This window comes from Ranitomeya variabilis, chromosome 1, assembly GCF_051348905.1.
Source record: "Ranitomeya variabilis isolate aRanVar5 chromosome 1, aRanVar5.hap1, whole genome shotgun sequence".
Lineage (NCBI taxonomy): Eukaryota > Metazoa > Chordata > Amphibia > Anura > Dendrobatidae > Ranitomeya > Ranitomeya variabilis.
The window spans coordinates 387,997,515-388,141,693 of record NC_135232.1 but is presented as its reverse complement, the minus strand read 5'-3'; positions in this window follow the sequence as shown (position 1 = coordinate 388,141,693).

Here is a 144,179-nt window from a genome sequence, read left to right as displayed (position 1 = left end):
TGCAGCATAAACCATAGTGAAGTCAAAATAAACACGGCCCTTATGGGAAAAAACAGGAAAACCAAAACAAAGAGGCAATGTTAAGCATAGTCCTTGTGGTAGATCCGCTGCATGGTTCAGGTTAGTCCAAGCACAAACACTTTGGAGTTAATCTCTCCAGACACACTGAACACCTCAGAAGGCTGATTATTTAAACCCCAGACTACACCCTGGGGTGGAAATAAGGTGGACAGCCTCCCACCCGTTCTATGGTTGTCCACAAAAACCCAGCCCTTAAAGTGGCTGATTAACCCATCTCAACACATAGTGTGCTGAAGCAAACTTCTGGGTTTCAAATCACTGAAGCTAATAGACTCAGTGAGATGTATCTGCAGCGCCCCAGAGTCCTGGTCGTTGCAGTACTGTGGCTCCGCCACTACGGGGAGCTATGGTGCGTCCGATGGCACTGAAGGAGTTCATCTGATCAGGTATCACAGACACCAATACATTTCACAGCTGGGCCTCTGGGGGGAGCTAAGGGTGCTATTCATTAGGCCACTCCCCACCATAGTGGGTAAACTGGGGGTCAGGCAGGAAGTTAGATCAGAAAGCTGACTGGGTTGGAACCAGGCAACACCTTGTGGCAGAGGGTGTTGTAGGGGAAGATACAGTAGGGTCTCCGTCAGGGGTGGGATCCTGACAGAGGCTTGGCATTGGAAAGAACGTAACGGGTCCGCGCCAGCTCCGGGAAGCGGCGGGGCCCAAGAAAGGACTAGAAGCGAGATAGATTGTGCTGAGTGAGAAACGAGATCAAGCAATAGGAGAATACCAGTAGGGGTCATGCTGTAAGACCGGAGCAACACCCTACTGAGGCGCATTACCGGTGGCCGGAACGCCGAGGGAGTATTATAACAATCAGCTTCAAGCAATACTCTAAACAGCGGCAGGACAGTCAGTTTAAGGCGGGCTGTCTAACACAAATCACCTATGAAGTCTTGGGGGGCACCTTGTGGAGAGGGGCGACTCTAGGGTCCCGGAAGAGCTCCGAGCCTACCCGTCAAACGGGTGCCGTCCCAACCAGAACATAAGGGAGGGACGGAGGATTAGAAGAGCATCATTTAATCGAGTTGTGAGGGAACTTAAGAAACAGACACAACAGTTGTGGGGACTTTCCGTAAGCACAGCAGGGAAGGACCGCAACACATAGCGCTAGAAGGAAGGCACCGATTTCCACCTGTGAAGAGAACTCTGGAGGTGCCATTGGACCGGCCGGACTTGCGCAGCCTGGTGAACCGTGTTCCGGACTGAGGACCCAGAGATCTTCAGTAAAGAGGTAAAGAGACTGCAACCTGGTGTTCTCGTTATTTACTGCACTGCACCACCACAGCCTCATCATCTACATCCGTTATACCTATTACACTGTGCGCCCCACGACAGGGTCACGGACCGGGGCCTAGCCACCGTGACAACCCCAGAGCAGAGACTCAGAGGCCCGGTACCGGGTACCCCTCGGCCCTGCGGCAGTGGGGGTGCTACATATCTCCCCTTCAGCGCTTTGCCAGTCACTTTGTCACAGTGCATTAATGTTCTCACCAATCATCGCCTTCTCCGGTTTGTGACCATCAAGATTTTTGACACTGTGTATTTTCGCTGCATCAAAATGCATCTTACAGTATCAGGAAGGTGGATGGGACTTATAGAAATCTCACACCCACTGTGCTTCTTTTTTCACTCAGATTAAACTGACCTAATAGGTGCAGAAAGGCAGCATTATATATGCATCAGAAAAAAATGACCAAAAGCTCACTGTGGGAATGTAGCCAGTCTAAAGAGCTTCTTTCTGTTGCTGTATAAATGGTAAAAGCGACTTCCATAGCCTAGAGTGATCCGGCGAGAAGGAGTAAGGACCGGAATGGCGCTGGAAACCAATAGACGGCAAGTCGTGAGTATACTAATGCACTTAGACCTTCATCAGATGTACATGTTTTGTTCTGGTACTATGAATGAAAAGGATCAATTCAAGTCTTTTGGTCAGTGAAAAACACATACAGTACGTGTGGTCCATTTGCTGTACAGATTTAACATTGCAAATGATAGGAGAAGCTTTGTAATTTAAATGGATATTCCCATCTCCAAGATCCTATCTCAATATGTGGTAGGTATATGTACAAATACCTCCATTTAGAAATGTAGTATAATTCTTCTGATTATCTATGTCACTTACCCAATGTGCAGGGCATTGCAGTAGCTTAGGTATAGCGACAGTTAGTTATTAATGTTCGTAACTATGGATAGCTAAGCTACTATAATGACCTGCATATGGAGCAAGCGACATAGCTAATCAAAAGAACTATATTATTTCTACATGGAAGTATTTGCTAATATTATTATTATTATTATTATTACTACACATACTGCATATTGGGATAGCATGGGACTACCCCTTTAAGGACACAGCCAATTTATGTTTTTGCATTCATTTTTTTTCTTCTCTTGTTCATCGAGCCATAACATTATTACTCTTCAATCATCATAACTGTATGATAGCTTATTTTATGCAGGCTGAGATATACGGTAGTTTTGAATGATACCATATAATGTATTGAAAAATCTTTAAAACAATTCCAAGTAAGGTGAATAATTAAAAAAAACAAAATTCCGTTTTCCTTTTGAATTTACTGTAGTTTTTACAGAATTCATTGTGTTGAAAATTGATTCTCCAGGTTAGTATGATTATGATGATTTAAAACAAATGCAGGTTGTTTTTTTACTATATTAGTGGCTTTAAAAATTCTGAACTATTTTCTAAGACCCATATTTTTTTTATTTTACTGTCTATGGACCTGTAAACAGTTTTTTTGCATGCTGAGTTGAAATTTTGTGGTACATTCAGCGTTTAAATAGCTTTCTATTGTATATGTTGGAGGAGGTGAAGCGATTAAACAATGGCAATTTTGGAGATTAGACTTTTTCTATGGCGTTTTCCACATGGGTTAAATAAATAAATATTTTCAGAGATCAGACTTTTAGGGACATGACAGAACATAATATGCTTTCTTAAAATGTATTTGAATTATTATTATTTTTTTTTTAAAGTTTATTTTCTTTATTTAACATTTTTAAAACTCATTTCACATAATCCTTTATTTTTTAATCCCCCTAAGGGACTTGAACCTGCGATCATTTGATCACTTGTTCTATGAACTTCCATGCAGTACAAATCACAGTTAGCCTGTGCCTAGGATTCACAGCAGAACATAGATTGCAGCCATGGGACCACCTGATGGCACCCTGTGGTCACGGGATGGCTAAGAGGTGCCCGGAGGATAGCGCCAACTTTGTTACCACTGTCGGTTATTGAAGGCAGGTTTTAAAGGGTTAAAGAGCACCCGTTGGAGCTTCTATCCCTGCAGGTAGATACTGGCTATATTTCACCACCTGTCGCTACCTGTTGTGGAGAAGGCTGAACTACCTCAACCTGCTTTATGCACCCTAACCAGCCTAATGATGGTTAAATGCGTAGAGAATGAAGGGGTTAAGAGGTTTAAAGGGTTGTTCTCATAGTTACAGCTACATGTGACAGCTGTCACGCCGTTCTGTCTGTATCTGGTTTTCAGCGTGAGAATGCATGTCTTTGCTTTAAAGGGAACCTGTCACCCCCAAAATCGGGGGTGAGCTAAGCCCACCGGCATCAGGGGCTTATCTACAGCCTTCTGTAATGCTGTAAATAAACCCCCGATGTATCCTGAAAGATGAGAAAAAGATTATACTCACCCAGGGGCGTTCCTGCTGCTGGTCCGGGTCCGGTGCCTCCCATCTTCATCAGATGACGTCCTCTTCTGGTCTTCACGCTGCGGCTCCTGCGCAGGCTTACTTTGCCTGCCCTGTTGAGGGCAGAGCAAAGTACTGCAGTGCGCAGGCGCCAGGAAAGGTCAGAGAGGCCTAAAAGTAAAATAAAGTAAAATTAATTGAGATATCAGTAGGTTAAGTGTTTTTGAATATCCATATTGAATCAAGATAAGATGTTCCATATTAAAATATGCCCAATATAATGCTGCACAAAGATGCTCCACAGACACATTTGCCCCATACAGTACTGCATAAAGGTTAGTAAGGGCCCCATAAGATGCTCCATCAGCGTCGGACTGGAGCACCTTGGGCCCACCAAAGAAAATCATTCTTGGGGCCCACTATGCAGCTACCTAGAAATACAAGACCACCAATTGTGTTGTAAAACACGCTAATATCAGGGTATAATATAAAGTAGTACACGTCTTAATTATGTAGCAGGTGTTGGGGTAGAATCATAGAGGGGTAGCCCCCTCATAAAATATAATGTCACTCCCTGAGAGAATAATGCAGCCCCACCACAGAATATAATGCAGCCCCCCCATAGCGTACACTGTAGACCCCTCATATAGTAATATGGAGCCCCCCAGAATATAATGTAGTCCCCTGAGAGAATAATGCAGCCCACCACAGAATATAATGCAGCCCCCATAAAGTATACTGTAGCCCCCTCATATAGTATGATGTAGGCCCCCAGAATATAATGTAGTCCCCTGAGAATAATTGAGTCCCCCCACAGAATATAATGTAGCTCCCTCACAAAGTGTAATGCAGCCCCTCTCAACCCCCATCATTGTCCTCATCACCACCTCCATCATTGCCTTCTTCTCCCCCACCACCCCATCACTGCCCATTCCACCATCTCCATCATTGCCTCCTCCCCCACCATCATTGCCCATTTCATCACCTCCATCATTGCCTCCCCCCACCACCATCATTGCCCATCACCTCCATCATTGCCTCCCCCACCACCATCATTGCCCATCACCTCCATCATTGCCTGCCTCACCGCCATCATTGCCTCCCCTACCATCATTGCTTATCGCCACCATCATTGCCTATTGCCTCCATCATTGCCTCCCCCACCATCATTGCCCATCACCTCCATCGTTGCCTGCCCCCACCGCCATCATTGCCCATCACCTCCATTGCTTATTGCCACCATCATTGCCTCCCCCTACCATCATTGCCTCCCCCACCACCATCATTGCCCATCACCTCCATCATTGCCTAATCACCTCTATCCTTGCCCATCACCTCCATCATTGTCTCCCCCACCACCATCATTGCCCATCATCTCCATCATTGCCTCCCCACCATCATTGCGCAATCGCCTCCATCATTGCCTCTTCTCACCTTCATTGCCCATCACCTTCAACATTGCCCATCACTTCCATCGTTGCCTCCCCTCACCATCCTTACCCCCCCACCATCATTGCCCATCACCTCCATCATTGTCTCCCCCCACCGCCATCATTGCCCATCGCCTGCACTATTGCGTCCCCCACCAATATCATTGTGCTTCCCCACCAACACACACGCAGGCACACTCATGCATGCACACACACGCAGGCACACTCACACACAGGCACACTCACACACAGACACGCAGGCACACAGACACGCAGGCACACTCACACACAGACATCCAGGCACACTCACACACAGACACGCAGGTACACACACACAAACACAGGCACACTCACAAACAGACACGCAGGCACACTCACACACTCACACACAGACACGCAGGCACACTCACACACAGACACAGGCACACACACACACTCACACAGACACGCAGGCACACTCACACACAGACACGCAGGCACACTCACACACAGACACAGGCACACTCACACATAGACACACTCACACACAGGCACACTCACACACAGACACAGGCACACTCACACACAGACACAGGCACACTCACACACAGACACCCAGGCACACTCACACACAGACACACTCACACACAGACACGCAGGCACACTCACACACAGACACAGGCACACTCACACACAGACACAGGCACACTCACACAGAGACACAGGCACACACACACAGACACGCAGGCACACTCACACAGACACGCAGGCACACTCACACACAGACACGCAGGCACACTCACACACAGACACGCAGGCACACTCACACACAGACACGCAGGCACACACACACAGGCACACTCACACACAGACACACTCACACACAGGCACACTCAGACACAGGCAAACTCACACGCACACTCACACACAGACACAGGCACACTCACACACAGACATGCAGGCAGGCACACTCACACACAGACACACTCACTCACAGACACAGGCACACTCACACACAGACACGCAGGCACACACAGACACGCAGGCACACACAGACACAGGCACACTCACACACAGGCACACTCAGACACAGGCACACTCACACACTCACACTCACCCACAGACACAGGCACACTCACACACAGACACGCAGGCAGACACACTCACACACAGACACACTCACTCACAGACACAGGCACACTCACACACAGACACGCAGGCACACTCACACAGCACACCTCCCTCCCTGCAGCCTCTTCTTTGCCGGCAGCTTTCTGTGTGAGACAGCGTGCTGGATGATTACGTCGTCCAGCTGGGCTGTCTCAGACAGGAAGCAGGACGCCGGGATGTGCTGCTGCTGCCAGGAGGTGAACTGCGCTGTGTGTCTGACTCTGTGTGCCTGTGTCTGTGGTGCGGTCGGTGAGTGTGTGTGGTGCGTTGGTGGGCCTTTACATGCGGGCAGCGTTAGCCTCACCCTGCGGCTAATGCTGCCCGCTATTAAAAAAAATGGTATTCACGCCTCTCCATGCCCATAGGGGCGTGGAGAAGCGTGAATATTCATTTTGCTTTAGCAGCGGGGACAGGATCCTGTCTCCAGCTGCTGCTAGGCTGGCACAGGGCGGGCCCTCTTGACTCAGGGGCCCCATAGCCACTGGCTTGGGGCCCTTAAAGCAGTGGGGGTCCTTGAAGCAGTGGGGGCCCTAGGCAGCTGCTGGCAAGTATGCCAGCAGGTGTCAGTGCCTGGGCCCACCGGAGAATCCTCTGGTTCTCCGGTGGGCCAGTCCGAGCCTGTGCTCCATAGAGACATTTGCCCAATATAATGCTGCACAAATGTTGATTATGGCCCCATAAGATGCTCCATAGAGATATTTGCCCCATATAGTGCTGAACAAACGTTCAATATGGCCCATAAGATGCTCCATAGAGATATATGCCCCATATAATGCTGCACAAACATTGAATATGGCCCCATAAGATGCTCCATCGAGATATTTGCCCCATATAGCGCTGCACAAACGTTGAATATGGCCCCATAAGATGCTCCATAGAGAAATTTGCCCCATATAATGCTGCACAAACGTTGAATATGGCCCCATAAGATGCTCCATAGAGATATTTGCCCCATATGCTGTTGCTGCGATAAAAAAAAAATGACATACTCACCACTCATCGCTCAGGCCCCTGGCACTTGCAATACTCACCGGTCCTCGTTCCGGCACCGCTGTGTCTTCCATGTACTCTGCACTAGCGTTCAGGCAGAGGTCGCGAACTAACCACATCATCGCGCCCTCTGACCTGTCACTGCAGAGGACGTGGAAGATGGAGCGGTGCCCGGAATGAGGAAAGGTGAATATCGCGCAGTGCTCCCCCTCTCCGTTATACTCACCTGCTCCTGGCGCAGTCCCTGCATCTCCGTTCTCCGGGCACTGACAGCTTCTTCCAGCGTTGAGCGGTCACCGGTACCGCTCATTACAGTAATGAATATGCAGCTCCACCCCTATGGGTACTGTAATGAGCGGTACCATGTGACCGCTCAACGCTCAATGGCTCGAGTATAAGCCGAGAGGGGCACTTTCAGCCTAAAAAAATGTATATATACGGTAGATAAAAAGGCTTACCTAATCCTACTTCCCTATCCACCACAGCCTCTGTCTCCTCTTCTAGCTTGTCTTCCCGAGGGCTGGCTCAGGGGGCGAAATACAGTGGTCTAATCACACAGCCTCTGTCTCCCGCATGGTTCCAGCCTCCAACAGACCACAAGGTGGAATTAGTTTGTGGTCTGCTGAAGTAAGTCTCAGAACAGAGAGACGATTTCTCTCCACTACAGCCATTATAATTTTAATGTTAATAGTTTTGCAAGCTGACTCAGACCAGCCCGCCTTACATTTGCCACGTTTGCCTGTAGACCAGTCTGGCCCTATACCAATAGTCAGCACAAAGAAAGGAGACTTGTCCTATTTTGTTCCGTTTTGCGGAACAAACTCACCTGTTCAAGTGAATTTGTCCACAAAAATACGGATAGCACATAGATGCATTCTGAGTTGCTAGGTGACGTTTTAGAGAATCCCATCTGCTTTTTTTTGGCATATGGGAAGAAATGGAAATGCACAGATGGTAAAATCTGACATTATGATTAAAAATGGATGAAAACGGATGCAGTGCGCTAATAACAAAAGGTCTTCTTTTTGCACATAAGAATTAAAACTGAAATGGGAACCCATTCGGAAGAATTTAATAAACACGACAAAGAGGAAGACCAGTAACCCGATGGCTTGATACAATCAAGATAGCAGTAGAGAAGATCCTGGTGGACCTATCTAGGCTATCTAGATCGATCTTCCTACAGCGCATTCATCCATCAAGTCCCATGGTTCGAGATCGAGCTGAAGGCTGTTATTAATAATAATAATAATAATAATAATAATAATAATAAATATGTGAACCCTTGCAAAACTGTTCCCTACATGACACCACAGCTGAGCACCACTATGCAAAACTTAACTCTATTCAGTTCAATGGTTGCACTGACCTATGAATAGGGTTTAATCTACTATGGCTCTGATCAGTTTTCATCAGAATTCTGGGGTGCTGTCACGGGTGTGTCAGAGGTTGCAGAGAGTCACACAGCATCTGGCTGCAGAAGTTCTCTGCAGTTGGCTTTGCAGACACCTTCCTAGTCCTTCTGACTCAGAGGCAACCTTCCCCTGGCACTGGGTGTTTATAGACTTCCTGTCTACTTCTGAGAATCGTCGGTGATATTTCCATTTCCCCCTGTTGAGGCTTGGTGCTATAGCAGTCAGCTATCTTCCTCTTTGGTGCTGCTGGAGGACATCTGTGTTATTTCTCTGAGTCTACTTATTCCTAGTAGACCATGGACACACTTGTCAATGGATTTTATTACTGACCTACCGTTATCTGCAGGCAAGACTGTGGTTTGGTGGTTGTAGATAGGTTCTGTAAAATGGTTCATTTTGTTGCATTATCAGCACTTCTGAATGCCTAGACTCTAGGTGTTTATAAATGAGATCATGACGCTTCACAGGATTTCCTCTGAGGTGGTGTCAGATTGGGGGACTCAGTTTGTTTCCAAGTTCAGAAGGGTGTTCTGTTCTCGACTGGGGAGGCAGCTGTCCTTTTCCTCTGCCTCCCATCCCAGTTGAATGGACAGACCAAGCCCATTAACCAGAATTTGGAGACCTACCTCAGGTGTTTTGTCTCCGAATATCAGGAGGATTGGGCATCCTGCTTACCGCTGGAAGAATTTGCTATTAATAATTACCATCAAGAATCTACTAGCAGGTCACCGTTCTTTGGTGCATACGGTTACCATCCACAGTTTGGTTCCTTTAGCGGGGGAGGGGCTTCGGAAGTTCCTTAAGATGAACGTTTTGCTTCGTCGCTCTCGTTGGTGTGGTGGGGGGTTCTGAGTAATTTGAAGATTATGGGAGACAAGTACAAACGTATGGCTGACAGAAAACGCTTGCCAGGTCCGGACCTGAATGTGAATAACTTTGTGTGGTTGTCTACCAGGAATATGAGATTGAAGGTTCCAATCCTGGAAGTTGGACCTAGACTTATTGGTCCCTATAAAATAACCGCCGTCATTAATCCAGTAGCGTTTCATCTTGAGCTACCTCAGGCTCTTAAGATCCACAATGTCTTTCACAGGTCTTTGCTCAAGAAATATGTGGAACCTCTTGAGCCCTCACCCCTACCACCGCCCCTAATAATGGTTGATGAAAACCTAGAGTTTCAGATTTTGAGGAATGTAGATTCTCGACTCCAAAGTCTTTCCCTACAATACTTGGTGCACTGGAAGGGTGGCCCAGAGGAACGGATGTGGATCTTGGCTTCAGAGGTGAATGCCCCTTGGCTGGTTCATTCATTTCACACCACTTGTCCGGAGGAGCCTGGTCCTGAGTATCCGGAGGCCACTCGTAGAAAGGGGTGTACTGTCAAGGGTGTGTCAGAGGCTGCAGACAGTCACACAACATCTGGCTGTAAAGGTGTCTCTGCGGTTGGCTTTGCAGACGCCTTTCTAGTACTTCTGACTCTTGGACCCAGTGGCAACATCCACCCGGCTCTAATTGACACACCTGGACCTGGGTGTTTATAGACTCCCTGTCTGCTCTGGGAATCGCCAGTGATATTTCCATTTCCCCCTGCTAAGGCTTGGAGCTATAGCAGTTGGCTATCTTCCTCTTTGGTGTAGTTGGAGGACATCTGTGTTATCTCTCTGAGTCTACTCAAGATAAGTGTTCTCCTTGCTTGTCTATCCCAGCTGTCTTTAGTTGTAGTAGGGTCTGACCCCCCGACTTCCCTAAGCAGGACTTATTGCCAGAGTCAGGCAGGGATTAGATTCCTGCTCGGCGATAGGTGCAGAACCTATATAGGGACATTTAGAGCAGACAGGGTGACTTTAGATCTGCCTAGGGTCCCCACTCCTTTCTCTGCTAGTGTTGGGCTCTCTTCCCCTAATCCCTTTGTGTTGCGCTTAGTCTTCCCACACTGACTGCGTGACAGGTACATCAGGTTGATAAATGTCTGTAAATCTTGGCATAACTCATAATTGTGCTTTTTTAGACCAGGTCTGGCCAACTCTGCAACACTTTTTGGAAAGTGGATAGAGATTAGTGAGGAGAATGTATAGCCAAAGCGCGGCTGACAATAGTGGCATAAATTACTGCAAAAATATACTCCAGTCTGATGGTAGAGCTGTAAGATGTGCCACAAAAACTAAGGGGAGCACAGCACACCTCTGAATTTGGTGCATCTGACTCCAGTGCACCCTCCATTCTTCAAGATTATCCTGCAAATGATCAATCTGCAAATGATCAATCTTGATAAATGGGGCCTACATGGACCTGTATGCTTTTACATTGTCCCGTATTGGGTATAAAGCATCTTATATGTGAGTGTTGTGCACTAAATACAAATCCTCCATTCACATGCTCTACTCTTAACACTTCTACCTAAACTGCTCAGTTTTAGTTGGCACTGTGCTCTTTCATGAATACGCTTCCCATCTAATAAAATCCAGTAATATTTCAGCTTGGATTTCCAGGCTCACATGCAATAACTCAAACCAGAAACAGAGGAAAGTAAAGCATCTTATAGGAAAGTTTTCTGTGCACGTATTCACCTCATTTGACCCACAGATTGGTTTCAGCAGAGTCTGGAATATTACCTTGTGTGCACGCGGAGGATAAGTGCTCTGCTTTGTCATCACATGTGCTTGTGTTATGATCGCGCTACCTTAGATAATGAAACACATTTGCACTGTTTATGTTTCCCCATGGCATTCGGAGATGACTGTGCCGATCATTTACAGCTCACATGGCTGAAGACCGTGGAAATAACGTTCTCACTTATTACCGTAATGCATGTTCTTAATTGCTTGGTCTAGGATTGTAATTGCAAATATCTTCAATAACCAAACACAGTAGGCGTCATACGTCAAAACCAATACAATGAAAAATGGAGTTGTTTCTTAACACGAACAGATCTAACCTTTCATTTTTCTTTCAAAAATAACTGCAGCTCATGCTATGTGCATTTAAAGCAAAGAAAAAACGTGCAGTCATAGTTATTAAAAGATTTAAAGGAAGTAAAAAAAAAGATGCTTTCTTGCAAAAACAGCTCTGACCCTGACAGGTTGTGTGTGGAATTGTAGTAAAAGTAAAGTAAAGTTAATAAGGCTGATGTCAAATGGTGTGGCTAGAAATAGCCCACACAGAAGGGAAAAGGCAAACACCAGCTCCAAAGAACATGCATGAGAGGAGGAAAAGGAGCACTCAGGTGAATATATTAAAAAAACATATTTTTATTGAAAGTTCAATTAAAAAAGTATATCTCCAATTTGACAATTAGCATAAATAAACATGAAACAACAGCAGGATAAGAACAGAGACCACAGGGTAACAATAAACCCCAATGCCCAAATAAACATGAAGACCGTAGATATATAAAGTGCCAGTGCAATCATAAGTACATGTACGGCAGTAAGAAACCCCAGATAAATGTGCAAAAATGATCAAAAATTGATCAAAAGTCAATCAAAGCAGGGATAAAACTTACCGAGGGCAGAGGTAAAAGAAACGCGCGTCAGGGTCCATCACACCTGGCTCAGGGTGGAAAAGACAATGATGAGAGTGGTGGGGAAGGAGGCCATGATGGGGTGGTGGAGGAGAAGGCTGTGATGGAGGTGGTGGAAAGGGCAATTATGGGGGTGATGGCGAGGGCAATGATGGGGTGGTAGGGGAGAAAGCACTGATGGAGGTGGTGGAAAGGTCAATGATGGGGTGGTGGGAGAAAAAGCAATGATGGAGGTGCTGGAAAGAACAATGATGGGGTGGTGGGAAAGAATGAAATGATGGTGGTGGTGGAAAGGACAATGATGGTGGTGGTGGAAAGAGCAATAATGAGGGTGGTGGGGGAGGAGGAAATGATGAGGTGGAGGAATGGGCAATGATATGGGGTGGTGGGGGAGAATGCAATAATAGTGGTGGTGGAGAAGACAATGATGGAGGTGGTGAAGAGGGCAATGATGGGGTAGGGGAGAGGACAATAATGGGATGCGGGGGTGAGGAGGACAATGAGGGGTGTGGGGGATTGGGATCAGAAGAAGGGGGAATTAGGAACAGGGGGAGGTGGAGGAAGACATTATTATCGCTTATGTCTAACACAGTCCCTTAGTATAGAGTATATATACGTATTATGTATAACACAGTCCCTTAGTATACAGTGTACTCACTAATTCTGTATAACACACACATCTTTAGTTACATAGTTTCCTTTTTTATATGTATAACACCGTCCCTTATTACGGACCATCCTCTCTAGTTATATATGGTGCCATCCCTTATTACATAGCTAACTCTGCTGTTATGTACAGTGCTATCTCTTACATAGTGTATTCTTGTTAATTTTGTTATTCACAGTGCCCTCTTTTATTATATAGTCCCCTCTCTTTTTAGATATAAAATGACTGCTGATGGAGGAGCCGGTGACCAGACGACCAGTCCATCAGCTCCTCAATTAGAAAAGAAGCTTTCCCATGCTCCATCACCCATCATTGCATTATACAGCTAACAAGACAGGACGGTACGTAATAAAAAAAAGGGCTCTATATAATCCAATATGTAAGGGACGGTACTGTACATAACAAGAGAGGGCACTGTATAAGGGACAGCAATATACATAATAAAGGAGACTATGTAATATATATACACTAGCTGTACTACCCGGCTTCGCCCGGGTTAATGACTGCTGTTAGCAAAATAGAATGTGTTAACAAAAATTTATTCTGCACGCAAAAACCACAAAACAAATAGATAGAAATGTAATTATTAAAAGGCAAAAACTAAGCTAATAGAAGCATTTCACAACATATATTAGCTTTGTTATACTGAGAATGTCTTTGTTGCCTATATTAACCAATCAGAGCTCAGATTAATTAACTGTAGCAAAATAGAAGCTGAGCTGTGATTGGTTGCTATTGGCAGCCTGATAAATCCCCAGCCAACAGGAAGCCCTCCCCCTGGCAGTATATATTAGCTCACACATACACATAATAGACAGGTCATGTGACTGACAGCTGCCGGATTCCTATATGGTACAATTGTTGCTCTTGTAGTTTGTCAGCTTATTAAATCAGATTTTTATTTTTGAAGGATAATACCAGACTTGTGTGTGTTTTAGGGCGAGTTTCATGTGTCAAGTTGTGTGTGTTGAGTTGCGTGTGGCGACATGCATGTAGCGACTTTTGTGAGATGAGTTTTGTGTGGTGACATGCGTGTAGCAACATTTTGTGTGTCGAGTTGCATGTGACAGGTTAGTGTAGCAAGTTGTGTGCAGCAAGATTTGTGCATGGCGAGTTTTATGTGTGGTGCGTTTTGAGTATGTGCAAGTTTTGTGTGAGGCAACTTTAGCATGTGTTGCAACTTTTGTACATGTGGCAATTTTTCTGTGTGTGCAAGTTTTGCATGAGGTGAGTTTTCCATGAGGTGAGTTTTGCACGTGTGGCGAGTTTTGCGTGAGCCTAGTTTTGCATATGGCGAGTTTTGCATGTAGCGAGTTTTGCGCGTGGCGAGTTTTGAGGGGTGACTTTTGTGTTTCGACTTTTATGTGGCGAGGTTGGTGTGTGTGTGGTGAAATGTGTGCTGAGGGTCGTATATGTGGTCAAGCACGTGGTAGTGTGTGGCGCATTTTGTGTTTGTGTTCATACCCCCGTGTGTGGTGAGTATCCCATGTCGGGGCCCCACCTTAGCAACTGTACGGTATATACTCTTTGGTGCCATCGCTCTCATTCTTTAAGTCCCCATTGTTCACATCTGGCAGCTGTCAATTTTCCTCCAACACTTTTCCCTTCACTTTTTCCCCATTATGTAGATAGGAGCAAAATTATTTGGTGAATTGGAACGCGCGGGGTTAAAATTTCACCTCACAACATAGCCTATGACGCTCTCGGGGTCCAGACGTGTGACTGTGCAAAATTTTGTGGCTGTAGCTGCGACGGTGCAGATGCCAATCCCAGACATACACACATACATACATACACACATTCAGCTTTATATATTAGATATACCTGTATGTAATCTCCTGTATATAGTATATACCTGTGTGTCATCTCACCTATATATAGTATATATCTGGGTGTCATCTCCTCCTGTATATAGTATATACCTGTATGTCATCTCCTCCTATACATAGCATATACCTGTATGTCATCTCCTCCTGTATATACTATATACCTGTAGGTAATCTGCTCCTGTATATAGTATATACCTGTGTGTCATCTCCTCCTGTATATAGTATATACCTGTATGTCATCTCCTCCTGTATGTAGTATGTACCTGTATGTCATCTCCTCCTCTATATAGTATATACCTGTGTGTCATCTCTCCTGTATATAGTATATATCTGTGTGTCATCTCCTCCTGTATATAGTATATACCTGTGTGTCATCTCCCCTGTAAATAGTATATACCTGTGTGTCATCTCCTCCTGTATATAGTATATATCTGTATGTCATCTCCTCCTGTATTAGCCCTCGTTCACACGTTATTTGGTCAGTATTTTTACCACAGTATTTGTAAGCTAAATTGGCAGCCTGATAAATCCCCAGCCTACAGTAAGCCCACCCCCTGGCAGTATATATTAGCTCACACATACACATAATAGACTGGTCATGTGACTGACAGCTGCCGGATTCCTATATGGTACATTTGTTGCTCTTGTAGTTTGTCTGCTTATTAATCAGATTTTTATTTTTGAAGGATAATACCAGACTTGTGTGTGTTTTAGGGCGAGTTTCGTGTGTCAAGTTGTGTGTGTTGAGTTGCGTGTGGCGACATGCATGTAGCGAATTTTGTGAGATGAGTTTTGTGTGGCGACATGCGTGTAGCAACTTTTTGTGTGTCGAGTTGCATGTGACAGGTTAGTGTAGCAAGTTGTGTGCAGCAAGTTTTGCGCATGGCGAGTTTTGCGCGTGGCGAGTTTTATGTGTAGTGCCTTTTGAGTATGTGCAAGTTTTGTGTGAGGCAACTTTTGCATGTGTTGCAACTTTTGTGCATGTGGCAATTTTTCTGCGTGTGCAAGTTTTGCGTGTGGCGAGTTTTCCATGAGGTGAGTTTTGCACGTGTGGCGAGTTTTGCATGTGGCGAGTTTTGAGCGGCGACTTTTGTGTTTCGACTTTTATGTGGCGAGGTTGGTGTATGTGTGGTGAAATGTGCGCTGAGGGTGATATATGTGTTCGAGCACGTGGTAGTGTGTGGCGCATTTTGTGTGTGTGTTCATATCCCCGTGGTGGTGTGGTGATTATCCCATGTCGGGGCCCCACCTTAGCAACTGTACAGTATATACTCTTTGGCGCCATCGCTCTCATTCTTTAAGTCCCCCTTGTTCACATCTGGCAGCTGTTAATTTGCCTCCAACACTTTTCCTTTCATTTTTTCCCCATTATGTAGATAGGGGCAAAATTGTTTGGTGAATTGGAACGCGCGGGGTTAAAATTTCGCCTCACAACATAGCCTATGACGCTCTCGGGGTCCAGACGTGTGACTGTGCAAAATTTTGTGGCTGTAGCTGCGACGGTTCAGATGCCAATCCCGGACATACACACACACATACATACATACATACACACATACACACATTCAGCTTTATATATTAGACTAGCTGTACTACCCGGCTTCGCCCGGGTTAATGACTGCTGTTAGCAAAATAGAATGTGTTAACAAAAATTTATTCTGCACGCAAAAACCACAAATCAAATAGATAGAAATGTAATTATTAAAAGGCAAAAACTAAGCTAATAGAAGCATTTCTTAACATATATTAGCGTTGTTATACTGAGAATGTCTTTGTTGCCTATATTAACCAATCAGAGCTCAGATTAATTAACTGTAGCAAAATAGAAGCTGAGCTGTGATTGGTTGCTATTGGCAGCCTGATAAATCCCCAGCCAACAGGAAGCCCTCCCCCCTGGCAGTATATATTAGCTCACACATACACATTATAGACAGGTCATGTGACTGACAGCTGCCGTATTTCCTATATGGTACAATTGTTGCTCTTGTAGTTTGTCTGCTTATTAATCAGATTTTTATTTTTGAAGGATAATACCAGACTTCTGTGTGTTTTAGGGCGAGTTTCATGTGTCAAGTTGTGTGTGTTGAGTTGCGTGTGGTGACATGCGTGTAGCGACTTTTGTGAGATGAGTTTTGTGTGGTGACATGCGTGTAGCAACATTTTGTGTGTCGAGTTGCATGTGACAGGTTAGTGTAGCAAGTTGTGTGCAGCAAGATTTGTGCATGGCGAGTTTTGCGCGTGGCGAGTTTTATGTGTGGTGCGTTTTGAGTATGTGCAAGTTTTGTGTGAGGCAACTTTTGCATGTGGTGCAACTTTTGTACATGTGGCAATTTTTCTGTGTGTGCAAGTTTTGCATGAGGTGAGTTTTCCATGAGGTGAGTTTTGCACGTGTGGCGAGTTTTGCGTGAGCCTAGTTTTGCATATGGCGAGTTTTGCATGTAGCGAGTTTTGCGCGTGGTGAGTTTTGAGTGGTGACTTGTGTTTCGACTTTTATGTGGCGAGGTTGGTGTGTGTGTGGTGAAATGTGTGCTGAGGGTGGTATATGTGTTCAAGCACGTGGTAGTGTGTGGCGCATTTTGTGTGTGTGTTCATATCCCCGTGTGTGGTGAGTATCTCATGTCGGGGCCCCACCTTAGCAACTGTACGGTATATACTCTTTGGCGCCATCGCTCTCATTCTTTAAGTCCCCATTGTTCACATCTGGCAGCTGTCAATTTTCCTCCAACACTTTTCCCTTCACTTTTTCCCCATTATGTAGATAGGGGCAAAATTGTTTGGTGAATTGGAACGCGCGGGGTTAAAATTTCACCTCACAACACAGCCTATGACGCTCTCGGGGTCCAGACGTGTGACTGTGCAAAATTTTGTGGCTGTAGCTGCGACGGTGCAGATGCCAATCCCGGACATACACACATACATACATTCACACATTTAGCTTTATATATTAGATATACCTGTATGTAATCTCCTGTATATAGTATATACCTGTGTGTCATCTCACCTATATATAGTATATATCTGTGTGTCATCTCCTCCTGTATATAGTATATACCTGTATGTCATCTCCTCCTATACATAGCATATACCTGTATGTCATCTCCTCCTGTATATACTATAAACCTGTAGGTAATCTGTTCCTGTATATAGTATATACCTGTGTGTCACCTCCTCCTGTATATAGTATATACCTGTATGTCATCTCCTCCTGTATGTAGTATGTACCTGTATGTCACCTCCTCCTCTATATAGTATATACCTGTGTGTCATCTCTCCTGTATATAGTATATATCTGTGTGTCATCTCCTCCTGTATATAGTATATACCTGTGTGTCATCTCCCCTGTAAATAGTATATACCTGTGTGTCATCTCCTCCTGTATATAGTATATACCTGTATGTCATCTCCTCCTGTATATACTTTATACCTGTGTGTCATCTCTCCTGTATATAGTATATGCCTGTGTGTCATCTCCCCTGTATATAGTATATACCTGTGTGTCATCTCTCCTGTATATAGTATATATCTGTGTGTCATCTCCTCCTGTATATAGTATATACCTGTGTGTCATCTCCTCCTGTATATAGTATATACCTGTATGTCATCTCCTCCTGTATATAGTATATATCTGTATGTCATCTCCTCCTGTATTAGACCTCGTTCACACGTTATTTGGTCAGTATTTTTACCTCAGTATTTGTAAGCTAAATTGGCAGCCTGATAAATCCCCAGCCTACAGGAAGCCCACCCCCTGGCAGTATATATTAGCTCACACATACACATAATAGACTGGTCATGTGACTGACAGCTGCCGGATTCCTATATGGTACATTTGTTGCTCTTGTAGTTTGTCTGCTTATTAATCAGATTTTTATTTTTGAAGGATAATACCAGACTTGTGTGTGTTTTAGGGCGAGTTTCGTGTGTCAAGTTGTGTGTATTGAGTTGCGCGTGGCGACATGCATGTAGCGACTTTTGTGAGATGAGTTTTGTGTGGCGACATGCGTGTAGCAACTTTTTGTGTGTCGAGTTGCATGTGACAGGTTAGTGTAGCAAGTTGTGTGCAGCAAGTTTTGCGCATGGCGAGTTTTGCGCGTGGCGAGTTTTATGTGTGGTGCCTTTTGAGTATGTGCAAGTTTTGTGTGAGGCAACTTTTGCATGTGTTGCAACTTTTGTGCATGTGGCAATTTTTCCGCGTGTGCAAGTTTTGCGTGTGGCGAGTTTTCCATGTGGCGAGTTTTGCACGTGTGGCGAGTTTTGCATGTGGAGAGTTTTGCGCGTGGCGAGTTTTGAGCGGCGACTTTTGTGTTTCGACTTTGATGTGGCGAGGTTGGTGTATGTGTGGGGAAATATGCGCCGAGGGTGGTATATGTGTTCGAGCACGTGGTAGTGTGTGGCGCATTTTGCGTGTGTGTGTTCATATCCCCGTGGTGGTGTGGTGATTATCCCATGTCGGGGCCCCACCTTAGCAACTATACAGTATATACTCTTTGGCGCCATCGCTGTCATTCTTTAAGTCCCCCTTGTTCACATCTGGCAGCTGTTAATTTGCCTCCAACACTTTTCCTTTAATTTTTTCCCCATTATGTAGATAGGGGCAAAATTGTTTGGTGAATTGGAAAGCGCGGGGTTAAAATTTCACCTCACAACATAGCTTTGACGCTCTCGGAGTCCAGACGTGTGACTGTGCAAAATTTTGTGCCTGTAGCTGCGACGCCTCCAACACTTTTCCTTTCACTTTTTCCCCATTATGTAGATAGGGGCAAAATTGTTTGGTGAATTGGAAAGTGCGGGGTTAAAATTTCACCTCACAACATAGCCTATGACGCTCTCGGGGTCCAGACGTGTGACTGTGCAAAATTTTGTGGCTGTAGCTGCGACGGTTCAGATGCCAATCCCGGACATACACACATACATACATACATACACACATACACCCAATTCAGCTTTATATATTAGATGTACAGTGCCTTGCGAAAGTATTCGGCCCCCCTGGAACTTTTCAACCTTTTCCCACATATCATGCTTCAAACATAAAGATACCAAATGTAAATTTTTGGTGAAGAATCAACAACAAGTGGAACACAATTGTGAAGTTGAATGAAATGTATTGGTTATTTTAAATTTTTGTGGAAATTCAAAAACTGAAAAGTGGGGCGTGCAATATTATTCAGCCCCTTTAACTTAATACTTTGTTGCGCCACCTTTTGTTGCGATTACAGCTGCAAGTCGCTTGGGGTATGTCTCTATCAGTTTTGTACATCGAGAGACTGAAATTCTTGCCCATTCTTCCTTGGCAAACAGCTCGAGCTCAGTGAGGCTTGATGGAGATCATTTGTGAACAGCAGTTTTCAGCTCTTTCCACAGATTCTCGATTGGATTGAGGTCCGGACTTTGACTTGGCCATTCTAACACCTGAATATGTTTATTTGTGATCCATTCCATTCAGGGGTGGATTAAGGGTAGCCAGGGCCCCGGGCTGTTCAGACTCTGTGGGCCCCCCGGTCATGTGACGGGGTTATGCGACGGGGTCATCATATACCTGAACCAGATTATTCCAGAAAAATATTTGCTGAGTGAAACTCCACTTCTCACCTATCACACATTAACAGTTTCCATCACCAGATCACACATATAGCCGGCAGCTTTTGTTTTGGCCAAAAGATTTTTCAAGCCGCCACCATAACACGGTAGACCCTTTTGGCCGGGCCCTACGCTACTGTAACCTATTAAATATTTGTTAAAATATGCAATACAATTTAGGTATATTTTTATTTATTTTTCAATTTTTAAAATGACCAATAATATCACATAAAGGAACAAATACAACACCATGACCAGACCACATATTACCACCAGTGACAGAATAATATCACATACAAAGAACAAATAACACTGCACCATGACAAGACCACATATTACCACCACAAAGTGACCATAGCACATACAAGGAACAAATACCACAACACCATGTCCAGACCACATATTACCACCACATAATGACCTAATACTGCAATACTGATCACCAGTAATAAAAAAAACACAATACTATCGCCATAAGTGCCATTATACACAGGAGCTCTGTATATAGTATACAGTGTATAGTGTCAGTGTACAGGTAACACACTGACTCACCAGTGACATCTCCAAGTGAAGTCCTTCATCTTTCATCCAGCACAGACCGCCATCACTTCTTCCAGCTAGAGCTCATCTCTGCAGGAAATAACACAGTTATCTCGAGCTCCGCTTACACAACACATTACTTAATTGTTCCCAACTTCTACATTACACCACATGAAGAAAAAGAGTCAACATTGTGTCACTCTACACAGTAACAGGCCTGCCCCCTCATTTAAAACAGTATAGTAAAAAAATAAAATAAATACATCACTGCAGTAATAATATCCCTAAATTAGTCCCTAAGGTAATAATATTCCCCATCCTGGCCCCTGTGTGTCTCATTCTTGGCTTCAGCCATATGTTCTCCCATCCTGCCCTCATGAGTATCCATTCTGCCCCATATGATCTCCCCTTCCTGCCCCATCTGTCTCCATCGTATCCATCCTGCCCCATGATCCAATCCTGCCCCATGATCCTGCACAATCTGTCTCCAATCCTGCCCCCAGTGTCTCCAATCCTGCCCCGTATTTCCTTTCTGCCCCGTATTTCCATTCTGCCCCCTATGTCTCCAGCATTCTGCCCCATGTCTCCAACATTTCTGCCCCCAGTGTCTCCAGCATTTCTGCCCCCAGTGTCTCCAGCATTTCTGCCCCCAGTGTCTCCAGCATTTCTGCCCCCAGTGTCTCCAGCATTTCTGCCCCATTGTCTCCAGCATTTCTGCCCCCAGTGTCTACAGCATTTCTGCCCCCAGAGTGTCCAGCATTCTGCCCCCAGTGTCCAGCATTTCTGCCCTCAGTGTCTCCAGCATTCAGCCCCCAGTGTGTCCAGCATTCAGCCCCCAGTGTGTCCAGCATTCAGCCCCAGTGTGTTCAGCATTTCTGCCCCCAGTGTGTCCAGCATTCTGCCCCCAGTGTGTCCAGCATTCTGCCCCCAGTGTGTCCAGCATTCTGCCCTCAGTGTGTCCAGCATTTTGCCCCCAGTGTGTCCAGCATTCTGCCCCCAGTGTGTCCGGCATCTCTACCCAATCTGTGTCCAGCATTTCTACCACCATCTGTGTCCAGCATTCAGCCCCCAGTGTGTCCAGCATCTCTTCCTCATCTGTGTCCAGCATCTCTGCCCCATCTGTGTCCAGCATCTCTGCCCCCATCTGTGTCCAGCATCTCTGCTCTCATCTGTGTCCAGAATCTCTGCCCCATCTGTGTCCAGAATCTCTTCCCCATCTGTGTCCAGCATCTCTGTCCCCAGTGTCTCCAGCATTCTGCCCTGGGCTCCCCAGATCGCTGCTCTCAATTAAAAAAAAAAGTTCTTCTCACCTGGCCGCGCTCCTGCAGTGACTGACAATCACGTCAAACGCCGTCGACGTGCGCGCTGCGGCTGACGTCAGCTGCCAGCCTTCGATTGGCTGGCGGCTGTTAACTATTGACGTGCGGGCACGGGCCGCATGTCAATAGCGTTAAACTGCCACAGCGCCAGTAGGGGCCTGGTGAGCAGATGAGACTGGGCCCGATGCGGGCCCCCTCTGCCCACTGTGCCCCATATATCAGTCAGGGCAGTAATGCCCTGATGGCGGCCGGGGTCAATCTCAGGGGTAGCCCAGGGCCCCCCCACACCACTGGGCCCTGGGCTACCGCCCAGATTGATGGGCCTCTTGGTTGCATCTCTGATCAGTCTTCTCCTTGTCTTGGTAGATTTGCAGTGGTATGATACTCCTTCCATTTCAATATGATCGCTTGCACAGTGCTCGTTGGGATGTTTAAAGTTTTGGAATTCATTTTGTATCCAAATCCGGCTTTAAACTTCTCCACAACAGTATCACGGACCTGGCTGTTATGTTCGTTGGTCTTCATGATGCTCTCTGTGCTTCAAACAGAACCCTGAGACTATCGCAGAGCAGGTGCATTTATACGGAGACTTGATTACACACAGGTCGATTATATTTATCATCATTAGGCAGTTAGGACAACATTGGATCATTCAGAGATCCACAATCAACTTCTAGAGTGAGTTTGCTGCACTGAAAGTAAAGGGGCCGAATAATATTGCACCCCCCACTTTTCAGTTTTTGAATTTCCACACAAATTTAAAATAACCAATACATTTCGTTCAACTTCACAATTATGTTCCACTTGTTGTTGATTCTTCACCAAAAATTTACATTTGGTATATTTATGTTTGAAGCATGACATATGGGAAAAGGTTGAAAATTTCCATGGGGACGAACACTTTTGCAAGACACTGTATATGTGTGTGGCTATATATATATATATATATATATATATATATATATATATATATATAGCTTTGTCGGCATAAAAGTAGAGGGGCCCGGACACATTTCTTGCACAGGGGCTCCAAACTGTCAGTGTTCGCCCCTGCTGAGAACAGCCGCTGCACTATGTTATTTTGTACCATTCACTGTTTACAATAAGCTGAAATCAGCTGATCAATGGTGGTATTGAACCATTAGCAACTTGAAGTGATTGCCAGGTCTCTTCCATATCTAGAGACTTGTCGCGGTGCTGGGAAAAGCAGGCCAGGAGCAGCAATGGACTAGTCTTATTTTTGACTATGGTCTCAGGCCGGTTCTTCTAACGATATTTTCTCTGAAATGCCAGATAGTTTCAGAGAAAAAATATACCTGGCTGTAATCGAATCATGCCCCATGCTCTGATTCATGCTACATGTGGTTTGTCAACATGAATCAAGTGACAGATTCCTTTTAAAGCCCCTCAAAACTTCTATAAGTTACTTTTTTATGTTTTTCTTGTTTTTGTTACATTTTTCAGTGGTTGATTTACTATTACTATTTTCTTAGTTTTTTTTCAGTTCTTGATTTATTATTTTATATCCTACCATTAACATTGTCAGGACCGAGTTACTGTATATGGGTGAGCCTGTCTTGTTAGAGTATTATAGAAAATTGCACAAAGAAAAAGAGGATGAATAGATTAGGGTCTATGTACTTGCATTAAGTTCTGTCTAATTCATGCAACCCAACGGTCAGTCACAGTAATTAAGATAAGAAAGAAGAATAAAGAAGACAAATGGTTAATGTTGTTCAAAGACTGAACATAATAGATGCATAACGTATTGTTCTTATCATTTTCTGGCACGAATGAGCCAGGGATGTCCTAACCTAGCCACTATAGTGTACAATATTAGTGTCTCTGAACACAAGACATGTCACAGACTGACAAAGATCAGGATATTGCTCACAGCTGTTTATACAGATATTCCACATATGCGTGTATTTAACTCAATACATCTTGGGGCTGACAATCTCTCTTTTGTTTTCTGACCCATAGGAGAAAAAGGCGAAGGTCTTCTATGCTCTTCAAGAAGAGTCCCACTGAGATTGGTTTTTACCCATAGTTAGACCATGTCAATCAGAGTCGTTGGAGGAAACTAAGCCACAGTAACCTACCTTGCCAAGAGCTGTGGATCATATAGAATTGTAAAAAATAAAATTTAGTGAACCATTTAGAATTCCTTGAGAGGAGAATGCTTGTTTAAACTATGCCTGATGAAGAGACCTGAGTTGTCTGGAAAGCTCGTTGTTTGCTACCATGTTTTAAGTTAGCCAATAAAAGGTATCAACTGAGGACTCTCAAATGTGACTATTTTTCTCACTGAGCAATCTATTATTGGGGTAGAAATGGAGGGTGGAGAACTGGGTCAGGAGGAACAGGCAAGTAGCTGTGTGAATGTAACAAAGGGGAGTGGAAGTGAGTCAAAGAAAAGTAGGCCACACCTGTTTCTGTACTTCCAAGTAAAATTGCCAAATTGGGTGATGATGCAAGGGTGTGAGACTCATAAATGGCCACCATAGCGGATACTGCTTTCTATAACAGCTGGAAGAACAGCCCAACTAGTATTTGGGTAATGTAGATAGAGTTAGACAGTTAGTGGTTATAGAGGATTCTATAATTAGGAAGACGAAATAATTTGTTGACACGACCACCTCAACTTGATGGTTTGCTGTCTCCTAGGTCTCAGATTCGGTATGTGGTGGAACGGGTTGATAAATTACTGCTGGGGGCTGGAGATGATCCAGCCATCATGGTCCTCGTGTGAACCAATGAGAGAACAAGTGTGTTGTGAACTCTGTTTCCGGGCTCCCTCCTGTGGTCGTGAGTGGTACTGTGTGAGTTCTCTCTTTGGGCTCCCCCTGGTGGCTCTTTTTGTTATTTTGCAGGTTCCTGGCTGGGATCAGCTGTCTTGTCATCTGCTAGTTAGGTTTCCTATTTAATCCAGCTGGTCCTTCATTCCTTGCCTGTTGTCGTTGTATTCAGTGCTATTCTGATTGCTCCTGTCTACATTGGTTATCAGTCTCTCCAAGAGAAGCTAAGTTTTGTTTGCTTATTTTTGCTCATCTGTGTTCAATATGTTTCCTAGTATATGATGAGTTTTGTCCAGCTTGCTAATATGTGATTTCCCAGCTTGCTGGTGCTCTGGGGTGCTGAGTTGCTCCCCCACATCGTTAGTTGGTGTGGGGGTTCTCGCATTCTCTGCGTGGATATTTTTGCATAGGGTTTTTTACTGACCGCACAGATCCCTTGCTATTTTCTGCTATCTAGCGTTAGCGGGCCTCATTTGCTTAACCTGTTTCATCTCTGCGTTTGTCTTTTCCTCTTAACTCACCGTTATTATTTGTGGGGGGCTTTTATATCTCTGGGGTTATTTCTCTGAGGCAAGTGAGGTCTTTACTTTCTCTTTAGGGGTAGTCAGTTGCTCAGGCCGTGAAGAGACGTCTAGGATTTCAGGAAACGTTCCACGGCTGCCTATAGTGTTGCGGTTAGGATCAGGTTTGCGGTCAGTCCAGTTACCACATCCCCAGAGCTCGTCCTATTTTCTTCTACTTAGCTGGTTAGATTTGTGATCCTCAGCCACTAGGATCATAACAGTACAACAGGCCAAAAGTGTTAAATGCATCGCAAAAGTGGGATAAGAGAAATCCTGAGTTCAATTTTTTTTTTCTCTGCTCTGCAGTGTGTCCTGCTTCTCTCCTCCCCTTAATCTTTGGGTGGCTTTGAGTTCAGCTGCAGACATGGATATTCAGAGTCTGACTTCTAGTGTGGATCATCTTGCTGCAAGGGTGCAAAGCATTCAGGATTTTGTTGTTCACAGTCCTATGTCTGAGCCAAAAGTACCTATTCCTGAGTTGTTTTCTAGAGATAGATCTAGGTTTCTGAATTTTAAGAATAATTGTAAATTATTTCTTTCTTTGAGACCTCGTTCCTCTGGTGATTCCGCTCAGCAAGTTAGAATTGTTATCTCCCTGTTACGTGGCGACCCTCAAGATTGGGCTTTCTCCCTGGCGCCAGGAGATCCTGCATTGCTGAATGTGGATGCGTTTTTTCTGGCGCTTGGATTGCTTTATGAGGAACCTAATCTTGAGAACCAGGCAGAAAAGGCCTTGTTGGCTCTCTCTCAGGGCCAGGATGAAGCTGAGGTGTATTGTCAAAAATTTTGGAAATGGTCGGTGCTTACTCAATGGAATGAGTGTGCCCTGGCTGCAAATTTCAGAGAAGGTCTTTCTGAAGCCATTAAGAATGTTATGGTGGGGTTCCCCACGCCTGCGAGTCTGAATGAGTCAATGGCTTTAGCTATTCAGATTGATCGGCGTTTGCGGGAGCGCAAACCTGCGCACCATCTGGCGGTGTTTTCTGAACAGAAACCTGAGTCTATGCAATGTGATAGGATTCTGACCAGAATTGAACGGCAAAATCATAGACGTCAGAATGGGTTGTGCTTTTACTGTGGTGATTCAGCTCATATTATCTCAGCATGCTCTAAACGCACAAAAAACTTTGCTAGATCTGTCACCATTGGTACTGTACAGCCTAAATTCATTTTGTCTGTTACTTTGATTTGCTCTCTGTCATCCTACTCAGTTATGGCTTTTGTAGATTCAGGTGCCGCCCTGAATCTGATGGATTTGTCATTTGCCAAGCGCTGTGGTTTTATCCTTGAGCCATTACAGTTCCCTATTCCATTGAAGGGAATTGATGCTACGCCATTGGCCAAGAATAAACCTCAGTACTGGACCCAAGTGACCATGTGCATGACTCCTGTACATCAGGAGGTGATTCGCTTTCTTGTGTTATATAATTTGCATGACGTTGTCGTGTTGGGTCTGCCATGGTTGCAGGCTCATAATCCAGTCCTGGATTGGAAAGCTATGTCTGTGTTGAGTTGGGGTTGCCAGGGAATTCATGGCGATGCTCCCTTGGTATCAATTGCTTCCTCTACTCCTTCTGAAGTCCCTGAGTTTTTGTCGGACTACCAGGATGTATTTGATGAGCCCAAATCCAGTGCCCTACCTCCTCATAGGGATTGTGATTGTGCTATAAATTTGATTCCTGGTAGTAAGTTCCCTAAGGGACGACTGTTTAATTTGTCTGTACCAGAGCATGCCGCTATGCGGAGCTATGTAAAAGAGTCTTTGGAGAAGGGACATATTCGCCCCTCCTCGTCCCCTCTTGGTGCGGGATTCTTTTTTGTGGCCAAGAAGGATGGTTCGTTGAGACCCTGTATAGATTATCGCCTTCTAAATAAAATCACGGTCAAATTCCAGTATCCCTTGCCATTGTTGTCTGATCTGTTTGCTCGGATTAGGGGGTCTAGTTGGTTCACCAAGATAGATCTTCACGGTGCGTATAATCTTGTGCGTATAAAACAGCACAAAAACAGCATTTAATACGCCCGAAGGCCATTTTGAGTACTTGGTGATGCCTTTTGGACTTTCTAACGCCCCTTCTGTGTTTCAGTCCTTCATGCACGATATCTTCCGAGAATATCTGGATAAATTTATGATTGTGTATCTGGATGATATTTTGGTCTTTTCAGATGATTGGGAATCCCATGTGAAGCAGGTCAGGATCGTATTTCAGGTCCTGCGTGCCAATGCCTTATTTGTGAAGGGTTCCAAATGTCTCTTTGGAGTCCAGAAAGTGTCCTTTTTGGGCTTTATTTTTTCTCCTTCTTCTATTGAGATGGACCCAGTCAAGGTCCAGGCTATTCATGATTGGACTCAACCTACATCGGTTAAGAGTCTTCAGAAGTTCTTGGGTTTTGCTAATTTTTACCGTCGCCTCATTGCTAATTTTTCTGGTGTGGTTAAACCTTTGACGGATTTGACCAAGAAGGGTTCTGATTAGTGTTGAGCGATACCGTCCGATACTTGAAAGTATCGGTATCGGAAAGTATCGGCCGATACCGGCAAAGTATCGGATCCAATCCGATACCGATACCCGATACCAATACAAGTCAATGGGACTCAAGTATCGGACGGTATTCCTGATGGTTCTCAGGGTCTGAAGGAGAGGAAACTCTCCTTCAGGCCCTGGGAACCATATAAATGTGTAAAAGAAAGAATTAAAATAAAAAATATCGCTATACTTTACCTCTCCGACGCAGCCGGGACCTCAGCGCAGGAACCGGCAGCGTTGTTTGTTTAAAATTCCCGCTTTTACATGGTTACGCGAACTCCCGGCTTGTGATTGGTCAGGGCGCCCATGTTGCCGGGCCGCGGACCAATCACAGCAAGCCGTGACGAAAATACGTCACGGCTTGCTGTGATTGGTCCGCGTCCCGGCAACATGGCCGCCATTAACCAATCACAAGCCGTGACGTCACGGGAGGCTGGACTTGCGCGCTTTTGAAAAAGCGCGCGTGTCCAGCCTCCAGTGACGTCCCGGCTTATGATTGGTCACGGCGCCATGTTGCCGGGACGCGGACCAATCACAGCAAGCCGTGACGAAAATACGTCACGGCTTGCTGTGATTGGTCCGCGGCCCGGCAACATGGCCGCCATTAACCAATCACAAGCCGTGACGTCACGGGAGGCAGGACAAGCGCGCATTTTAAAATTGCGCGCGTGTCCAGCCTCCCGGCTTGTGATTGGTTGATCGCGGCGCAACCAATCATAAGCCGGGACGTCACTGGAGGCTGGACACGCGCGCTTTTTCAAAAGCGCGCAAGTCCAGCCTCCCGTGACGTCACGGCTTGTGATTGGTTAATGGCGGCCATGTTGCCGGGACGCGGACCAATCACAGCAAGCCGTGACGTATTTTCGTCACGGCTTGCTGTGATTGGTCCGCGGCCCGGCAACATGGGCGCCCTGACCAATCACAAGCCGGGAGTTCGCGTAACCATGTAAAAGCGGGAATTTTAAACAAACAACGCTGCCGGTTCCTGCGCTGAGGTCCCGGCTGCGTCGGACAGGTGAGTATAGCGATATTTTTTATTTTAATTCTCTCTTTTACACATTTTAACAATGTTAAAATGTGTAAAAGAGAGAATTAAAATAAAATGTTGTTCCGATACCCGATACCCGATACCACAAGAGTATCGGAATCCCGGTATCGGAATTCCGATACAGCAAGTATCGGCCGATACCCGATACTTGCAGCATCGGAATGCTCAACACTAGTTCTGATGTGACTAACTGGTCTCCTGCGGCGGTTGAGGCCTTTCAGGAGCTGAAGCGCCGGTTTTCTTCGGCTCCAGTTTTATGTCAGCCAGATGTCTCTCTTCCCTTCCAGGTCGAGGTTGATGCTTCTGAAATTGGAGCAGGGGCTGTTTTGTCACAGAGAAGCTCTGATTGCTCTGTGATGAAGCCATGTGCCTTCTTTTCAAGAAAATTTTCTCCGGCTGAGCAAAATTATGATGTTGGTAATCGGGAGTTGTTGGCAATGAAGTGGGCATTTGAGGAGTGGCGACACTGGCTAGAGGGAGCTAAGCATCGTGTGGTGGTCTTGACTGATCATAAAAATTTGATTTATCTTGAGTCGGCCAAGCGGTTGAATCCCAGACAGGCTCGTTGGTCGTTGTTTTTCTCACGTTTCGATTTCGTGGTCTCGTACCTTCCTGGTTCGAAGAACGTGAAGGCTGATGCTCTTTCTAGGAGTATTGTGCCTGACTCCCCTGGAGTTTCTGAGCCGGCTGGTATCCTCAAAGAGGGGGTAATTTTGTCTGCCATTTCCCCAGATTTGCGACGGGTGTTACAGGAATTTCAGGCAGATAGACCTGACCGTTGTCCATCAGAGAGACTGTTTGTCCCAGATAGATGGACCAGCAGAGTTATTTCCGAGGTCCATTCTTCAGTGTTGGCGGGTAATCCTGGGATTTTTGGTACCAGAGATTTGGTGGCTAGATCCTTCTGGTGGCCTTCCTTGTCGCGAGATGTGCTTTCCTTTGTGCAGTCCTGTGGGATTTGTGCTCGGGCTAAGCCTTGCTGTTCTCGTGCCAGTGGTTTGCTTTTGCCTTTGCCGGTTCCTAAGAGGCCTTGGACGCATATTTCCATGGATTTTATTTCGGATCTTCCGGTCTCTCAGAGAATGTCTGTCATCTGAGTGGTTTGTGATCGTTTTTCTAAAATGGTCCATTTGGTGCCCTTGCCTAAGTTGCCTTCTTCCTCCGATTTGGTTCCGTTATTTTTTCAGAATGTGGTTCGTCTGCACGGCATCCCTGAAAACATTGTGTCTGACAGAGGATCCCAGTTTGTGTCCAGATTTTGGCGGTCCTTTTGTGCTAAGATGGGCATTGATTTGTCTTTTTCGTCGGCCTTCCATCCTCAGACGAATGGCCAAACCGAGCGAACTAACCAGACCTTGGAAACTTATTTGAGATGTTTTGTTTCTGCTGACCAGGATGATTGGGTGACTTTTTTGCCATTGGCCGAGTTTGCCCTTAATAATCGGGCTAGCTCGGCTACTTTGGTTTCGCCTTTTTTTTGTAATTCTGGTTTTCATCCTCGTTTTTCCTCGGGTCAGGTTGAGTCTTCTGACTGTCCTGGGGTGGATTCTGTGGTGGATAGGTTGCAGCAGATTTGGAACCATGTGGTGGACAATTTGACGTTGTCACAAGAGAAGGCTCAGCGCTTTGCTAACCGTCGTTGCTGTGTGGGTCCCCGACTTCGTGTGGGGGATTTGGTGTGGTTGTCTTCTCGTTATGTTCCTATGAAGGTTTCTTCTCCTAAGTTTAAACCTCGTTTTATCGGTCCTTATAAAATTTTGGAAATCCTCAACCCTGTTTCATTTTGTTTGGCCCTCCCGGCATCGTTTACCATCCATAATGTGTTCCATAGGTCTTTGTTGCGGAGGTATGTGGTGCCTGTGGTTCCTTCTGTTGAGCCTCCTGCTCCGGTGCTGGTTGAGGGAGAATTGGAATACGTGGGGGAGAAGATCTTGGATTCTCGTATTTCAAGACGGAGGCTTCAGTATTTGGTTAAGTGGAAGGGCTATGGTCAGGAGGATAATTCCTGGGTTGTCGCCTCTGATGTTCATGCGGCCGATTTGGTTCGTGCCTTCCATGTGGCTCACCCTGATCGCCCTGGGGGTTCTGGAGAGGGTTCGGTGACCTCTCCTCAAGGGGGGGGTACTGTTATGAACTCTGTTTCCGGGCTCCCTCCTGTGGTCATGAGTGGTACTGTGTGAGTTCTCTCTTTGGGCTCCCCCTGGTGGCTCTTTTTGTTATTTTGCAGGTTTCTGGCTGGGATCAGCTGTCTTGTCATCTGCTAGTTAGGTTTCCTATTTAATCCAGCTGGTCCTTCATTCCTTGCCTGTTGTCGTTGTATTCAGTGCTATTCTGATTGCTCCTGTCTACATCCGTTATCAGTCTCTCCAAGAGAAGCTAAGTTTTGTTTGCTTATTTTTGCTCATCTGTGTTCAATATGTTTCCTAGTATATGATGAGTTTTGTCCAGCTTGCTAATATGTGATTTCCCAGCTTGCTGGTGCTCTGGGGTGCTGAGTTGCTCCCCCCACATTGTTAGTTGGTGTGGGGGTTCTCGCATTCTCTGCGTGGATATTTTTGCATAGGGTTTTTTACTGACTGCACAGATCCCTTGCTATTTTCTGCTATCTAGCGTTAGCGGGCCTCATTTGCTTAACCTGTTTCATCTCTGCGTTTGTCTTTTCCTCTTAACTCACCGTTATTATTTGTGGGGGGCTTCTATATCTCTGGGGTTATTTCTCTGAGGCAAGTGAGGTCTTTACTTTCTCTTTAGGGGTAGTCAGTTTCTCAGGCCGTGAAGAGACGTCTAGGATTTCAGGAAACGTTCCACGGCTGCCTATAGTGTAGTGGTTAGGATCAGGTTTGCGGTCAGTCCAGTTACCACATCCCCAGAGTTCGTCCTATTTTCTTCTACTTAGCTGGTTAGATTTGTGATCCTCAGCCACTAGGATCATAACAAAGTGATAGGTGAAGGATTCTTAAGAATAATTTTATAGATTTAAGCTGCAAACTGAATGGAAGGATTTCCAAAATAGTATTCTCCAATAATGCTGTCTGTTCCATGTGCTATATAGGAGAGATAGCCACAGTTTAGGGAGTTAAAGATTTGTGTTATAGCACTGGGCTGACTTTTCCTTTTGGTACAATCTGTACAATGCTAAATAATGTATCACATACATCAGGAGGAAGTGTGAGAGCAGCAGCTATCACTTCCTCTGGATGTATGTGATTTGTCTGAAGGCGGGCAGAATGAAGCCAGCTCTGATTGGCCACAGGGATTGCATGACATAACAATGTCATTATGCCCATGATTGCCAGTGATGATACCACAGGATCCATCAGTGGTGAGTATAAATGTTATTATTTTACAAGGGGGGAACATGAGGATTGAGAAGGGGTTGTCCGAGTAGTTGACAACCCTTTCAATAGAATGTGTCTTTTTACAACTGTACTATGTATCCTCTGTTTCTTCATTGATTGCCAATAAAATGTGGTGTGATATTTATTTGTCACAATTAAACTATTACGTATAATTATATGAGTAATTAGCTATAATACAAGGAAAAAAGTTAGTGAACCTCTGTATTAATTACTTCTTCAAGAGCTAATTGGCATAAGGTGTTTTAGTTAAGAGCGGAAGAGTGGATTTCACAGGTGCTTTGCCCATTAAATAAATGTAGACAAAGTCTGGTTACTGAAAAACCTGTTATTCTCATGAAAGATTAGTTAGTATAAACCTAAAGACAAGTCATTTAAAAAAAGAAAATTCAGAAGATGTGTTAAAAAGACATGTTTCTTAAAAAATGAGCCCTGGTAAAGAGTCAAGACCTGATTGTACGTTAATCCATGGTTAGACAAATTGTCTTCAAATGTAGAAAATGTGGACTCTCTAGTAGTATGCAATCCTGAAAGAGCTGAGAAAGAAGCCAAGTGTTAAAAAAAACAGTGCAGGCCTGTCTTCAAGTGAGTTAGCCCAAATTATCAGTATAAACTAAGCACATAGTCAGTGGCGTATCTACAGTCTGATGGGCCACGGTGCAAAATAGTAGCATTCTAGATCTTATAAATACATACATGTTCACCCCCATGTAATAAAGTCCTCTATCCTGGCCCCTTTCTGTAATAATGCTCCCCTCATGGGTCCATTCCTGTAATAGTGTCCACATCCTGGCCTTCTGATGTAATGTTCCCCATCATGGGCCCCTTCCTGGTATAAAGTCCCCAATCCTGGGCCTCTTCCAGTAATAATGTCTTCTGTGCTGAACCCTTTCCTGGTATAATGTCCTCCGTCCTAGGCCCTTTCAGTTATAATGTCCCCCGTTCTGCCGATCTTCTCTACCACATTAAAACCGCATCCATTTCCATAGCAAAACAGAGACCGGCATTTGACTCTGACTTGCCCAAGATGGTCAGCGCATTGCGTCACTGCTTTGCACCACTGATGTCAGCTGCTGGCCTCTGATTGGCTTGTGGCATGAATAGCAGTGCAGGGAGCCAGGGGGTCTATGTGCCGCAATACATTTCAGCTGAATGTGCGCTATGGGATGCATATCCAGCTGAAAAATGAGGACTTCCTTTACGTTTGCATTTTCCATAATGCTTCTATTGTAGAATCAGTGAAATCTGCCAAATGCATCCCTCCTTATGTCTACTAAAGCAGGTATTATATGGATTTCCCTGCATATCTATTATATAGCATCTTTCTGGCCTACAGTCCTCCATAAAAAATTCAATCTTACCTTGATGGTACAAGCTTCCATATCATAGGGCCCTAAAACAAAGCTCAGAATGGACCAATATGAGACTATATTGCTATATGTGTTTTTTTTGTCAAGGAATCTTCATTCTGGACAGCATGTCATATATTTACTAATCATCAATACAGTTATATGTAATTTTGTACATCTTACATATAATTATCCTCACACCCAAAAAACTCAAAACAACCTGAGTTTACCCTGAACATGTCTAAAAGATTTTAAAATATGTGATTCGAAAACCTGCAGAAATTTTTTCTTCTGGTCTAAACACTGGTTACATGATCTCTATGTACGCCCCTGTAACTTGGGGTCTATATTCTCATCCTCTTGTCTAAACAGAAAATGGAGCACATGGTTCTGCTGCACGAGTCATAAAAAATCTGCAAATATCGTGAATATTGCTGTTATGCCCATGTGAATGTGAAGGACTCTTTTACTTGATGGAGATAAGGACGATATTAGCTACATTATGAGAGCTCATATATACTATGAGGACTTAAAACATGGACCAAATTTTGCATGAGACATAAATTAAATGTTTAATTTAACAAGAAGTGATAGGTTGGTTCCAGGTTAATGCTGCAATGAATATTTAGCTATAATGTGCCTTGTGCCAAGGTGTGTGAGAACGTTGTTTATATCTATCGCCTTCACCATAAACCTTCAGCTTTTAACAGTGTCTAGTATCTAAAGAAGATAATAAATCATGTAAAGATATTCATGAGGTCAGAATATACTGTGGGAAACTTAAAAGTTCTGCACTTTTACTACAGGAGTCATTCAATGCACCTTAGCCATTCAGAAAAAAACACCTTTTTTTTTGCTTATGGCTCTGTCGGCTAACTCAGAACTTGTCCCATCTAAAGTAAGCGATTCTGACAATTACTCTAAGGTTACATGCACTCTGAGTTTTTTGAGTGGAAACTGAGTGGAAACTTTGAGTTTTTGAGGAGGATATGGAGAGTTTTCACTTAGGTTCTGCTTCCAAAGTTCTGCAAAAAACTGAGTGCACATACACTTAGTGGGAGAAAGAGGACATGTCCCCCTTAGATCTGCTAGCTTCTATACCTTGTCAGCTTGGCCACTCCTGCCACCCTACTAAAACATGACTGAACTAGTGACCATCTTGTTTTTTTCATGTGAGGCCTTCAGTCACTGGGTCAACTAAAGCAACTGGTAACACCAGGACCAAGAATAAGGTTTGAAAAGCATTGTTTTTTATGGAAGCTATTCAGTTAAATCTTTTGCAAAGTAAGTAAATTTTTTAAAATAAATACAATTTGGTATTTATATATATATATATATCTATAATATAACGCTGGGAGCGTCACTCTGTCCGAAGCCTCTATAGACTGCGCAAGCGCAAGCGCCGGCGCAGTCTGGACCGCACAGAGCGACGCTCCCAGGAGATCGCGGTATGCGTAAGAGCTGAACGCACACCGCGATCTCCACCGGACAAGCAGGGACGAGCCAGGAGGCGGAGGGTGAGTATACTTACCTGACCCGTTCCACCGACGCGCTTCCGGGCCGTGACTGCCCCCCTGCTCCCGGAATCGGCGCCTGCGCAGTCCGCGCTTTCCGGCGCCATTTTCTTGAAGACACATTGCAGTGTCTTCAAGAAAATGGCGCCGGAAAGCGCGGACTGCGCAGGCGCCGACTCCGGGAGCAGGACCAAGAAAATGGCCGCACCCAGCACAGCCGCCGCGCCCAGCACAGCCACGCACAGCCGCCCACAGCAACGCACAGCCGCCGCACCCAGCACAGCCGCCGCACCCAGCACAGCTGCCCACAGCCACGCACAGCCACCCACAGCCGCCGCACCCAGCACAGCCGACCACATCCACGCACAGCCGCCGCACCCAGCACAGCCGACCACATCCACGCACAGCCGCCGCACCCAGCACAGCCGACCACAGCCGCCGCACCCAGCACAGCCGCCCACAGCCACGCACAGCCGCCCACAGCCACGCACAGCCGCACCCAGCACAGCCGACCACAGCCACGCACAGCCGCCGCACCCAGCACAGCCGCCCACAGCCACGTACAGCCACCCATAGCCACGCACAGCCGCCGCACCCAGCACAGCCGACCACAGCCGCCGCACCCAGCACAGCCGACCACAGCTGCCGCACCCAGCACAGCCGCCCACAGCCACGCACAGCCGCCCACAGCCACGCACAGCCGCACCCAGCACAGCCGACCACAGCCGCCGCACCCAGCACAGCCGCCCACAGCCACGTACAGCCACCCATAGCCACGCACAGCCGCCGCACCCAGCACAGCCGACCACAGCCGCCGCACCCAGCACAGCCACCCACAGCCACGCACAGCCCACAGCCACGCACAGCCGCCGCACCCAGCACAGCCACCCACAGCCGCCGCACCCAGCACAGCCATGCACAGCCGCCACAGCCACGCACAGCCGCCTACAGCCACGCACAGCCTCCCACAGCCACGCACAGCCGCCCACAGCCACGGACAGCCGCCGCACCCAGCACAGCCGCCGCACCCAGCACAGCCGCCCACAGCCACGCACAGCCGCCGCACCCAGCACAGCCGCCCACAGCCACGCACAGCCGCCCACAGCCACGCACAGCCGCACCCAGCACAGCCGACCACAGCCACGCACAGCCGCCGCACCCAGCACAGCCGCCCACAGCCACGTACAGCCACCCATAGCCACGCACAGCCGCCGCACCCAGCACAGCCGACCACAGCCACCGCACCCAGCACAGCCACGCACAGCCGCCGCACCCAGCACAGCCACCCACAGCCGCCACACCCAGCACAGCCGCCGCACCCAGCACATCCGCCGCACCCAGCACAGCCATGCACAGCCGCCACAGCCACGCACAGCCGCCTACAGCCACGCACAGCCTCCCACAGCCACGCACAGCCGCCCACAGCCACGGACAGCCGCCGCACCCAGCACAGCCGCCGCACCCAGCACAGCCGCCCACAGCCACGCACAGCCGCCCACAGCCACGCACAGCCGCCGCACCCAGCACAGCCGCCCACAGCCGCCGCACCCAGCACAGCCGCCCACAGCCACGCACAACCGCTGCACCCAGCACAGCCGCCGCACCCAGCACATCCGCCGCACCCAGCACAGCCACGCACAGCCACGCACAGCCTCCGCACCCAGCACAGCCACGCACAGCCGCCTACAGCCACGGACAGCCGCCGCACCCAGCACAGCCACCGCACCCAGCACAGCCGCCGCACCCAGCACAGCCGCCCACAGCCACGCACAGCCGCCGCACCCAGCACAGCCTCCCACAGCCACGCACAGCCGCCTACAGCCACGCACAGCCGCTGCACCCAGCACAGCCGCTGCACCCAGCACAGCCACCGCACCCAGCACAGCCGTCCACAGCTGCCGCACCCAGCACAGCCGCCCGCACCCAGCACAGCCACGTCACATACAGCCGCCCGCACTCAGCACAGCCACATACAGCCGCCCGCACTCAGCACAGCCGCCCGCACTGATGGGGGCGCAGGATGGAGCAGCACGTGATAGGATGGGGGCGCAGGATGGGAGCACATGACAGGATGGGGATGAGGATGGAGCAGCACATGACACGGTGGAGCAGCACATGACAGGATGGGGGCGCAGGATGGAGCAGCACATGACACGGTGGAGCAGCACATGACAGGATGGGGATGCAGGATGGAGCAGCACATGACACGGTGGAGCAGCACATGACAGGATGGGGGCGCAGGATGGAGCAGCACATGACACGGTGGAGCAGCACATGACAGGATAGGAGCAGCACATACCAGGATGGAGACCATATTCCAATATAAATGCTCGCCACCCGGGCGTAGAACGGGTTCAATAGCTAGTATATATATATATATATATATTAGAAGCTGGATCCTTTACCATTCTTGGCCATAATTATTTGGCACATGGAGTCCCCGTGGCCCTTAATTTCACTTCTTCAGAATCAAGCACTTGCAAAAAGCCAAAAATCTCGTAGTATTCCCCACTCATGAGATCATCATTTTCTAAAGTTACATGTAAAGAGAAATTCTTAAAGGCGTTGTCCTATCTGGAATATTTAAGGAATATCACATGTACTACCACGATTCCATTCCTGAGAGAGCATGTTGGGGCTATTTTTTTATACCAGTCACTGTGGTGGGACCACATGTATTTGACATTTATGGCATATCCTGCCAATATTCCATAAATGTCACAAATGAGGACCTCTTTAGCTTGAATGCAGAAAAATAAACTATCTGTCATGACTCTGTTGCCGGGTGTCCCAGGACCAGGGGCTCCTTCCCTGTCCCTAATGCTAGGGGCGCCCTAGCTCGCCCTGTTCCCCAGATTACTTCTGATGGTGAAGATGCCGAGGCCACGTACCTTGCTTTAGCTCCTGAATCTGCTATCAGTCTGTACCCTTCCCCCACCCAGGGAAGAGGGGAGTAGTAGTGTACCATAATACACAAACCAGTCTAACAAGGTAATATGAACAGGGGTAACGAAAAATACCAAACATACAAATACATCACACATGTAACAGAGGAATGCATCGGGGAATGGAGGATTGGGTTAAACCAAAGTAGGAGAAGAAAGGGGATTATCACACACTCAAAACCTAGCAACAGTCACAGATAAATCCACCAACCGCCTTCTCCAATAATAGCCACCCACAACCTCCAGCCATGCAGCATAAGCTTGCTCTGACAATGAGTGCTAGTCAGGGCCCAGATTATATAGGAGATGGGAGTGGCTAACAGGTCACAGCTGAGCCTAATCACTCCAGGAGCACTCAACAGAGCAGATTAACCAATGCACTGCCAAAAGAAATTTACACTGTTTAATAACAAGGTAAAGTGCTTCTAATCCATGCAGGAGTAGGATAAATCAGACGCTGCGGTCTTCTGGCTCCTCTGTGTCGTGGTAACCCCGTGACACTATCTACACACTGCTCGATACATCACACCAGGGATATCCTGACTCTAGGAAATAAATTCCAAGTACATTATGAATTATCTGTAGTTTTAATTGGCTAGAATTCATAAATGATGTGTGACTTGTAAAACTGAGTCCAGTAATGCAGGCAGAGGTGTGACAACACATTACGCTAAACAGCATCTCTGCAAATTTTCCATGTTCATAGTTGAACTTTTGGCTTACTTACTGGCAAAGCATAGTAGTGTTCATAGTTCATTAATATATGTAGAGTTGGAGATTTTCGATTGTTACTCATACTATTATTATGACAAAAACATACTCCATCTGGCCTTTGTATTCACAATTAAACTGTTGCAAAAAAATTTTCAGGAACTGTTGTGAAATCCAAAGTTTTCCTAGCATTTAGACTTGGCAATACAAATGTAAATATAAAAAAAGCAAACTAAATCATAAAAAAATGTTAGGTTTGCACATCCAGTCCTTGCATCTGATGTTTACTCTGGGTTGTTCCCATTTGGTTCTAATTGCACATAGATAATTAATGCAAGGTATATAATACTTAAAGGTACACTTACCATGTTTTGATGATTAATTAAAGACTAAGTGCACATTGCACTTAGCCGAGCTCCCAGTGTATACCTTAACATTCCCCATTCAGGTTCGGACTGGTCCACTTGGGAACAGGTGAATCCCACAATAGCCCAGAACAGGTGAATCTCCCAGATGCACACCTTTGCAGGAGTTGTCCACCCACTCCCTATATTAATTGTAGTTGGCATGATACACTTAATCCACTATGTACAGATAATGGCAGCATCTCATAATTCATTTAACAAACTACTGAACTTATTAATTATACTATAAAAGCTAAGGAAAATTTGTCAATGAAGGTAACATTTGCATGTAGCTGAATATTGGACCATTGATTCAATGTTACTGGTGGGCCCTTGGTATCCCAGTCTGACACTGCCCCCATTCACCAAACCGTGGACAAAAAATGTGATCTATTGATCTCTGGCAATAGAGCGCCTACATACTATTTAGCTACATAGGAAAGTGCAGTAGACTGCACTTTCCCATACAGCGGGGTATACATTTTTATTTATAATGGCCCTATGCAGAACATAGCAAACAAAATCTATTCGTATGTAGTCACTACTAGAGTAGCAACCGGGGGCTAGAGTGTGCGGTCGATCCCGGGCCCACGCTCTGAGGGAACCCAGAGCAGCGCTACTGTTAACTGTGGTGGTGTGCTCAGTGCACCCATGCAGTTAGTCTCTATGGCAGAACAGGGAGACTCGATCTCCCCACACTACCATCCGGCCATTATGGGGCCTGTGAGCAGGGGGGCCTCCTGCCCATCATGGTAAGTTCAACTGTATCAGTTGCATGACAATCCAGTTGAAAGCAATTATGAGAGAGGGAGCGTCACACTCCCGCTTCCATCATTACCCCTCTACGCCTGACGTCACGATGCAGACAGTGACAGCGGGCGTAATGATGTCATTACTTTGTGCCTGCTGTGCTGAGATGTGCGGGCACTCGGAGCAGCGGGGGAATGAGGAGGAGACGTGAGTATTGTATTTTTTTATGGGGAGTGCATTATACTGTATGGAGGCCTATGGGGAGTGCATTGTACTATATAGAGGCCTTTGGGGAGTGCATTATACTATATAGAGGCATATCGGCAGTGCATTATACTACATAGAGGTCTATGGGGAGTGCATTTTAGTATATAGAGGCTTGTGAGGAATGCATTATACTATATAGAGGCCTATGGGGAGTGCATTATACTATATAGAAGCTTGTGGGGAATGCATTATATTATATACTGGCCTATGGGGAGTGCATTATACTATATGGAGACCTATGAGTATTGCATTATACTTTATAGATCCCTATGGGGAGTGCATTGTATTCCCCCCTACAGATTAAAAAATATGGCCACTTTCTAGTCATGTGAATTAGTCCTAAGGCCTTAGGGCACTTTCAATGCAGTGTTTTTAAACACGGCCTGCGTTAAGGGGTACAAACTTGGCAATTGCCCAGGGCCTCTAGCATGAAAATGACCCTCAGCCTTTACAAACCAAAAAACTACACTGATAATGCCAGTCTAGCATTATCAGAGCTGCTTCTGAAGTTAGAAGAGGAAAAAGACCTTTTGGTGACATCATGGCCATGTGACAAAAGATCATTCACCCTGTGGGAGAATAGAGGAACAGAAAAAGAGAGAGCTTAATGTATCCTCTAGTCTAAACTGTGTGTGCGTAACATGCATTGTGTGTGTGCAACCTGCAGTATGTGTGAGTAACATGCAGTGGATGTGTGTAACATGTAATGAGCATATGTGTAACATGCAGTGTGTGAGTAACATGCAATGTGTGTATGTGTGGGTAACATGTAGTGTGTACAAGATAGCAAAAAAAAGTTGTGTTTCAGCTCACCCCCATCAGCAAATCCATGAAAGTCCACAGAAACATCCAAGCAAGGAAAACGCCACCGCCCAACGTCCTCTGCCAGGTAAGTAAGAAGAAAATCCAGCTCCGGAGTAAAAAATCATCAAATTTATTTCCACATATTTAAAGGGAACCTGTCACCACGTTTTTGGAAGATGGGATAAAAATAGCGTTAAATAGGGGCAGAGGTGGGCGTTACATTAGTGTGTTTGTTATGCGTTTATTACCCACCTAAGTTGCCGAAATACCTTTGCAAAGTCTCCGTTTTCGCCTGTCAATCAGGCTGGTCTGGTCAAAAGGGCGTTGTCTTCCCCCAGATTTTGCGTAGTTTTCCGTTGGTGGCGTAGTGGTGTGCGCATGCCCAAGGTCCCGAATCCACTGCCAGGGGATTTAAAAGAGCGCGCTGTTCGTTATTTCCTTGGTGATCGGTGGGCGCGGCCATCTTCCTTTGGCCGCGCGTGCGCAGAAGCGGCGCTCTGCTGGCCGCGGCTTCAGGAAAATGGCCGCCGCGATATCCATCTGCGCACGCGCGGCATCCCGCAGCCATTTTCCTGAAGCCGCGGCCAGCAGAGCGCCGCTTCTGCGCACGCGCGGCCAAAGGAAGATGGCCGCGCCCACCGATCACCAATGAAATAACGAACAGCGCGCTTTTTTAAATCCCCTGGCAGAGGATTCGGGACCTTGGGCATGCGCACACCACTACGCCACCAACGGAAAACTACGCAAAATCTGGGGGAAGACAAGACGCCCTTTTGACCAGACCAGCCTGATTGACAGGCGAAAACGGAGACTTTGCAAAGGTATTTCGGCAACTTAGGTGGGTAATAAACGCATAACAAACACACTAATGTAACGCCCACCTCTGCCCCTATTTAACGCTATTTTTATCCCATCTTCCAAAAACGTGGTGACAGGTTCCCTTTAAAATTCGGAAAAAGCTGCTTACAAATAGCTGCACAACTATTCCAGAAAAGAAGCCATAAGTTAGCTGAACGCGTTTCGAGCATGCATGGTGCTCTTTGTCCACAGATGCTGGAGCACTGTGTGGTTTTTTTGTTTATAATTATTCTTTACGAAACAGTGTGATCAGCAGTGCTAAATGGGTGTGGTTGGGACGTGGATATGGGTGTGACTAGTTATGAATAGGTGTGGTCAGAGGCGTGGCCTAAATTTTGCCACGGCTCGCGTTGCGCGCCACAAACTTTGTCCCTCTTTCCCATCTTCAAAAGTTGGGAGGTATGAGTATGTGTGTAGCATGGAGTATGTGTGTAGCATACAAGGTGTGTGTAGCATGGAGTATGTGTGTAGTGTGACGCCCGGGAGACCGAGGTACCCAGCACCAGATCAATGAGGTCCGTCTCTTGAGGGGGATGTCACTAGTGGCTTGACCCGGTGCTGTGGCCTCAGGCGATGCACAATGTAAGGGATATCATGAAGGAACAGATACTTACTTGATCAGCAGCAGGTCCTCTCAGCTGTGATGACCCCGATCCTGGATCGATGGCTATTGTCCAAATGAAAGACTGAGGCGCTGAAACGTTTAACCAGTTTACTTCAACAAAAAGGGATTTGCAACCAATACTGTCACCGGAGTCTGTTTAAGAACTCTGAATTACTTTGACCCTGTCAGGATTTCCACCTCTTATTATGCGCAGTTTCTGTATGGCCCTGCTGCTGTTTGTGAACTGGCTGCCGACCCAATCTGTCTCTTCTGTGCTCTGGTTCGACGGACAACCCGAGTCCTTTTTTTGTCGGCTTACCCCATCTGGGAGTACCGCTGAACTCTGTGTCTGTTGCTGCGTCTTACCCTGGTGAAGCTGATATCACCTCACTTCCTTCCGGTTGCTGTATTATATATAATGAATATAGCCACGGATCCGGTATCCGTCTCTGCGCCTATTCTGGGTAGAGGTTATTGCTACCCGGTTCTCACAATGTCCTTTTTCTCTATTCCTCTTTTCCTACTATGGGTATCACGGGCCTATAATCCGTCATAGGGCTGTTAGGAGTTCAGTTATACGACCTCTCACTTTCAACTCCTCAACCCAACTGCCAGTCCTTTTCTCAGACCAGAATAGATCAAGGGGAGTCTCTGGAGCTCCCCCTTCTGGCCAGAGATGGTAGTGCAGTCTTGCTATTTTAATATTTGTATTTGGTGTCAATAACTATTTTTGTGGCAAATACCCCTAGGGGCGCCACATTCCCCCTTAGTTAAGAACAGTACTCCGGGACTGTGGGATGATAACATTTTGAAATAACAATTGATATGTACAGAGTCTTAAAAATGAAAAGTTACAAAAACCACTCAAAGAAACAAAAAAAAATGGAATTCTGTAAAAAGTCACTTCAAATAGCGTCCATTAATACAGTTCTATCCTTGAAGGTACTAGGAAGCAAAGTTCACAAAGCAGTCTTTCCGGAGCTTTGATTTAGTGTTTCCGGGCTGATAAACAGTTCAAGAATATGCAAAAAGTTCATACAGGTAAGTCTCTGTAGGTACTGGGCTTAAACATTACAGAACGATAACAAAGACTATAGTCTTATAGTTGGTAATCCGCATACCTGGCCGGTAATTGACCCTGGGTACTAGGCTGGGATCTACGTAATAGCGGTGTCTCTTTATGTGGTGTACTTCTGTCTACTGCGGATATAGTATCTGCCCTCTCTGCTAAAGATAATTCCACCACTAAGGGGTTGGCAAGTCCACCGTAAATGGGATCACTCTGATCAGGAATCTGTTCTTCCTGACCTGGAACCTCTTGCAGTACGGGGTCAACCTCTTCCTGTCTTGGGACTTCTAATATTGGATTCGGTGTTGGATAAAAGGCCACCATGGGAACCACTACTGCACCATGGTATGTTAGTAGGCTTTTGGGAAAGTCTCCTATACAGGTGTGATACATTTCCTCCTCTTTTTCCTTTACTGGTTGAACCTGTATAGGTTGAATAACTTCTGATTCTGGCTGGACAACTTCTGGCTCTTTCAACGTTTCCGGACATAATTTAAGATTGTCTCTTGACACTAGTACAGATGTTAAACCTCCGTTTTTGCTAATGAGACACATTTTAGGATTATCCATTCTTGCTGGTAAAACTGTGTAGGGTACGGCTTCCCATTGATTATCCAGTTTATTGGTTCGACGATTCCTCTTGAGTACTTGGTCACCTGGTCTTAATGGAGTTGCTAGAGCATTCTGGTTGAAAGTTCGCTCTTGTCTTTCTCTGGTTTGCTGGAGGCTTCTTTCCACACTCTCTTGCACTTGGCGATACTGCTTTTGCCGTACGACATCCCAATTGGAGTCTTGAACTTCTGCGTCTGGTTTCAGAATTCCCATTTCTAGATTGATTGGCAATTGGCCGGGTCTTGCACGCATAAGATAAGCTGGGGTGCAGTTGGTAGAGCTCACCGGGACATGATTATACAGATCCACCAAGTCAGGCAATTTCTCTGGCCATTGATTCCTTTCCGTTTCAGGTAAAGTCTTTAGTAGGTCTATCACAATATGGTTCATCTTCTCACATAAGCCGTTTGTTTGCGGATGATAGGCTGTCGTCCGGATCTTTTTGCAACCATACATATTACAGAATTCTCTGAAGATCTCTGATTCAAAGGCTGTACCCTGGTCAGTGAGAACCTGTTCCGGATATCCATGGGGTCTACAAAAGTACGTTTGGAACGCTTTGGCTGCTGTTTTTGCAGTCAGATCTTTTACAGGTACTACTGTTATGATCCTTAGTGGTTGAGGATCACAAAATACTCCAGCTAAGTAACAAAACATAGGACAAGCTCTAGAGAGGTGGCAAACTGGACTGACCACAAATCTGAACCTATCCAAAACACTAAAGGTAGCCGGTGAACGTGTCTAAAATCCTAGACGTCTCAAGCCAGCCTGAGGAACTAACTACCCCTAGAGAGAAAGAAAGACCTCACTTGCCTACAGAGAAATAATCCCCAAAGATATAGAAGCCCCCAACAAATAATAACGGTGAGGTAAGAGGAAGGCACATACACAGGGGTGAAAGCAGATTCAGCAAATGAGGCCCACTAATACTAGATAGCAGAAAATAGAAAAGGGGTCTGTGCGGTCAGTAAAAAACCCTTACAAAATATCCACACTGAGATTTCAAGAACCCCCGCACCAACTAACGGTGTGGGGGGAGAAACTCAGTCCCCTAGAGCAACCAGCAAGCGAGGAAATCACATTTTAGCAAGCTGGACAAGAAACATGATGAATGCTGATAATCAAAAAATAAACAAACAAAAACTTAGCTTGTCTTGGAGAGACTGGGAGCAAGGTAGTCACAAGGAATCTGAAGAGCACTGAATACATTGAGAGCAGGCAAGGAACTGAGTATCCAGGTGAGCTAAATAGGAAACCAACCAAGGATAACGAACCAGCTGATGCTGCCAACCTGCAGAAAGACAACACTACACAGTACCACTTGTGACCACTAGAGGGAGCCCAAAAATAGAGTTCACAACATACTACTACCAAGAAGCGCGAATAATGATCCACGATGGTCAAGGCATAGACGTAACCGGACTGGCTCGGTGTCAACTTCACGTGGTCCATGGCTACCAGTTCAAGTGGTTGTTTGGTGATTATGGGCTGCAGTGGTGCTCTTTGGCTCTTTTGATCGTTCCTTCTGAGGTTGCACGGGCCACAGTTTCTACACCACTGTTCGATTGATTTTCTCATCCCGACCCAATAAAATCTTTCTCTCAGAAGTACTTCTAGCTTTTTCCAACCAAAGTGACCAGCACCATTGTGGTAAGCCTCCAGGACCATCCTCACATCTTGTTTAGGCACGATAATCTGCCAAACCAATTCATGTGTTTTCGGATTGGTGTATCTTCTACAGAGTTTCCCTTGATACAGGAACATTTTGCCTCTCTCTTTCCAGAGTTGATGCGTCTCTTCTGGGGCATCCTCATCGGGATATGCACTTTGCTCAGTCAATAGTTCCTTCACTAGCTTCACAGCCGGATTGCTATCTTGGGTGTCAGCCCATCTATCGTGTGCTAACGGATTAAAATTCACTTCTTGTTGTTTCTGATAGGTATTTGACTGACGATGTTTTACCTTTGGCTGATGAAAGGCTGGTAGTTCAATTTCTTCAAGCTCCCCCGTTTCTTCTTCTACATCTCTCAAGTGTGGCATCCGGGATAGGGCATCGGCATTTCCATTCTTGCGACCTGCTCGATACTTGATCACGAAGTTGTAATTAGATAACCGGGCTATCCATCACTGTTCTAACGCACCTAATTTAGCCGTGTCTAGGTGGGTCAATGGATTGTTGTCAGTATAGACAATAAATTCTGCACCAGTCAAATAGTGTTTGAAACGTTCAGTCACAGCCCAAACTACTGCCAGTAGCTCCAATTTGAAGGAGCTATAATTTTCAGAATTTCTTTCAGTAGGCCGGAGTTTTCTACTTGCAAAGGCGATGACTTTCTCCCGACCTTCTTGCTTTTGTGACAGCACCGCTCCCAATCCCACATTACTGGCATCGGTGTAGAGGATGAAAGGTTGATGGTAATCCGGGTACGCCAGAACTTCTTCTCCGGTTAGTGCCTTCTTTAGTTGTTCAAAGGAGTCTTCTCTTTCGTCGTTCCACTGAAAAGGAGGGTTTCGGTTTGAAGGTTTCTTCGTCTGCCCTATCAAAGCATCTTGCAAGGGCGCTGCAAATTTGGTAAATCCTTTTATAAATCTACGATAGTAACCCACTAATCCCAAGAATTGCCTCACTTCTTTTGCTTTGGTAGGTCTTGGCCAATCCCTTATGGCAGTTATTTTCTCGGGATCCGGTGCTACTCCCTCCGAACTCACGATGTGCCCTAAGTATTGTACCTTTGGCTTGAGAAGGTGACATTTGGATGGTTTGATTTTCATACCATACTTGGATAAGGCTTCGAACACCTCTGCCAGGTCTGTTAAGTGCTGTTCGTAAGTCTTTGAGTAGACGATCACATCATCTAGGTACAGGAGGACGGTCTCGAAGTTCTTGTGTCTTAGGCAACATTCCATCAGTCGCTGGAAAGTACCGGATGCGTTGCAGAGTCCGAACAGCATGCGATTAAATTCGCTTAGACCCATTGGTGTGGTGAATGCCGTTTTTTCTTTATCTCTCTCAGCCACAGGGACTTGCCAATACCCGCTTGTTAAGTCTAAGGTGGAAAAATAATTAGCAGATTTCAAAGCAGTCAAGGACTCTTCTATCCTAGGCAAGGGATAGGCGTCTTTATGGGTGATGTTATTAATCCGCCGGTAGTCTACGCACATTCTCATGGTTCCGTCCTTTTTTTTGACAATCACCAGAGGGGCCGCCCAAGGGCTACAACTATCTCTTATTACCCCGGCCTGTTTCATCTCTCTCAGCATGTCCTTCGCGCATTGATAGTGAGCGGGCGGTATGGGTCTATATCTTTCTTTTATCGGGGGATGGTCACCGGTGGGGATTGTATGTTCCACCCCTTCTATCCGTCCGAAGTCCAATGGGTGTTTACTGAAGACCTGTTCATATTCCGTCACTAATCTATACACCCCTTGTCTTTGATGGGTAGGTGTTGAATCTACACCTACGTCTAGCTGTTGGCACCAATCCTCCAATTTTCCATCTGAGCCGTTATTTTCCAACTGACAGGTCGATTCTAAGGGCTCAACGGTTGTGATGGCATTGTTGTCAACAGTATATAACTTTGCCACTGTAGTGTACTTTGGCAAAGTGACCTCTTCCTCTCCACAGTTCAAAAGTCGTACCGGCACCCGTCCCCGGTGTACCTCGACCACCCCTCGTGCCATGAGTATAGTGGGCCTGCTGTCGGTGTACGCTGGTTCTATTAAGGCTTGATAGTCTCGTCCTTTAGTACCAATGGCCGCTCTACACCATACCAGCATTTCTGGTTTTGGTGGGATTACAATAGACGTTGGATCACTCACCCTCACACTGCCGATTTCTCCTCCTGCAACTTCTATCTGTTGCCTTAACATTAATACTTTTATTTCCCTCCGGAGAACTCTCTGATGGCAGGATTGGGCAGTTTCAGCAATTTGTTGTAAGACAGAAATAACTTCGGAAAAGCAGTTCTCTAACACATTCATTCCTATCAATACAGTTGGTTCACAGTTCTGTCGGTCAACATCAACGACAATTATACCCTGTTTCTTCAATTCTGCTTTACCAATCTTTATGGTCATCTCCCTGAATCCTAGTTTCGGTACCAACTTACCATTACTGGCCCATGTATCTAGTTCAACATCAGAGGGTCCTTTATCAATATCTACCTCAGCCCAGTACCTCTTATAAAGGATATATGGTATAGATGAAATCTGGGAACCTGTATCCAGCAAAGCGTTGAGGGGAATTCCGTCCAGCACGATAGGGATGATGGGTCGTCCTCCGATGTACCTGTCGTGCCAGGGTGTTGGGCCTTGAAAATTCATTCCTGCGAAGCGGCCCGCATTCCCAGGGGATTCCCGTTTAAATCACAATTTCGTGCAAAGTGGCCTGGCTGCTGGCAACGGCGGCAAATGGGCTGTCCATCCGGTTGGTAGCGGTCACGGGGTCGTCCTCTCCATGTCGGGTATCTCCGGGACCTCATCCATGGAACATCCTCTCTACGGTTTGCCAACTCCATCTTGGGTTCTCTCATCTCCTGCATGGTTTTAGCCATTGAAGCAACAACATCAGTTAAAGAGTCAAGCTTTTGCTGAAGAGCCTCATTAGTAATGGGCCCCAGGGACTTAGCACTGGCACCGGACGTAGCTGATGTCACCGGCATTCCCCGCTGCTGAAGTGCATCTGCCATGGGTTGTGTGAGATCCTGATCCCGAGGTGCCTCTGCCAGCTGGAGACGTATAGCGCTCTCCTTTAATTGGGCAAATGTCAATTCAGGGTTCTTAAAAACAAGCATGCTCACATGCCCCCGGTGAGAAGGGGTGTAGAGTCCCTCAATAAATTGATCTCTTAGCAGTTTATCGGCTCCTGTGTTAAAAATGGGTTCAGCCAGTATAAGTGATTTAAGGGCTTCCTGCAGGTTTAAGGCAAAATCTCTCACGCCCTCATTAGCTTTTTGTTTGCAATTAAAGAATCGTACTTTAGCTTTGCTGCTGGCAGTGGTTTCAAATGTAGCTTTTAATCCAGCAAATATGCATTCAACAGTACCTTTTAGATCAGTTGCCCATGCCGTGACTTCTCGCTTAGCATGGCCACTTAACTGCATCATCAGGAGACTAACACGCTGAGCTTCACCCGCGGGGAACATATCAAAATGAGCCAGCATCTTTTCCCTGAAACCGTCAAGGGTATTAGGTTCACCTTCATACATTGGAAGCCACGGGCCACCCGGGGTATATGGCATCAACACCGGCGTGATGGGCGCCACTCCTTGCACTGCTGCGCTGCCAGACTCTCTATCAACACTCTGTCTTTCAGCTGCATTAGCGTCGCCGGGTGCTGCGGCGTCTCCGTGCTGCGACATACTGTACCCCCTTAGTTAATCCAGACCCCTCCGGTCCCAGCTTCCGTCTAGATAATGTAGATTCATTCCTCTATGCAGCAGGATGACAATGACACGCCCCCTGCTGCCTCTAACTGCCGCACGCACTGTGATGGTGGATTTTGAAGTTTTTCAGTTAGACTGGGGCTTGGGTAATGACGTAGCTCGATTCACAGTTTTGTGCCTAACGGTTATGAGATGATTACATCAGGGGATGGCGGCCATTTTTACCCCATTATAACCAATGGAGAAAAGTCACTTTCAATAGTTTTCAATGGGGAACGGGATTTTCTTTAACAAAGTCAATCTCCAAGATTTTTCATCCAAATTTTCACAGTTTCAGACTCCAATTACGGCACACAATACCTGGTGTACGGGCTGGCCCAATCCTGTTTGTGACGCCCGGGAGACCGAGGTACCCAGCACCAGATCAATGAGGTCCGTCTCTTGAGGGGGATGTCACTAGTGGCTTGACCCGGTGCTGTGGCCTCCGACGATGCACAATGTAAGGGATATCATGAAGGAACAGACACTTACTTGATCAGCAGCAGGTCCTCTCAGCTGTGATGACCCCGATCCTGGATCGATGGCTATTGTCCAAATGAAAGACTGAGGCACTGAAACGTTTAACCAGTTTACTTCAACAAAAAGGGATTTGCAACCAATACTGTCAGCGGAGTCTGTTTAAGAACTCTGAATTTCTTTGACCCTGTCAGGATTTCCACCTCTTATTATGCGCAGTTTCTGTATGGCCCTGCTGCTGTTTGTGAACTGGCTGCCGACCCAATCTGTCTCTTCTGTGCTCTGGTTCGACGGACAACCCGAGTCCTTTTTTTGTCGGCTTACCCCCTCTGGGAGTACCGCTGAACTCTGTGTCTGTTGCTGCGTCTTACCCTGGTGAAGCTGATATCACCTCACTTCCTTCCGGTTGATGTATTATATATAATGAATATAGCCACGGATCCGGTATTCGTCTCTGCGCCTATTCTGGGTAGAGGTTATTGCTACCCGGTTCTCACAATGTCCTTTTTCTCTATTCCTCTTTTCCTACTATGGGTATCACGGGCCTATAATCCGTCATAGGGCTGTTAGGAGTTCAGTTATACGACCTCTCACTTTCAACTCCTCAACCCAACTGCCAGTCCTTTTCTCAGACCAGAATAGATCAAGGGGAGTCTCTGGAGCTCCCCCTTCTGGCCGGAGATGGTAGTGCAGTCTTGCTATTTTAATATTTGTATTTGGTGTCAATAACTATTTTTGTGGCAAATACCCCTAGGGGCGCCACAGTAGCATACAAGGTGTGTGCAGCATTTTCATTTACAAATACCAGAGCTGTAAACAAGTGTTCATAATCATGTCAACAATCACCCAACAAATGAGCAATATGCGACTTCATCAGGTGATTAGACCATCTATATATATAATCGTCTAAGGGGCACTTCCGTCTGTTTGTCTGTCTGTCTGTTTGCCTGTCTGTCACGGAAATCCCGCATTGCTGATTTCAGCGACGGGCACAGTCTGGCCGCGAATTCGCCCCTTCCTACTCTCTGACAGTGCCCCCTCCAGTCAGCGCTCACACATGGTTAATGGCTGCGTTACACCGCGTTATGCCGTGGTGTAATGCAGTCCGTTAACGCTGCTATTAACCCTGTGTGACCAACTTTTTACTATTGATGCTGCCTATGCAGCATCAATAGTAAAAAGATCTAATGTTAAAAATAATTAAAAAAAAAAAATTATTATATACTCACCTGCCGGCGCCTTTCCTGCTCCTCGCGATGCTCTGGGCCATGCATTGCCGTCTCGCGAGATGATGACCGCTACGTCATCATCTCGCGAGACCGCAATGCATTCTTGGGACCGGAGCGTCGCAAGGAGCATCGCTAAACGCCTAGCCTGGATCCGGGGGCCGACAGAAGGTGAGTATATAACTATTTTTTATTTTAATTCTTTTTTTTAACAGAGATATGGTGCCCACATTGCTATATACTACATGGGCTGTGTTATATATTATGTGGGCTGTGTTATATATTATGTGGGCTGTGTTATATATTGCGTGGGCTGTGTTATATACTACATCTCTGTGCTATTACTACGTGGGCTGTGCTATATACTACATCGCTGTGCTATATACTACGTGGGCTGTGTTATATACTGCATGAGCTGTGTTATATACTGCGTCTCTGTGCTATATACTACATGGGCTGTGCAATATATCACGTGGCTGGGCAATATACTGCGTGGCTGTGTTATATACTGCGTGAGCTGTGCTATATACTATGTGAGCTGTGCTATATACTACGTGAGCTGTGCTATATACTACGTAGCTGTGCAATATATTACGTGGCTGTGTTATATACTGCGTGAGCTGTGCTATATACTACGTGAGCTGTGCTATATACTACGCGGCTGTGTTATATACTACGTGGGCTGTGCTATATACTACGTAGCTGTGCAATATACATGGCTGGGCAATATACTACATGGCTGTGCTATATACTATGTGGCTGTGTTATATACTACGTGGGCTGTGTATATACTACGTGGCCTGCGTTATATACTACGTGGGCTGTGTTATATACTACGTGGCTGTGCTATAAACTGCGTGGGCTGTGTTATACACTGCGTGGGCTGTGCTATATACTGCGTGGGCTGTTATACATTGCATGAGCTGTGTTATATACTATGTGGGCTGTGTTATACACTCCATGGGCTGTGCTATATACTACATGGACAGTGTTATACACTGCGTGGGCTGTGCTATATACTGTGTGGGCTGTGCTATATACTATGTGGGCTGTGCTATATACTATGTGGGCTGTGCTATATACTACGTGGCTGTGCTATATGCTACGCGGCTGTGTTATATGCTACGTGGCTGTGCTATATGCTACGTGGGCTGTGCTATATGCTACGTGGGCTGTGTTATATACTACGTGGCCTGTGCTATATACTACGTGGCCTGTGCTATATGCTACGTGGCTGTGCTATATGCTACGTGGGCTGTGTTATATGATACGTGGGCTGTGTTATATGCTACTTGGCTGTGGTATATTTCTCTGCTGTATCTGTGCATCATGAATCGTGGTATGTGTTAAAGAGGGGGGCCCACTGAGACTCTTTCGCCCAGGGCCCTCAAAAACCTGGAGCCGGCCCTGGCTTCACTGATTGGTCACGCCCTGCCGGCCACGAACAATCAGCGACCGGCGCAGTCCAGCCGCGAACTGGCGCGGAATTTGAACCACGCTTCGCTAATTAGTCACGCCCGGCCATCCGAATCCTGTGTATAAATTGCATTATTCTGAAAACTTCATAGATAAACTACATACATATTCTAGAATACCCAATGCGTTAGAATCGGGCCACCATCTAGTTAAAAATAATCGCTTTTGCCAACACATTGTCCGATGTCAATAGTATGTGCTGTTAATAACTTGATAATGTACGGGGACAGAGCAAGCATATTAGCTCTTGTTTTGTCCCCATCAGTCTTCGTCAGCCGGTGTACAGAAGTCAGTAAACAAGTGCTGAACGACATGAATATAATTGCTAGGCGCTCATTTAACAGTTTGAAATCGGCTTTTGCAAATGGACCCTAAATGTTTCTGTGTGATGGTGCAATATGTTAGTATTAATTTTTGTTTAGTGATAAACTTTGTCTAAAATCGGCCTTATTTGTAAGCCCAAACCAAAGATAACTTGTTTAGGCAATTGTTTTAAAACATGAAAAACGGACATCCTTGTAAATCCTGTTTTGTTCATTTGGGCATGTAACCGCTGAAGCCAATCACTAGCATCAGCAGCTAAGCATTGATCAAGTGCCATCCAAGCCAGAAGGTAGCGCCAGAAAACCAGTGGGGGCCATGGCAGCAGTACTAAAAGCACACTGGGTTGAATATTGTGAGACAATTTGTTTTTAAAGGGAATCTGTCAATAGTATTAACCCTCCTAAGCCGTCTATATGGGCATGTAGGTCATAGAATACAATGATGCCTTGATATCTGTGATCTGATGTGTTATTCTAGAGAAATCCACATTTTCCTTATATATATAAGCTGTTAAAGGAGTTGTCCGGTCTTAAGCTACAAGTCTGCAGTCATTCTATCGTGCAATGTGAGGATTCTGCGGGACCAGGAGTGGGTGGTCATGTAATCGTAAGTAAGCGATTTGCAGACTTCCAGCCACAGTTCAATGTTCAATGTTTCTGACCTCTCTCAGACTGCTGGAAAACATAACTTAATGCATTGTATAACATGGCTTATGATATGGAAAAGTAATAAGGCAACTTTGGTAGCAGGTGATACTCTCACCTCAACAGAATCAATATTCACTCATAGTAACAGTAGACGATATGTCACTTTTACAGTGGGCTATAGGTGGCATGAGCAATTTTGTAAGCAGTTGTTGGACCCATGTTAGCTTGCTTTTCTAAAAACACAGCCAAAAACAAAAGGAACAAAACACCATGAAAAGTATATGAAAAAAATGGTATGTGAAGACATCCCTGAGGGCTCATGCCAACATCTGAGAAATTCAGTGCAAGCACAGTCCACAAGACACCAACTGACCATGGGACTCATGACCCCAACTCAACAGTCTCACAGGCATATGTAAGGCTGTCCAGTTTGGGTAGGGAGACCTACAGATAGTCGGTGCATTTTTTGCATTTTGAGCAGATAACTTCCTGATAGTAACATTATTTAGACAATTAATCTCTGGTATATGTACAGTAATTAGCAATATAAAATACATTTTAAACATTGAAATATTAATATTCAGTTGATATTTTCAGGGATGATCATAGTGTGCACAGTAATAATTATAAACTTGTGGGAAGACAATCCTACTTTATCCTTAAGGAACATTTGCTGCCTGTATAGGCAGATACAACTGCTACAATTAACGTCACAGCCATTTTCCTGTGTATAATGCTTCTGTCAAGTGCTCCGCACACCCCCTGGTAAGTGTGCCTGCTGTCAAGAGGAAGGCGTCTCCCAAATCTGCAGTCATCTATTCCGAGCTATAAATGTACACAAAGATTTATCGTTGCATTTTGCTGACCCCGTTGAACACCATTCAACTGCATTTAGAAAAAATAGTGTCTTCCCAAAAAATGATCGGAGCTTTGCATCTGCCGCAATCCCTCTTTCCACCTTTAGGTGTGAACATTAAGGCCCTTGCTCCCAGGTTTCTGAGCACTTAAACTTCTCCATAACTGACTCCATAACAAGCACAAGCTTTGTTTTCTTTGTGCAATCTTTAGGTGTATTTTGCCCAAGGCAGGAACAACGGTTTGTACTTGTTTGACCTCTCTGTTCTCAGACGTCACTTGTTTTTGATCAAGCATTACAGAATCCATGAAGTCAGAAGAATGCAGAGTAATACTCACCAGCACATGAAAATGCATAGCGCAGAATCAACAGAGGCCATGCAGGGTATCACAAGCCAAATACGAGACTCAGAAGACCACTGCCGACCAAAGGCTGTTAGAGAGGACCTGTCGGTAGAACGTTGGACTGTTAACTAAAAACATGGCTGAAATGGCCCTTTAAAGCTGAAAAAAATTACCTTTTTTCCCAGCAATGTGCGTTATTGCTAGATAGTGTTATGCCATTACAAGTAGGTAACTGAGCGATGCCTATTCAATGTAACGCTAATGGCATTTATGTATGTGAGTGCTATTGCTGAAATATTCCAGATGTACAAGTTGTATGACAAATTTATCAGAAACTCTGCATGAACCATGTGAGTGAGTTATTCTATGGGAGATATGACCCTGTCAAGAATACTCTGATGGTGTGCTACTGGTAGCAGTTAGTAGGTCTGAAGTATCATTCAGTGGGAGCAATGGTTGTGGCGTGACTGATGAACTAACTTTCTGGTAACATGGGTGGGCCAAAGGACAAGTTATATAAGTGCAACCACACCCCAAAAATCAGAAAGGTTCCTGTTTTCCACCAGTAGAGGTGAGACACAAGCAGGCAGGCAATAGCAGTAGATCTGTGCAGAAACAGAAAAAAGTCTGCACCATCACTAGTTAGCAAGTGGGGATGAGTACCATTTGACATATAAAGTTCAGTACTCCAAAGGGCTTAGGTAGGGGAGAATGTAAGCGACCTAAACTGCAGTTGGTGTAGTTTGCTCTGGTTGGAGGAGACTATCCCTCCTATTTGAGAGTTCTGCCATTAGATAATGAGATGGTGAGGTTTGGCACAAAGGGAAGCAGAGAGGTGTGGGGGAGCGCCAGGGGGAAGTTATAGCTGAGAATATCTGTTTACACGCTCCCTGGTCTCCCACCACACGAATACAATGTCCCTTAGTCAGCATACCTGACTCTATGCTTTCCGCACCCTCAGGATCACTTCTGGTCTGTTGCAGGCTCGCTCCCGACGATTGCGCACAAATAGAGACAGAGTCCAGTTCCAACTTTAAACAAATAAATTTACTTGAATCCTTAATCGGCACATCCAGTTAAGTCACAGCATTGACATGGAAATTCACACAGTATGCATCCTTCACTTTCCATGTGCTTCTCCTGTCATCTCCAGGTATGCTCCTGGGTCGTACCATCTCATATGGTACTGCAGCATCTTCCCTGTCCTGCTCAACCACTTTCAGGATTTCCCAAGTCCATTTTGCGCCAGACATAAGGGCATCTGCCCATGTAGTTAGCCGCCACATCTTGGAGCGACCTGCGTTTCTGTTCTGTGGTGACTTCTGCTGTCACTTCTGTTCTCACTTCTGCTGTCCCTTCTGCTGTCACTTCTGCTGTCACTTCTGCTCCTGGACAACTGGGCTAGCACTTGAACATTGCATGGCCCACTGCATAGCTGGGGGCTCCCAGGTCCAGCTGACCGGCCAGGGCTCCATGGCTCGACTGCCTTTCCTGGGCTCCCTGGCTCGACTGCCTTGCCTGGGCTTGACTATCTCCTACCAGGAAATACTCCTGCCTTACTTACAGTAGGCTCCTCCTAGGTTAACTAGTTTCTATTATCTATGCTCCTATAATGCCCCTCCCTAGTGGGCTAACTTGAGTACTGCACTCTCCCTATCTACACAACATATATACATAGCAGCATCAGGTAAATATTATGTACATAGCAGCACTACTGTAGATATTCAAACATACACAATTATCAACATGGGACCTAGAGAAGGGTGGGGTATCTTTACAGTCTTTGCAACCTCTTGCATTCCCCCTTCCTTTAAGTATGGATGTCCCCGTCCATATTAATCATAAAACTTTATTATATACATTTTAAATACTCCATGCAGGGAGGTAAATGAGGTAGAAAAAAAACGTCACTATAAGGTCCTGTAATAATTATAGGGGATAACTCAGGAGACTCTTTGCGTGGAACAAGACAACTACAGGACACTGTTTTATAAGTGATAAAGTCTATATTATAACACGGTGATTCAAACAGGTGCAGAGAGAAACTCAAGTCCACAACACTTGGTGCAAATATCAAATGCAGCTCAGCAGTCTATAGGAAACTTCAGAGGAAAATGCAATCACGCAGAAAGTCTATGAAGCACAATTATTCTTGAGGATACTTGACACGAATAAGTCCTTGCTTAGTCCACAACACAGATAGATATGCTTATAAGGCAGTTCAAATAATATCTTAGCTCAACCAGGGAGGTCTGGGTAATAGTCTCAGATTCTTGCAGAGCAGAAACAGCTTACATGTCCAGCAAATGTAGATGGAAGCTAACACGAGCAGCAGATGAAGGAGGATTACTGGAACTGGTGTATGCAGCAGGAACTCAGAGCAGAGTAGCAGGATAACCCCACAGGTTCACAGGAGCAGGTATATAGCCAGGGAGTCACCAGAGGTCAGGAGCTGGATGCAAGGCAGAATACTCTAGCACAGACTGAAGGCTGGGGTGGAGTTTTATAGCAGGAAGACACAGTGCACATGAGACCAAAGACGCCATCTTGGAAAAGGGCAGTAATGTACAAAAAGGTAATAAAAAATGTTCAGAGTCCTGACTGGTCCTTTAACAGGTGCCTGGTTCATAGTCCCCCAGGTAAAACCTTCAGTCCATTATGCACCAGTCCCGTCTGTCTACACGACCCAGATACACATGCTGTCAATGGTTTTTATGACCCATCCATCAGGTCATCAGTCCAAGGAGCCTCCCGCCTTCCTTTATGCAAAGTACTGCCCTTCCTTCACATGTGGACTGCCTGTAACTGAGGTACAGTCTGTTGCCACAACCGCACATGTTCTGTTCCAAGTCTGAGGGCAAAGTCCTGCCATAAAGCAGGAAAAGCGCAACAGGTGCAACAAAAACCTAAAACAAAAAACATTTACTTATGGCTCGTACCAGTCTTATTGTATCCGACTCTGGGGATGCTTCAGGGCTCCTGTGCCCACCAGGACGCGGAACAGTCCCGCTTAATTTGGTGCATTTTCCGCATTCTTTAAAGTTGACATCTTTGACATCATAGTGTCTGTCACGTCCAGTACATTAGTCACATCCAGGGTATCAGTCACATCCAGGGTATCAGTCACATCTTGAATATCTACAGTTTCTTCATTTTCCTTGGTCACATTCAGAATATCAATTTCTTCATCTTTCACGGCATCCCCACGTTGCAAGCCTGCCGACTACGCCAAGTGTTGGTGAGTGCCAGGGCCGCAGTCGTTTTTAAGAATGAAACCTTGCACCTAACTTAGGCTACTTTCACACTAGCGTCGTGCACTGCACGTCGCTATGCGTCGTTTTGCAGACTCCATTGACTTGCATTAGCGACGCAGTGCGACGCATTGCCACACGTCGCAACCGTCGTGTTGCGTCAGACCGTCGCCACCAAAAAACATTGCTTGTAATGTTTTTTGGTGCATCGTTCCCATCTTTTCCGACCGCGCATGCGCGGCTGGAACTCCGCCCCCGCCTCCCCGCACCTCACAATGGGGCGTTGAAAAACAGCATCCGCTGCCCCCGTTGTGCGGCGCATTCACTGCTAGCGTCGGTACGTCGCAACGACGCAATTCGTCGTGCGTCGTCCGACGCTAGTGTGAAAGTAGCCTTAATGACATTTTGATTTATTATAGTATGCTTAACAAACGTTCCGGTTACATTTGACCTTCATCAGTGACTACAACAGTTGAAAGTGATCATCAAAAAACAGAAAACAAAAATAGCAAACAAAAGTATATACATAATATATACAGTCATGGTCATAAGAATATAGACTCAATGTAAAATGTAGCCTTTATGGTAGCGCAGCACAACGCAGTCTAATAGTGCCCAGATTCCAGAAATAGATAGATATTACGATAGAAATCATGCAAGTATATGGGATGTACCATTTTATATTAGACTAGATGTTTCCAGCCAGCTAACGCTCGGCACGCTCATTGCTATCTAATTGACGATGCTGGTGATTAACCTAAAGTAAATAATGACAACTTTCAATAGCGCTTACGCAGGTGGTAATTTAACTTAAAATGAAGTTAATAACAATAATAATCATAAAAAATCTGAATAATACTAAAAATACATTTTATTCACAGTGTAAAATAAAAAACAAACTGGATTCAGTAAGATGTGCGTTTTTTATTCATTCCATCATCTAAACAAATTTCATAACGAAACATAAATTAAGTAAAAATTTCTCTGTAAACACAATTAAATGTATAGTCATTTTCGTCATTTTCAAAGATCTTTCCTTGACTTCTACCAGGTACAATTTAATGTGTGGGGATGGGATTGTGTGTCATAATGTGGTGGGGGGTGGGATTATGTGTGGTAATGTGGTGGGAGGGCGGAATTATGTGTGGTAATGTGGTAGGAGGCAGGGATTATGTGTGGTAATGTGGTGGGGGGGCAGGATTATGGGTGGTAATGTGGTGGGGGGCGGGATTATGGGTAGTAATAAGGTGGGGGGCGGGATTATGTGTGGTAATGTGGTGGGGCGGGATTATGTGTGGTAATGTGGTGGGAGGCGGGATTATGTGTGGTAATGTGGATGGAGGCGGGATTTTGTGTGGTAATGTGGTGGGGGGGCAGGATTATGTGTGGTAATGTGGTGTGGGGACAGGATTGTGTGTGGTAATATGGTGGGGCGGGATTATGTGTGGTAATGTGGTGGGGCGGGATTATGTGTGGTGATGTGGTGGGGGGCGGGATTATGTGTGGTGATGTGGTGGGGGAGCGGGATTATGTGTGGTGATGTGGTGGGGTGGGATTGTGTGTGGTAATGTGCTGGGGGGGCGGGATTGTGTGTGGTAATGGGGTGGGGGGCGGGATTGTGTGGTAATGTTGGGGGGATTATCTGTGGTGATGTGGTGGGGGGCAGGATTATGCGTGGTGATGTGGGGGGCGGGATTATGTGTGGTAATGTGGTGGGGGGCAGAATTGTGTGGTTATGTGGTGGGGGCGGGATTATGGGTGGTGATGGGGTGGGGGCGGGCTTATGGGTGGTGATGGGATGGGGCGGGATTATGGGTAGTGATGGGGTGGGGGGCGGGATTATGGGTGGTGATGGGGTGGGAGAGCGAGATTGTGTGCAGTGATTGGGTGGGGGGTGTGATTGTGTGCGTTGATGGGATGGGGGGGTGATTGTGTGTGGTGATGGGTTGGGGGGCAGGATTGTGTGCGGTGATGGGGTGGGGGGCGATATTGTGTGCGGTGATGTGTTGGTGGGCAGGATTGTGTGCGGTGATGGGGTGGGGGGCTGGATTGTGTGCGGTGATGGGTTGGGGGGTGAGATTGTGTGCGGTGATGGGGTGGGGGGCGAGATTGTGTGCGGTGATGTTTGGGGGGCGGGATTGTGTGCGGTGATGGGGTGGGGGCAGGATTGTGTGCGGTGATGGGTTGGGGGGCGTGATTGTGTGCTGTGATGGGTTGGGGGGCGAGATTGTGTGCGGTGATGTGTTGGGGGCGGGATTGAGTGCGGTGATGGGGTGGGGGGCGGGATTGTGTGCGGTGATGGGTTGGGGGGCGGGATTGTGTGCGGTGATGTGGTGGGAGGCGGAGCTCCTGTGCAGGGGGTGGGATTAGCGAGTAATCACGATGCCTTATATATAGATAGAATGTTTATGATATCGGTAGGATAATCCCTGTTATGTCCGCATCTGAATAATAGAATACTGTTAATGTATCCCATCATATGGAGGGGGTATTCAGTGAACTAAATGGGAACACTTACATATAGTAGATTTGCAAATGGCAATTGCGTGGGGTTATTATCTATAGAAAAATGGCATAGGTTCCGTCTGAAGGATACGAGGGTGGTGGATAATCGGACGTGTTGAGGCGTGGAATTCCAGAGGATGGGGGATATTTGGGAGAAATCTTGGAGGCGGTTGTGTGAGGAACGAATAAGTGTGGAGGAGAGTAAGAGGTCTTGGGAGGTTCGAAGATTACGTGAGGGAAGATATTGGGAGATTAGTCCAGCGATATAGGGAGGTGACAGGCTGTGGATGGCTTTGTAGATCAGTGTTAGTAGTTTGAACTGGATTCGTTGTGGAATTGGGAGCCAGTGGAGGGATTTGTAGAGGGGACAAGCAGGGGAGTAACGAGGAGAGAGGTGGATTAGCCGGACAGCAGAGATGAGGACAGATTGGAGCAGCGCAAGAGAGTTAGCGGGGAGGCCACAGAGGAGGGTGTTGCAGTAATCGAGGCGGTAGATGACGAGGGCATGCACAAGAGTTTTGGTAGATTGTGGGCTGAGGAAGGGACGGATTCTGGCAATATTTTTGAGTTGGAGGCGACAGGAGGTGGCAAGAAGTAGGGGCCCTAGGACAGAGCTTTGAGCGACTCCAACAGAGAGAGGGCGGGATGAGGAGGTAGTGTGGGAGTGGGAAATGCTAAATGTGCAGTCCGAAAGGTATGAGGCAATCCAGGACAGGGCAAGGTCTTTGATGCCAAGAGAAGAAAAAATCTGTAGCAGTAGGCAGTGGTCGACTGTGTCGAAGGCAGAGGACACGTCGAGAAGGAGGAGGATGGAGAACTGTCTGTTAGCTTTGGCTGTGAGTAAGTTATTAGTAATTTTTGTCAGGGCAGTTTCGATGGAGTGGTGGGGGCGGAAGCCAGATTGGAGGTTGTCGAGGAGAGAGTTAGATGAGAGGCGGGAGGAAAGTTGAGCATGGACATGCTGCTCAAGGAGTTTTGAAGCAAACGGGAGCAGTGATATGGGGAGATAGCTGGTCAAAGCAGTTGAGTCAAGGTTAGTTTTTTTGAGGATGGGTGTGATGGTGGCATGTTTGAAGGCAGAGGGGAAGGTACCAAAAGCTATCGATAGGTTGAAAAGATGGGTTAGGGCTGAAATGAGCTTGTCAGTGAGGTTGGGGAGCAGGTGGGAAGGGATGGGGTCAAGTGCACAGGTGGTGAGGTATGATTTGGAAAGGAGGTTAGTAAGCTCTCCTTCAGTCATGTTGGAGAGGGAGGTTATTAGGGAAGGGCAGAGGTCTGGTATATGGAGTGGTTGGGGTGGTGGAACAGTAAAGGTTTGCCTTGTTCGGTCGATCTTGTTTTTGAAGTAGGTGGCAAAGTCATTGGAAGAGATGAGGGGAGTTGAGTCTATATTCTTATGCCCATTACTGCATATATTATGTATATACTTTTGTTTGCTATTTTTGTTTTCTGTTTTTTGATTATCACTTTCAACTGTTGTAGTCACTGATGAAGGTCAAACATGACTGAAACACTTGTTAAGCATACTACAATAAATCATCACGTCATTAAGTTGAGTGCAAGGTTTCATTCTTAAAATTGAACGGCTTGGGGACCTACCTTAGCACCTCTTATAGTAGTGCTCACGGTGTTTTGTTGTAGGGCCATAGTCGTGGCTGAGAATATCTGTTTACCTGCGCCCTGGTCTCCCGCCACATGAATACAATGTCCCTTAGAAGGCGTACCTGTCCTCTGCTTTCCGCACCCTCAGGATCACCTCTGGTCCGTTGCAAGCTCACTCCCGACGATTGTGCACAAACAGAGACAGAGTCCAGTTCCAACTTTAAACAAATAAATGTATTTATTTATTTGAATCCATCCTCAGCCCGTCCAGATAAGTCACAGCATTGACATGGAAATTTACACAGTATGCATCCTTCACTTTCCCTGTGTTTCTCCTGTTGTCTTCCGTTGTGCACCCGGGTCGTACCTTCTCGTACAGTACTGCGGCGTCCTCCTTGTCCGGCTCAACTACTTTCAGGAGTTCCATAGAATGTTTTGCTCCAGACATAAGGGCATCTGCCCACGTAGTAAGCCGCCACATCTTGGAGCGACCTGCGTTTCTGTTCTGTGGTGACTTCTGCTGTCACTTCTGTTCTCACTTCTGCTGTCCCTTCTGCTGTCACCTCTGCTCCCACTTCTGCTGTCAATTCTGCTCCTGGATGACTGGGCTAGCACTTGAACGTTGCATGGCCCACTGCATAGCTGGGGCTCCCAGGTCCAGCTGACCTGCCTGGGCTCCGTGGTTCGACTGCCTTTCCTGGGCTCTCTAGCCCGACTAACCCCTAAATAACATTATGTACATAGCAGCACTAGATATTCAAACATACACAATTATCAACATGGGACCTAGAGAAGGATGGGGGATCTTTACAGTCTTTGCAATCCCTTACAGAGGCACATTTAGTGACTGCAGACTTATGAGTCCCAGCGCTGCGGGGATTCACAGATTTCAGACCCAGGACTGGAGGGCATGATTATTACATACTCCCAGCCAGTGGACGTAGTCTTGCTCTATATACTTGTATAGAGTGAGGCTGTGCCCCGTTTAGTGACGCTGCCGACCATTGGACATGACTGTCTGGAGGGCGCAGCCTCTCCAAGCAAGTGTCTGTAAGCAAGGCTACGGCCACTGGCTGGGAGTATGTATAACGCATACATACCCTCCAGTCTGAATCCAGCGAATTCACACAACTCACAGTGTGTGCTCTGAGGGGATTCATAAGATTGCAGTCACACAGAGCGACTACAGGTTTATTGATTTGGACCAGGCATCCCCTTTAAGTAAAGAGTACATAAGGTTCATGTGGAGAAACGTGAGTCAATGTGTGCTCTCGTCTTCTGGCACCAGACCACATGGACCAGGGCTCAGCTCATTGAACGTCTGCTGTTCTCCCGTGGCCATATTATTACTCAGACAACACAGGGTGAGGGTAAAACAGTGTGGCAATTATTTATTGGACCACCAACAGACAACAACAGATAGAACAGTCCCAGCAAAATACCCAAGATGGTGCAAATTACAGAGTTCAGACGTTCAGACCATAGCCTATGTCTGTTGGCATACTGAAAATAGATGTCTGATATAATTAAGATTAAGAAAAAGTTGCTATGTCAGGCACAAAGAATGTGCCCCGCATTGAGAGTGACACAAAGTATGTTCTGGACTGAAGGAGAAGGTGCTTGAAAATATGCCAACAGGCTGTTGCAGGTGTAGTTAGAGTGCCACAGTGTTGGCCCACATTTGTTGTAAATACTGCTACCTCTGTCCAAGCCATGGCTTCTTGCAAGAATGTTGTAAGCACCAAGGACGTTGCCTAATAGACTCTGCAAACACCAAATTTGTTGCCTCTTCCTGAGTAAAGTATTTTTTGTTAACAACTGTGTACACTGTATTCATTCTGTCATCTCTGATTGAGAAACCATTCTTCAGGAACTAGGACTTTCCTATATCTTACAAAGTGGTAGACCATCCACTATCCAACTTTCTGAATAAGGGCACAGCTTCCCAATCTTATAAGGATCTTTTGGAACATACAGTACTTGTTATAGATTTACTTTTTTTTGCTGTTTTTGTAATTCTACAAAAAAAAGGAATATGCAAACAATTGATGTCTATGGGCTAAAAGTTGTACCCTTGCGTAATCATTGGAACACGCTACATATTAATTAAAGACGTGCATTAAAAAAAATGTAAAAAAAAGAAGTGAATAGTGCCATTTAAATGTGTTGGCAATGCATTTTCAATGTAAAAATGGAATTAATACAAATTAACCATTTAAATAAAATTAAATGCCTGAAAAGTCACATAACACACTGACTGCTGAGACTATAACAAACACTTTTCAAAGTAACAGATTGCCTCCCTCTCATAATAAACCCAGGAAGTAAGGCACATGACACATAACTTTTTTGATAGACTGGCTGCAGCTTTTATTCCCATAAATAACCATTCTTTTAAAACCGTAAAACATGTGTAACATCTGGAATCCGAAAAGGTATGCACCACCGGCTCTCAGAGGGCAAGTTCGTCTTCAGCTCTATACTCTCCAAATTGATATTTGTACCGCCAGCTGTGACTTATTTGATTTTCTAAAACATAAAAAAATTCTATCAATAAATACCAACAATTTAACAACCTAATAAGAGAGGGAGGTCAGCTCGGTCAGCAGGTACCGAGGGAGGAGAACGGGGCCAATCTTGTGGAATTTGTTAGGGGATGGTGTCACATTAGTTGAAAGGAGGGAGAAAAGGGTTGGCAGAACTGGAAAGAACAATCCTACAGTGGCTATATCGGGATGCTGGGTGGGTGGACCAAACAGGAGCTGGACACTCCTGATACCACTACAATGTGCTGCACCAAAATTAACTCCGCACTGACCACCCCTTTGACTAAAAGTGAGAGACTCAAATGAGAGAGGAACGTTTAACCCCTCATTTTCTTACCCCAACAGTCCGGGACCCCTTTCCTATTTGGCTTATTTTCCTCAAGACCATAAAAAGTAAGAGGGCACTTAAATAGCACATTGGATCTCAAAAATCAAAAGATTCAAGCTGAACATTTTTTTCATAAATAAATAGTGTAATTTGTTGCAACCAAAATTACTTTTCAACAATAGATAGGTATGCAAAAATTGCCCTGAAAATCAAAGTAAAAAACTGAGAAATCACTGGCATCAGTAAGCTCCTAGAGAGTTTATAGCACTACTTGACAGCATGGATGCACTCATACATAATGTCTCACAGGTTCTCAATTACCGTAGATTGAGGTCTGAGGATGTGAGGGACAATAAATAGCAAAAATGAATTAGCCTTCAAGGGACTACGTAGATTCTGACCACTTGAGGCTAGGCATTGTCCTACACCAGAAGGAGCATAGGGCCCACTGCACCAGTATAATGTCTGACAGTGGTTCTTAGGATTTAATCTCGTTACCTAACAGCAGTCAGGTTACCGTTGACTACCACATGGATGTTAAGGGGAGCCCCAAAAGATATACCTCCTCAGATCTTCACAGACCCACTGCCAAACTAGTTATACTGGATGATGTTAAAGGCAGCATAAGATTCATCATACAATTTCCAGACTTTTCCATGTATGTATAATGTGCTCTGTGTGAATCTGCACTTATTTGAAAAGAGAACAGAGCATCAATGGTAGACTTGCCAATTCTGATGGGACCTGGTGAATGTCACCCTCATGAAGTCGTTTTCTGACAGTTTGGTCAGAAACATGCATACCTTTATCACCCTGGAAGTAATTTTGTAGCTTTCTGGTAGTGTTTATTGCACAATGCAACAATAACCGGTCCTACTGCTTTGGTAATGCTTTTTTATGACCCTGTCAGGGTTTTCTAGTTTAAAAACCATTTCCTGGTATCTGCTTCATGCTCTTGAGGCTTTACACAGAGACACCACAAACCTTCTTGTGATGGTATTGTCATGCATCTGGGTTCAAACCCTTGAGCCTGTGCTTTGTGGTCTCTGGGTGTTTAGCTTCTGTTATCCTTGCTTCAGTCTTTTTTATGATAACAGGTGTTTTCATTCACTCAATTGTCTGCCCTATCTCCTTTCAGGTGCCACTTATATACTTTCCCCCACTGGTATTCCCTGCTGGTGATAGTCTCATTTGGATGTCCAGCCATAATGCTGTAGTTTAAGCCAGTCAGTAAAAAAACAGCTAGGGTTTATCTATCTGCTGTTTATGCTCTTTACCCTGCACCTATCTTCTGTTTTTTTCTAGAAAGTGGGTGGCATATTCTCTAACAGTACGTACTTAAAGGGCCACTGTCACCCCCCCCAGCCGTTATAAACTAAAAGAGCCACCTTGTGCAGCAGTAATGCTGCAGTCTAACAAGGTGGCTCTTTTAGTTTTTGATTCATTTATTCCCTCAATAAAGCGTTTTAAAAATTGGCCACAAATACCAGATATTGTACCTGGAGGCGGTCCGAATCGTCCTCTATCAATCTCCCAACTGCCGTCACTCTTCTCTTCAGGGGCGATGGTCGCCGCCCCCTGAGCGCTGTTGCTTCTTAAATCTGGCGCCTGCGCTGTGCGTGCCTGCCTGGGGCCCGCACTGTGTTATTCATTATGCACAGTGCGGGGCTGGGGTTCCTGGGCATGCGCACTGCGCTTGTCAGACGCTCCCCCGGTCCCCCGCCTTCCAGCATTGCCGGAATATACAGGTTTCATTGCCGACGTTTTGTACAGCCACAAAGAACAACGCTGGAAGGCGGGGGACCGGGGGAGCGTCTGACAAGCGCAGTGCGCATGCCCAGGAACCCCAGCCCCGCACTGTGCATAATGAATAACACAGTGCGGGGCGGGGATTCAGGAACAGGGTGGCCGCACTGCCCGCACCTGCGCAGTCAGGCACCCTGCGTCTGAGCTGTGACTGACAATGAAGACTGCGCAGGCCCCAGGCAGGCACGCACAGCGCAGGCGCCGGATTTAAGAAGCAACAGCGCTCAGGGGGCGGCGACCAGCGCCGCAGAAGAGAAGAGTGACGGCAGTTGGGAGATTGATAAAGGACGATTCGGACCGCCTCCAGGTACAAAATCTGGTATTTGTGGCCAATTTTTAAAACGCTTTATTGAGGTAATAAATGAATCAAAAACTAAAAGAGCCACCTTGTTAGACTGCAGCATTACTGCTGCACAAGGTGGCTCTTTTAGTTTATAACGGCTGGGGGGGGTGACAGTGGCCCTTTAATCTTTTATTTAGTATTTTGTTGTTTGTTTTACTCACTCTGGGATCTCTGTCTATTTCAGCACACTTTCCCTTCTGTAGGTAATTTGTAGTCTGCTCTGCCCGCCGCTTCTTTAGGAGAAACGTGAAGCTTGTGACGACCTTTCAGGCAGTATAGGTCCGGGTTGCCATTGTCTAGTCTCTGGCTAGGACTATCTCAACTCAGGCAGGGACCACTGGTGACTGGGGGGCCAGGATCTCTAGTTCTTACAGGAACGTCAGGGTCAGCTGCAGTTTTTACTATTTTCCCGAGTTGCTACACTATCATAACATTATCACCAGCCCACTCCATTTTTTGTGTGCTGAGGAACCATCATGTTTACTGTGGACGACCTGACCACACAATTGCGGATCTTGTCTTTGGAGGTGGCAGACATCAAGAGACAACAACATCATGCGTTATCTGCCGATACGCAAGTTCTACTCGAGAACAGCCTTCTGAGCCTAAGGTAAATTTACCGTATTGTTTCGACGGGAGGCCAAAGTAAGTTTTCCATCTTTCTTTCTTCATGTAAGTTGTATTTTCGTCCCAGAGCCGCCTCATCAGGAACAGAGAGTCATGGTGTGGGAATTGTTCTGTCATTGCTCCTTGGAAATCCTGAGGCTTGGGCATAGCCTCTGCCTGAGGATTCTTCAAAGTTTTCCTCAGTTGATGCTCTTTTTTCCTGCTCTGGGGCTCATTTAAGAGGACCCTGATAAAGTTGCTGTTGCTGAATCAGGTTGGTGAAGGAAAATCATAAAGTGAAGGATTACTGCTCTCAGTTCAGATGCTGGGCAGTGGAAATCTACTGGAACAACCTAGCTCTCCGTAGTCAATTCTGCCAGAGTCTTTTTAGCCAGAGACGGGATATGATAGTCCCTCCCCATTGTCCCTGGAAGAGTCATGTCACGTCTTAGGGATAAGAACACATTTGAGGGTGTTTCAGTTACTTCTCCCTCTCATCCTGTTAAGGCAGGAGAACCGATGCAAATTGGGGCCTGCATGGAGTCCAGGGAGTGTATTGAACTTGGAACACCTGCTTGTTCCTGTCTATACTGCAGTCAAATATGTGTTGTGTAATGATTCAGTATTTCAGATACAATAATGATTTTTTTTAAGGTAAAGAGAAAGGAAAAAAAATTATGAATATTTAAGGACACTGGTTTTAAAGGTTTGAAGTTATCTCTCATGCATACTACTGGTTGTTTTTAGTGTCTTTGGTTATAAAATCTGGAGTTATAAGTACCTCTGCATTTGTAGACTCATGTTAGACCTTAGATCTCGTAGTAATTTTGCTATTGAGTGTGGGTACACAGTTTCATCTCCCGGTCATCCTATTCAAGTATCCGCAATTGATGATTCTCTCCATACCAAAAGTAATGTTACGTATAAGGTTAAGAATGTGTGTATTAGAATGGAAGTGTTACACACAGAATCTATTTAATTCATGGCGTTTCCTTCTCTATCAGCTAAAGTTGTGTTGGGTATGCACTTGTTGGTGTAACACAATCCTTCTATAATCCTACTACAAATTAACCACCGAAGTTAAGTCTTGGGGGAATTTTTGTTTTTTCTTTTTTGTTTTTCCGGTTGCTTATCTAAATCCCTTGCATCTATGAGATCACTTCTTCCAGATTTTATTCAGGATTTTAAAGATATTTTTTCTGAGACTAAATGTGAAGTTCTTTTCCTGCATAAGTCACATGATTACGCTATCAAATTTATCCCAGGGGCCAAATTGCCTAAATCTTGTCTGTTTAACCTCTTTCAGGAAGAGATGCCTCAAAAGAGTACATTCTATATGGGTCTCATACGGACTTTCACCTCACCAGTCTTTGTTAAGAAAATGAAGGAGGTTTGCGTCCTTGTTTGGATTTTAAAAAGATTAATAAGAAAACCGTACATAATCTATACCCATTAAATCTTATTCCTGATCTATTTAATCAACTTGAAGGGGCCTAGTGCTTTTCTAAACTCGATCTAAGAGTGACATATAACCTTATAAGTGTTCGCTAAGTGGAAGACTGCATTCAATACACCAGAGGGTCACTTTGAAAACTGGTGATGCCATTCAGTTTGAGCAATACTCCAGCAGTGTTTCAGAACTTTATAAATTATATTTTTTCTTCTTTGGTGGGGTACACTTGGATGAAATCTGGATTTACTCAGGTGCTCGTGAGGAGAATCGGGAGCACTTTCGACAGGTGCTTCAGGTTCTTTGTGACAATAATTTGTTTGCCAAGCTAGAGAAGTGTCAATTTGAGGTGCAGCAGATTCACTTTTTGGGTAATTTGGTTTGTGCTAAAGGTTTTCAGATGGATCCCGTTAAAGAACAGGCAGTCCTTGATAGGTTCAACTTACTAATCTTAAGCTTTACAGATGTTCTTAGGTTTTAATAATTATTATCATAAGTTCATTAAGAACTTACTGAGATGGCCAAGAATGGTACTGTCTTTTCCTCTTGGTCTACTGAAGCTGTTGATGCTTTTGCTGCTCTCAAGACAGCCTTTTCTAAAGCTCATGTCCTCAGTTTACCCAATGTTGATTTGCCTTTTATGGTTGAGGTAGACGCTTCTTCTGTGGGGATGGGTGCTGTTATTTCACAGAAGAAGGGCGGTTACTTTAATCATTGTGCTTTTTTTCTCAGAAATTTTCGCAAGCAAAGTTCAACTATGATATAGGCAATCGAGAACTTTTGGCTGTTAAGAGAGCTTTTGAGGAATAAAGGGATTGGTTGGAGTTGGCTAGGCATACAGTAACAGTCCTTACTGATCACAAAAATGTACTGTATGTTGATGCCGCTAAGGCCTCTTTCACACTTCCATCTTTGAGCTCCCGTCTAAATACGTAGTTTTTTGAGAAAACAGGATACTGCAAAAAAATTTGCAGGATCCTGCATTTTTTCATAGACTTGTAATAGCAACGTATCGCGATGTATGGCTGCACGTTTCATCCGTCGTGCACTGGATCCTGTGGAATTTGACGGCCCATCAGTTAGATAAAGCGTTCAAAGAAATGTTTTTTGTCTGCAGTGGAAAAACGTGCCAGGATGCCTCCTGCATCATACGTCGTTCCACAGAATGGGAGCCTATGGACGCAGGATCCTGCGGTCACTGTGAAATGCAGGAATCCAGTGACGGATCCTGTGTTTACATTTGAGCATGCATGGAAACATCTTCCAACCCGGGAAAAAATGTATCTCTCTCTCTCTCTCTCTCTCTCTTCCCTGGAATCTTCCTTCTACACTATTAAAATTCAAGCGGCGCATCCGCCAAAATACTGGAAACGTTGCGTACATTTTAAAACTATTTTCTCAACGTCCGTCACTACGTCTCGGCGATGCATTATGACGGGACACTGCCGACTTAAGTGTGAAAGAGGCCTAAGTGCTTGCATACTAGGTAGGCTCGGTTTAATGTCTCTGTGACATATCTCCCTGGTACTAAGAAAGTCAAGGCTGATGCTTTATCACGTAGTTTTATTCCAGAGTTGAGGGATGAAAATACAGTCAAAATTCTTAGTGAAGGGGTGGTGGTGGGTGCTCTGGGGATAGATCTCAGACACCTCATTGTGAAAGCTTAGGGTGGTTCATCGGAGGGCATGCCACCCATTAAGCTTTTTGAGTCGTCCTCGATTCACACTTATCTTTTTTATGAAGTGCATGAATTTGCACCATACCTAAAGCCCCTCACCAGGCTCTGGCATTACTTCTTTTGGCTAAGGAGGTTCCATCTGGACATTGGACTCATTTGTCTATGGATTTTGTCATGAATTTGCCTAATTCTGGTCATAATACTACATAGTATGGGTGGTGATGGACTGTTTCAGCAAGATGGTTCACTTGGTTCTACTAAAATTGCCTACTGCTAAGAGTTTAGACGCATTGTTTATCTCTCACATCTGTTATGGTTCTCAATGGCAAGAGAACATAGCCCAGCATACATAGGAACTAGCTCTTGGAAGGATGGAAACTTAAACTGACCATGAACTAAACCTGCCGCACAACTAACAGTAGCCGGGTAGCGTAGCCTGCGTTTTATCCCTAGACGCCCAGCGCCGGCCGGAGGACTAACTAATCCTGGCAGAGGAAAATATAGTCCTGGCTCACCTCTAGAGAAATTTCCCCGAAAGGCAGACAGAGGCCCCCACATATATTGGCGGTGATTTAAGATGAAAATGACAAACGTAGTATGAAAATAGGTTTAGCAAAATCGATGTCCGCTTACTAGATAGCAGGAAGACAGAAAGGGTACTTTCATGGTCAGCTGAAAACCCTATCAATACACCATCCTGAAATTACTTTAAGACTCTAGTATTAACTCATAACATCAGAGTGGCAATTTCAGATCACAAGAGCTTTCCAGACACAGAAACGAAACTGCAGCTGTGAACTGGAACAAAATGCAAAAAACAAACAAGGACAAAAGTCCGACTTAGCTGGAAGTTGTCTGGTAGCAGGAACATGCACAGAAAGGCTTCTGATTACAATGTTGACCGGCATGGAAGTGACAGAGGAGCAAGGTTAAATAGCGACTCCCACATCCTGATGGGAACAGGTGAACAGAGGGGATGATGCACACAAGTTCAATTCCACCAGTGGCCACCGGGGGAGCCCAAAATCCAATTTCACAACAGTACCCCCCCCTCAAGGAGGGGGCACCGAACCCTCACCAGAACCACCAGGGCGATCAGGATGAGCCCTATGAAAGGCACGGACCAGATCGGAGGCATGAACATCAGAGGCAGTCACCCAAGAATTATCCTCCTGACCGTATCCCTTCCATTTGACCAGATACTGGAGTTTCCGTCTGGAAACACGGGAGTCCAAGATTTTTTCCACAACGTACTCCAACTCGCCCTCAACCAACACCGGAGCAGGAGGCTCAACGGAAGGCACAACCGGTACCTCATACCTGCGCAACAATGACCGATGAAAAACATTATGAATAGAAAAAGATGCAGGGAGGTCCAAACGGAAGGACACAGGGTTAAGAATCTCCAATATCTTGTACGGGCCGATGAACCGAGGCTTAAACTTAGGAGAAGAAACCCTCATAGGGACAAAACGAGAAGACAACCACACCAAGTCCCCGACACAAAGCCGAGGACCAACCCGACGCCGGCGGTTGGCAAAAAGCTGAGTCTTCTCCTGGGACAACTTCAAATTGTCCACCACCTGCCCCCAAATCTGATGCAACCTCTCCACCACAGCATCCACTCCAGGACAATCCGAAGATTCCACCTGACCGGAGGAAAATCGAGGATGAAACCCCGAATTACAGAAAAAAGGAGACACCAAGGTGGCAGAGCTGGCCCGATTATTGAGGGCAAACTCCGCTAAAGGCAAAAAAGCAACCCAATCATCCTGATCTGCAGACACAAAACACCTCAAATATGTCTCCAAAGTCTGATTCGTCCGCTCGGTCTGGCCATTAGTCTGAGGATGGAAAGCAGACAAGAAAGACAAATCTATGCCCATCCTAGCACAGAATGCCCGCCAAAATCTAGACACGAATTGGGTTCCTCTGTCAGAAACGATATTCTCCGGAATACCATGCAAACGAACCACATTTTGAAAAAACAGAGGAACCAACTCGGAAGAAGAAGGCAACTTAGGCAGGGGAACCAAATGGACCATCTTAGAGAAACGGTCACACACCACCCAGATGACAGACATCTTCTGAGAAACAGGAAGATCCGAAATAAAATCCATCGAGATGTGCGTCCAAGGCCTCTTCGGGATAGGCAATGGCAACAACAATCCACTAGCCCGAGAACAACAAGGCTTGGCCCGAGCACAAACGTCACAAGACTGCACAAAGCCTCGTACATCTCGTGACAGGGAAGGCCACCAGAAGGACCTTGCCACCAAATCCCTGGTACCAAAGATTCCAGGATGACCTGCCAACGCAGAAGAATGAACCTCAGAAATGACTTTACTGGTCCAATCATCAGGAACAAACAGTCTACCAGGTGGGCAACGATCAGGTCTATCCGCCTGAAAATCCTGCAAGGCCCGCCGCAGGTCTGGAGAAACGGCAGACAATATCACTCCATCCTTAAGGATACCTGTAGGTTCAGAATTACCAGGGGAGTCAGGCTCAAAACTCCTAGAAAGGGCATCCGCCTTAACATTCTTAGAACCCGGTAGGTATGACACCACAAAATTAAACCGAGAGAAAAACAACGACCAGCGCGCCTGTCTAGGATTCAGGCGTCTGGCGGACTCAAGATAAATTAAATTTTTGTGGTCGGTCAATACCACCACCTGATGTCTAGCCCCCTCAAGCCAATGACGCCACTCCTCAAAAGCCCACTTCATGGCCAAAAGCTCTCGATTCCCAATATCATAATTCCGCTCGGCGGGCGAAAATTTACGAGAAAAAAAAGCACAAGGTTTCATCACGGAGCAGTCGGAACTTCTTTGCGACAAAACCGCCCCAGCTCCGATTTCAGAAGCGTCGACCTCAACCTGAAAAGGAAGAGCAACATCAGGCTGACGCAACACAGGGGCAGAAGAAAAGCGGCGCTTAAGCTCCCGAAAGGCCTCCTGTCATGATCTCTGCAGGCAGAGATCATAGCAAGCCTATAGAGGGACAAGCTCTCGGAAGATGGAACTATACTGACCATGAACTAAGCCTGCCGCGCAACTAGAAATAGCCAGGTAGCATTTCCTATTTATCGCTAGATGCCCAGCTCTGGCCTAAGACCTAAATAGCTAGCAGAGGGAAATATAAGACCTGGCTCACCTCTAGAGAAATATTCCAAAGAAGACAGTAGCCCCCCACATATAATGACGGTGAGTTCAGATGAAACAACAAACGCAGCAGGAAAATAGTCTTAGCAAATTTGAGGTCCGCTTACTAGATAGCAGAAGACAGATAGTATACTTTCATGGTCAGCAGAAAAACACTAACAAAACACCATCCAGAGATTACCTTAAACTCTGGCATTAACTCATAACGCCAGAGTAGCAATCCCTGATCAACGAGAGCTTTCCAGACACAGTAACAAAACTTCAGCTGTGAACTGGAACAAATAGGCAAAACAAAACATGGACAAAAGTCCAACTTATCTAGTAGTTGTCTAGAAGCAGGAACAAGCACTGAGAGGCATCAGATAACATTGTTGACCGGCAAGAAACCACCAGAGAAATGAGCTTAAATAGCGACACCCACTACTGATGGAACCAGGTGAAACAGGAAAGAGGATGACAAGTCCAATTCCACAAGCGGCCACCGGGGGAGCCCAGAATCCAAATTCACAACAGTACCCCCCCCTCAAGGAGGGGGCACCGAACCCTCACCAGATCCACCAGGGCGACCAGGATGAGCCCTATGGAAGGCACGAACAAGATCAGAAGCATGAACATCAGATGCATTGACCCAAGAATTATCCTCCTGGCCGTAACCCTTCCAGTTGACCAGATACTGGAGTTTCCGTCTGGAAACACGAGAGTCCAAAATTTTCTCCACAACGTACTCCAACTCACCCTCAACCAACACCGGAGCAGGAGGCTCAACTGAAGGTACAACAGGTACCTCATACCTGCGCAATAACGACCGATGAAAAACGTTATGAATGGAAAAGGACGCAGGGAGGTCCAAACGGAAAGAAACAGGATTAAGAATCTCCAATATTCTATAAGGGCCGATGAACCGAGGTTTAAACTTAGGAGAAGAGACCCTCATAGGGACAAAACGAGAAGACAACCACACTAAATCTCCAACACAAAGCCGAGAACCAACACGACGATGACGGTTGGCAAAACGCTGAGTCTTCTCCTGGGACAACTTCAAATTGTCCATAACCTGCCCCCAGATGTGATGCAATCTCTCCACCACCGCATCCACTCCAGGACAATCCGAGGATTCCACCTGACCGGAGGAAAATCGAGGGTGAAACCCCGAATTACAGAAAAACGGGGACACCAAGGTGGAAGAACTGGCCCGATTATTGAGGGCGAACTCTGCCAATGGCAAAAAAGCAACCCAATCATCCTGGTCAGCAGAGACAAAACACCTCAGATATGTCTCAAGGGTCTGATTAGTCCGCTCGGTCTGGCCATTAGTCTGAGGGTGAAAAGCAGATGAAAAAGACAAATCTATGCCCATCCTAGCACAGAATGCCCGCCAAAATCTAGACACAAATTGGGTACCTCTGTCAGAAACAATATTCTCAGGAATACCGTGCAATCGGACAACATTCTGAAAAAACAGAGGAACCAACTCAGAAGAAGAAGGCAACTTGGGCAGAGGAACCAAATGGACCATTTTAGAGAAACGGTCACAGACCACCCAGATGACAGACATCTTCTGGGAAACAGGCAGATCTGAAATAAAATCCATCGAGATGTGTGTCCAAGGCCTCTTAGGAATAGGCAAGGGCAACAGCAGTCCGCTAGCCCGAGAACTACAAGACTTGGCCCGAGCACAAACGTCACATGACTGCACAAAGACTCGCACATCTCGTGACAGGGAAGGCCACCAGAAGGATCTTGCCACCAAATCCCTGGTACCAAAAATTCCGGGATGACCTGCCAATGCAGAAGAATGTACCTCAGAGATGACTCTGCTGGTCCAATCATCCGGAACAAACAGTCTATCAGGCGGACAACGATCCGGTCTATCCGCCTGAAACTCTTGCAAGGACCGCCGCAGATCAGGAGAAACGGCCGACAAAATTACTCCCTCCCTAAGGATACCTGTGGGTTCAGAATTACCAGGAGAGTCCGGGTCAAAACTCCTAGAAAGGGCATCTGCCTTAACATTCTTAGAACCCGGTAGGTATGACACCACAAAATTAAAGCGAGAAAAAAATAAAGACCAGCGCGCCTGTCTAGGATTCAGGCGTCTGGCAGTCCCAAGATAAATCAAATTTTTGTGGTCAGTCAATACCACCACCTGATGCCTAGCCCCCTCGAGCCAATGGCGCCACTCCTCAAACGCCCACTTCATGGCCAAAAGCTCCCGATTCCCAACATCATAATTCCGCTCAGCGGGCGAAAATTTGCGAGAAAAGAAGGCACAAGGCCTAATGACGGAGCAGTCGGAACCTTTCTGCGACAACACTGCCCCAGCTCCGATCTCCGAAGCGTCAACCTCAACCTGAAAAGGCAGATTCACATCAGGCTGACGCAACACAGGGGCAGAGGCAAAACGGCGCTTAAGCTCCTGAAAGGCCTCTACAGCATGAGGGGACCAATTAGCAACATCAGCGCCTTGTCTGGTCAAATCAGTCAGTGGTTTAACGACATCCAAAAAACCAGCAATAAATCGGCGGTAAAAGTTGGCAAAGCCCAAAAATCTCTGAAGACCCTTAAGAGAGGAGGGCTGAGTCCAGTCACAAATAGCTTGCACCTTGACGGGATCCATCTCAATGGAAGAGGGAGAAAAAATATACCCCAAAAAGGAAATTTTCTGGACCCCAAAAACGCACTTAGACCCCTTCACACATAAAGAATTAGACCGCAGAACCTGAAAAACTCTCCTGACCTGCTGGACATGAGAGTCCCAGTCATCAGAAAAAATCAGAATATCATCCAGATATATTATCATAAATTTATCCAGAAAATCGCGGAAAATATCATGCATAAAAGACTGGAAAACTGAAGGGGCATTAGAAAGACCAAAAGGCATGACCAAATACTCAAAGTGGCCCTCGGGCGTATTAAATGCGGTCTTCCACTCATCCCCCTGCCTGATCCGCACCAAATTATACGCCCCACGAAGATCAATTTTAGAGAACCACTTAGCACCCTCTATACGAGCAAACAAATCAGTAAGCAATGGCAATGGGTATTGATACTTAACAGTGATCTTATTCAGAAGCCGATAATCAATACATGGTCTCAAAGAGCCGTCTTTTTTTGAGACAAAGAAAAACCCAGCTCCCAAGGGAGAAGAAGATGGACGAATATGTCCCTTTTCCAAAGACTCCTTTATATATTCCCGCATAGCAGCATGTTCCGGCACAGACAAATTAAACAAACGACCCTTTGGATATTTACAACCCGGTATCAAATCTATGGCACAATCGCACTCACGGTGCGGAGGTAACGACCCAAGCTTGGGTTCGTCAAAGACGTCTTGATAATCAGAGAGGAACTCAGGGACTTCAGAGGGAATGGACGACGAAATAGAAACCAAAGGTACGTCCCCATGAATACCCTTACATCCCCAGCTCAACACAGACATTGCTCTCCAGTCCAAGACTGGGTTGTGAGACTGCAACCATGGCAATCCCAGTACCAAATCGTCATGTAAATTATACAGCACCAGGAAACGAATAATCTCCTGGTGATCCGGATTGATACGCATGGTTACTTGTGTCCAGTATTGTGGTTTATTATTAGCCAATGGGGTGGAGTCAATCCCCTTCAGAGGAATAAGAGTCTCCAAAGGCTCTAAATCAAAACCACAACGATTGGCAAAGGACCAATCCATAAGACTCAGAGCGGCGCCAGAGTCAACATAGGCGTCCGTGGCAATGGATGACAAAGAGCAAATCAGGGTTACAGACAAAATAAACTTAGACTGAATGGTGCCAATGGAAACAGACTTATCAAGCTTCTTTGTACGCCTAGAGCATGCTGATATAACATGAGTAGAATCCCCACAATAGAAACACAATCCATTCTTCCGTCTAAAATTCTGTCGCTCGCTCCTGGACAGAATTCTATCACACTGCATACTTTCTGGCGTCTTTTCCATAGACACCGCCAGATGGTGCACCGGTTTGCGCTCCCGCAGACGCCTATCAATCTGAATAGCCATTGTCATGGACTCATTCAGACCTGCAGGCAAAGGGAACCCCACCATAACATCCTTAACGGCATCAGAGAGACCTTCTCTGAAAGTTGCCGCCAAGGCGCACTCATTCCACTGAGTAAGCACAGACCATTTACGGAATTTTTGGCAGAAAACTTCAGCTTCGTCTTGCCCCTGAGATAGTGCCATCAAAGTTTTTTCTGCCTGAAGTTCCAAATGAGGTTCCTCATAAAGCAAGCCCAAGGCCAGAAAAAACGCATCCACATCGCGTAACGCAGGATCCCCTGCTGGCAATGAGAAGGCCCAATCTTGAGGGTCACCCCTGAGCAAGGAAATCACAATCCTAACCTGCTGAGCAGGGTCTCCAGCTGAACGAGACTTCAGGGACAAATAAAGCTTACAATTATTTCGGAAATTCTGGAAGCTAGTTCTATTCCCTGTGAAGAACTCCGGCAAAGGAATTCTCGGCTCAGATACCGGAGCATGTACCACAAAATCTTGTAAATTTTGTACTTTCGTGATGAGATTATTCAAACCCGCAGTTACACTCTGGAGATCCATTATTGTCAGGTGCACACAGAGCATACAGAGATTAGGAGGAGAGAGAGAAAAAAGACTGCAGCAAGGCAGACTGGAGGAAAAAAAAAAAAAAAAAAAAAAATTCCAGCAGACTTCTTATAACTCTCCTTTCTCAACCTGGGTCTTTAACACTTTATTGGCCGGTCAAACTGTCATGATCTCTGCAGGCAGAGATCATAGCAAGCCTATAGAGGGACAAGCTCTCGGAAGATGGAACTATACTGACCATGAACTAAGCCTGCCGCGCAACTAGAAATAGCCAGGTAGCATTTCCTATTTATCGCTAGATGCCCAGCTCTGGCCTAAGACCTAAATAGCTAGCAGAGGGAAATATAAGACCTGGCTCACCTCTAGAGAAATATTCCAAAGAAGACAGTAGCCCCCCACATATAATGACGGTGAGTTCAGATGAAACAACAAACGCAGCAGGAAAATAGTCTTAGCAAATTTGAGGTCCGCTTACTAGATAGCAGAAGACAGATAGTATACTTTCATGGTCAGCAGAAAAACACTAACAAAACACCATCCAGAGATTACCTTAAACTCTGGCATTAACTCATAACGCCAGAGTAGCAATCCCTGATCAACGAGAGCTTTCCAGACACAGTTAAGGCCCCGTCTCACATAGCGAGATCGCTAGCGAGATCGCTGCTGAGTCACAAGTTTTGTGACGCAACAGCGACCTCCATAGCGATCTCGCTATGTGTGACACGTACCAGCGATCAGGCCCCTGCTGCGAGATCGCTGGTCGTGTCGGAATGGCCTGGACCTTTTTTCGGTCGTTGAGGCCCCGCTGACATTGCTGAATCGGTGTGTGTGACACCGATCCAGCGATGTCTTCACTGGTAACCAGGGTAAACATCGGGTTACTAAGCGCAGGGCCGCGCTTAGTAACCCGATGTTTACCCTGGTTACCAGCGTAAATGTAAAAAAAAAAACAAACAGTACATACTCGCCTTCTGATGTCCGTCAGGTCCCTTGCCGTCTGCTTCCTGCTCTCACTGACTCCCGGCCGTACAGTGAGAAGTGAGAGCACAGCAGTGACGTCACCGCTGCGCTCTGCTCTCAGTGTACGGCGGCTCAGTCAGAGCAGGAAGCAGACGGCAAGGGACCTGACGGACACCGAAAGGCGAGTATGTAGTGTTTGTTTTTTTTGGTAACCAGGGTAAACATCGGGTTACTAAGCGCGGCCCTGCGCTTAGTAACCCGATGTTTACCCTGGTTACCCGGGTGCTGCAGGGGGACTTCGGCATCGTTGAAGACAGTTTCAACGATGCCGAAGTCGTTCCCCTGATCGTTGGTCGCTGGGGAGAGCGGTCTGTGTGACAGCTCCCCAGCAACCACACAACGACTTACCAACGATCACGGCCAGGTCGTATCGCTGGTCGTGATCGTTGGTAAATCGCTTAGTGAGACGGGGCCTTAACAAAACTTCAGCTGTGAACTGGAACAAATAGGCAAAACAAAACATGGACAAAAGTCCAACTTATCTAGTAGTTGTCTAGAAGCAGGAACAAGCACTGAGAGGCATCAGATAACATTGTTGACCGGCAAGAAACCACCAGAGAAATGAGCTTAAATAGCGACACCCACTACTGATGGAACCAGGTGAAACAGGAAAGAGGATGACAAGTCCAATTCCACAAGCGGCCACCGGGGGAGCCCAGAATCCAAATTCACAACAGCCTCCACAGCAGCAGGGGACCAATCAGCAACATCAGCACCCTTCTTAGTCAAATCAGTCAATGGTTTAACAACATCAGAAAAACCAGCAATAAATCGACGATAAAAGTTAGCAAAGCCCAAAAATTTCTGAAGACTCTTAAGAGAAGAGGGTTGCGTCCAATCACAAATAGCCCGAACCTTGACAGGATCCATCTCGATGGAAGAGGGGGAAAAAATGTATCCCAAGAAGGAAATCTTTTGAACCCCAAAAACGCACTTAGAACCCTTCACACACAAGGAATTAGACCGCAAAACCTGAAAAACCCTCCTGACCTGCTGGACATGAGAGTCCCAGTCATCCGAAAAAATCAGAATATCATCCAGATACACGATCATAAATTTATCCAAATAATCACGGAAAATGTCATGCATAAAGGACTGAAAGACTGAAGGGGCATTTGAAAGGCCAAAAGGCATCACCAAATACTCAAAGTGGCCCTCGGGCGTATTAAATGCGGTTTTCCACTCATCCCCCTGCTTAATTCGCACCAAATTATACGCCCCACGGAGATCTATCTTAGAGAACCACTTGGCGCCCTTTATGCGAGCAAACAAATCAGTCAGCAGTGGCAACGGATATTGATATTTAACCGTGATTTTATTCAAAAGCCGATAATCAATGCACGGCCTCAAAGAGCCATCTTTCTTAGACACAAAGAAAAAACCGGCTCCTAAGGGAGATGACGAAGGACGAATATGTCCCTTTTCCAAGGACTCCTTTATATATTCTCGCATAGCAGCATGTTCAGGCACAGACAGATTAAATAAACGACCCTTAGGGTATTTACTACCCGGAATCAAATCTATGGCACAATCGCACTCCCGGTGCGGAGGTAATGAACCAAGCTTAGGTTCTTCAAAAACGTCACGATAGTCAGACAAGAATTCAGGAATCTCAGAGGGAATAGATGACGAAATGGAAACCAAAGGTACGTCCCCATGCATCCCCTTACATCCCCAGCTTAACACAGACATAGCGTTCCAGTCGAGGACTGGGTTATGAGATTGCAGCCATGGCAATCCAAGCACCAACACATCATGTAGATTATACAGCACAAGAAAGCGAATAATCTCCTGATGATCCGGATTAATTCGCATAGTTACTTGTGTCCAGTATTGTGGTTTATTACTAGCCAATGGGGTGGAGTCAATCCCCTTCAGAGGTATAGGAGTTTCAAGAGGCTCTAAATCATACCCACAGCGTTTGGCAAAGGACTAATCCATAAGACTCAAAGCGGCGCCAGAGTCGACATAGGCATCCGCGGTAATAGATGATAAAGAACAAATCAGGGTCACAGATAGAATAAACTTAGACTGAAAAGTGCCAATTGAAACTGACTTATCAAGCTTCTTAGTACGCTTAGAGCATGCTGATATAACATGAGTTGAATCACCACAATAAAAGCACAACCCATTTTTTCGTCTAAAATTCTGCCGTTCGCTTCTGGACAGAATTCTATCACATTGCATATTCTCTGGCGTCTTCTCAGTAGACACCGCCAAATGGTGCACAGGTTTGCGCTCCCGCAGACGTCTATCGATCTGGATAGCCATTGTCATGGACTCATTCAGACCCGCAGGCACAGGGAACCCCACCATAACATCCTTAACGGCATCAGAGAGACCCTCTCTGAAATTCGCCGCCAGGGCGCACTCATTCCACTGAGTAAGCACAGACCATTTACGGAATTTTTGGCAGTATATTTCAACTTCATCTTGCCCCTGAGATAGGGACATCAAGGCTTTTTCCGCCTGAAGCTCTAAATGAGGTTCCTCATAAAGCAACCCCAAGGCCAGAAAAAACGCATCCACATTGAGCAACGCAGGATCCCCTGGAGCCAATGCAAAAGCCCAATCTTGAGGGTCGCCCCGGAGCAAGGAAATCACAATCCTGACCTGCTGAGCAGGATCTCCAGCAGAGCGAGATTTCAGGGACAAAAACAACTTGCAATTATTTTTGAAATTTTGAAAGCAAGATCTATTCCCCGAGAAAAATTCAGGCAAAGGAATTCTAGGTTCAGATATAGGAACATGAACAACAAAATCTTGTAAATTTTGAACTTTCGTGGTGAGATTATTCAAACCTGCAGCTAAACTCTGAATATCCATTTTAAACAGGTGAACACAGAGCCATTCCAGGATTAGAAGGAGAGAGAGAGGAAGGCTGCAATATAGGCAGACTTGCAAGTGATTCAATTGAAAGCACACTCAGAACTGAAGGAAAAAAAAAAAAAAAAAAAAAATTTTTCAGCAGACTTCTTTTTTCTCTCCTTTCTCTGCCAATTAATTTAACCCTTTGTGGGCCGGTCAAACTGTTATGGTTCTCAATGGCAAGAGAACATAGCCCAGCATACATAGGAACTAGCTCTTGGAAGGATGGAAACTTAAACTGACCATGAACTAAACCTGCCGCACAACTAACAGTAGCCGGGTAGCGTAGCCTGCGTTTTATCCCTAGACGCCCAGCGCCGGCCGGAGGACTAACTAATCCTGGCAGAGGAAAATATAGTCCTGGCTCACCTCTAGAGAAATTTCCCCGAAAGGCAGACAGAGGCCCCCACATATATTGGCGGTGATTTAAGATGAAAATGACAAACGTAGTATGAAAATAGGTTTAGCAAAATCGAGGTCCGCTTACTAGATAGCAGGAAGACAGAAAGGGTACTTTCATGGTCAGCTGAAAACCCTATCAATACACCATCCTGAAATTACTTTAAGACTCTAGTATTAACTCATAACATCAGAGTGGCAATTTCAGATCACAAGAGCTTTCCAGACACAGAAACGAAACTGCAGCTGTGAACTGGAACAAAATGCAAAAAACAAACAAGGACAAAAGTCCGACTTAGCTGGAAGTTGTCTGGTAGCAGGAACATGCACAGAAAGGCTTCTGATTACAATGTTGACCGGCATGGAAGTGACAGAGGAGCAAGGTTAAATAGCGACTCCCACATCCTGATGGGAACAGGTGAACAGAGGGGATGATGCACACAAGTTCAATTCCACCAGTGGCCACCGGGGGAGCCCAAAATCCAATTTCACAACACACATCATTAAGTTACATGGTGTTCCTAAAGTATATTATTTCCGATTGAGGGGTTCAGTTTATGGCTACCATTTGGAGGAGCTTTTGCTCCAGATTTGGAATTAAGCTTTCATTATTCTCAGGTTATCATCCTGAGACTAATGCTCCAATGAAGAGAATGAACCAAGAATTAGAACAATATTTAAGATGTTTTGTTCCATCTAATCAAGAGGACTGGTGTGATTTTCTTCCTCTGGCTGAGTTCATTCTCAATGACAGCAACTATACTGCTACCAGTACCTCGCCTTTTTTAGTTGTTGGGGTTTTTATACAGTTTTTGGAAATTTTCTGGCTTTCAGTCTGCTGTTCTAGAGGAGGAAAGATATTCTTCTCGTTTGATTAAGTTCTGCAGAGAAGTTGAAAAAGGTCTTTTGATAACTTGCGATAAGACCAAGAGAATTGCTGATGTAGGAGGGCCCCTCTCTTTAAGATGGGTGATTTTCTTTGGCTATCCTCAAAAAATGTTTATATTAAAGTTCCATCAAGGAAATTTGCTCCTAATTTTTTTGTGTGCATAAGGTAATTAAAATCATTAATCCTGTGGTGGTCAAGCTACAACTCCTGGTAGCCTGGAGAATTAATAATTCCTTCCATTCCTCACTTCTTAGAAAGCTTGAGGGGACACTGGGTGCTCAGGACATCATTGAAGTTGACATGGAGAAGGAAAAGGAGTATTAGGTGGAATGAGTGTCAGAAATCGACTGCATTTTCTCATTAACTGGAAGGATTTTGGTCAGGATGATAATTCCTAGGTTGATGTTGAAGATTTGCATGTGGATCACCTAGTGAGGGAGATCTGTCAGTGGTTGGGTATCTCAGCTGGTTTAGTGGTCCCTTGAAGAATGGGGGTACTGTGATGCGTATCGGTTTAAACCCTTTAACCTGTTCTTTTTGTGGTCAGCTTCTCTGTCCCCTGAGCCACAGCAGATACATCTCTTCTCCGGGTGTTTAGTTTTTGTTATCCTTGCTTCTGTATTTTTAGCATAACAATTGTTTTCATTTACTCATTTTTTGCCCTATCACCTTTTGGCTGTTTCTTTATATACTTTCCTTCTGCTAATATTTCCTGCTCGTGATAGTCTCATTTGAATGTTCAGCCATACTGCTGAAGCTTAAGCCAGTCAGTGAAAGACCAGCTTGGGTTTATCTCTCTGCTATTTATGTTCTTTACCCTTCACCTATCTTCTGTTTCTTTTAGGAAGTAGGTGGCGTATTCTCTAATGTACATACTTAATCCTGTATTTAGTATAGTGTGGTTTATTTTATCCACTCTGGGATATATGTCTATTTCAGTACATTTTCCCTTTTGTAGGTAATTTGCAATCTGATCTGCCCTCTGCTTCTTTACGAGGAACCTGAACCACTCAGTGGCTTTTCAGGCAGTGTAGGTCCGGTTTGCCATTGTCTAGCATGTGGTTAGGGCTATCTTAGTTCACACAGGAATCACTAGGTACTGTGGGTTAGAATCTAGAGTCTGTACAGGAATTGGCAGGGTTATTTGCTGTTTTTAATGTGTTACTTATTTTCCTGAGTGAGCTACACTATCATAACAGGCTGTCAAGACTCTGAACATTTTTTACCTTTTGTGCATTACTGCCCTTTTCCAAGATGGTGTCTTTGGTCTCATGTGCACTGTGTCTTCCTGCTATAAAACTCCACCCCATCCTTCAGTCTGTGCTAGAGTATTCTGCCTTGCATCCAGCTCCTGACCTCTGATTACTCCCTGGCTATAAACCTGCTCCTGTGAACCTGTGTGGTGATCCTGCTACTCTGCTCTGAGTTCCTGCTGCATACATAAGTTTCCAGTAATCCTCCTTCATCTGCTGCTCGTGTTTACTTCCATCTGCATTTGCTGGACATGTAAGCTGTTGCTGCTTTGCAATAACCTGAGACTATTACCCAGGCCTCCCTGGTTGAGCTAAGATTTGATTTGAACTGCCTTATAAGCATATCTATCTGTGTCTGGACTAAGACAAGGATTTATTTGTGTCAAGTATCCTCAAGAATAACTGTGCTTCATAGACTTTCTGCGTAATTGCATTTTCCTCTGAAGTTTCCTATAGACTGCTAAGCTGCATTTAATATTTACTCCAAGTGTTGTGGACTTGAGTTTCTCTCTGCACCTGTTTGAATCACCGTGTGATAATATAGACTTTACCACTTATAAAACTGTGTCCTGTAGTTATCTTGTTCCATGCAAAGAGTCTCCTGAGTTATCCCCTATAATTATTACACAGGCAAGTGTCATGCAGGAGGAGCTGGACTACCTGTGTAACCTGAATGAGATGCAGATATAGCCTCATGCTACCAGTTGTGACCAGAACAGGATAAAAGACATAGAAAACAGCTAAATTAAGGGAGGATCATTCAGAAAGTATAAGGAGAAAGTAATTAGCAATCACCTGCAAAACCTTTCCGTTTTTGGGGCTCATCTTGCTGTTTCTCCATTGTTGTTAATTTCAGTTGTACCAAAGAAGGTGAAATGGATTCACAGTCGCTTACGCTTCTGAGCTGGACAGATTAATATTCCTATAGTTTTCATGACTTGGGGTTACACAGTGATGTGCAAGTGTTCCCTTAACTTTTTGAGCCATGTAGTTACAAGAATCTAGTCAGCCTTTATGGTTTTGTTGTTTTTTTCCTAGCTAGTTAAGCGGAAAATAAGATTACTAAGCAATCTGCTAATACCAAACAATATAGCCTAGCAAAATAGAAAACACGTTGCACAACATGTAAGCTTGAAAAGAACTTGTGCTAATTCTGGTAACAGCTGTGTTGTGTATAGGAAAGAAGTAGGGGGTTTCTTAGAAAGGGCAATATAAGTCATTGCTGTCCCTTTGTCATAATGGATGTGTGCCAGAAATAAACTAAATTGGAAGTACATGCTAATGATGATTAGGAAGTTGCTGTGGATCATGTCCTGCTTACACAGATGCATGGCTTGTTACAGAACAGAAGAGAACTTTAACAAGCCATGCACCCGTTTGACCGGCCCATGAACAGGCTAGTTGTTCATTTTCTGACCAGTTTTGCATGAGCGTTTTACAGGTAGATTTCCTGACTACAGGTTTAATGACCCATAGATCCTTGATGTTGTCAGTTCAATCAATAAATGGTTAAGCTGAGGCACCGAGCTGTAACATGGGCGAATGTAATACGCTTGTAATACGCTTGTGTGTAACTAGCTTTTTGATGTAAACAAAAATGTTCTTTTTCACTGATAACAATCCTTTAAAGGGAAGGTGCCACCAGTTTTCTTGTAGTTTTTTTTTGTGTGAAACTAAGCTTAAAATGGTAATTAAAATGTATTAATGCACTGTTTGCAAACATTTCTAGATGAAACATATTATATATTGTCTTACAAATATATATTTGTACCACTAGGGGGAGCATTTTCCGTTTTAGACCTCAAACAGCTATAGTAAGACTTACCAGCTCTACTGTTAGCAGCGGAAGTATTTCGCTGTGTTCCGGGACATAGTGCAGCGGCGCATGCGCAGTAATGCTTTTCGGCTTTGCCCGCAGTTGGGCAAAGCATACTGCGCATGCGCAAGGCAAGATTGCATTGCGCACGCGTGAACTACGGAGGAAACTTACTCAAATTCAAGAAAATATTGTGGACTGCGGGAAAGGAAGGGGTTAATGAAAGAAGAGGAAACACCGCCCATCTGACCGGACACAGGGCATTTACATAGCCCGCCAAATTCAGGTGACAGAGTCCCTTTAATAAAATGAAAAATCAGCTTAATAAGAAAACCAAGTTATGGTAGAATAAGTAGTTTTTGGAACGTTAGATAGTGAAGGGATTGACTCCAAGAGGTCAACATATAGAGGTCTTCTCTTCTTTTATGGTTAATTATGAGCCTTTTAAACAACAATTGGAAGAATTATCTTCCACCTGCTCTAGAGGCTTCATGAATCTCCTTATACGTTCTAATGAGGTAGAAATTGAAATTAAACCAATTCAGAAAAATGTAACTAAACAGCTCTCTATGGAGGCCATGGTGAAACTAAATGAGGAATTGGATAACAACTTTCGGAAGTGGGAAAAGGAGATAGTGAAGGTCAAAACAAAGAAATACCAGAGGGACTGTCCCGATTTTAAAACCAATCGAGTGTATTGATGGAGAAACAAACAAATAGGAAAACGTCTCCTTCACAGATCCGGTCTAACTCAATCTCTTTCATATCATCGGTGGATGATAATTCCCTACTAGACATGTTTATGGGTACTAATCTAGTACCGAAAGACTTGGAACAAATAGACAACCTAATACACATAAGGGAAAGACATTTAATAAATGTAAATTAACACCTCCTCAGTCCACTGAGAAAAAGAGATAAATCCACAATTTTGAGGTAATTAATTTGTCTACGCACGTATTCAAATACTCAGCAGGCGATTTTAGAAATAGGCCTCATATTTGTTCCTAATAATAATTTAGATTTTTTTTCCCTGCAGTGAAGGATTTACACCTCTTCACAAGCAAACCTATTCTGCCAAAATTAAATTCAAGGAGCGATTCAATATTGGGCCTTAACAGCAAGGCTGAACAAGAGGATATCTGGATTTTGGAGGACCTAGAGAGGGAGAGCTCTGGGGTTTCCACAGGTATATTTCCCTCCTCTATTCTACCTAAATCTACCATGTTCCCACCCTTCTTACTGTGTCCTCAAGTTGAGATCTTCAGCAGACTTGTGGCTGAGGTCTTCAGATCTATTTCCACATGCAGGGTGAGGGATAATATCCCTGGGGACCAAAATGAGTTGAGGTCATGGAGGGACCTAGTATTCAAACCAGTGGATGGGGGGGAATGTGGTGATTTTGCCCATTGGGATGTATGAACAAGAGGCCTTTAGGTAACTTAGGGATAGAAAGGCATATACATCTTTATCATATTCAAAAGGGGAAATGCAAAAACCTGGAACTTTAGGAAAGCTGATTTCAACAAATTAAGGGAAGAGCTTAATTGTGTACACTGGGACCATGTCATGGCAACTGGGGCTACCGAACATAAATGGGGCATGTTTAAGGAAATACTACTAGAATCCTGTAGAAAACGTATACCCTCCGGTAATAAAATGTTAAGGAATAAAAGGAAACCATTATGGATAAATAAGAAAGTACAAAGTTTAATAAGACAAAAATAAAAGGGAATTCCTGAAGGCCAAGAAAACAGAAATAGCATTTCCGGAGTAAAAAGATCTATAAAGTTTTTTCCTGACATGCATCGCTACCGAGATCTGCCATAAGTGACATGGTTGGTGGCGGAGGCTCCGCCCTTATGAGCCCATCTAATTTAGCGTTCATCCTATACACCTGAAGTGACAGGTGCAATGTGTATATATAATCCACCTTATACTCACTCACAACATATAGGCCACCCGAGAAAGGCTACGCGAAATGCGTTTTGGGGCTTTTGAGACGCACAGATGCATTGCACTTTATGGATAAGCATTCATTTTGTGGCTATCATGTTACATTTCTTGTATACCATATGGCTCACGGGACGTCCTTGTGGTGCACAATAGCTCAGTTATATTGGATTTTCCATTATTATTACAGTTTGCGTGGAGCGCGTTTGAGCGCCGTCTGGCTCACATACATCACTATTACAATGCTTCGCAGAATTCCCTTCCTCTCAGTTTGTTCATGTCTGCCTATTATGACTAATGTTATGACTAACAAATTGTACATGTCCTTATGTATAGAGCTTCCCTTATACTAATATGTACTAACTGCCTGTTGTGCTGTCTCACAATTTGTGTCTTCACCGGCTTCATGGCCCACTAACATTTAAATTTATTATTTAAACCTACTTTTTAGAAATTCTAATAAAATATAAGCATTTCATATGATTTATGATTTTTTGTCATTTATTTAACTGTATTTATGGCTCCTTATTTTGTCCATTACTCTAGCAATCTTTGCATATCCACCCAATCTATTCTAGTTCTAGACTAAACCACATGGCCACATCTCAAGGCTACAGGATATGCAGTCCTCACTATAGTTGCTACAGGTCCACAGGAATGCTTGAAACCACTCAAGAACCGAAATACAGTCTCTCGTGGGTTTGAGTATACTACTTCACCCACCACTGGTTCCACAACTGGGCTGATTTCAGTAGGGACCCACACAGAATGCCTTATTGGCCTAAATTTTAATGGCCAGTCTCAGCTCCCAGACCACCAACATACTTTCTTAGCTTACAGTTCACCCTGTGACATGCACTCCAGGCAATGTTTTGTAGAGGAGCCACTCCAAAGGTCACTCACTCTTTATCAGGCAACCTTCCTCCTTAGCTCCATGCAAGCCTCAATGTCACAAATTCCAACCTCTAGTTCACCTCCTCAACAGCCACAGATTTTTGGTAACCATTGTCAAAAGACAGAGGTGCAAGTTTGGTCTTCACAGGTTTCAAAGAACCCTGCATAAATACTGCATAGACCTTTATTACCATGGTCTAGCACCTCACGTGGTAATTCTACAAGTTCCCAGAATGTTTCCAAAAACGTAAACACTATTTTGCTCCCGCATGCAATTTTGATGCAAGATTCCCTATCTTCTACCTGACCTGAAAAATTAAATATATACAGTACAGACCAAAAGTTTGGACACACCTTCTCATTTAAAGATTTTTCTATATTTTCATGACTATGAAAATTGTACATTCACACTGAAGGCATCAAAACTCTGAATTAACACATGTGGAATTATATACTTAACAAAAAAGTGTGAAACAACTGAAAATATGTCTTATATTCTAGGTTCTTCAAAGTAGCCACCTTTTACTTTGATGACTGCCTTGCACACTCTTGGCATTCTCTTGATGAGCTTCAAAAGGTAGTCACCAGGAATGGTCTTCCAGCAATCTTGAAGGAGTTCCCAGAGATGCTTAGCACTTGTTGGCCCTTTTGCCTTCACTTTGCTGTCCAGCTCACCCCAAACCATCTCGATTGGGTTCAGGTCTGGTGACTGTGGAGGCCAGGTCATCTGGCATAGCACCCCATCACTCTCCCTCTTGGTCAAATAGCCCTTACAGAGCCTGGAGGTGTGTTTGGTTTCATTGTCCTGTTGAAAAATAAATGATGGTCCAACTAAACGCAAACCGGATGGAATAGCATGCTCCTGCAAGATGCTGTGGTAGCCATGCTGGTTCAGTGTGCCCTCAATTTTGAATAAATCCCCAACAGTGTCACCAGCAAAGCACCCCCACACCATCACACCTCCTCCTCCATGCTTCACGGTGGGAACCAGGATGTAGAGTCCATCCGTTCTCCTTTTCTGCATCGCACAAAGACACGGTGGTTGGAACCAAAGATCTCAAATTTGGACTCATCAGACCAAAGCACAGATTTCCACTGGTCTATTGTCCATTCCTTGTGTTCTTTAGCCCAAACAACTCTCTTCTGCTTGTTGCCTGTCCTTAGCAGTGGTTTTCTAGCAGCTATTTTACCATGAAGGCCTGCTGCACAAAGTCTCCTCTTAACAGTTGTTGAAGAGATGTGCCTGCTGCTAGAACTCTGTGTGGCATTGACCTGGTCTTTAATTTGAGCTGCTGTTAACCTGCGATTTCTGAGGCTGGTGACTCGGATAAACTTATATTGCAACATAAAATATAAATAAATGAGAAAACAAATTCAACACTACTGGGACACCTCCTTGTTGGAGGACACATGCAGCAGCAGCTGGAAAATGTGGTGCTCAACTTGGCTCAGTGGCCAGAACTGGAAAATATGAGAATAAACAAGTGGCACCCTCCATCAATAAAATCTTAGTTTTATTTAAAAAAAATTAAAACAGCGTCATGGACGACGACCGTTTCGCGTATCAGAATGCTTTTACGGGTCCCAACCAACAGATCATACATAAAATAAATGTATCTAAATCAAAATATTAGACTTAAACTAAGACAATGAGCTAAAACAAACAATTTTTGATGAGCATGAATATACAGTGCCTTGCGAAAGTATTCAGCTCCCTGGAACTTTTCCACCTTTTCCCACATATCATGCTTCAAACATAAGATACCAAATGAATTTTTTGGGTGAAGAATCAACAAGTGGAACACAGTTTGAAGTTGAACAAAATTTTGGGGTTAATTTACATTTTTGTGGAAATTCAAAAAACTGAAAAGTGGGGCGTGCAATATTATTCGGCACCTTTAACTTAATACTTTGTTGCGCCACCTTTTGCTGCGATTACAGCTGCAAGTCGCTTGGGATATCTTGCTATCAGTTTTGTACATCGAGAGACTGAAATTCTTGCCCATTATTCCTTGGCAAACAGCACGAGCTCAGTGAGGTTTGATGGAGATCGTTTGTGAACAGCAGTTTTCAGCTCTTTCCACACATTCTCGATTGGATTGAGGTTTGGACTTTGACTTGGCCATTCTAACACCTGGATACGTTTATTTGTGTACCATTCCATTGTAGATTTTGCTTTATGTTTGGGATCATTGTCTTGTTGGAAGACAAATCTCTGTCCCAGTCTCAGGTCTTTTGCAGACTCCAACAGATTTTCTTCAAGAATGGTCCTGTATTTGGCTCCGTCCATCTTCCCAACAATTTTAACCATCTTCCTTGTTCCTGCTGAAGAAAAGCAGGCCCAAACCATGATGTTGCCACCACCATGTTTGACAGTGGGGATGGTGTGTTCAGGGTGATGAGCTGTGTTGCCTTTACGCCAAACATATCTTTTGGCATTGTTGCCAAAAAGTTCGATTTTGGTTTCATCTGACCAGAGCACCTTCTTCCACATGTTTGGACTGTCTCCCAGGTGGCTTGTTGCAAACTTTAAACAACACTTTTTATGGATATCTTTGAGAAATGGCTTTCTTCTTGCCACTCTTCCATAAAGGCCAGATTTGTTCAGTGTACGACTGATTGTTGTCCTATGGACAGACTATCCCACCTTAGCTGTAGATCTCTGCAGTTCATCCAGAGTGATCATGGGCCTCTTGGTTGCATCTCTGATCAGTCTTCTTTGAGATGAAAGTTTACAGGGACGGCTGGGTCTTGGTAGATTTGCAGTGGTATGATACTCTTTCCATTTCAATATGATCGCTTGCATAGTGCTCCATGGGATGTTTAACGTTTTGGAAATCATTTTGTATCCAAATCCGGCTTTAAACTTCTACACAACAGTATCGCGGATCTGCCTGTTGAGTTCCTTGGTCTTCATGATGCTCTCTGTGCTTCAAACAGAACCCTGAGACTATCACAGAGCAGTTGCATTTATACGGAGACTTGATTACACACAGGTGGATTATATTTATCATCATTAGGCATTTAGGACAACACTGGATCATTCAGACATCCACAATGAACTTCTGGAGTGAGTTTACTGCACTGAAAGTAAAAGGGCCGAATAATATTGCACTTTTCAGTTTTTGAATTTTCACAAACATTTAAAATAACAAGAAGATTTATTGAAAATATCTAAAAATTAACTCCCATGACTGGGGAGAATCATAACTCACAAAATGTTTGTTCCACTCAAATTAGATTATGCTTCTATGGAGCGTATTCCTTCAGTGTTTGCTGCGGATTGGACGCTGCGTACAGCCGCAGCATCCAATTCGCAGCGTCCAGATGTTACAGCATAGTGGAAGGGATTTTATGAAACCCCATCTCGACTAAGCATCAAACATGCAGGCGGCAGACCTTCTTAACTGGACATGCGGCGCGTCTTTGTAGACCGCAGCATGTCTATATATCTTGCGGAGACGCTCCGTCTCTGCAAGATAAATAACACAGTCTATGTATAGGATGCGGTGATTCTGCATGTGTTCAATGAACACATGCGGAATCACCATGCGTACAAAAGAGTGCAAGGCTTTGGGCGGAGCGGGGGATCCGCTGCGTCTAAAGCGCTGCCAATATGCCCCATGGAGGCATAGCCTTACAGTACGTCTTCAGAATGACTCCCCTTCTAATTAGTAAGGTATCTTTAAGTTTCAAACCCAGTTAGTGAAATTTGTGTGGAAAAATAAAAATCCACGTTTCCCTAGGAAAACCCTTCAGAAAAGAAAAAAAATGGGAGCCTGGGAGTGCCGAATATTTCTTTCTATTATTTACCATTCCTAATTAACCCCTTAATGACCACCCGATGCACCTTTTAAAGGTGGCAGTTAAGGGTACTTATTCCTCGGCATCGCTTTTTAAGATTTTATTTAGGAGATTTTTCCTATTGGTTCATTTTGATCACTGTGATAGACCCTATCACAGTGATCAAAATAAAAAAAAAAGTAAATCAATCCCCACTTTGTCACCTCCTTAGTTAGATAAAAAATAATAAATTATTATTTTTTATTTTTTCCCATTCTTTGCAGTTATGGTTGTGTTGGGCTTAGTGTTATGTTGGGGTTAGGGTTGGGATTAGGGTTAGGCAGGGGCGTAACTACCACGGTCGCAGGGGTCGCAGTTGTGACGGGGCCAGGAGTGCTTAGGGGCCCGGCCGGCAGTTAAACTAGCATAGCTCTGGGTGGGCCCCTCAGCTTCCCCCCCGTAGCTCCACTATACTGTACCATAAAAGATAGTATATGCCGCATTTGCTGATCGTGTGCCAGTCCAGAACAGTAATAAAACTGACATGGGACACGTGATTCTCCTGCAGCCAATAGCTGCCCGCCCTAGTAGCACTCTCCTCGGCGGCACACTAGTGACAAGCAAACATGAGGCCGGTTGGCAGTGAGCTTGTGCTGGTTGTACTCACACTTGTTCCTGCTACTCTGGAGTCACCAGCACTTAGGCCGTTGCCCGCCTTCCCCGCGCCTCTGTGCTGTGCTCAGGGCTGAGCTCTACTGTCTGCCTGGCATGGAGCTGAGGGAGGCAGTGCCCAGCAGGAAGGCTCAGCTGCTGCCCGGTGGAAGCTGGGTGCTGGTATGCTGCCCACATGTATCCTGTGAACGGCTTCTTCTCCAACCTCGGAGCCTTTTCTTACCCTGTACCTGCTGGGGCCAGATAAGATCCTCACAGAGAGGTAGGTGGGTGCTGGCTCATCATCCCCCCTGGTGTCATGATATAGACCCCGGAGATGTGTGCATAGAGGGGCCCCATGTGTAAGATGGTGGGGCAGAGAGGGGCGCCCCCTATGTGAAGTGGCAGGGCAGAGAGGGGCCCCCTGTATTAGGTGGTGGGGCAGAGTGGGGCCCCCTGTGTGAAGTGGCAGGGCAGAGAGGGGCCCTCTGTGTGAGCTGGCTGGGCAGAGAGGGGCTCCCTGTGTGAGGTGGCAGGGCAGAGAGGGGCAACCTCTGTGTGAGGTGGCGGGGCAGAGAGGGGCAACCTCTGTGTGAGGTGGCGGGGCAGAGAAGGGTGATCCCTGTGTGAAGTGGCAGGGAAGAGAGGGGCCCCCTCTGTGAGCTGGCAGGGCAGAGAGGGGCGCTCCCTGTGTGAGGTGGCGGGGCAGAGAGGGGCGCTTCCTGTGTGAGGTGGTGGGGCAGAGAGGGGCAACCCCTGTGTGAGGTGGCGGGGCAGAGAGAGGTGCTCCCTGTGTGAGGTGGCGGGGCAGAGAGGGGCAACCCCCTGTGTGGTGCTGAGATGTGGGCTGAGAGGGGCACCCCCTGCGTGTGTGGTGGTGGGGCAAAGAAGGGTGCCCCCTGCATGTGCGGTGCGAGGCAGAGAGCAGCCCCTGTAAGTAATACCAGGTAGAGAGGCTCACATTTAGTGTGTGCCACTGAGGAGTTCCCATTATACCAATCACCCCTATGCACCATGTGAACTAGAAAAAAATGCCACCATACTCAGTACCCGATAGTAACTGCCCCCATAGATTGCACCAGTCCATAGTGCTCTTATAAACATTGGTGGCCATCGTGTTCCTCTGTGCCTCAATGTTCTCCCTTTATTTTTTTGAGCTATATATATATATATATATATATATATATATATATATATATATATATATACACACACATGCATTTATTTTTTATACTGCTATTTTTTATTTCTGAGAAATTTAACATAGGAGCCTGTACTTATTAACCCCTTCACCCCCGGAGCTTTTTCCGTTTTCCGTTTTCGTTTTTCGCTCCCCTCCTTCCCAGAGCCATAACTTTTTTATTTTTCTGTCAATTTGGCCATGTGAGGGCTTATTTTTTGCGGGACGAGTTGTACTTTTGAACGACATCATTGGTTTTACCATGTCGTGTACTAGAAAACAGGAAAAAAATTCCAAGTGCAGTGAAATTGCAAAAAAAGTGCAATCCCACACTTGTTTTTTGCTTGCCTATTTTGCTAGGTTCACTAAATGCTAAAACTGACCTGCCATTATGATTCTCCAGGTCAGTACGAGTTCATAGACACCTAACATGACTAGGTTCTTTTTTACCTAAGTGGTGAAAAAAAATTCCAAACTTTGCAAAAAAATAAATAAATAAAATTGCGCCATTTTCCGATACCCGTAGCGTCTCCATTTTTCGTGATCTGGGGTCGGGTGAGGGCTTATTTTTTGCGTGCCGAGCTGGCATTTTTAATGATAGCATTTTGGTGCAGATACGTTCTTTTGATCGCCCGTTATTGCATTTTAATGCAATGTTGTGGCGACCAAAAAAACGTAAATCTGGCGTTTCGATTTTTTTTTTCATTACGCCGTTTAGCGATCAGGTTAATGCTTTTTTTTAATTGATAGATCGGGCGATTCTGAACGCGGCGATACCAAATATGTGTAGGTTGGGTTTTTTTTTTATTGATTTATTTTGATTGGGGCGAAAGGGGGGTGATTTAAACTTTTATATTTTTTTTATTTTTTTCACATTTTTTTTTACTTTTTTTTTTAACTTTTACCATGCTTCTATAGCCTCCATGGGAGGCTAGAAGCAGGCACAGCCCGATCGGCTCTGCTACATAACAGCGATCATCAGATCGCTGTTATGTAGCTAAAATGCAGGTGTGCTGTGAGCGCCGACCACAGGGGGGCGCTCACAGCCACCGGCGATCAGTAACCATAGAGGTCTCCAGGACCTCTATGGTTACAATGTACAAGCATCGCCGACCTCCGATCATGTGACGGGGGTCGGCGATGCGCTCATATCCGGCCGCACGGCCGGATGCGGTAGTTAAATGCCGCTGTCTGAGTTTGACAGCGGCATTTAACTAGTTAATAGCGGCGGGTGATCGCGATTTCACCCGCCGCTATTGCGCGCACATGTCAGCTGTAAAAAACAGCTGACATGTCGCGACTTTGATGTGCGCTCACCGCCGGAGCGCACATCAAAGCGGGGGTCCCGACATGTGACGTACTATTCCGTCACATGTCGGGAAGGGGTTAAATATTGCAATACAAAACATTGCAATAAAACTATAGTGTGCGAAATTAATAGGGAAAATATGAATTTGGGTGGAAAATATTTTTGCATGGGAGGGGCCCCATTTGAAAGTTCGCACCGGGGCCCATAACTTTGTAGTTACGCCACTGGGGTTAGGGGTTACGGTTGGGGTTAGGATTGTGTGTTGGTGTTAGGGTTGTGTTGGGATTAGGGTTAGGGGTGTGTTGGGTTTAGGGTTGGGTTTAGGGCTGTGTTAGGGTTGGAGTTAGAAATAGTTTTTCACTGTTTAGGCACATCAGGGGGTCTCCAAACGCGACATGGAGCCAATTTTGCGTTCAAAAAGTCAAATGGTGCTCCCTCTCTTCTAAGTCCTGCCATACGCCTAAACAGTGGATTTAAGGGTTAATAAACTTCTTGAATGTGATTTTGAGCACCTTGAGGGGTGCAGTTTTTAGAATGGTGTCACTTTTGGGTATTTTCTGTCATATTGACCCCTCAAAGTCACTTCAAATGTGATGTGGCCCTAACAAAAAAAAATTATGTTTCCAAAATTGTGCTGATGTAAAGTAGACATGTGGGAAATGTTAACTATTTTGTGTGACATGACTCTCTGATTTAAGGGCACAAAAATTACGTTTCAATTTTCAAAATTTTTGCCAATTTTCCATTTCCATTTTTTTCATAAATAAACACAAGTCTTATTTAAATTTTTTTACCACTCACATGAAGCACAATATGTCATGAAAAAACAGAATCAGTGGGATACGTTTAAGCGTTCCCGAGCTATAACCTCATAAAGGGACAGTGGTCAGAATTGTAAAAATTGTCTTGGTTATTAATGTCAAAATTGGCTCAGTCACTAAGGGGTTAATCCAAGTGGCCACATATAACGTGTTTGTGTTGTACCGAAAAACTGGGAAGCACGGTGTCACGACTCATTTTTGGAGTCGTGACAACTCTGGTTCTGCTTTAATTTAAAAGTGGTTTTTACTTTTGGGCCAGCAAGGGTTAATGCCATTTTCCTTGCTGGCAGCTGCTATGTTGCTGGTCAGCTGTTGTAGCTGGTGACTACTCCCACCATCCTTTAAATAGTCACATGAAGCATCAGCTGACTGTTGGTAATAGAGTGTGTCTCTGAACACCAGCCTATTAGTTTGGAGCTCTCTGGTGCCAGCAGTGTAAGAGCTGCTTCGGTGGAGTTTGAGGTCCTGGTTCTGTATACTCTGCTGTGTGGAGCTTTGCAGCAGAGGCTTGAGCTAAGCTTTTGTTGTTCCTTTCCTTGTCTGTCTCGTGCTTGTCACTACCCCTGTGTTTATACCATCTGCAGTGGTGAGGCTAGCGCCCTTGCCATCCAGTGAACTAGCCAGGGTATAGTGAGTATACAGCTAGGGACTAGGCACATGATGGCGGCGGGGGGAAGGACCCGCATAGGGCATAGGAGCTTAGAGATAGGCTTAGATTGTTGATAGGAGGTGCCCCATCCCTCGCTCCCTACTATTAGGGCCTTCCTCTCCCTTTTTCCATCCTGTTATTTGTGTGTGTTGTGCCGTCCACCGCACTTTCCCATCCCGAGTGTGACACAAGGATCTTACTTGGAGTTCCAGGAAAAAAAAAAAAAAAGGATTAATAGGCAGACCATAGGCTGGAAATAGAAGTCACATAGTTCTCTCCTTCCATCCTGATAGGCACTTGTGCAAATTTCTGTGAACAGGCAAAATATTCTTGCATGCAGAAGTACCAATACCAGCTAATTAATGATAGTACAGAGGTATCAAGTTAAAGGGAATCTGTCACATTGTACACGCAGTCCAATCTATGGACAACATGATAAAAAGGAGAAACTAAGCAAAATGATATATAGGTTTGTTTTTTTTCATAGAAATCCCTGATGTTTGTATTCTTATGAGCCCAGTGGGCGGTCCAACTCAGTGATTGACAGCTATCTCTGCATGCACAGTTCTACAATCACTGAAAGGGTGTTTTTTTTAATGCATAGAGCAGCAATGAAATGAAGATGACAATTGTAAAAGTTCCTCTATTAATCAATATAGATTAAAATGCATTAATTGACCAAAAGCAGAGGTTTCCTTTAAATGACTGTGTTTAGCAGGCCCTGCCAGTTACCCTTGTTATGGTGCTGTCTTTGGGATGGTGTTGTTGATCTTGTTTTACAGCAGCGATAGAAGCCTCAGCCCTGCCTCTTGTCATCAAGAACAGAATGTTCCCTTCCCTGAACTGAGACTGAACTTCTGCAACCTCACTGTGTCACAGGAACCACAGAGGTACAGCACAGCTCTTAGCAGGAGCAGGATTTAAAGACAAGGTTCAGCTGCCCTCCTGTGCACAGCCCCTTCACCCTGAACTATAGTTACCCAGGTCTTCTGCGTACTAGGAGGAACAGAATGGAAACATACAGAAGCGAGAGATTAATAGGTTTACGTCTGCGGTGATTTCTTATAGCACATGACTTCTCTGGAAAACAACCTTCTATACTTTTATACAATTAGCAACCAAGAAAGAACATAGAGTGAAAAACAGTGTTCTTCCAGGAAATGTTATGTTTCTGATAAAAGCTGCACATGTTGCTACATCCAGTCCTGCAGCAATACATATTAGTTTATGAAATCTTGTCAACAAGGAGTGCAGGGTGCACCCTTACCCTGGGCACAGATCATATAGCTTTACATACGGACGTTAGGCAAGGCCAGATTTTCTCATTAGACACAGTGGAGGTCCTCACAGTCAGGTCTGGATGATAGTTCTTGTTGTGGGAGTTGGTGCAGTGGTCTCAATACCTAAGGCCCCCGTACAAATTAGACTAATGTAGGCAGAACACACCGATATCGACGCGTTCCGCAGATACGGGAATTTCAGACTGTGAATCAAATTATTGGCCCTGAAGGTGGCTTTCTCATGGCCAAACAATTGTCTAATAGCCATCTAATATGTCTGGGGGTCTCTAAAGTACCGTATTTACAAATTTTCAACCTGTTTTCTATTCCTGCCAAGCCCAAGATATTTTCCTACAATGCTCGCTTGTAACTCCTCGGACTTCTTGGCATTTGACCAGATTTTCTAGAATCAGGAACATGATGAATTGTGGTATCTTGGTAATGGATTAGAATCCTGACAATATATTACAGACTGTTAGGATTCTGCAGCCTAGGTACTCATACTATGTATCACAATAAAATAAAATGGTCCAGACAATCATTTAAAGGGCATCTGTCACCCCTAAATGCATATTAAGCTAGCTGTACTGTGATGTATGTGATATTCAAAAGGTGAAATAAGTATTGAATATGTGACCAATTTTCTAAGTAAATATTAAGGTGCTATTGTCATGAATAATAATAATAATAATTTTATTTATATAGCGCCAACATATTCCGCAGCGCTTTACAACTTATAGAGGGGACTTGTACAGACAATAGACATTACAGCATAACAGAAATCACAGTTCAAAATAGATACCAGGAGGAATGAGGGCCCTGCTCGCAAGCTTACAAACTATGAGGAAAAGGGGAGACACGAGAGGTGGATGGTAACAATTGCTTTAGTTATTTGGACCAGCCATAGTGTAAGGCTCGGGTGTTCATGTAAAGCTGCATGAACCAGTTAACAGCCTAAGTATGTAGCCAGGGGCGTAACTACCGCGGTCGCAGCGGTCGCCATTGCGACCGGGCCCCGCAGGTCAGGGGCCCCGGACCGGCAGGTCTGAGCAGAAGAAGCCGATGCCAGTAGTGGGCCGCTGCACTGTTCCTCCCCCGGAACCCCCCCCCCAGTGCCGACGGCGCCGCCGCATTTAACTATACCGGCGTCTATGACACCGGTATAGTTCAATGCAATGATGGAGGAGAGAGCGTCACCTGACGCTCCCTCTCCCATCATTCCCCGCTCTGCCTCTGACAGTACACTGCGGGTGCGCGATGACGTCATATCATCGCGCACCTGCAGTGTCCTGGGCAGACTGCAGCCGCTGGGAGCAGCGCGGGCAAAAGGAAAGGTGAGGAGAGTTTTTTTTTTCTTTTTAACCGGACTGTGGGGCCATTATCGGGGGGGGGATGAGATGTGGGCTGTGCTCTATATATCCCTGTGCGGGCTCTGCTGTATATACCACTGTGCGGGCTGTGCTCTATATATCCCTGTGCGGGCTCTGCTGTATATACCACTGTGCGGGCTGTGCTGGATATACCACTGTGCGGGCTCTGCTGTATATACCACTGTGCGGGCTCTGCTGTATATACCACTGTGCGGGCTCTGCTGGATATACCACTGTGCGGGCTCTGCTGTATATAACACTGTGCGGGCTGTGCTGGATATACCACTGTGCGGGCTCTGCTGTATATACCACTGTGCGGGCTGTGCTGTATATACCACTGTGCGGGCTGTGCTCTATATACCACTGTGCGGGCTCTGCTGTATATACCACTGTGCGGGCTCTGCTGTATATACCACTGTGCGGGCTCTGCTGGATATACCACTGTGCGGGCTCTGCTGTATATAACACTGTGCGGGCTGTGCTGGATATACCACTGTGCGGGCTCTGCTGTATATACCACTGTGCGGGCTGTGCTGGTTATACCACTGTGCGGGCTGTGCTCTATATACCACTGTGCGGGCTGTGCTGGATATACCACTGTGCGGGCTCTGCTGGATATACCACTGTGCGGGCTCTGATGGATATACCACTGTGCGGGCTCTGCTGGATATACCACTGTGCGGGCTCTGCTGGATATACCACTGTGCGGGCTCTGATGGATATACCACTGTGCGGGCTCTGCTGTATATAACACTGTGCGGGCTGTGCTGGATATACCACTGTGCGGGCTCTGCTGGATATACCACTGTGCGGGCTCTGCTGGATATACCACTGTGCGGGCTCTGCTGTATATACCACTGTGCGGGCTGTGCTGTATATACCACTGTGCGGGCTGTGCTCTATATACCACTGTGCGGGCTGTGCTGTATATACCACTGTGTGGGCTGTGCTGTATATACCACTGTGCGGGCTGTGCTGTATATACCACTGTGCGGGCTGTGCTGTATATACCACTGTGCGGGCTGTGCTCAATATACCACTGTGCGGGCTCTGCTGTATATACCACTGTGCGGGCTGTGCTGGATATACCACTGTGCGGGCTCTGCTGTATATACCACTGTGCGGGCTCTGCTGGATATACCATTGTGCGGGCTCTGCTGTATATAACACTGTGCGGGCTGTGCTGGATATACCACTGTGCGGGCTCTGCTGTATATACCACTGTGCGGGCTGTGCTGTATATACCACTGTGCGGGCTGTGCTCTATATACCACTGTGCGGGCTCTGCTGTATATACCACTGTGCGGGCTGTGCTGGATATACCACTGTGCGGGCTCTGCTGTATATACCACTGTGCGGGCTCTGCTGGATAAACCACTGTGTGGGCTCTGCTGTATATAACACTGTGCGGGCTGTGCTGGATATACCACTGTGCGGGCTCTGCTGTATATACCACTGTGCGGGCTGTGCTGGATATACCACTGTGCGGGCTCTGCTGGATATACCACTGTGCGGGCTCTGCTGGATATACCACTGTGCGGGCTCTGCTGGATATACCACTGTGCGGGCTGTGCTGGATATACCACTGTGCGGGCTCTGCTGTATATAACACTGTGCGGGCTGTGCTGGATATACCACTGTGCGGGCTCTGCTGGATATACCACTGTGCGGGCTCTGCTGGATATACCACTGTGCGGGCTCTGCTGTATATACCACTGTGCGGGCTGTGCTGTATATACCACTGTGCGGGCTGTGCTGGATATACCAGTGTGCGGGCTGTGCTGTATATACCACTGTGCGGGCTGTGCTGGATATACCACTGTGCGGGCTGTGCTCTATATACCACTGTGCGGGCTGTGCTGTATATACCACTGTGCGGGCTGTGCTCTATATACCACTGTGCGGGCTGTGCTGTATATACCACTGTGCGGGCTGTGCTGTATATACCACTGTGCGGGCTGTGCTGTATATACCACTGTGCGGGCTGTGCTCTATATACCACTGTGCGGGCTCTGCTGTATATACCACTGTGCGGGCTGTGCTGGATATACCACTGTGCGGGCTCTGCTGTATATACCACTGTGCGGGCTGTGCTGGATATACCACTGTGCGGGCTCTGCTGTATATACCACTGTGCGGGCTCTGCTGTATATAACACTGTGCGGGCTGTGCTGGATATACCACTGTGCGGGCTCTGCTGTATATACCACTGTGCGGGCTGTTCTGTATATACCACTGTGCGGGCTGTGCTCTATATACCACTGTGCGGGCTGTGCTGGATATACCACTGTGCTGGCACCCAACACCATGTTGCAGTGCAGGAGATTCCTGCAACAGTCCGAGGCGTATCTAGGGGAAGGTGGGGGGGGTAGGGGGGGCCCCATTTGGAAGTTCGCACCGGGGCCCATAACTTTGTAGTTACGCCACTGTATGTAGCAGTACAGACACAGAGGCTATTGACTGCATAAAGTGTATGAGAACATGATGCGAGGAACCTGATTATGGTTTTGTTTATTTTTTATTTATTTATTTATTTAATGGGCCACACAGGGATAGTTAGGTTAGTGCGTTGAGGCAGTAGGCCAGTCTGAACAAATGAGTTTTTAGGGAACGCTTAAAACTGTGGGGATTGGGGATTAATTGTATTATACTAGGTAGTGCATTCCAAAGAATCAGCGCAGCACGTGTAAAGTCTTGGAGACGGGAGTGGGAGGTTCTGATTATTGAGGATGCTAACCTGAGGTCATTAGCGGAGCGGAGGGCACGGGTAGGGTGGTAGACTGAGACCAGAGAGGAGATGTAGGGTGGTGCTGAGCCATGGAGTGCTTTGTGGATGAGGGTAGTAGTTTTGTACTGGTGTAACGGTTGGTGAGGAATATGATCCTGGCTGCAGCATTCAGGACAGATTGGAGCGGGGAGAGTTTGGTAAGAGGGAGGCCGATTAGTAGAGAGTTACAATAGTCCAGACGAGAATGAATAAGTGAAATAGTAAGAGTTTTTGCAGAGTCGAAAGTAAGAAAAGGTCGAATTCTAGAAATGTTTTTGAGATGCAGATAAGAAGAGTGAGCCAGTGATCGGATGTGGGGGGTGAATGAGTGCTCGGAATCAAGGATGACCCCAAGGCAGCGGGCATATTGCTTTGGAGTAATGGTGGAACCGCACACGGAGATGGCAATGTCAGGCAAAGGTAGGTTAGAGGGAGAAAACACGAGGAGTTCAGTTTTTGACAGGTTCAGTTTCAGATAGAGGGAGGACATGATGTTAGAGACAGCGGTAAGACAATCACTGGTGTTTTCTATAAAGGTCGGCGTGATATGAGGAGAAGAAGTGTATAATTGGGTGTCGTCAGCATAGAGATGGTACTGGAAACCAAACCAAATCATGACAATTGTCATGATTAAGGGAGCTTAGTCTCCAGAAACGCGTTGAGATTCTTACCCATATGGTTTGTGCTGAAGTCTGTATCCTCTATGTTTAAAGTTTGCAAATAAAGAAAACTCTTTTTTACGGATTCGGTGAAGCTGGACATTCTCATCTTTTTTGCACATATATTGCTCCATACAGTATAATGACCCCACATGGTCCTCCATACAGTATAGTGGCCCCATATATTGATTTATGCAGAATAATGGCTCCACATAATGCTCCATACAGTATAATGGGCCCCATATATTGTTCCATACAGTATAATGGGCGCCATATAATGCTACGTACAGTATAATGGCCCCATATAATGCTGCTCCATACAGTATATATTAGACCCCATATAACGCTCCTCTATGCAGTGTATAATAGGCCCCATATAATGCTCCATACAGTATATAATGGGTCCTATAAAATATATAATGGGCCCCATTTAATTCTCCTCCATACAGCATATCATGGACCCCATATAATACTCCTCCTTACAGCATATCATGGACCCCATATAATGCTCTTTCATACAGCATATCATGGGCCCCATATAATGCTCCTCCATACAACATATCATGGGCCTCATATAATGGTCCCCTACATAATGCTCCATACATACCATATCATGGTCCCCAAATAATTGTCCTCCATTCAGCATGTCATGGGCCCCATAAAATGCTTCTCCGTACAGTATATAATATGCCCCATATAATACTCCTACATACAGTATATGATGGGCCCCATATACTGCTCCTCCATTCAGTATATAATGGGCCCCATATAATGCTCCACCATACAGTACATCATAGGCCCAATATAATGCTCCTCCATACAGTATATCATGGGCCCCATATAATCCCGCTCCGTACAGCATATCATGGGCCCCTTAAAATGGTTTTCCATACAATATAGCATGGGCCCCATATAATACTCCACCATACAGTTTATAATGGGCCCCATATAATGCTTCTCCATACAGCATTTCATGGGCACCATAAAATTCTCAATAGAAAAGCCGGTGTGTCCAGCGAGTGGTGAAGGTAAAAAATAACTTTTAATGAAAATAAATTAAAAATATATCCATATATATGGTATCCAGCACTCAGTACACACTGGCTATAGAACCTAATGACGATCTACGCGTTTCAACCTGGTGGTCTTAATCATGACTAAGACCACCAGGTCAAAACGCGTAGATCGTCATTAGGTTCTATAGCTGAGTGCTGGATACCATATATATGGATATACTTTTAATTTATTTTCATTAAAAGTTATCTTTTACCTTCACCACTCGCTGGACACACCGGCTTTTCTGTTGGATTCATTGCGGCTACTTCACCCTCGTCCGTGCGAGGTGTTTGGAGATCACACAGGAGGTCAAGATAAAAGACATGGTGAGCTGATTTTTTTTTTCTCTACCCATAAAATACTTCTCCACACAGTACATCATAGGCCCCATATAATGCTCCTCTATACCGCATTTCATGGGCCCTATGTAATGCTCCTCCATACAGCATATCATGGACCCCTTAAAATGCTCCTCCATACAATATATGATGGGCCCCATATAATATTCCATACATAAAAAAATAAAATACCTCTCCCGTTTCCTTCGCAAGTTCAGTATACTCAGCGTCTCTTCTGACTGTACAGTAATCAGGACAGAGAGGCTGAGCTTACTGTGATGATGAAGTGTCCGAGGGCAAGGCCGCCCATGCATATCCATGATCTGGCCCAGCAAAACCTCCACACTCAGATTCCATCTTAACAAACGTATCTTTACTGTTATACATTTTTCTTAACACAGCAGAACACAGTAATAGACAGTACAAAGTATGCTTATTCACAGAAATAACGTGTAATAACAAACTATCCCTCACTGTCCCTATCCACACGTTACCAGTTCCTTTGCTCCAAGAGGTTATCTTCCTACGTCGCAGGCCTGTCTGTCACTGCAGGGAGACGCTCCGGCCGAAGAGAAAAACAACAGGGATTGAACAAACTCTGTCTCTCAGGTCCAGACTGTAGTCCTTGGGGTTCAGCAGGTAAGGGTGGAATGTTCGGCCTCTCAACAGAGGACCCGCTTACAGTTCATGGGCTCCAGGATCTGTGAAGATGTCACCGCTGAGTGCTCCGCAGTGTGGAAGCTGGGAACAATCTGGATGTCAGCTTCCAAGAGAGAGAGGTCATCCAGGCAATCTTTTATATCGCATCTACAGGAGGACGCCAGCACACACAGACTTCTCTCTGCACCCAAAAGTTTCCCGGGCTCTCTCTTTTCCTCCCCTTCCTGTTCACATGACACAACAGGGGGGAGTTTAGCCAATACAGTTTGTTTCTCTGTAATCACATTCGGCATAGGTATAACTTCTGGCCACACGGGGGCAGTGTCTGTCACAGATTCTATGTCAATGATAACAGAACAGTCACAGCCGGCCAGCTCACTACATGCCCCCCCACTCAAAGGTTGGCAGTCCCTGTCAATGACTGACTCCAGGGCGGCGATGGCTGTGGAGGTTGTAGGACCCGGCTGTGAAGAGGGCCACACATATTGGTCTCTGTAGGACTGTCCCGGGGGCACTCCTGCGGTGGTCCTTGCCGTCTGCCTAACGGGTGCTAGTCTCTCTCCCCGATCGGTCACCCCACTCTCTACCCCAGTCGGTAAGTCAGTCAGGCGAGCAGGGGTAGGGATGTCTTTCACCTCTCCATCCCCGGTATTGGTGTCTCCCACAGTATTAGTGATATCCGTCTCTCTAAGCATTATAGGAGGGGAGTCAGGCTGAGAACGACAGGGGCGCAACATGTTACGGTGCAGGGTGCGGAGGCTGCCGCTGTCTTCGCCTTGTACTTGGTAGATGGGGCCACCAGGGTACGGGTGTCCAATTATTCGATAGACTTCGGTCTCCCACTTGGGCCGGAGTTTTCCTTGCGGTTTCTTTATACGAACTAGGACTAGTTGACCCACACTCAGTAGGTCTTCTTGTACTGGAAGTGGATCAGCGTGGACCTGGTCCTGGATCTGCTGTTCCACCAGCCGGTAGACAGTTTCCATCCTTTGACGGTGTGCTTGTAGCCAGGAAGGATAGGTACCACAGGTGTCTTCATCAGAGCTAGACAGGTGTAGCTCATGGATGCCTTTGCCTGAGCGGCCAAAAAGGAGGGTGTAAGGCGTGTATCCGGTGACAGAATGGACTTGATTGTTATAGGCCCACAGCAGTTCTGGGAGGAATCAAGGCCAGTCGGGCTTTTTGTCTTCTGCTAAGGTTCGGATCAGTTGTAAGAGGGTCCGGTTGAAACGTTCACACGCGCCATTCCCTTGTGGATGATACGGGGTGGTCCTGGACTTCTTGATTCCATACATCTGCTGAAGTTCTTCAATGACTCGCCCTTCGAAACACGCCCCCTGATCAGAGTGCAGCCGCTCCGGACACCCGTAGACCCGAACGAAGTGTTGACAGATGGCCTGTGCAGCTGATTCGTCAGTCTGATCTTTGGTAGCAACAGCTACGGCGAATTTCGTGAAGTGGTCCACCATCACCAGACAGTACTGGTAGCCACTATTCGCCGTTCCGATCAACAGATAGTCCACCATCAACAATTCGAGGGGCCTGGATGTGCAAATAGTCTGGACGGGTGCACGCTGCTCAGTAGACTTGTGGAGTTCACATGTACGACATCTTAGGCAGACGTTTTCAACCAGCTTACGGAGTCCTGGGCAAAAAATGAATTGCTGGGTCCACCAGAGGGTCTTGTCTATGCCGAAGTGGCCGTTCCTTCTGTGGGCTTCAGCCACCATCTCATGGGCTAGCTGCACCGGGACGACAATCTGCAAACATTCTTCCAGCATATGGGATAAAAGGGCCCTGCGATACAAGACTCCATCCTTCATGATCAGCCGATCCCATTGGGCAAGTAGGGCAGAGGCCCTGGTTGATAGTCGGGCTCTTACTTCGGAGGGTGGTTTCTCTTGTGTCTTCACGTACTGTTTCAGTAAGACGTGTTCAGGGTCTCGATCTTGAAGCTTGGCCCATTCTTGTTGGGACAGGGGGGACCCCACTACGGCTTCGATCCCGCCTACAGCATACTGGCGGCTATCTTCTATTTGTTTAGCTAGCCGGGCAAAGTCGGGCAGTTCATCTTCCTCCAACTCTTCATCCCGGTCCCCCCACTGGCGGGGATGATGTCACTCTGGAAAGGCTGTCAGCATTCTGATTCTCCGTCCCCGCTCTGTATTTAATTTTATATTGGAATCTAGAGAGCTTTGCCATCCAGCGCTGTTCCATTGCCCCTAGCTTGGCATTTTCTAGGTGGGCAAGAGGATTGTTGTCTGTCACGACCAGCACCTCCGCCCCTGTCAGGTAGCCAGCAAATTTCTCTGTCATAGCCCAGGTCAGGGCCAGGAGTTCCAGGCGGAAAGAGCTGTAGTTGACGGGGTTCTTTTCGGTGTCACGGAGGGATCTACTGGCATAGGCTATTACGCGTTCCTTGTTATCTTGGACTTGGGAGAGGACCGCCCCGAGACCTTGAAGGCTGGCGTCGGTGTATAACTGGAACGGCAAGGTGTAGTCTGCAAATGCCAGAATAGGGGGTGATGTCAGAGCAGCTTGAAGCGCCCGGAAGGATTTTTCTTGGTCGGGCCCCCAGCTGATGCGTCGTCCTCTGGGACTGTTCGCGGTCCCTCGGAGGGTCTCATGCAGTGGTTCCGCAAGCTGGGCAAAGTCTTTGCAAATCGGCGGTAATAGCCCGCTAGCCCCAGGAAAGCCTGGACTTCTTTGATGGTAGTTGGTTGTGGCCACTCTCGGACAGCTGCTATCTTCTCTGGAGAGGGTTGGACACCTTCGGCCAAGATCCGGTGTCCCAGGTAATCGATCTCCTGCTGGAATAGACGGCACTTGCTGGGCTTCAACTTCAAGCCGTGTCTCTTCAAGCGCTGGAACACTTTGCCAAGCTTGTGAAGATGATCCTCAAAGGTGGCGGAGTATACCACGATGTCATCAAGGTATATCATCTTGAATTCGAAGTTGAAATCTCCCAGACAGCGTTCCATCAGTCTCTGAAAGGTCCCTGGTGCGTTACTCAAGCCGAATGGCATCCGGTCAAACTCGTACAGGCCCATGGGAAGGATGAAGGCGGTCTTTTCTCTGTCCTTCTCACTCATGGGGACCTGCCAATATCCACTGGCCAAGTCTAGAGACGAAAAATATTTGGCCTTTTTCAGGGCGGTCAGTGACTCTTCGATCCGGGGGAGTGGATAGGAGTCCCGGATCGTGCAAGCGTTCAGCCAACGGTAGTCTACGCAAAATCTCAGGGATCCATCTTTCTTTTTGACTATCACCACGGGTGCAGCCCATGGGCTCTGGCTTTCCCGCACCACTCCGGCGTGTAGCATAGATTCTAAGAGGCTTTTCACCTCCTGGTATTGTTGAGGTGGTATTTGTCGGTACCTCTCGCGAATAGGGGCAGCATCGCCCGTGGGAATCTCGTGTTGGATACTGGTGGTGTACCCGAAGTCGGTGTCATGCTTTGCAAAGGAGTCTTGGTGTTCTCGCAGTAGTTTCTCCATTTGAGACACTTCCTGTTTGGTTACTGGGACGGGTCCAGTTGAACTTTTTCCAGTAGTTTTCGCCCAATGTCTTCATCATCTGCTTGAGCATTTATGGATGAGACAGTTACCGTCCAGCCATCTTCTGTAGACGGGGTGAATTGTAAGGGTCCCATGGGGTTCACTTCTGTGGGTAGAGCATATACTCTGGCAAGTTGCATGCCAGCCTCAAGGGCTACACCTACGTCTGCGGTGTTGTTCAGCCTGACAGGGACTCTTCCGTTCCTCACGACGGCTAGGGTGCGGGCGACTAGTGGGTTTAGCTTACTCCCACTTGGAGCCCTCGGCTCGATTAACACTTCAACTCCTTCAAGCTGTCGGTTGGTGTTAAGAGGCAGGGAAATGACTGTCTCTTTTTCAGCAGGCAAAGTAATCCGGGTACAGCGGGGCACTTTAATGGCTGCTAGGGGTAGTTGTTCCTTTGCCATCTGTTGAAGTCCAACGGTCCGGATTACGCGCTGGAACGCCAGACGAGTCGGTTTATGTTTGGTAACTTTCTGCCAGTACTTGGGCCCTTTCCTTGTCAACAGCATAAGATCCAGGTCTTTCAAGATATTCATTCCGATTATTACTGGGGTCTCGGAGCCGAAGCCTTCCTTGACAATGACGATTCCTCGTTTCCCTAGGTCTTGTCCGCAGGCCTTCATATTCATCCAGGCGACTCCGGTTACTGGAATGGGTAGGTTATTAGCCGCAATTATCTTAATGGTGGTATCTGGATCACAAGCAGTTCTTGGTTTTAGGTACTTTTCATAAAACTGTTCAGAGATCGTGGTCACTTGCGACCCAGTGTCCATCAATCCTTGCACTGCAACTCCCTCCAGAATAACTTCAAGTGTAGGACTACTCGAGGCAAGAGTACTCCGTTGCTGGCTCTGTTTTTCTACACCCCATTCTCTGTCCCCCCCTGCTGCTCGAGCCTCAGCTGCAGGGGTGTCTAGTTTAATGGCGGCCATTGTGGTGAGACCTGGCGTGGCGGCTCTGCTCGTGGATGTAGCTGATATTCTGTTCGTCATGGTAACTGATGGTTTGTTCGTTGAGGACAACGATTCGCCCTATGACGAGGGTCACCACATGACCAACACGGTCCCGCGGGACGGCTAGGTTGTATCCGCTGGTCTCTCTGTCGTTCTAGTGTTAACTGTGACACCTGTTGCTGTAAATCTGCTACCATCTGTTTCAGCTCCTCGGTGTCACTGTTGGGCTGTTTAATGCCTAATATGGATCTGCACGCAGCGCTTTGAGTCCCCACATCCATGACGGGTCCCCTAGAACGTTCTATGGCTTCCTGCTTGACTTCAGCGAAGGTGAGAGTCGGCGTCATCCGAATCAAGTCCTGTAGCGTACGGTTAAGATACTGGTCTCTCAGCCCTATAACGAATTGGTCTCTCAGTACCAGGTCACGAGGCGCTATATTAGCCAGTTGTTCCCCTTTTGCACAGACTTGTTCAAGGAGTACCTGAAGGGCATTTGCATATTGGGGAATGTCCTCCCATTCAAGCTGTGTCCGTCTAAAGAACAGGTATCGCAGTGTTCCCTGGTACGTAGTAGGCCCATAGGTCTTTTCCAGCACCCGCACCAAATCCTCCAACGCACGCTGCCCCCTGACCGTCTCCAGTCTGACTGTCGTCCATGCCTCCCCCTCTAGCGTCAGTACCGCCATTTCTGCCAAGGTCTTAGGGTCAATATTATACATTTCTCCCAGTATCCGCACTTGTTCCGCCCACTCTGGTACGGGGTAGTTTCGCCCGCCAAACTTCCTGACCTGGTTTACAATGGACACCGGCGGCGGTTTCTGACTGTACACTGGGCCTGGGTGGGAATCTTGCTGGGCACAGATCCTGCCGACTACTCCAGATGAAGTGTCCGAGGGCAAGGCCGCCCATGCATATTCATGATCTGGCCCAGCAAAACCTCCACACTCAGATTCCATCTTAACAAACGTATCTTTACTGTTATACATTTTTCTTAACACAGCAGAACACAATAATAGACAGTACAAAGTATGCTTATTCACAGAAATAACGTGTAATAACAAACTATCCCTCACTGTCCCTATCCACACGTTACCAGTTCCTTTGCTCCAAGAGGTTATCTTCCCACGTCGTAGGCCTGTCTGTCACTGCAGGGAGACGCTCCGGCCGAAGAGAAAAACAACAGGGATTGAACAAACTCTGTCTCTCAGGACCAGACTGTAGTCCTTGGGGTTCAACAGGTAAGGGTGGAATGTTCGGCCTCTCAACAGAGGACCCGCTTACAGTTCATGGGCTCCAGGATCTGTGAAGATGTCACCGCTGAGTGCTCCGCAGCGTGGAAGCTGGGAACAATCTGGATGTCAGCTTCCAAGAGAGAGAGGTCATCCAGGCAATCTTTTATATCGCATCTACAGGAGGACGCCAGCACACACAGACTTCTCTCTGCACCCAAAAGTTTCCCGGGCTCTCTCTTTTCCTCCCCTTCCTGTTCACATGACACAACAGGGGGGAGTTTAGCCAATACAGTTTGTTTCTCTGTAATCACATTCAGCATAGGTATAACTTCTGGCCACACGGGGGCAGTGTCTGTCACAGATTCTATGTCAATGATAACAGAACAGTCACAGCCGGCCAGCTCACTACAATGACGTCATTACACCCTCTGCCCTGAGACGTCGGTCGCAGAGTCAGAGGGCGCTGAAGGCACTTCAGCTGCCGGGATTGAGGAGTGGTGAATATTTGTGGGGGCCCAATGCCAACCTGGCACCAAGTTCCCCCGACTCATTGGCCCCATAGTGTGTGCTAACCCCTTGCCCGTTCGCCCAGGGCCCTAGCACTTACCTGAGTTTGTCATTTGATGTTGCCGGCCCTGATCGAGGTGGTGGGTCAGGTCAGGGTGTGGATGCCCACCTCTGCCTCTAGGACTTTTAAAGGGCCCACGTCCCTAAAATTTTATTTATTTATTTTTTCCTTCTTTCTTTGGGGCCCAACGGGTATTTCATCGGTGTCCCGGTGAGCCAGTCCAACCCTGGAACTGTGAGTTAGTTAGCAATAACCCAGTGATTCTGCCCTGCATCTGCTGGGAAACCACAATCAGCTTCTGTGTCTGCTGAGGTCCTGTAGCTGCAAGGTTCATATATCAGTAGGCAGTGAGATAGAGTACTGCCCTTGTATTTCCACATTCCTCCTGCCTTTCCTGTGGTAAAGCCCTGCTTCATGACCTTGATGTGGGCTTCCTTTTCCGACCTTGCACACACCATCCAGCATTGATGAAAAGATCTTCTGAAGACTCCTGCAGTCTGCCATAGTACTGACTGTGCCCCTCCCCCATTGTCACAGCAAGCAGAGTGAGAGGAAAGAAATATAGGCAAGAGAAACTACTGTAAGACGATATGTGTCAGACAAGTGATGTTTTATTTATTTCTTGTATCTGTATATGGTCATTGTATGTGTAATTGTAAGTGTGTATACATGTGTGAAATGTTTGCATGTATGTGTAAAATTATACATAAGTGTATAGTGTATATGAGAGCTGTATGTAAACATGTATGAAGTGTGACACTTGCTTCATTTTTGGCCAAGAGATATAAATGTACGTTTTTATATCTTGATATGGGTAATACATGCTGTGTTTACTCTGTAGGACTTTTCTCTGGCTTTACACACTTTATATATTGACCCCTTTATATACACTTTGTAATGCCTGCTGCAGCACAGTAGCACCCAACCTCCACCAGGGGGTGTGGGTGAAGGAAAACAGGTACACTCACAGTGAAATCACAGAGCACCAGAAGCCACTAGGTGGCGAAAGAGTAGTCAGAAAAAGTCGGGCCAGTAACAGAGAGGGAATGAAGTACCAGAGGTTACAGTAATACAGGTGGTGAGAAACAAGCCAAAGAAGTCATAGCCGATCAGGAGCAGGATAGCCAGAGACACAAGACAGTCAAACAGGTCAGAGGACAAGCCGAGTCAAATATCAAGGGGTCACAACACAGAGAGCAAGTACTACAACAAGCGAAGTCACAGGGGAACACAGGAACGGGACCTAGGTAAACGGGCAGAGGACAAATCAGGGTATAACGAGTCAGCTGCTTAAGCCAGAGACAGAAGCTATAACTGACACTGCTTGCAGGTAACAGTGGACTGAAATAGCCAGACAGATCCTAAAGCGAGGCTAGGAAGATTAACCCCCGTATGACCATCCCGGGGAGTGAATAATCAGAATCAAAGCCTGGACTGGATCATGCCAGTACCCCCCTCTCAATGGGGGCCACTGGACCCCCAGGTTTCCCTGGATACTGAGCATGAAAGGCCCGAACCAACCGATCCGCATGGACCGAGCAAGCCGGTACCCAAGATCTTTCCAATGGACCAGATATTGAAGTGAACGGCGGAACATCTGAGAATCCACAATCCGTTCCACCTCATACTCGGTCTGATCATCCACCAGAACATCCGGATGAGACGGAGAGTGCCCTGAGAAGGATACCCATGGCTTCAAAAGAGCCTTATGGAATACATTGGGGATCCGCAACGACGGGGGCAAGCGCAGGTGAAAGGCAGCAGGATTAAATACCTCCAAAATTTTGTAAGGTCCAATAAACTTGGGACCCCACTTAGCAGAAGGAATCCTCAACCCTATATTCTTAGTGGATAACCATACCTTATCCCCACCTGGAAATATGGCCCCACCGACCGTCGTTTATCAGTAAAAAATGTATACTTGCCCTGAGCCCCCCCAATGTTCCTTTGGACCTCCTCCCAGACCTCCCCCAACCAATGAATTGCCACATCAGCACCAGGACACCCTGAAATCCAGCTGAGAAAATTCACCAAAATGGGGGTGGAAACCATAATTGCAAAAGAACGGGGAAGTACCAGTGGACTGACTAATACGATTATTAAATGCGAATTCTGCGTGGGCACAGTAGCAAAAGACTGGGCCTCCCGAATCTCCCACTCTAACGCCGAGGAATCTCCAGCCACAACCACCCTGTGCTGAAGAATGGAGGAAGGAGGTTCAGGAGGAGATATTGGATCCAAGCTGCAGGATAAGGCATCCGCCTTCACATTCTTGGATCCAGGCCTAAAAGTGATGGAAAACTGAAATAGAGAAATAAAAAGTGACCACCTCGCCAGGTTCTTGTGGTCCATGATGACCGTTATTCGATGGACAGCCCCCTCCAAAAAATGCCTCCATTCTTCAAAAGCCAATTTAATGGCTAGTAACTCCCGGTTACCCACATCATAATTCCTTTCCGCAGTGGAAAACTTTTTTAGAAAGGAGGCACAGGGTCTTAAATTGATTAACATGGTGGTCCCTTGAGACAACACCGACTCCCACCTCTGAGGCATCCACCTCCACGATAAATGGCTTAGACAGATCAGGTTGAATCAGTACAGGGGCAGACATAAAATATTCTTTTAAAGAAGAAAATGCCGCTAAAGCTGGAGATGACCAATTTTTTATATCAGCCCCCTTGCAAGTTAAATAAGTGAGGGGTTTAACCACCTGTGAAAATTCCTTGATGAATTTTCTATAGTAATTGGCAAAACCCCAAAATCTCTGAAGACCCTTGAAATCTTTGGGTTGCACCCAATCAACAATAGCCTGTGCCTTTCCAGGGTCCATGCGAAACCCCTCAGCAGACAAAATAAACCTCAGAAAGGACAATTCTTGTGCAAAAAAATGAGCACTTCTCCAGTTTAGCAAAGAGAGAGTTATCCCTGAGCGTCTGGCGGACAGCACTGAGATGACCCATATGTTTAATTAAATCAGCAGAATATACAGTATAAGGATATCATCCAGATACATCACCATGAAGCGCCCAATGAAATCTGAAAAAACATGACTAATGAAATTATGAAATACTGCATTAGTCAGACCAAAGGGCATAACCAGATTCTCAAATAATCCCTCAGAGGTGAGGAAAGCCATTTTCCACTCATCCCCCTCCCGCATACGGATGAGATTATATGCTCCCCTGAGGTCTAACTTAGAGAACCACCTGGCCCCGGACAATTGATTGTACAAATCAGGAATAAGTGGGAAGGGGTAAGTATTCCTCACGGTGATCTTGTTTAATACTCAAAAATCGAGGAATGGATGTAAACCACCATCTTTTTTCTTCACAAAAAAGAATCCTGCCACCACAGGAGACACAGAGGGGCGAACGAGCCCTTTACAAAAACTATTGGAGATATACTCCTTCATGGCTGACCGCTCAGGGCTGGAGAGATTGTATAAACGGGCCTTGGGCAGTTTGGCACCAGGGACGATATTAACAACACAATCGAATTGGCGGTGTGGTGGTAGAACCTCAGCCTCCTTTTCGGAGAATACATCCTCAAAATCCTTCAGGTACTCCGGAATACCCTCCAAACTGACGAATGACACAGACACATTAACAAGGCAATTTTTAGAACAATTAGGACCCCATTTAACAATGCCCCAAGATTCCCAATCAATGATTGGGTTATGTAACAGTAACCAGGGAAACCCCAACGCCAGTTCCACAGGTAGATTGTCCATAATAAAACATGTAATACGTTCTTGATGAAAGGACACCACCTTAAGGATAAACTCCTCAGAGATAAACTTAACAACATTCTTAGTGAAGGGTGTTTTATCAATGACCACAATATTAATGGGAGTTTCCAACCTGACTGTCCCTATCTTACATTTGGCCACCAAATCAGAGTCAATCAAGTTCAAAGATGAACCACAATCCATAAAAGTGGAGGTACAACCGTTCTTGACACAAAGTTTTCCTTCCAACAGTAGTTTAAGAGACGAGGACAAAGGTACCTGAGAGTCTGGGCATCCTCCTCGACAGTTACACAGACTTAGTAATTTCCCGTCACCTTGGGAGTCGGGGGACAGGAGGGACAGTCCTTCTTACAGTGTCCCGGACTACCACAGTAGAAGCAGAGTCTCCCATCACATCGTCATCTCCTCTCCCTTTCCTTGACAGTGGTGACCCCCACCTCCATGGGTTCGGACTGAGGCGTAGCATCAGGGTTACTCGGAAGCAAAGGGCCTTCTCGCTGCATGACACCCCTCTCCCTTAGTCTCCGATCCATCCAGATGGCCTGAGTCATAGCCTCCCCTAAAGATTAAGTGGTGGATGGAGAGCCAGGGCATCCCACAAATGGTCAGACTGTCCCCTCCAGAACTGGCACCTGAGTGCAGAGTCGTTCCATTAGACCTCTGGGGACCATCGTCTAAACTCCGAGCAATACCACATGGCTGAGAGCTTTCCCTGAGAAAGACCCATGATAGTATCCTCTGCCACCCTAACATAGTCTGGTTCATCATAGATAAGTCCTAGGGCCTCAAAAGACCTATCCACCGACATCTGTTCAGGGATGCGTGGATTTCTATTCGGTAACATCATTACATCTCAAAACCGGGTGTACACTTCCCAGCTTCAAAAGCGCACTGCACATGAATTGAAGTACATCTTCTGCACTTGCTGTCATGTGCAGTGCGCCTCTGAAGCTGGGAAGTATACACCTGGCTTCACATGCGCAATGACGCTGCTAAATAGAGTCATGCGCGAGATTTGGAGGGGCAGGCGATGACGTAGGTTCTTGCAAACCTGAGTGATAGCATACAAAGAGGGAGGACTAGTCTGGGGTAACTAACACCCTATCGATTAGTCAAAGCCCTAATTAACATAAGAAAAATGGCCCTTACATATACAACTCTGGCAAAAATTAAGAGACAACTCAAAATGTTCAGTTTGTTTGATTTTTCTGTTTATAGGTATATTTTTGAGTAAAATGTAAATTTTTTTCTTAAAAGGAGAAATGGTCAAAATTAAAAAAAAAAACAACCTCAGTGCTTTCAGACCTCAAATAATGCAAAGAAAACAAGTTCATAATCATTTAGAAACAACAATACTAATGTTTTAACTCCGGAAGAGTTCAGAAATCAATATTTTGTGGAATAACCATGATTTATAATCACAGCTTTCATGCGTCTTGGTATGCTTTCCATTAGTCTTTCACACTGTTTCTGGCATAAATGTAGCGCCCCCACTGCCGCAGGGCCGAGGGGAACCCGTACCGGGCCTCTGAGTCTCTGCTCTGGGGTTGTCATGGTGGCTAGACCCGGTCCGTGACCCTGCTGAGGGGCGTACAGTAATAGATGTGGATGGTGGTAGTGGTGCGGTGTAGTGCCAGTCGCAGTTAATAACGAGGACGCAAGGTTGCAGTCTCTTTACCTCTTTACTGAAGGCTTCTGGGTCCTCAGTCCGGAATACGGTTAACCGGGCTGCGCAAGTCCGGCCGGTCCGATGGCACCTCCAGAGTTCCCGTTGCAGGTGGAAATCTGTGCCTTCCTTCTAGCGCTTGTATGTTGTGGTCCTCCCCTGCTGTGCTTACGGGATAGTCCCCACAATTGTTGTGTCTGTTCCTCGTGTTCCCTCACAACAACTCGATTCTGATGTTCTTCTTATTCTCGTCCCCCAGATCTTATGGTAGGATGTACCCGTATGACGGGAAGGCTCGGAGCTCTTCCGGGACCCTAGAGTCGCCCCTCTCCAAAGGTTGCCCCCTATGTCTGCGTAGGTGATGTAGGTGAGACAGCCAGCCTATAGCTCTCTGTCCTGCCGTTGGTTTGAAGTAATGCCTAGAGCTCTGTACTTCCTCGGCGTTCCGGCCACCGGTTATTTACGCCTCAGTAGGATGTTGCCTCGGTCTAACAGCACGACTCCTACTGGTATTTCTCCCTGTTGCGTTGATCTCGTTTCTCACTCAGCACAATAAATCTCGCTTCTTGTCCTTTCTTAGGGCACCGCCGCTATGAAGTGCAGGCGCGGTCCCGTAGCTTTCTCTCTGATTGCCAGGCCTCTGTCAGGATCCCACCCCTGACAGGGACCCTACCGAATCTTCCCCTACAACACCCTCTGCCACAAGGTGTTGCCTGGTTCCAACCCAGTCAGCGTTCTCCCTAACTTCCTGCCTAACCCCCAGTTTTACCAGACTGTGAGGAGTGGCCTAATGAATAGTACCCTTAGCTCCCCCTGGAGGCCAGACTGTGAAATGTATTGGTGTATGTGATACCTAGTCAGATGAACTCCTTCAGTGCCATCAGATGTACCATAGCCCCCCTTAGCGGCAGAGCCACAGTACTGCAACGACCAGGACTCTGGGGCGCTGCATAAACATTTAAGCAGTTCTTCTTTGTTTCATCCTCTTGATTACATTCCAGAGGTTTTCAATGGGGTTCAGGTCTGGAGATTGGGTTGTCCATGACAGGGTTTTGATGTGGTGGTCTCTTAATTTTTGCCAGAGCTGTATACACATATACCTTATGTAAATATGGATTTAAGTGACTAAGTATATAAAGGCATGGTTAGGCTGGTATTTTGTAATATATATGTGAATGCTGCTGGGTTGGAGGGAATGGAGGACCTGACAGGTTCCCTTTACAGGAATTTTCTACTCTACGGAAAGATGTTAACAAATTTTATTATATACCTGAAATAAGAAACAGAGCCGGTACTCACCCTGTCTAGATCCTGCGCCAGCTCCTCACATGTGCTTGGTTTCTGTACTTTGGAAGCAGCGATGTCATCACATCGACAATGCGCAACTTTGATGAAGTCTGTCACTGAGCTCAGTAGTACTTGACATTACTTCGACTGAGCTGCTGAGCTAAGTTATTAGCTAATATAGTGATGTATCTGCAGCGCTCCAGGGTTCTGGTCATTGCAGTAATGTAATTTTCCTCTGGGGAGAGTGATGTTACGTTTGGAGGCAAAGAAGGATAACTGCATCCAGGTATCACAAACATGCAACACATTTCACACTCCAGGCCACCAGGGGGAGTTCTGCTCCTATTTATTAGGTCACTCCCCACATTGGTAAAACTGGTGACCTGTAGGGAAAGTTAGTGAGTTGCTGGCTGAGCTTCGCTCAGGTAGTTGGTCCCTGGCAAGGGTGGGATCCTGTCAGAGTTCGAGGAAGAAGGACACGGAGCTGTGCATGCCCTTAGAGCTGCAGCTCCCAGAAAGAGACATTGAAGGAGAACTGTATTGCAGAGAGGGTGAAAGAAGTTGTAGCAAAGGAGTGGATACCAGAAGGGGACCGGCCCTACACAGGCTGCCTCCTTCTGAGACTCCGGATCCCGGTAGCCGGAAAACCGAGGGAGCAATGACCCTTTATGCCTTGCTCCAGAGACCGGCAGGACAGCTAATTTCACGTTACCCGTCTGCCCTACACCCAGGAGGCAAGGTGGCACCCCTTAGAAGCTGGGGCATGATAAAGTCCCTATAAACCGCCTCAAGCCACTGGTCATACGGGTTTGCCCTATCCTATCCGGGGGACAGACAGATAGAGACATAACATCTACAACATCTGTGAGGATCTTATGAAAAGCTTAGCAGTAAGGGACTACAACACTGCAGTGCTAGAGGAAGTCTACTGATTTCCACCTGGACAAGGGACTATGGACTTACCTCCAAACCGGCCGGACTCTGCCTGCCCTGTGATCTGGTGCTCTGGACTGTGGATGCTGAAGCCCTCAGTAAAGGTAAAGAGACTGCAGCCTTGTGTCCTCGTTCTTCACTGCGCCTCTCACAATCCACCATCTACACACTGGGAAGCCCTGGGGATACACTTCACCTGTGGGAAGGTATACCATCTAGCTGCCATAACATCACCCCAGCGGACCCCTTAAAGCAGCGTCAGTCACGAACATTTCCCCTTTAAAGACCTTTCCCCTTTTACACGGATGTCCCAGGGCCATGGACCGGATCAGCCACCGTGACATCCCCCTGTGAACCGCAGGACTCGGTACCGAGTACCCCACTGCCCTGACGGGGTGATCCATATGCTGTCGACATAACATCATACCTACCAATCATCCCTGATAGAGCAGGACATTCCCAAATCTGGGGTATATAGCTTCTACTATATCTGTGTTCTTAGGACACAGATTTTTCTCAATATAATGTTGAGGCAAGGAACCACAAGTCCTTGCTTCACCATTCTTTTTAGGTGGCACATGAAAGAGAATATCACGTGACCTGAAGGCAGGAAATGCTTAAACCAGTTCAGTAACCCAGGAGCAGTCAGCAGGGATGTGACAGACGTGTGTGCTTGTATGTGTGTGGACTGAAGGAAAATCATACTGTGTGATAGGGTCTGTGGGGCCATCATACTCTATGGGGACTTTTGGGGGCATCATACTGTGTGGAGAATGGGGTGGGGGCATCATACTGCGTAAGGGTGGCTATGTGAACATCATACTGTTAGAAGGCATCATACGATGTGGGAGACTGTAGAGCATCATACGTGGGGGGGCTGATGGGGTATCATCCTGTAGGATGGTGGGGAATGTGGAGGCATCATACTGAAGAGACATATTGTTTGAGGCTGGCACTGTGGGGACATCATACATTGTGGGAGGAATGTATTGTAGGAGCATCATAGTGTATAGGGGTAATGTACTGAGGGGGGTTGTACTATGTGTGGGTTAATGCATTGTGAGGAGATCATACTGTGTGTAGGGTGAACTGTGCGGGGCATCATTCTTTGTGGAATAACAGTTTAAATTGCTCAACTACTAAAACAAGTTGTTTCTCCAAGCTCAACACAAAATACCACTGTTAATGACTTTTGCAATTTCAGAATAATTCAACTCCTTCATGACAAGTGCATGGAGTATTTAGTAGAACACCCTTTGGCTATTATGACATGCTGCAATTATGATGCATAAAAAGACACGAGATTCTGGCTGTTTTCCTACAGGGAGTTGTAGTCCATCCCTCATGGGCTATGGCCTCCAATTCACAAATATTTTTGGATTTGCATACTACAACCATCTTCTTCAATTCCCACCAAAGAGTTTAAATGGGATTATAGAAATTATATAAATGACTGTGATTGCCACTCCAAAATCTTCAAGGATTTCTGAAAATGTAATGTTCCTAGAGAAACATTTGGAAGCGTAGTTCAAAGTTAAAAGAACACTGGCTGCATTCGCTGGATGTGGCAGGAAAAGGAAGCAGCACTGGCTGCCTTCAGATTCTTGAGGCAGCAGGTGGTCAACATCCTTGAATAAAAGCAAAAGGCCTGCAACAAGATAGGGTCAGTATGTACTAAGGCTTTTGTTTGCACAGTAAGGTGCAAACTAAATGCAGAAGGTGTTCATACCCAAACTCCGAGACAAACACCTACACTGACTTTAAATCACAAGAAAATTTTGGTCCAATATGCTGAAAACCATATAAATAAGCCACAGACATTTTGGGATTCTGTTATGTAGGTCGATTAAAAAAATGGAACTTTTCAGGCCTTCTGAGCTGTGGTATGTCTAGAGTGGGAAGAATGAAGCATACGCTGAAAAGAACACAGAGCCTACAGAGAAACATGAGGGTTGAATAATTCTAATTGGAATTGTAAGTGATGGGTTTCAACTTACACAAAGCACCTAGGGCATATGAGTAGTTATATCTATACAATTTATTGTAGAAAAGACCACTACGCCCTAGGTAAAGATTACACTGAAAATGGTACATGGAGCTCTGGACCAGTTGGGTAATTAGTACTGAATAAGCTACCAGTTAGTGCTCTTCAGTGGCATAATATCCTTGTAAATTGGATATCTTTTAATCTTCAATCCAGATAATCTACAGATTTATCATCAAACTGAAAGCAGGAAACATATATTCAACTTTACAAATATTGTCCTTACATCAATCCCTGTCCATCCTCAGTGGGTCTCACAATATAAATTCACTGAAATCTCAAAAATACACAAGGATCAATTTGATAGGAAGCCATGGTTAACTTCTAGGTATTATTTATGGATTGAGAAAGGAAACTGGAGGAAACCGTCACAAACATGGGGAGAAGATACAAACTCCTTGCAGATGATTCCATTGGTTACTATAAATCCAAGACCCCAACTATATGACGCCACTGTGCTGTCCCCATGATAACATCTGATCTTATCTTTGCAATAAACATAAAGATACAAAGCAGAGTTGTCTGGCAGCTGTGTTTACAGGCTAAAGAGAACCCGTTGGCATGATTTGGTAATGTAAAGTAAAGACATGGCTGTAATGGCGCTATAATACTGATTACATTGATACTTTTGGTGAAGAAATTAAATCGTGGTTCTTCTTTAACCCCTTCACCCCCAAGGGTGGTTTGCACGTTAATGACCAGGCCAATTTTTACAATTCTGACCACTGTCCCTTTATGAGGTTATAACTCTGGAACGCTTCAACGGATCCTGGTGATTCTGACAATGTTTTCTCGTGACATATTGTACGTCATGATAGTGGTAAATTTCTTTGATATTACCTGCGTTTATTTGTGAAAAAAATGGAAATTTGGCGAAAATTTTGAAAATTTCGCAATTTTCCAACTTTGAATTTTTATGCAATTAAATCACAGTGATATGTCACACAAAATACTCAATAAGTAACATTTCCCACATGTCTACTTTACATCAGCACCATTTTGGAACCAAAATTTTTTTTTGTTAGGGAGTTATAAGGGTTAAAAGTTGACCAGCAATTTCTCATTTTTACAACACCATTTTTTTTTAGGGACCACATCACATTTGAAGTCACTTTGAGGGGTCTATATGATAGAAAATACCCAAGTGTGACACCATTCTAAAAACTGCACCCCTCAAGGTGCTCAAAACCACATTCAAAAAGTTTATTAACCCTTCAGGTGTTTCACAGGAATTTTTGGAATGTTTAAATAAAAATGAACATTTAACTTTTTTTCACACAAAATTTAATTCAGCTCCAATTTGTTTTATTTTACCAAGGGTAACAGGAGAAAATGGACCCCAAAAAAATGTTGTACAATTTGTCCTGAGTACGCCGATACCCCATATGTGGTGCTAAACCACTGTTTGGGCGCATGACAGAGCTCGGAAGCGAAGGAGCGCCATTTGACTTTTCAATGCAAAATTGACTGGAATTGAGATGGGACGCCATGTTGCGTTTGGAGAGCCACTGATGTGCCTAAACATTGAAACCCCCCACAAGTGACACCATTTTGGAAAGTAGACCCCCTAAGGAACTTATCTGGAGGTGTGGTGAGCACTTTGACCCACCAAGAGCTTCACAGAAGTTTATAATGCAGAACCGTAAAAATAAAAAATCATATTTTTTCACAAAAATTATCTTTTCGCCCCCAATTTTTTATTTTCCCAAGGGAAAGAGAAGAAATTGGACCCCAAAAGTTGTTGTACAATTTGTCCTGAGTACGCTGATACCCCATATGTGGGGGTAAACCACTGTTTGGGCGCATGGGAGAGCTCGGAAGGGAAGGAGCGCCGTTTGACTTTTCACTGCAAAATTGACAGGAATTGAGATGGGACGCCATGTTGCGTTTGGAGAGCCACTGATGTGCCTAAACATTGAAACCCCCCACAAGTGACACCATTTTGGAAACTAGACCCCCTAAGGAACTTATCTAGATGTGTGGTGAGCACTTTGACCCACCAAGTGCTTCACAGAAGTTTATAATGCAGAACCGTAAAAATAAAAAATCATATTATTTCACAAAAATGATCTTTTCACCCCCAATTTTTTATTTACCCAAGGGTAAGAGAAGAAATTGGACTGCAAAAGTTGTTGTCCAATTTGTCCTGAGTACGCTGATACCCCATATGTGGGGGGGAACCACCGTTTGGGCGCATGGGAGGGCTCGGAAGGGATGGAGCGCCATTTGGAATGCAGACTTAGATGGAATGGTCTGCAGGCGTCACGTTGCGTTTGTAGAGCCCCTAATGTACTTAAACAGTAAAAAAAACCACAAGTGACACCATTTTGGAAAGTAGACCCCCTAAGGAACTCATCTAGATGTGTTGTGAGAGCTTTGAACCCCCAAGTGTTTCACTACAGTTTATAACGCAGAGCCGTGCAAATAATTTTTTTTTTTTTCCACAAAAATTATTTTTTAGCCCCCAGTTTTGTATTTTTCCAAGTGTAACAGGAGAAATTGGACCCTATATATTGTTGTCCAATTTGTCCTGAGTACGCTGATACCTGATATCTGGGTGGAACCACCGTTTGAGCGCATGGCAGAGCTCGGAAGGGAAGGAGCATCATTTGCAATGCAGACTTAGATGGATTTGTCTGCAGGCGTCACATTGCGTTTGCAGAGCCCCTAATGTACCTAAACAGTAGAAACCCCCCACAAGTGACCCAATATTGGAAAATAGACCCCCCAAGGAACTTATCTAGTTGTGTTGTGAGAACTTTGAACCCCCAAGTGTTTCACTACAGTTTAAACCGCAGAGCCGTGAAAAAAAAAAAAAATTCCCCCCAAAATTATTTTTTAGCCCCCAGTTTTGTATTTTCCCAATGGTAACAGGAGAAATTGGACACCAAGAGTTGTTGTCCAATTTGTCTTGAGTACGCTGATACCCCATATGTGGGGGGGAACCACCGTTTGGGCGCATGGGAGGGCTCGGAAGGGAAGGAGCGCCATTTGGAATGCAGACTTAGATGGAATGATCTGCAGGCGTCACATTGCGTTTGCAGAGCCCCTAATGTACCTAAACAGTAGCAACCCCCCACAAGTGACACCATTTTGGAAAGTAGACTCCCTGAGGAACTCATCTAGATGTGCTGTGAGAGCTTTGAACCCCCAAGTGTTTCACTACAGTTTATAACGCAGAGCCATGCAAATAAAAAATAATTTTTTTTTCCACAAAAATTATTTTTTAGCCCCTAGTTTTGTATTTTCCCAAGGGTAACAGGAGAAATTGGACCCCAAAAGTTGTTCTCCAATGTGTTCCGAGTACGCTGATACCCCATATGTTGGGGTAAACCCCTGTTTGGGCACACGGGAGAACTTGGAAGGGAAGGAGCACTGTTTTACTTTTTCAACGCAGAATTGGCTGGAATTGAAATCGGACGCCATGTCGCGTTTGGAGAGCCCCTGATGTGTCTAAACAGTGGAAACCCCCCAATTATAACTGAAACCCTAATCCAAACACACCCCTAACCATAATCCCAACGGTAACCCTAACCACACCTCTAACCCAGACACACCCCTAACCCTAATCCCAACCCTATTCCCAACTGTAAATGTAATCCAAACCCTAACCCTAACTTTAGCCCCAACCCTAACCCTAACTTTAGCCCCAACCCTAAATGTAGCCTTAACCCTAGCCCCAACCCTAGCCCCAACCCTAACCCTAGCCCTAACCCTAACCATAGCCCTAAGCCTAGCCCTAACCCTAACCCTAACCCTAGCCCTAACCCTAGCCCTAACCCTAGCCCTAACCCTAGCCCTAACCCTAGCCCTAACCCTAGCCCTAACCCTAATGGGAAAATGGAAATAAATACATTTTTTAATTTTTTTTAATTTTTCCCTAACTAAGCGGGTGATGAAGGGGGGTTTGATTTACTTTTATAGTGGGTTTTTTTAGCGGATTTTTATGATTGGCAGCCGTCACACACTGAAAGACGCTTTTTATTGCAAAAAATATTTTTTGCGTTACCACATTTTGAGAGCTATAATTTTTCCATATTTGAGTCCACAGAGTCATGTGAGGTCTTGTTTTTTGCGGGACGAGTTGATGTTTTTTTTGGTAACATGTTTGGGCATGGGAGATTTTTTGATCGCTTTTTATTCTGATTTTTGTGAGGCAGAATGACCAAAAACTAGCTATTCATTAATTTCTTTTGGGGGAGGAGTTTATACTGTTCCGCGTTTGGTAAAATTGATAAGGCAGTTTTATTCTTCGGGTTAGTGCGATTACAGCGATACCTCATTTATATCATTTTTTTATGTTTTGGCGCTTTTATACGATAAAAGCTATTTTATAGAAAAAATAATTATTTTGGCATCGCTTTATTCTGAGGACTATAACTTTTTTTATTTTTTTGCTGATGATGGTGTTTGGCAGCTCGTTTTTTGCGGGACAAGATTACGTTTTCAGCGGTACCATGGTTATTTATATCCGTCTTTTTGATCGCGTGTTATTCCACTTTTTGTTTGGCGGTATGAGAATAAAGCGTTGTTTTTTGGCTCGTTTTTTTTTTTTTTACGGTGTTCACTGAAGGGGTTAACTAGTGATATAGTTTTATAGGTGGGGTCGTTACGGACGTGGCGATACTAAATATGTGTACTTTTATTGTGTGATTTTTTTTTTATTTAGATAAAGAAATGTATTTATGGGAATATTTTTTATTTTTTATTTATTTATTTAGGAATTTTTTTTAACTTTTTTACTTTGTCCCAGGGGGGGACATCACAGATCGGTGATCTGACAGTTTGCATAGCACTCTGTCAGATCACCGATCTGACTTAGAGCACTGCAGGCTTACCAGCGCCTGCTCTGAGCAGGCACTCGGTAAGCCACCTCCCTCCCTGCAGGACCCGGATGCCGTGGCCATCTTGGATCCGGGACCTGCAGCGAGGAAGGAGGTAGGAGACCCTCGGAGCAATGCGATCACATCGGGTCTCAGGGAAGCACGCAGGGAGCCCCCTCCCTGCGCGATGCTTCCCTGTACCGCTGGCACACGGCGATCATGTTTGATCGCGGTGTGCCGGGGGTTAATGTGCTGGGGGCGGTCCGTGACCGCTCCTGGCACATAGTGCCGGATGTCAGCTGCGATAGGCAGCTGACACCCAGCCGCGATCGGCCGCGCTCCCCCCGTGAGCGCGGCTGATCGTGCTGGACGTACTATTCCGTCCTTGGGAAGTAGGGCCCACCCCACATGGACGGAATAGTACGTCCAATGGCAGAAAGGGGTTAATCACCATTTAAATTTTTTTTAGATTTTGTTGCATAGGGGCCGGACTATACGGTGGGTCTTCACCTCCCTGTCCTCTTATATGTAAATGAGCTGTTAAGAACTATGAGCCAAACACTGATGTGCATGAGATTCTGCCTCCAGTAATTATCTAATATATAATTGCCTAGAATACTACTTCCTGCAATTTGTGCCAACTTCCGTGGCTTTGTCCGGAGCTATTGTCCGGAGCTATTGTCCGGAGCTATTGTCCGGAGCTAATGTCCGGAGCTAATGTCCGGAGATAAGTGACGTCACCAGTGTCCTACACCCAGGCAGAGCACAGTGGCCCCAGGCAGAGCACAGGGGCCCCAGGCAGAACATGGGGCCCCAGGCAGAGCACAGGGGCCCCAGGCAGAGCAGAGGGGCCCCAGGCAGCATATGGGGCCCCAGGCAGAGCACAGTGGCCCCAGGCAGAGCACACACCAAATCGGAGGCCGAGGGGCCCCGCCAACCAAATCGGAGGCCGATGGAGCCCCGCCCACCAAATCGAAGGCCGAGCGGCCCCGCCCACCAAAGCGGAGGCCGAGGGGCCCGGCCCCGCCCACCAAAGCGGAGGCCGAGTGGCCCCGCCCACCACATCGGAGGCCGAGGGTCCCCGCCCACCAAATCGGAGGCCGAGGGTCCACACCATCCAAATCGGAGGCCGAGGGGCCCCGCCCACCAAATCGGAGGCCGAGAGTCCCCGCCCACCAAATCGGAGGATAAGGGGCCCCGCCAACCAAATCGGAGGCCGAGCGTCCCCGCCAAACAAATCGAAGGCCGAGCGGCCCCGCCCACCAAAGCGGAGGCCGAGGGGGCCCGGCCCCGCCCACCAAAGCGGAGGCCGAGCGGCCCCGCCCACCAAAGCGGAGGCCGAGGGGCCCGGCCCCGCCCACCAAAGCGGAGGCCGAGGGGCCCCGCCCACCACATCGGAGGCCGAGGGTCCCCGCCCACCAAATCGGAGGCCGAGGGTCCCCGCCCACCAAATCGGAGGCCGAGGGTCCCCGCCCACCAAATCGGAGGCCGAGGGTCCACACCATCCAAATCGGAGGCCGAGGGGCCCCGCCCACCACATCGGAGGCCGAGGGGCCCCGCCCACCAAATCGGAGGCCGAGGGTCCCCGCCCACCAAATCGGAGGCCGAGGGTCCACACCATCCAAATCGGAGGCCGAGGGTCCCCGCCCACCAAATCGGAGGCCGAGGGGCCCCGCCCACCAAATCGGAGGCCGAGGGTCCCCGCCCACCAAATCAAAGGCCGAGGGTCCCCGCCCACCAAATTGGAGGCCGAGGGTCCCCGCCCACCAAATCGGAGGCCGAGGGTCCCCGCCCACCAAATCGGAGGCCGAGGGTCCACACCATCCAAATCGGAGGCCGAGGGGCCCCGCCCACCAAATCGGAGGCCGAGAGTCCCCGCCCACCAAATCGGAGGATAAGGGGCCCCGCCAACCAAATCGGAGGCCGAGGGGCCCCGCCAAACAAATCGAAGGCCGAGCGGTCCCGCCCACCAAAGCGGAGGCCGAGGGGGCCCGGCCCCGCCCACCAAAGCGGAGGCCGAGGGGCCCCGACCACCACATCGGAGGCCGAGGGGCCCCGCCCACCAAATCGGAGGCCGAGGGGCCCCGCCCACCAAATGGGAGGCCGAGGGGCCCCGCCCACCAAATCAAAGGCCGAGGGTCCCCGCCCACCAAATTGGAGGCCGAGGGTCCCCGCCCACCAAATCGGAGGCCGAGGGGCCCCGCCCACCAAATCGGAGGCCGAGGGTCCCCGCCCACCAAATCAAAGGCCGAGGGTCCCCGCCCACCAAATAGGAGGCCGAGGGTCCCCGCCCACCAAATCGGAGGCCGAGGGTCCCCGCCCACCAAATCGGAGGCCGAGGGTCCCCGCCCACCAAATCGGAGGCCGAGGGTCCCCGCCCACCAAATTGGAGGCTGGGGGTCCCCGCCCACCAAATCGGAGGCCGAGGGGCCCCGCCCACCAAATCGGAGGCCGAGGGTCCCCGCCCACCAAATCAAAGGCCGAGGGTCCCCGCCCACCAAATAGGAGGCCGAGGGTCCCCGCCCACCAAATCGGAGGCCGAGGGTCCCCGCCCACCAAATTGGAGGCCGAGGGTCCCCGCCCACCAAATCGGAGGCCGAGGGTCCCCGCCCACCAAATTGGAGGCTGGGGTCCCCGCCCACCAAATCGGAGGCCGAGGGGCCCCGCCCACCAAATCGGAGGCCGAGGGGCCCCGCCCACCACATCGGAGGCCGATGGGCCCCGCCCACCACATCGGAGGCCGAGGGTCCCCGCCCACGAAATCGGAGGCCGAGGGTCCACACCAACCAAATCGGAGGCCGAGGGGCCCCGCCCACCAAAGCGAAGGCCGAGGGGCCCCGCCCACCAAAGCGGAGGCCGAGGGGCCCCGCACACCAAATCGGAGGCAGAGGGATCCCGCCCACCAAATCGGAGGCCGAGGGGCCCCGCCCACCAAAGCGGAGGCCGAGGGTCCCCGACCACCAAATCGGAGGCCGAGGGTCCCTGCCCACCAAATCGGAGGCCGAGGGTCCCCGCCCACCAAATCGGAGGCCGAGGGTCCCCGCCCACCAAATTGGAGGCCGAGGGTCCCCGCCCATGAAATCGGAGGCCGAGGGTCCCCGCCCACCAAATCGGAGGCCGAGGGGCCCCACCAACCAAATCGGAGGCCGAGGGGCCCCGCCCACCAAATCGAAGGCCGAGGTGCCCCTGCCCACCAAAGCGGAGGCCGAGGGTCCCCGCACACCAAATCGGAGGCAGAGGGACCCCTCCCACCAAATCGGAGGCCGAGGGGCCCCGCCCACCAAAGCGGAGGCCGAGGGTCCCCGACCACCAAATCGGAGGCCGAGGGTCCCTGCCCACCAAATCGGAGGCCGAGGGTCCCCGCCCACCAAAGCGGAGGCCGAGGGGCCCCGCCCACCACATCGGAGGCCGAGGGGCCCCGCCCACCAAATCGGAGGCCGAGGGTCCCCGCCCATGAAATCGGAGGCCGAGGGTCCCCGCCCACCAAATCGGAGGCCGAGGGGCCCCACCAACCAAATCGGAGGCCGAGGGGCCCCGCCCACCAAATCGGAGGTCGAGGGTCCCCGCCCACCAAATCGGAGGCCGAGGGTCCCCGCCCACCAAATCGGAGGCCTGTCCCCGCCCACCAAATCGGAGGCCGAGGGTCCCCACCCACCAAATCGGAGGATGAGGGGCCCCACCAACCAAATCGGAGGCCGAGGAGCCCCGCCCACCAAAAGTAAGTGCGGCCCCAAAAGTAAGTGCGCCCCCGGGTGCAAAAGTAAGTGCGCCCCCGGGTGCAAAAGTAAGTGCGCCCCCGGGTGCAAAAGTAAGTGCGCCCCCGGGTGCAAAAGTAAGTGCGCCCCCGGGTGCAAAAGTGCGCCCCCGGGTGCAAAAGTAAGTGCGCCTCCGGGTGCAAAAGTAAGTGCGCCCCCGGGTGCAAAAGTAAGCGCGCCCCCGGCCCCGGGTGCAAAAGTAAGCGCGCCCCCCAGTCCCGTGTGTGAAAAGTGCTGCTGTAAAGCTGGTAGCGCTGTTCAAGCACCATGTATTTCCTTCAGGAAATGCCCATCTAATATATAATTGCCTAGAATACTACTTCCTGCAATTTGTGCCAACTTCCGTGGCTTTGTCCGGAGCTAATGTCCGGAGATAATGTCCGGAGCTAATGTCCGGAGATAATGTCCGGAGCTAATGTCCGGAGCTAATGTCCGGAGATAAGTGACGTCACCAGTGTCCTACACCCAGGCAGAGCACAGGGGCCCCAGGCAGCATATGGGGCCCCAGACAGAGCACAGTGGCCCCAGGCAGAGCACAGGGGCCCCAGGCAGCATATGGGGCCCCAGGCAGAGCACAGTGGTCCCAGGCAGAGCACAGGGGCCCCAGGCAGCCTATGGGGCCCCAGGCAGAGCACAGTGGCCCCAGACAGCATATGGGGCCCCAGGCAGAGCACAGGGGCCCCAGGCAGCATATGGGGCCCCAGGCAGAGCACAGTGGCCCCAGGCAGAGCACAGGGGCCCCAGGCAGAACATGGGGCCCCAGGCAGAGCACAGGGGCCCCAGGCAGAGCACAGGGGCCCCAGGCAGCATATGGGGCCCCAGGCAGAGCACAGGGGCCTCAGGCAGAGCACAGGGGCCCCAGGCAGCATATGGGGCCCCAGGCAGAGCACAGGGGCCCCAGGCAGCATATGGGGCCCCAGGCAGAGCACAGTGGCCCCAGGCAGAGCACAGGGGCCCCAGGCAGAACATGGGGCCCCAGGCAGAGCACAGGGGCCCCAGGCAGAGCACAGGGGCCCCAGGCAGCATATGGGGCCCCAGGCAGAGCACAGGGGCCCCACGCAGCATATGGGGCCCCAGGCAGAGCACAGTGGCCCCAGGCAGCATATGGGGCCCCAGGCAGAGCACAGTGGCCCCAGGCAGAGCAAAGGGGCCCCAGGCAGCATATGGGGCCCCAGGCAGAGCACAGTGGTCCCAGGCAGAGCACAGGGGCCCCAGGCAGCTTATGGGGCCCCAGGCAGAGCACAGTGGCCCCAGGCAGAACATGGGGCCCCAGGCAGAGCACAGTGGCCCCAGGCAGAGCACAGGGGCCCCAGGCAGCATATGGGGCCCCAGGCAGAGCACAGGGGCCCCAGGCAGAGCACAGGGGCCCCAGGCAGCATATGGGGCCCCAGGCAGAGCACAGGGGCCCCAGGCAGCATATGGGGCCCCAGGCAGAGCACAGTGGCCCCAGGCAGAGCACAGGGGCCCCAGGCAGCATATGGGGCCCCAGGCAGAGCACAGTGGTCCCAGGCAGAGCACAGGGGCCCCAGGCAGCCTATGGGGCCCCAGGCAGAGCACAGTGGCCCCAGGCAGAACATGGGGCCCCAGGCAGAGCACAGGGGCCCCAGGCAGAGCACAGGGGCCCCAGGCAGCATATGGGGCCCCAGGCAGAGCACAGTGGTCCCAGGTAGAGCACAGGGGCCCCAGGCAGCCTATGGGGCCCCAGGCAGAGCACAGGGGCCCCAGGCAGCATATGGGGCCCCAGGCAGAGCACAGTGGCCCCAGGCAGAGCACAGGGGCCCCAGGCAGAACATGGGGCCCCAGGCAGAGCACAGGGGCCCCAGGCAGAGCACAGGGGCCCCAGGCAGCATATGGGGCCCCAGGCAGAGCACAGTGGCCCCAGGCAGAGCACAGGGGCCCCAGGCAGCATATGGGGCCCCAGGCAGAGCACAGTGGTCCCAGGCAGAGCACAGGGGCCCCAGGCAGCCTATGGGGCCCCAGGCAGATCACAGTGGCCCCAGGCAGAGCACAGGGGCCCCAGGCAGCATATGGGGCCCCAGGCAGAGCACAGGGGCCCCAGGCAGCATATGGGGCCCCAGGCAGAGCACAGTGGCCCCAGGCAGAGCACAGGGGCCCCAGGCAGAACATGGGGCCCCAGGCAGAGCACAGGGGCACCAGGCAGAGCACAGGGGCCCCAGGCAGCATATGGGGCCCCAGGCAGAGCACAGGGGCCTCAGGCAGAGCACAGGGGCCCCAGGCAGCATATGGGGCCCCAGGCAGAGCACAGGGGCCCCAGGCAGCATATGGGGTCCCAGGCAGAGCACAGTGGCCCCAGGCAGAGCACAGGGGCCCCAGGCAGAACATGGGGCCCAAGGCAGAACACAGGGGCCCCAGGCAGAGCACAGGGGCCCCAGGCAGCATATGGGGCCCCAGGCAGAGCACAGTGGCCCCAGGCAGCATATGGGGCCCCAGGCAGAGCACAGTGGCCCCAGGCAGAGCACAGGGGCCCCAGGCAGCATATGGGGCCCCAGGCAGAGCACAGTGGTCCCAGGCAGAGCACAGGGGCCCCAGGCAGCTTATGGGGCCCCAGGCAGAGCACAGTGGCCCCAGGCAGAACATGGGGCCCCAGACAGAGCACAGTGGCCCCAGGCAGAGCACAGGGGCCCCAGGCAGAACATGGGGCCCCAGGCAGAGCACAGGGGCCCCAGGCAGAGCACAGGGGCCCCAGGCAGCATATGGGGCCCCAGGCAGAGCACAGGGGCCCCAGGCAGCATATGGGGCCCCAGGCAGAGCACAGTGGTCCCAGGCAGAGCACAGGGGCCCCAGGCAGCATATGGGGCCCCAGGCAGAGCACAGTGGTCCCAGGCAGAGCACAGGGGCCCCAGGCAGCCTATGGGGCCCCAGGCAGAGCATAGTGGCCCCAGGCAGAACATGGGGCCCCAGGCAGAGCACAGGGGCCCCAGGCAGAGCACAGGGGCCCCAGGCAGCATATGGGGCCCCAGGCAGAGCACAGTGGTCCCAGGTAGAGCACAGGGGCCCCAGGCAGCCTATGGGGCCCCAGGCAGAGCACAGGGGCCCCAGGCAGCATATGGGGCCCCAGGCAGAGCACAGGGGCCCCAGGCAGCATATGGGGCCCCAGGCAGAGCACAGTGGCCCCAGGCGGAGCACAGGGGCCCCAGGCAGAACATGGGGCCCCAGGCAGAGCACAGGGGCCCCAGGCAGCATATGGGGCCCCAGGCAGAGCACAGCGATATTTTGGACCACTGTGCGGTGTTTCAGACCCCCTGTGTGATGTCTGGGGCCCTGTTCTTAAGTATATTAAAGATTAAAGTAACGTATATTAAAGTATATTATAGATCAAATTTGACACGTTTATGAGCACCATTGAGTGATATACTCAAGAATGACATAATTTTTCAACATTTTATGGTTTCAAACTGTAAACACTCAGAGTTTTTTTTACTTCAACCAGAAAACCTTAACGGTTCATAAAAAACTTGACTGTTCAGGATATGATAAAAGTCATAGTATTCTGAATCTTTAACTTATAAAGATACCTTTACATGGGGTGATTATTGGTTCCAGAGAGGCTTTCGGCCGATAATCGTACACATGGCTGGTGACAGGACAATACAATATAAACGTTCAAAGGTAAACACTGATAACATTAAAATCTAATATATAATTGCCTAGAATACTACTTCCGGCAATTTGTGCCAACTTCCGTGGCTTTGTCCGGAGATAATGTCCGGAGATAAGTGACGTCACCAGCGTCCTACACCCGCTCAGGGTGGACAAAGATATATGCCTTCGTGGTGCGCGGCACTTTTCTGATTGGTTGCCGCCTGCCGCGAGCGACCAATCAGAAATGTGCCGTACTGTCAAGAATTGTCAAGAGCTGGTGAGTGCAGCCATTTTTTGTTCTTTCTTACTATTATTTATTAATTGTATTATTCTTACATTTGAATAAATAAAGTATATATGGATTCTAGACTCCCGATTCTTTAGAATCGGGCTGCCATCTAGTTATAAATAAAAGTGGGCACTACCATTGTGAGACATGTAACACTTTGCTCTTATAATGACAAACAGCTCTAGACAGTACAGTATAGTTGAACCTTGTCTCATTATAAACACATTTGCAGTTGTCTTATCACAAAGCTGTCACCTCTGTTGTATTGCCCTTCCCCCACACTACCTGCCTGTGAGTTGGATCCTGAAGCACTGCTAAAATCAGGCCAAACTCTGTGGCAGTGTTAACATCACTATGCAAGGACAAGTGGTGCTCCAAATGCTTTTAGTAATAAGACAAACTTTACATTTGCCATACTGTGTTAGCTCTGATCTCACTTCAGAGCCTTGTGTCATTATTTGATCATTTAAAATAAGCTGTGGAGGCAGATTCTTATGCAGATCCATGTCCGGCACATAGATCTTAACAGCTCATTTACATACAGTGGCATGTACAAGTTTGGGCACCACTGGTCAAAATTACTGTTATTGTGAACAGTTAAGCAAGTTGAAGATGAAATGATCTCTAAAAGTCCTAAAATTAAAGATGACACATTTGTATTTTAGGCAAAAAAACCCAAATATATTCCCATCATTTACATTTTAAAAATTACAAAAAGGAAAATGGGCCGATGCAAAAGTTTGGGCACCCTACATGGTTAGTACCTACAAATAACTAAAGACTGACTGGCACTTCCAAGCTAGTGTGAACAGGTGCATACTAGGAGCAGCCACCTCCATATACAATAAACAGAAGAAGCTGCACTCTGCAATGGAATATATATGAAATATGGATAGCAATACTGCTCTGGATAATAATAAAAAATTGAGACACTTAGCACATAATTCGGCCAATTCATGCATGCCCAGCAACCAACGACAAGGTGGTCTCAAATTGCTGAGACCCTATGTGTCTATTGTGAATACCTCTTTTAGGCTTCTTTCACATTTCCATCTTCTGCTGTGCGTCGTTGTGCAGTAAAATGACGTATCGACGGACGTTATGAAAATAGTGAAAACCGTTTGTGACGCATCCAGTGTAATGACGGATGCGTTGTTTGTGTTGTTGCCACAATTTCAGGGAATCAAATGTCGAGAGAGAGAGAGAGAGAGACTTTTTTACGGATTTGAAAATCTTTCCGGGCATGCTCAGAGGGGAAAAACGTGATACGTCGCTGAATTCCTGTGTGTGATGGTCAGCGACTGATCCTGCGTCTATAGGCTTTCATTATAGCCAATGACGGGTAGCGCAGGATGCGTCACTGACCGATTTTCTAAAGTGCAGAAAAAATGTTCCTCTGAATGTTTTCTCCGCACGACGCAGCACTATTTTCCGACGGATCCAGTGCACGACTGATGAAACAGATGGCCATACGTCACAATCCGTCGCTAATACAAGTCTATGAGAAAATGCCAGATCCTGCAAATTGGAGCTGAAAGACGGAAGTTTGAAAGAGGCCTTAGGCTGAAGTCTGACTACCTGGGTAAATATGGATACCTTTCAAAGCCTGTGTTTATGGGTAGGTAGGACCCTGCTGTAATTAAAACCCCCACATGCTGAAGGGGCAGAGTGCTCAGTCAGAGAGCTAACATACAAATAACAAAAGACTGTCTGGCACTTCCAAGCTAGTGTGAATAGATGCATACTAGGAGCAGCCACCTCCATATTCAATATACAAAAGAAGTTGCCCTCTGCAGTGCTAAAGCATGTAGACATGGAATATAAGAAATATGAATAGCAATACTGCTCTCGATAATAAGAAAAAATTGAGAGGCTTAGCACATAATTTGGCTAATTCATGCATGGCCAGCAACCAACGACAAGGTGATCTCACGCTGCTGGGACCCTACATGTCTAGTGTGAATACCTCTCTTAGGCCGAAGTCTGAATTCCTGGGTAAATGTGGATACCTCTCTTTAAAGCCTGTATTTATGTATGTATGGATGGTTAGTACCTAGCAGCATCCCCTTTTGCAAGTATCACAGCTTGTAAACGCTTTTCGTAACCAGCTAAGAGTCTTTCAATTCTTTTTTGAGAGATTTTCATCCATATTTCTTTAGAAAATTCTTCAAGTTCTGTAAGATTCCTGGCTAGTCTTGCATGAACTACAATTTTGAGGTCTAGCCACAGATTTTCAATGATGTTAAGATCAGGGGACTCTAAAGGCCCCGTCTCACTAAGCGATTTACCAACGATCACGACCAGCGATATGACCTGGCCGTGATCGTTGGTAAGTCGCTGTGTGGTCGCTGGGGAGCTGTCACACAGACAGCTCTCTCCAGCGACCAACGATCAGGGGAACGACTTCGGCATCGTTGAAACTGTCTTCAACGATGCCGAAGTCCCCCTGAAGCACCCGGGTAACCAGGGTAAACATCGGGTTACTAAGCGCAGGGCCGCGCTTAGTAACCCGATGTTTACCCTGGTTACCAAAAAAAACAAACACTACATACTCGCCTTTCGGTGTCCAGGTCCCTTGCCGTCTGCTTCCTGCTCTGACTGAGCCTACAGTGAGAGCAGAGCGCAGCGGTGACGTCACTGCTGTGCTCTCACTTCTCACTGTACGGCCGGGAGTCAGTGAGAGCAGGAAGCAGACGCCAAGGGACCTGACGGACATCAGAAGGCGAGTATGTACTGTTTTTTTTTTTTTACATTTACGCTGGTAACCAGGGTAAACATCGGGTTACTAAGCGCGGCCCTGCGCTTAGTAACCCGATGTTTACCCTGGTTACCAGTGAAGACATCGCTGGATCGGTGTCACACACACCGATTCAGCGATGTCAGCGGGGCCTCAACGACCAAAAAAAGGTCCAGGCCATTCCGACACGACCAGCGATCTCGCAGCAGGGGCCTGGTCGCTGGTACGTGTCACACATAGCGAGATCGCTATGGAGGTCGCTGTTGCGTCACAAAACTTGTGACTCAGCAGCGATCTCGCTAGCGATCTCGCTATGTGAGACGGGGCCTTTAGGGCCATTGTAAAACCTTCTGCTTGTTTGGATGTGCTGTAAGTATGCAATTTGCAGAAGCGCAGTCATGTTATGACCTCTCATGCAGCTTAAGATGTGTACAAGAGAGGGGTGCCAAACTAAATTTTTGCCTGGGGTGCAGGAAAACCTAGATTCGCCTCTGCCCATAGTTTGCAGCCTCTAGCTTAAACTCAAAGGGCAAGACTGAGATTTCGCAAGCAGCTAATGACAGGGTGAAAAGCAGACATAAACAAAGACGCTCTCAGTAATCACCTCACATACTTCTGTTACCAAACATTACATAGGATATTTGTAGTGTTTATGTCACTGAATGCCGGACACAAAGTGACTCAGCGTTCAGCATTGTCCGCATCCTGTACCTGGTGTGACGGGTGCTGTGAGGACTTTATGTCTGCAGTGTTTTCTGAGGCTATGTCACTGGGAAGGTTTGAGGACAGCCAAGAGGCAGATAGCAGTAGTTTTCCAGTTAATGTTGATCCTGTAACGTGATGTTACTCAGACCAAGGAAAAGCTCTGTAAATCATTAGCTTGACCTGAACTCATCTCTATATACAAACATGCATACATTCTTTCTATTACAAAATGTTTAGTTTAATAGTGTAACATTTCACATTCTTCCATGTTTTACACACAACTCTGAGGCGCTGCCAAATAATAAATGCTCTAATATAAAAGGGTGAACAATATCGTGAAGGGTCACAGTCTCACAGTATGTTCCTGAAGGACAGCTGCTCACAGCAAACAGACTACTACAAATGATAAATGTCTGCTCAACAACCTGCCATCATCTACTCTTATTATATAACCTTGTAATAAAAAACCCATGAACGGTCATTATTGGCCTGAGAAAAAACTCATATAGCAATCAACTACAGAATGGCCTCAAATGGCATGAGGAAGATGTTAGTCAACCTATAGAAATGGGTGGATCACCTTGGCCTAGTATGTAATCTTCAATAACACAAAAATGTATCATACTCTTCACTTATATGGCAAAAATTAACTCATTACTGTAGGCTGAACATAATTTAGTGTCGAAATGGAAGTGTCCTTCTAATAAGGGGCATGTGGTGCCTCTGATGTCATAAGTCAGTAGGGGCATGACCTGATGATGTAATGTTACATTGAGAATATTCCTTTTATGAGTCCATCCATCTATATAGCTTTTAATGCTTGATGTCATATGACCATTGTGGACTTACGTTTTTGGACTGTAGAAGAGTATGGTAGACTGATTAAATTGGAGTACATTCAGAGTTGTTTCAATGGATGTCTAGAAGGTTAGTCAGTGGATGGTGATGTTTTTGGACTGCGTTCTGTACATTATTCTATTAGGAGGTTTTTTCATTGGTGTAAACTGGAAGCATTTTCCATCCCATTGCAAATTCTCCAGCTGATCCTCCAACTATTACAGGTTTCAAAGGGAATCTGTCACCAGGTTTTTGTCACCTATTTTAGAACAGCATAATGTAGAAATAGAGGCCCTGATTCCAGCACTGAGGGGCAGCTTGCTGTAGATTTAATAAAATCACTGTTGTATCAGCAACACTTTTTCTCTAGAGTACTAGTAAATCTGCTACCCTCCAGTCCTCCATGTTCTTGAGCTCTGTATAACCCCACCCCAAATACTGATGGGTAGATTTCTGCCAATCAGTGGTGTGGGCGGGGTTTTACAGACCTCAGTATTCAGAGAACTGGTAGATCTGCAGCAGATAAAAGTTATTTTATTTTTAAAAAAAATCACATAGCCCAGTAAGTAATACATCGCTGGAATTTAGATCTCTTCCCAAATATCATGTTGCTGTGAGATGGGATAACAAAATTCTGGTGATAGGCTCCCTTTAAATGAAATTGGTGTTCTCATATGGCCAAAGGGACATTTTGAGTCCTCAACATCTTCAGGGCCCAAGTGCTATTGCAACCCCTAAACCCAGGGACATAACTATAGTGGGCGCCGGGGGTGCAGTTGCATCTGGGTAGACCTTGACATGGCGGAATGGGTTTAACACTCTTTTGATCAAAATATTCTTACTATTTATTTAACCAATGCTGTTGATGTCCTGTGACAGTTTAAGACCATTTTGAATATTATGCATTGGAGGTCACAAGTTATGCCACTTCCTCCACCCACAAGGCCCCTGGATCTCTCTGTGTTTGATGGTGACTGTTATGGAAAATCATTTATAATAGTAATCTGTTAATGGATGGTAAACTCAAAGAGAAAGCTTAATTTTAGTCTATTCTAGTCTATATAGCTTGCTAACCTTTGGATGATGACAACACAATATGGGTGCTGTATATGTAAACCATGATTTTTGTATAATTAATATGCAAATAATGAGGCTTCAGAAATATTGGAAGGATTCTTTGATGTTATGCTACTGAAAAATTACAGATTTATTCCGTACATCTCAATGGTGTTGTCCCACCCATAAAATTTAAATGTTCATAATAAATTAGATGATTTCCTTAGTATTATCTGACAAGATTTAGCCTCTGTCGCTGTTTTGTCAACTCACTGGTCTATAGAGCACAATAGGAGAATCATTTTACATATTTTTTTTTATTTTTCTCATACCTATAATGATGATTTAATTCAGCAATCATTCCCAAAGGGCAGCGAACTAGCAAAAAGTAAAGCAGGTGTAAATTCCCTTTCTACCAGGAGCCAGAATGTTACCTCAAACTGAATATTGTTATTTATCAGCCATGTAATAAGATGTCACATGTTTATTCTGTATCCAAACTGAAGAAAAGGACAGCGCCACACCGGATAGTGAAAAGCTGCTCACATATTTATTCTGCCTCCTGTGGCAACGTTTCGGTCCGAAGACCTTTATGTTTATTCTGTAGCCCAGATAAAGGAGGAGCAAAAGGCTAATTTGCAAGAGGAGGACATACCTACAATACTCTGAAAAGAAGGCTGTGACAGGATTTACCTCATTTTCTGCTTTACCTTCCACCTGCTGCTCCATAGTACACAGGCATCCATCTTACAGCTCTTATACGCAGCATGAAGCAGGGTGGGTTGCAAACCTACTCTCAATTTTTTTTCTGAACAAGTGAACCAGAACTCATGCACAGTCAGAGACGTAATGATCGCTATCATAAGGGGGTGCCTGGGGGTGTTGGGGGGGCTCGTCCTGTACATATATATATGTATATGTGTCCCTATTACTGCACCTGATACCCCAATACTGAGCCGCTGCTGCCATATGTCCCTATTACTGCACCTGCTGTGTGGTTCTCAGTGCCTTCTAAATTCTAAAGCACCCCTCTATAACATAGTAATGCCGGGTGCAAGTGCCCTAGAAAACAGTGCGCACATTTTACTCGCTAGAAAGTAATATTGCCATGTGTGCCCCTTTGATAGTCACAGTAACCTGAGATCCCCTATAACAAGAAGTGCCCACTTTACATTTAATAATGTCCCAAGACTGCCCCCCCTGTACAGCTCCCCTATACAGTATAATGCCCCCTCACTGTATACTATCATCCACACAGTATACTGACCCCTTAGTAGCCCCCAAACTGTTTGATGGCTCCAACACTGTATGATGGCCCCTTCACTGTAATCTCCACACTGTATTATGGCCCACTAGATGGCCTCCATATAGTATAATGCACCAGATCATCCTAAATATAGTATAATGCACTCCCCATAGGTCTCCATATAGTATAATGCACTCCCCATAAGCCTCTATATAGTATAATGCACTCCCCATAGGACTCCATATAGTATAATGCACTCCCCATAGACCTAATCTATAGCACAAGGCAGCACCCATAGGCAGACTCTATAGCACAAGAGAGCATCTCCATAGGCAGACCCTGTAGTAAAAGACAGCACCCCATAGGTAGACCCTGTAGTATAAGACAGCACCTCATAGGCAGATCCTGCAGTATAAGGCAGCACCCCAAAGGCAGATTCTGAAGTATAAGGCAGCACCCATATAGGCAGACCCTGTAGTATAAGGCAGCCCCCATAGGCAGACTCTAGTAAAAGGCAGCACCCCATAGGCAGACCCTGTAGTATAAAGTAGCACCCCATAGGCAGACTCTAGTAAAAGGCAGCACCCCATAGGCAGACCCTGCAGTATGAGACAGCACCCCATAGGCAGAACCTGTAGTAAAAGGCAGTACCCCCATAGGCAGATTCTGAAGTATAAGTCAGCACCCCTATAGGCAGATCCTGAAGTATAAGGCAGCCTCCCTTTAGGCAGATCCTGCAGTATAAGGCAGCCCCCCTATAGGCAGATCCTGAAGTATAAGTCAGCCCCCTGTAGGCAGATCCTGAAATATAAGGCAGCACCCCTATAGGCAGATCCTGAAGTATAAGGCAGCATCTCTATAGGCAGATCTTGAAGTATAAGGCAGCACCCCTATAGGCAGATCCTGAAGTATAAGGCAGCATCTCTATAGGCAGATCTTGAAGTATAAGGCAGCCCCCCCTATAGGCAGATCCTGAAGTATAAGGCAGCCCCTCTATAGGCAGATCCTGAAGTATAAGGCAGCCCCCCTATAGGCAGATCCTGAAGTATAAGGCAGCCTCCCTATAGGCAGATCCTGAAGTATAAGGCAACCCCCTATAGGCAGATCCTGAAGTATAAGGCAGCACTCCTATAGGCAGATCCTGATGTATAAGGCAGCCTCCCTTTAGGCAGATCCTGAAGTATAAGGCAGCCCCCTATAGGCAGATCTTGAAGTGTAAGGCAGCCCCCATAAAAAAGCAACAAATAAACACTCACCTCTCTTCCTCCTTGTTCCAGCGGAGCTTCCGACCTCCCGTTCATCTTCTGACAGCGGGCGCCGGGTGGTGACGTCATCGCGCCCACTGTCAGTGTCGGCGTCAGTGACGACAGACGCTGACGGGGATGATGGGAGAAGGAGCGCAGCGCTCCTTCCCTCATCAGTGCGGTGATGGGCGGGGGGCCTACTACTGGCATCGGGCCCCCCTGGCCTGCTCAGGGGCCCCATGGCGGGTGGCAGAGCAGGGAGATCGATTCTCCCTGCTCTGCCGCAGAAGGTAACTGTATCGGTGCATTTTGAAACTGAGCATGCGTGGAAGAATTTTGAGTCAGGGAAATTCTCTCTTGCTCTCTCTCTTTTTACTATTGATGCTGCTTATGCAGCATCAATAGTAACAAGCTATAATGTTAAAAATAAAAAATAAAATAAAAAATTGCAATATTCTCACCTTCCAGTGTCCCGCGACATCATCAAAGGTCATTGCATGCAAGGTATTACTGGGAACAGCAGCTTCCGGGAGCATCGCGAGCTTCGGTAACGCTGCGCGGGACGCCGGAGGGTAAAAATATTGCGATTTTTTATTTTTTTAATTATTTTAACCTGGGTTGTGTTGTGTATGCGTTTTTGCAGTGGAAAACCGCTGCGAAGACGTATACACAACAGGTGCACATAGCCTTGACGGGTCCATCAGAAAAACGGGCCCAGTGCACCCGTTTTTTACAATCTGCACAGGATCCGTCTTTTCAATATTTTGACGGATCCTGTGCAGATTGTAAAAACAGAAGTGTGAAAGAGGCCTATCCTGTCTTACACAATCGGTGCAGAAATGGTGCAGAAAATCTGCAACATCAAAAACTCATCAAAAAGCTCATTGTGGAAACATAGCCTTGGACTTATTACTGAGAATCGCAGTCAGTATCTCAGACTGCACTGCTAGCTGCTTTTTCAGTAATAAATCTTAGGGCGCAGACAGACGGCCATATAACTCATGCGAGGATCAAGAAAGGCCGTACTGGGCCCCGGGCCATCAAGGGAGGCCGCCATGACGGGGTCACGTGCGAATACAGGAGCCTTAGGAAGGAATGGGGTATTACGGGGTTAAATCTCTGCAGCTATTTTTGAAATGGGGGGCGGGATCAAAGGGAATGTTAGGAGTAGGAGGGGGAAGTGGGTGTAGGGACGGTTAACAAGAAACCGCCATTTTGCGGTACACTGCCCTAGTACTCACTCACTTGTCCATGAGCGAGCGAAGCTTTAATGGTCTG